Raw genomic sequence first — 106189 nt, 5'->3', positions numbered from 1 at the left:
CTGCTGGCTGCTGGCCTTTGGATAAAGTCTGGGTCATCTCAGTGCTTTTGCATGTGCTCTCCTGGGCTCTTTCTCCTGTCTTGTCTGCCTGGGAAACACTCAGTCTCTTCCTTCAAGACTCAGCGTGAGCATCTGGGAAAGGGGTGAGCTTCTCTGGGGCCGCTCTCCACTACGGTGGTCCACGTGGGGTGATTTAAGAAACTGAGTCTTCGGTTAAGTAACAGATTCACGGTAGCACAGTGAGTATGTGGTGGGGCCAGTGTTCCTATACATTTCTTTCTGATTCCAAAGTCCTTTCTCCTGACCATGGCAGGGTAAAGCCTCCCCGAGAAGACCGCTTGTTAGGAACCAAACAGACTCCCCAGAAGGGGTGTATTCATAAAGGTCTCCCGCACTGTTCTCCATTCACTCATCAAGTGTTTGCTGAGTGGCTGCTGTGGGGTGGCGGGGCAGCTCGGGAGCATAGAACAGCGATCGCAGTGCCTGCCCTCCCGGAGGTCACAGGTGGAGGTGACAGGTCCTTGCAGAGCCATCAATGAAGCACTGGAATTGTGTGCAGTGTACAGTAATGGAAAGGAGGGAGGAGAGGAAGGGAAGTGTCAAGGTAAGTGATGTTTAACCCGAGTCTTGGCGGGTGGGTGATTGTTGAAGGGGCCCACAGGGGGACGGGATGCTTCAGCAGAGGAAACAGCATAGGTAAAAGCATGGGGAGTCGACACAGTAGTTCTTTTAGGGACTGGAAATAAGGTCGCATGGCTGTAGGCGAGGATGGGGAAGGGGCTGCCTATGCGGGCAGGCAGGGTCCTGAGTGTGAAGGGCCTTGGATGTTATTCTGAGACATTTGGACTTTAATCTGTAGGCAGTGGGAGCCATCGCAGTGTTAATGAAAAGGCAGTGAAATGATTGACTTATGTTTTAGGTGAAGTTGAGGACAGACTGGAACAGATGGAGCTGGGGACAGGGAGGCCAGGAAAAGAACTCTTGCAGTTAGTTCAATGGAATGAATGTGGAAATGTCCAGTAACTGATAAAAATGACAACAGCTAACATTCATCGAGCTCTTTCTGAGTGGCCAGATTCTGAGTGGCTTTGTGTGCACTATCTTAATAACTTTCACAAGTACCCTTTGAGCTCAGTGTTGCTGTCCCCGTGTTGCAGGGGAGGAGCTGTGAGGTGACTGTGTAAGGTCACACAGGGATGGAGCCAGAATTGAAATCTGTCTGAATCGAAAGCCCTCGGGCTACAAATGTAAATCTGTGCTGCAAACGTAAACACCTGTGTCTGGTATTAGGCAGAATATCTAGATCTTTATCCAGTGGAACATGCATGTAAAGTACAAGTCTAGTTGACGCTGCATCTAAGACACATCCCAGATCTGTCCACTTACCTGTCGCCTGCCACCCAGATGAAGTCAGCGTCATCCTTGCCTAGAGTCCTGTAGTGGTCTCCTAACTGGTTTCCCTTCGTCCTTGCTTGCTGCCTTAATACGTGTTCATGCAGTAGCCTGGCGGATCTCTTAAAATGTAAGTCGAACCATGTCATCCTCCTCCTAAAACATCCCCGGCTCCTCATAGCTCTTAAAATCTAATTCCCAGCCTGATCTGTTAACTGTCCGCCTTGCCAACCTCGTTTGGCATCATTCTGTCCCTCTCACAGTGATTTCCAGCCCTACTGCCTTTCTGTCGCTGGAACACGCTAAGCTGGTTCTTGCTTAAGGGAATTTATACTTGTTTCCTTCTAGAATATTCTTTTCCTGGATATGCTCATGTCTGGCTTCTTCTTGCCAGTTAAGTCTTAGTTTAAATATTATCTTGCCCTGACCGGTATGGCTCAGTGGGTTGGGTATCATCCCACAAAGTGAAAGGTCATGGGTTTGATACCCCAGTCAGAGCACATGCATGAGGCAATGGATCAATGTGTCTCTCTCACATTGATGTTTCTTTCCTTCTTTTTCTCTCTCCCCTCTCCTCTCTCTAAAAGAAAATAAATAAAATCTTAAAAAAAAACTTGTCATCTCCTCAGAAAGGCCTTTCCTGAGCATCCAATATAAAGTAGTTCATGAAGTTCTCTATCACCCTTTTAAATTTTCTTCATTGAACTTATTATCATATTACTTGTTTATTTTCTACCTCCTCCTCCTAGAATGAAAGCTCCCTGGATTGTAATAGCTAAACCTTATAGAATGCTTATACTTGTCAGGCACTATTCTCAGTGCTTTAATATATTAACTTATTTAATCCTTATAACAGGTCTCATAGAAGGTGGAAACCTTTATTGTCCCTATTTTACAAATGGGAAAACGGAGTCTTCAGTAGGTTAATTAATTTGCCTGAAGCCACACAGCTAATAAGTGCAGAGCTGGGGTTCGAACCCTGGCAGTTGAGCTCCAGGGTCCACACACTTAATCAAGCAAAAGCAGAAACCTTATTTTTCCCACACCAATGTCCCTGCGCCTTGACACAGCATGGCATTTAGCAGGCTCTCAATAAAAATTGTGGAAATGAAAGTGCAGTCACAATAGAAATATAACTCTGTTAGAAACAAAAACCTAGGAATTATCCTTGATTCTGCCCTCTCCCACTCATGAATCCATCTGTAAGTTCTGACTCAGAACTGCTGCTCACCTCAAAACATATCCCAATATGTCTACTTTTCTTTTTTATTTTTTTTAAAGATTTTGTTTATTTACTTTTAGAGAGAGGGAGAGAAATATTGATGTGTGAGAGAAAGAGCGATCAGTTGGCTCTCACACACCCTGAATTGGGGACCCGACCTACAGACAGGCATGTGCTCTGACTGGGAATTGAACCGATGACCTTTCAGTTTGCAGGCCAGCACTCAATCCACTGAGCAACACCAGCCAGGGCTACTTTTCTTTATTTTTTTAAGAGACTTTATTTGTATTTAGAGAAAGGGGAAGGGAGAAAGAAAGAGAGGGAGTGAAAAATCAATGTAAGAGAGAAATATCGATTGGTTGCTTCTTCTATGTGCCCCATCTATGGATCGAACCTGCAACCCAGGCATGTGCCCTGACCAGGAATCAAATCAGCGACCTTTTGCTCCACTGGGTAATGCCCAGCCCATGGAGCCACACTAGTCAGGGCCCAATGTGTCTACTTTTCTGCATTTCCTCTGCTACCGTCCTGCCTAGGCCATGATCTGCTTTCTCCTGGACTAACGCAGCAGCCTCCCAACTAGTTACCTAAATCCCTGGCCTAGGGCAACTCTTCTAACTGGTGATTAATATCTGCTGAAGCAAAGAATCAGATGTGCTATTAGGGCAGAAATGTTTATTTGTGCTGAATGAAACTTGCTAGCTGACTTACTACCCTAGCAGCATGTTCATTTATCTCTACTAGTTGTTTGAGTAGGATCAAAATCATGGAATATTTAAGCCCCCAGACGTGTGGTTCTCCAACTATATGTTGATACGCTCTGAGGCATGGCAGAGAACTCACAGGGATGCTAAAGGGGATTTTAGAATCATAGGGGAAACCTAGCGTGCTTGTTTCATAGGCTGGCATAACAAGCTACCGCAGACTGAGGGGCTTGTGCAACAGAATTTAATTTTCTCATAGGTCTGGAGGCTAGAAGTCCAAGATTAAAGTGTTGGCAGGTTATGTTTCTCCTGAGGCCTCTCTCTTTGACTTGCAGATGGCCACCTTCTCACTGTGTCCTTATGTGGTCTTTCCTCTGTGTGTGCATATTTGTTTTTTTGCCATATAATCATTTTTTATTTTTCAATTAGAGTTGATGTAGAATATTATATTAGCTTCAGGTGTATTCCCCAGTGATTACACATTCTATAACTTTCTAAGTGATCACCTCAATGAATCTTGTACCTATTTGGCACCATACATAGTTATTAGAATATTACTGACGATATTCCCTATGCTGTACTTTATATCCCCATGACTATTCTGAAACAACCAATTTGTGCCTCTCCATCCCTTTACCTTTTTCACTCGTCCTCCCAAACCCCTCCCATATGGCAACCGTCAAAATTTTCTCTGTATCTATGAGCCTGTTTTTGTTCTGCTTGTTAGTTTACTTTGTTTTTTAGATTCAATTGTTGATATGTATTTATTGACATTGTTCATATTTTTATCTTTTTTTCCTTCTTGAAGAACATCCTTTAACATTTCATATAATACTGGTTTGGTGGTGATGAACTCCTTTAGCTTTTTTGTGTCTGGGAAGTTCTTTATCTGTCCTTCAATTCTAAATGATAGCTTTGCTGGGTAGAGTCATCTTGGTTGCAGGTCCTTGTTTTTCATCACTTTGAATATTTTTTGCCCATGCCTTCTGGCTTGCAAAGTTTCTGTTGAGGTATCAGCTGACAGTCTTACAGGAGCTCCCTTGTAGGTAACTAACTGTTTTTCTCATGCTGCTTTTAAGATTCTTTCTTTGTCTTTAACCTTTTGTGTTTTAATTATAATGTGTCTTGGTGTGGGCCTCTTTGAATTCATCTTCTTTGGAACTCTCTGTGCTACCTGGACTTATATGTCTATTTTCTTCACCAGGTTAGGAAAGTTTTCTGTCATTAATTTTTCAAATAGGTTTCCAATTTCATGCCCCTTCTCTATCCCTCCCAGCAGCCCACGATGTGAACGTTGCTATGCTTGAAGTTGTTGCAGAGGCTCCTTATGCTACCTTCATTTTATTGGATTTCTTTATTATTATTATTTTGCTGTCCTAATTGGTTGTTTTTGTGCTTCCCTATATTCCAAATCACTGATTTGATTCTTGGCTTCATCTATTTTACTATTGGTTTCCTAGAAATTATTCATTTTAGTTAGTGTATCCTTCATTTATGACTGGTTCTTTTTTATGACTTTTTCTATGTCCTTTCTCAAGCTGTTGAAGTTCTCACTAAGTTCCTTGAGCATCTTTATAACTATTGTTTTGAACTCTGTGTCTGGTAGTTTGCTTACCTTCATTTCATTTAGTTCTTTTTTCTGGAGATTTCTCCCGTTCTTTCCTTTGGGACCTGTTTCTTTGTCTCCTTATTTTGGCTCCTTCTCTGTGTTAGTGTTTATGTATTAGGTAGAGCTGCTATATCTCCCGGACTTGGTGGAGTGTCCTTGTGTTGTAGGTGTCCTGTAGGGCCCAGTGGTGCCGCCTCCCCAGTCACCTGAGCTGGGCGCTCCAGCTGTTCACTGGGTGCACTGGTTCTGGAGCCTCCCGGTAGGTGCAAGACAAACTCAGCCACTGAGTTTGCGCTGCCTGGCAACACCAGCAGGAGCTATAGAGCAGTTTTCAGATGGCTGCTACTCATGCTGGGCTTTGAGGTACCCATGAGAGACCAAGCTGCAAGCCAAGGCTGGCTGCTACTAATGCCAGGCGTGGGGCCTCTTAATGAGAGGTACAGGGCATGCCAAGGCCAGATGCCGCTTGTTTGCAATTTGTGAACCTTTGAGAGATTTTAGGGAAGTCTGCAGCAGGAGCCAAGACAGGTGGTTGGTATGAAAAAGCCAATGGATATGGCTTGGGTGGGCTTGCAAACGGGTGGGGCAGGGCCTCAGGGAATCACCAGGGCAGGGCAAACAGTGTGAGCCAGGTGGATGGAGACTCAGATATGGCACCCACCTGCCAACTCTGTGGGGGCGGGGGTGTCTCAAAGAGGAACAATGGCCTCTGCCAGCGTTTCTGTCTGGCAGAAAGCTGCCCCTCCAGCTCACTCTGATCAGACAGTTCAGGTCCTCCTCATATGTCACTGGTGCCTTTCAGACGACCACCCTAGTGCTGGAGCTCAGAGGGAGTGAGGCCCAGCAAGTCCTGTGTGGGCCCTTTAAGAGGTTCTGCCTGGGACTCCAGAAGCCTTGGTCTCACTCAGCCAGAGGTTGTGAGGACTTCTCTTCCTGGTACTGGAACCCTGGGCTGAGGGGCTGTTGTGACCATGGACCACTTTCTCCTCGGGGGGTTCCTCCACAGCTGACATATCCCTCCCAGTTTTTATCCGGCACACGTGGTGGTGGGACCAGCCCAGCCCGTTCAGCATCTCCTCCCCTCCTACCAGTCTCCCTGTGGCTCCCTCTTTAAATCCCTATTTGTAAGACTTCCATTCAGCTAGATTTCAGGTGGTTCTGAGTGATGGCTGTTGTGTAGTTTGGTTGTAATTTTGATGTGGTTATGGGAGGATTTGAGCACCGCATTTACCAACACTGGCATCTTGACTGGAAGTTGTGCATGCATATTTGTGTCTTTGTAAGGACACCAGTCGTATTGGATTAGGACCCACCCAAATAACCTCATTTGACCTTAATTACTTCTTTAATGGCCCTATCTTCAAATACAGTCATAGTCTGAAGTCCTGGGGGCTCGGACTTCAATATATGGATTTGAAGGGGGTACCTAATTCAGCTCACAACGCACAGTGACATCTGTCTGGTCCTGCACACACTGTTAGCTTGAGGCAGTTTGGACGTTAGCTTGCACTGCATTCCTTTTGATAATGTCATATGTCTTTGCAAAGCTGGGGTTTTGGAGGTGGCTGTGATGAAAAGCAGTAAATCTGTGTGGAATAGGAAATCTGTGGTAGCGGTGTCCAGTGCGACTCCAAATTTCGAGGAGATGTGTGCCCAGGAGGCGCTCAGCTGCCGGGACACAGACACCGTTTGGGCGCACCTGCTTGGTGAACAGAACAGGGGCGGGGTATTTCTGTAGGCCTAGGGGCATCATGAAATAATGATTGAAGTGCTAAAGCCACCATGGGTGGAGAAAATTCAGGAAAATTCAGGAAATGTCATATTTATCAGTAGTTTGTTCCTTTTGATTGCTGAGTAATAATGTGCTGTGTGGATATATCCCAGACTGGTTATACATTCACCAGTCCTAGCACCCGCAAAACCTGTGCTGCCTGGGGGGCCGTGCCCAAGTGGTAAGGACCCCTCCCTGCCCAGATGGACAAGCTTGCAGGCTGCCACCGTCTCTGCAGCTTCCAGACAGCCCCGGTGCCCTGTACCTAGCATGAAAGGAGAAGCAAACGGCATTGTTTTAGATGTCGCTGCCTCTGCTCCTTAGGTCGCTGAGAGGTGAGCTTCCCGTCCGTGTGAGGGCCCTGTGGCGCTGAGTGATTTGGGTCCTGCTGCCACTAATTCCCTGTGGAACCTGGAGCCAGTTCTTTAATCTTCCCGCATCTCAATTTTCTCATGTGTAAAACTAGAGTAATAGCACTTGCCGCGCTGGGACTTTGTATTTAGTGAGGTGATGCGGTGTAAAGAACTTAGCGGTGCCCGGCAGGTAGCTAGTTCTCAAGACCTTATAACGGTAACTGTTAAGTTATTACCGACCAAAGTCACACAGCTAGTTGGATGGTGGAACCAGGATTTAAGCCAGTTAACAGGGTTGAAACAACTGAGAGACAAGAAAAAGCCTAGTTAGTGACCAGGATCCTGGAGAGCATTACAATAGGGCCGTGTGCTAGAGGGCAACAGTGTGGCTCCTTCAGCCTGGGTTGGGGGACCTCTCTGGAGAGGTGACACGTTAGCTCGTCACGCAGCACACATGCCCTGAGGTTCTGGGCACAGGCCTGGTGGCCGGCCAGCGTGGCACGGGGGTGTGCTCGGCAGGCAGGGACATTGTACCGCATGCAGTGGGACAGTGTGTGACAGGACCCATGTGTGCTGTGAGAGCAGGTGCTCTGTAAGTTGAGCAGAAAGGGGGTGTGGTGGACCCGGGTTCAGGGCAACTTTCTGGAAGAAGAGGCCTTTGACCCACTGCCGAGTGCTTCCTGTGTCCCGGCCCTGTGCTCAGCACCGTGGATAGTTGCAGTTTGGACTGGAAAAGGGACTTGCAGAGAAGCTGGGCAGCGACCTGGGAAAGGCCCGCCGGCCCCCAGACAGATTCCCACCAGGGAACGCAGCGCCTCCGCACGCCCGCTAGCGTCCTCGGCCTGGATCTGTCTGCAGACTCAGAAGCCCAGCTCCGCACAACGAGGGCACGTCCTGTCTTCGGGGCCCCCCACAGTAAGCAGGGGTGTAGCAGCTGATGGAACAAATGCTAGTTTATGAGTTTATGTGGAGGAATAGATAACCGAGTGAGCGCATTCTTTTGGGAGGCCAGATTATCCTTCGGTCTGGCTGGCGGTTTGGGACTCGCGCAGTGGGAGTTGGTTGGCAGTGAGCATCATGGAGCCCTGAGGGCCTGAAGGTCGTGGCTTGAAGACCTGGGCCACCCCTTGGCCAGGGCCGGGAGGCGTGTTTGAGCCGGTGCCGTCCTCTCTTGATGGAACTGGGTGGACATATGTGACCATCCTCTTTCTTTGCTCTGCTGACAAGCGCTGCTTCTGTGTGTTAAGAAGATCATTTGGGGATGTCATGTAGGCTGGGGAACTGCTGTTTCTTTGTGGTGACGTGGTATCTCCAGCTGATCCATTCAAGGACATTCACCTTCAAATTTCCATTTATCCCTGAGAGGCCGGGTACAATTTTTAAGTGTATAATTCAATGGCATTAAGGACGTTCACACTGCTGGGCAGTCACAGACTGAACTCTGTCCCCATTAAACAATAACCCCCAGTCCTCTCTGTCCCCAACCCCCCAAAACCAGCATTCTGCTTTCTGTCTCTATGAGCAGGACTACTCTAGGTACCTCACATAAAGTGGAGTCATACACTATTGGTCCTTATGTATCTGGTTTATTTCACTTAGCATGATGTTTTGAAGGTTCATCTATGCCATAACATTTGTCAGAAATGCCTTTCTTTTTAAAAAATAATATTCATGTGTATGTACCACATTTTGTTTATCCATTCATGTGCTGATGGACATTTGGGATGTTTCCACCTTTTAACTGCTGTGAATAATGTGGCTCTGAATGTTGGTGCACAAATATCTGTGCAAGTCCCTGCTTTCAATTTCTTAGCGTATACCCTCAGACGTGGATTTGCTGGGTCATGCAGTGACCCTGTGTCCCACTTCTGAGGAGTCGCCACGCTGCTTCCACAGTGGCTGCGTCATTTTACCTTCTCACTAGCAACGTGCAAGGGCTCTAATGGCTGCACAGCCTCACCAGTACTCACTCATCTTTACAACCACGCAGTGAGGACGACATGAGCTTCATTTCACAGATGAGACAACTAAGGGTAGCCTCCCAGGACCTTGGAAGTTCATAGTACTCTTGACTATAATCACTGTGCTGTGCATTTGATTTCCAGGACTTACCTACTGTTTCCAAGTGTGCACCCTTAAAGAATGTTTCCCCAATTCCCCCAGCCCCAGCCCCTGGTAACCACCGTTTTCCATTTTATGAATTTGACTTTTTTAGATCCCGCATATAATTGTATCATTTAATATTTGTTTTTTCTGATTCATCTCACTTAGCATAACACCCTCAAGGCCCATCCATGTTGTTGCAAATGGCAGGATTTCCACAATTTCTACAATGGATGCATAAATAAAAAATGTATACCACACTTTTTTATTTATGCATCTGTTGGCTGACACTTACTGGGTTCCCCGAACCTTTTGGTTTTGTAGTTTACTCTGACAGTGTATACAGCTCATTTCTTTGTCTTTCTTAGTCCTCCCTTCTTCTGTCCCCAGAGCTTATCATACACAGTGGGCCTTAGATGCTTTATAAATGGGAAAAGACTGATGTCATGGTTAGGATTATGAGTTGGGAGATGTTTATCTGCTGCTTATTCCAACTTCGGGGTTAATTTCTATACAGTGAGTAAGAAGGACGATAAAATTTCTCCTTAATAATGTCAGGCTTAGGTAAGACCATTGCATCACTACTGAGCATTAATTTATAAAGTGTATGATCCAGGATTTCCCCTGTAGATCCTTACAACAGATTCCAGGTGATTTCGAGGTCGCTCGGTTTATTCCACTCAGTAGAAACTCACTGCATCCGAGGCAAACCTGCCTCTCCTGGGACAAAACTTGCCCAAGCGTACAACTAAGGACAGGACTTCCCCTTAGTGGTTCTTCAGGCCTTCCTTTTGGACTTCCCAGGCTTCCCACCTGCAGGCTAAACGTCCCAGAATTTCAGGTGGGGCTCTTGGGAAGCGCCCTCCAAAGCAGCCCTGTCCTGGGCGGCTGTCCAGCTGGCCTGTTGCCTCCTTTTCATTTAATTGTGATGTAACTCACCTACCATAAAATTTGCCCTTTTAAGGCTTACAGCTCAGTGGTTTTTAGTATATTCACAGAGTTGTGTAAAGATCACTGCTCTCTAATTCCAGAGCATTCTCCCCACCCCCAAAAGAAACCCTATTCCCATTAGCAGTTGCTCCTCGTTCTCTCCTCATCCGGCCCCCAGCAACCACTAAGCTACGTTTTGTCTCTGAATGTGTCTATTCTGGACTTCTAAAAAAATTTTAAATTATTAAAATTTAGAGAGAGGGAGAAAGGGAGAGAAACACTGATTTGTTGTTCCACTTATTGATGCATTCATTGGGTGATTCTTGTATGTGCCCTGATCAGAGATTGAACTCGCGAACTTGGCATTTTAGGACGACACTCGAACCAACTGAGCTACCCAGCCAGGGCCTATTCCGGACATTTTATATAAATAGAATTATACAATATGTGGCTTTTTGTGTCTGGCTTCCTTCACTGAGCATAATGTTTTCAAAGTTCATCCATATTGTTGCTTAAAGACTTCATTCCTTTTAATGGTTGAATAATGGTCCATTCTGTGGCTCTCCATTCATCAGGTGATGAACATTTGAATTGTTTATCATTTCAGCGTGAATAGTGCCTATATGAATATTTGTGCACAAGTTTCTGTGTGAACATGGTTTCATTTCTCTTGGGTATATATCAAGGAGTAAAGTTGCTAGGTCATATAGTAACTCTATATATAATTTCTTTTTTTATGTCATGGACAAATATTTATTGGAATAAATTTTCACATGTGCAGATCACCCTTACAAATACAGATAGTTAACTTTTTAAAGGAACTGCTAGTTTCCCAAAGTGGCTGCACCATTTTACATTCCTCCCAGCAGTGGATGAGGGTTCCAGTTTCACCGCTTCCTGGGTAACGCTTATCACCTGTCTTTTTGATTATAGTCATCCTAGTAGATATGAAGTGGTATTTCATTGTACTTTTGATTATTAGCATTTCCCTAATGAGTAATGATGTCGAGCATATTGGGCCATTTGTAGATCATCTTTGGAGAAATATCTATTTAAATCCTTTGCCTACTTTTTCATTGCATTGTCTCTTTTATTGTTGAGTGTCAGCATTTTTATATAGTCTGGGCATACAGACCCTATCCTGTGGGTTGCCTTTTCACTGTCCTGACAGTGTCCTTTGATGCGCAAAAGCTTGTAATTTTGACAAAGTCCAGTTTATTTTTATTGCTTGTGCTATAGGTGTCATATATAAGTAACTGTTGCCTAATCCAAGGTCATGCAGATTTATACCTATGCTTTCTTAGGTATTTTTAGTTTTAGCTCTTACATTTAGGTTAATTTTTATATTTGGTTTGAGTTAGAAGTCCAACTTCATTCTTTTGAATGCATATATCTAGATGTCCTGGCATTATTTGTTGAAAACGCTTTTTTCTCCATTGGGTTGTCTTGGCATCCTTATTGAAAATCAGTTGACCATAAATATATAGGTTTGTTTCTGGACTCGATTCCATTGATCTAAATATCTGTTCTTATGCCACTGTTATAGTCTTTCCTAAAAAAGATTTTATTTATTTATTTAGAGAGAGGAAGGGAGAGAGGGAGGGAGAAAGAGTGGGAGAGAAGCATCAATGCATGGTTGCCTCTTCTGTGTCCCCAGCTCAGGACCTGGTCTGCAACCCAGGCATGCTCTGACTGGGAATCGAACTGGTGACCCTTTCTTTGGTCTGCAGGCTGGCACTCAATCCACTGAGCCACACCAGCCATGGCAACACACTTGATTATTGTACCTTTGTAGTTTTGAAATTGGGAAGTGGGAGTGCAGCAAATTTATCCTTCAAGATTGTTTTTGGCGATTTTGCTTCTTTGCATTTCCATGTGACTTTTAAGATCAGCATGTCAATTTTTCCTAAGGGGACGGGGGAGCAGCCAGCAGATGTATTGATAGGGATTACATTGAGTTTCTGGATCAATTTGGAGAGTAGTACTTTCTTAACATTAGGTCTTCCCATCCATGAATATTTTCATTTATTTAGGCCCTGAATTTCCTTCAGTGATGTTTTACAGTTTTCAGTGTACAAGTCTTGCACTTCTTTCGCTGGGTTTATTCCTAGATATTGTGTTCTCTCTGATGCTGGCCGGTGTGCTCTTTAACTCAGGTGACATCACGAACATAACATTCCAGGAAACCTTCCGTCTGGAGATCAGTTTCCTTGGTTGCAAAGACGACCGGAGAGCTTACCTCTGATTCCATAGCCCCCCACCCCCACCCCCACTTCAGTTTTTAGTCTGTCTCTTGAATTTGCTTGGGACAGGACCCGTGTCCTATGTACTAGTTAATTTGCAGCCATCGCTAGGGCTTCTCTGGAGTATGGCAGATAAGGACCATGGAGAAGGGAGGGTTGGGAGCCCGACAGCAGTTCGACTCCCTGGTATGCCCTGTGCAGGCCGGGCTGTGTGACCTTGAGTGACACATTTTCTGGGGCAGGCAGGCGGGCAGCTCTAACAATACTGAGTGTGCAAGTTCACCTCACACTAAGATACTGGTCATTTTTGATAACGTAAAACAGGAAAAAAAAAAAAAAGGTTTGAACGAATCTGTTGGAATTTTTCCTCTAGCCCTCAGCAGACTATCCATAGTGTAAAACTATGACAGAACAAGACTTGCCAAATGATGTCAAAGCAGCTTGCAAATAGTATTCTAATTTGTCAAACTGTTCACAGCCAGTGTAATTAATACAAGGCTGGAGGGGGGACCAGCGATCTCATTTAACAGCAGCAGTACTGGACTCACTCCCGTGCTCACTCGCCCCCCCCCCCCCCCGCCGCCCCGGCTCGTTCCCACACATTTTCCTCTCCGACTACCTCATCCCCCACACCCACGCCCCTGCTGGCTTCCTGATTGGCAGTTAGCAAAAACCAAGTGTGCAGAATAGGGGTGTATTGTGGTCCTAGGTTTAAGTACTGCTGTTTCAAAAAAATGGTGACATTTTCATCCTTGTAAAATATAGTTAATTGGGGGACCATGAGGTCATCCACAGGAGCCCATGGAAGAAGGGTCCCCTAACAAGATGTTAAATGCTAATTAATATAAATTCAAATGGATAAAATGGACATTTGGCTGGTATGTGTGGTAGTGTTTTCCGCTTAATGACAGAGACATTTACCAAAGGCCAATCATAAATTCACTGTAATATACATAGGGAGGCTGTAAGCCAGTGCTTTTGCTTTTTCCTGACCACTGTTGGGAGCTTGAACTGATGCCCTCTAAGACAACGATGTGACGGCAAGAAGTGAAACAAAGTTAGCTGTCTCACACAGTTTATTTAACAATAGGTAATAAGAAATCAAATTTAACAGTCTATACAGTGATCCAAAGTTCATATTTATAAGTAATCAATTTTAATTGCATGATTTACAACAGTTGAGGGTTTTTGCTTTCTATTTTCAAGTTTTACAGAAAGTGTGTGTGTCGGGGGGCGGGAGAGGGGGCCCAGGGTGAGGAGGAAGAAAGCAAGCGAAGAAGAAACCCCAGGGACATTTCGCATGTTAAAATCATCCCACTGGAATCGTTTCTTACCCTCTTTTTAATTTTTTTCTTTGTTAGATGTAAAAATAACGAAAAAAATTCTTCCAAGAAACAGAACCACAATATATAGTACATCAATTTGGCAGCTGCCCCTGTATATTTTGAAAAAGTCATTTTTCTTTCTACATGTACAAATTATTTTAATACTTGAAGTTTCTTACGCTCAGACTTACGGAATAGAAAATTTTCTGGAGCACAAAAGTTGACTTGAGGGGAGGAAAGAAATTTTTTTTTTTTTTTTTTTTTTACATTTTTAAAAGAATGAACATCTTTGCACCCAGAGAAAAAAAAATTGGTATTTTAATATATATTTATATATATTTATATATATATAGAATGTAATTTTAAAGTAACATTAGCCCCCTTTGTCCTCTGGTTTTAGAAATGTTTTTTTACTCTTCCATAAAGTGAGGAAAATAGGGAAAAATGTCAACCATCTGCACCAGTAAATAATAACTATTAATATTACATATTTTCATTAATTTAAAAAAAATAATAAAACCTATTGGAGGTGCAAGGCAGGAGCATGTGGGTGGCTTCACAGACCTCAGCCTCCTCCCAGTGCACACTTGAACCACACACACAAGGGAAAAAAAAAAAGGCTGGTCGTAACCAGCCATAACAAAAATATATTCTTTGTATTCTATTATCCCTCAGGTTCATCTTGCATGTTTGCTTTAAACCACAAACAGCTACTGCACAGTTCTTATGTGTTCCAAGGAAAATTGTCTTTTAGGCTAAGAAAGATTCAAAAAAATTGTTTTCAGTACAAAACAGTCTTGTTAAGAGAAAATAATTTTTTTGCTCCCAAAATACTACAAGGTGTCTCTAGTGTATGTCTAGTGTACTCTGTGAGAGGTTTGAATTCAAGTCCGAGTTATCGGTGCTGAGTCCCAGGTCTGTGGCGCTTGCACCATGGAGGTTTGCCATGCCTGGATTGCTAGTGAGCTGAGAGAGCATCGGATTCTGGTCCGGGCTGGCAAAATGCCCTTGTTCCATGGGGTTGGCCTGGGCTGCTACCAGTCCTGGATGTGGAGAACTGGTTTGCGGGGAGACGTGGTGTGGAGAAGGCTGCGGCTGCATCCTTGGGGAAGGGCTGGAGTGGGGGGGCTGAGACTGTGGCCGTGGAGAAGGGACGGGTTGGGGAGAACGCACTTGATTGGAGAGAGAAGGAGGGATCTGCTGGCCTTGCAGGTGTGGGGACTGAGCCTGATTTGGGAGCATATGCTGCTGGGGGCTCATGGGGTTGGGCTGAGCAGGGGACCCCATCTGTTGCTGAAGAAGTCGCTGCTGATAGGCCTGCAGACTGGCTCCTGCCTCAGCTCCCAAGGCCTGCGGGAGCTGGCCCATCTGTCCCATGTTCCCTTGTTGCATCTGTTGCATGTGATGCTGCATCCGTTGCTGCTGCTGCTGCTGCTGTGGGGGGTAGCCAACTCCTTGGGGCTGCTGGAACTGGTTGTGGTTGGCCATCCCAGGACCGATCCCCGGCCCTGCTCCCTGTTGCTGCTGCTGCATCATCTGTTGTCGTCTCAAGATGTCTCGGAACTGTGAAGGCATGGTGTTGTGATTCATGTTCATCTGCTGAGCCTGGGGGCTCATCCCTCCCATGGGCGGCTGGAGTTGCTGCTGCGGTTGCTGCTGGGGCAGGCCGGCCCTCTGGACGCCCGCCTGCATGGGATTCATGTTCTGCATGGCTGGGTTGGAGTGGACGCCTTGCTGACCTGGCAAGGCAGGGGGCTGCAGCCCTGGCTGGCCCTGGGGCATGCCAGGCTGCCCAGGGAGGGGTTGCGGATTTGAGTTGGCGTACTTGGCAGCCCGCTGCTTGATGAATGCAGCCAACAGCTGGGGATTGGCATGAAGGATACTAAGCACCTGTTGCTGCTGTAGGGGAGAGCTGGGAGACCTGAGAGTCCGCAAAAGGTTTTGTAAGGCTTGTTGAGACACAGTGCCTGGTTTGAGAGGGCTCACACCGACCTGGCCCAATCCTGGCTGGGGGGCCATGTTCAAGGGCTGACCATGTTGGGCCACTGACATCATGGCTGGCCTTGGCATCCCGGACTGTAGCTGCTGGGGCTGAGGCAATCCTCCTTGGGCCCACGGGGGCTGCTGCTGCATTCCAGCGGGCCCCATCCCTGGCTCCAAATGCCCACTTGGACCTCTGGCCATGGGAGGTGGGTTCATACCCATGGGGGCCATTGGTGTCATCTGGGGCATCTGGTGCTGGATTGGCCTTTGAAATATTTGCACGTGGGCCATCTGGCGCTGTGTCTCAGCTGCCCTCTGAATCTGCATTGCCATTTCCACTGCTGCAGGTGGGGGCCCTGGAAGAGGTGGCTGAGCAGTCTGAGGTGGGGTTGGAGGGGTCACCTGGCCTGGTGCTTTACCCTGGGACACAGGGCCAGCAGCTTGAGTCCTGGGCAAGTAGGGTGGCATGCTGTTGGGAGGGGTGGGCTGAGGCTGAGAAGGGGGCGGGGGCTGGGGCGTCTGCGGGGTGGTGGGCTGTTGGCTGGTCGGTGTGGTTGGAGTGGCGGGAGTCGGGGAGGGCAGGCCCTGCTGCTGCCCCACCACCCCAGTCCGCTGCATGCTGGCCATCCTCCTGCGGAGCATCTGGGCCTGCTGGAGCCGGTGCTGCAGCTGCTGCTGCCGGAGCTTCTGCTTGATGTTTAGGCAGAACGGCACGGGGCACTTGTTCTCCTGGCAGTGCTTGGCATGGTAGCAGCAGAGGGCGATGAGCTGCTTGCAGATGGGGCACCCGCCGTTGGTTTTCCGTTTGCAACCCTTGGTGTGCTGCACAACCCGTTTCATCTTCTGGCAGGAGGGCAGGGAGCAATTGGCATTTCGGCACTGGCAGGCATGGACCAGAGACTGGATGCAGCGCTGGATGCTCAGGCGGCGAGAGTCTCCTGGACTCTGGGTCGCTGCAGCCTGCTGGTTGTTGCTCTCATCATCTAAGCCGAGCCCTAGTTTCTCCATTTTGTGATCATGGTTTTTAGTGTTGTAGCAGGTGATACACAAGTCATAATCCTGGGAAAAAAGAACACAGGTGCAGGTCAGTTCTCCAAGACTGAAGTCATTCAAAAGCATTTTACATATTCTGCTTGAGCTCAAAAGCCCCCTTAGTTCTACCACTCAAACACAAGGCCAGGCCCGACTTGCCTGCCTTCTATTACGCACCACTGACACTCGGCACCCTTCAGCACCCGCCCCTCCCTGCCGCCCGGGGCCTACCTCACAGACGGTGCAGTGCCAGCGTGTCTCCACGTGGTGCTTGCACTCATTGCAGGTGTAGACGAAGCGGTCCTGGCTCTGGGTGTGCAGCTCCACCAGCATACACATGGTGGACCACTGGGCTCTTCGGAGGGATGAGAACTCCAAGTGCTTGTCCCTTGCAAGGGTGAGAAAGGCATCTCGCCCATCCATCAGATCACATGGGATGAGGGGGTCAGGATCAACAATGGGAGGCAGGGAGTTGGCAGCAGGGCCGGCGATGAGACGGATGACAAAGAAGACCTGCAAAACAGATGCTCTCAATCTGACTCTGGAACTAATAAGCACCATGGGGTGCTGGATCCCTAAGAGCAGACAGGTGAGTGGCACTGGATGCCTGTGAGGCCAATGAACACCGAGTCAGCCATACAGCCCTCCCTCCCGCTTCACGTGTCTCTGGTCTCTTCTCTGCAATGGGCCTAAAATCTACATCTGATCTTTTCTACTTCCTTCAGTAATTCCTTCAAAGTAAGAGTAGAGCAGGTCAGCTACAGTGCATGCACAGTGGACATTTTGCCTCAAAGAGGTCTATTTTAAGATGCGATTCGTGGCTTAATCTAATTACAAGGAAAACCCCCCAGACAAATCCAAAATGAGGGAAATTGTCAAAAACAATTGGCCTGCATTCTGAAAGAAAAGGAGGCCGGGAACTAAGGCATGGCACTCCATGACGACACACTCTCCCTAACTGGAGCACACAAGGACGAGACATGAGACGGCGACCTCGGGTTAAGTTTCCTGAGTGCAAGCCACAGCCTGACCATGCATGGGTTCTCCTCTTTCTTAGAAGGTATTTGCTGAGATAGAGAAGAGATAAAGAAAATGTAGCAAAATATTAACAACTGGTGACTCCAAAGAAAGGGTGTGGAAAGGGGTCCTTCACACAACTTTCCTTTAAGTTTCAGGGTCGGGGGGGAAAGTTGGCAGGGGTGGGAAAGATTTAAAGGGGAAAAAAAAGAAAACCTCCTTGTTCCATGCTACAGAAGCAGCAAAGTTTTTGTTCACTGAGGTTTGAAAACACACAATAACCATTAATTCCTATATCCATTAGTGGAAAGGCTCCAATAGGAAGCTGGTATATATGAGTATGTATTTGAAATTAGTGGGTATATAACTATAAACTCTTACTAACCTAATAAAATGTAAAATGGTACCTTCATGAGATCAGGATGTTGTAAGCAAGTGCTGCATCGCCCTCTGTATTCTACCAGTTTTTCAAAGACTGAAAACCTGTGCAAACTGCAGTAACACTTATACTTGGGAAGCAATGTTTGCCTAAAACAAGAGTCTTTTAAGATAAGATACATTTCTAGAACTAGAACACAGGACAAGAGAGCACACAGTGAATAGAGACACATATAAAACAGATGGCAAGAAGTTAAAAGCACAAAGGGGACTTGGATGGGTGTTTGACGTTGTCATAAATACTGGGTTTCAGACTGTGGCTCAAAGGGAGCACGGCTGAAGGGAGAGAGAGAGAACCTGAGAATGTGACACAGAGGCAAGCGCTGACTTAGCAAGTGGGGACTCCTACCTCATTCAAAACAGACACAAATCACCACACCATGTGGTGACTCTCTAGGAAACCTTCACCACGGCCCACCCTCTAATGACAGCCACCATGACTGATTCCACTCTGTCACTCCACAGCTAAGACAATACTTGAAATTAACCTAAATCAACACATTAGAGCTTAATTCCTAACAGGTGGCTACTACCTACATCTTCAGACTAAACAAAGTCACAGGATGTATCCACCATTTAAGTAAAACCCATCACAATAGGGCCTTTCTCAATTTCTATGTTATGTTAGCTACATATTGCTCTAAATAGCTAGTAATTACTACTAAGGCTCCCACTAGAGCTAAGGAGGCCTTCCCTTTCACTGGTATGGCTGAGGTGAGAGCAGGAGGCCTCTATTATCGTAAGCCAGCCTGCTGTCCTTAAGTTAGTTAGGCTTCAGCAGTACAGGTGTGGGGGCAGAGCAGTGGTGTGTGGAAAAAAGACAGTCAGAAAAGCATTATAGGTTAAGCACCATTACAAGAAAAAAGCTCTCTAAAGAAGGGTCCTGCGGTAACTCTCTCTCCTGGAGACTGCTTAATTAACTTGGTTCTAACTCCGTACTTTAGTCTTCAGCCCCCTTTCCACACCAATTCTTCAGTAGAACTTCATTATGATCTCTGAACAGAGGTGAACAGAGGTATTAAGAATTCGGCATGAATTGCCCTTTAAGACTTCTCATCTCACCAATGATGAAGTTGAGAGGAAAAAAAACCCTAAACCCAACACACCCCACAGCAAATAGGTAAATAATGAAGTAATTCAAAGTTTTAACTTCTTTGAGAAGAGGTTACAAGTGTAGTTATGAAAGATTAACTTCAATTCTTTTCACCTCTCAATTCACTTTCAGGAAGGCCAACAGTCAACATTTTAATTAATTTGTTTAGCCTAAGTTCTGTTATGGGCAAACTGGAATGGCCAATGGGAGTTCCAAGGAGTTTCGTTGAAGAAACAGCAAAAATATCCAACAAGTCAATCTCCTGTACAACAGACAGAGACACACCCAGGGGATACACCATGCTTACACTTTCAAAATACACTGCTGCAACTGGGAAATGTTCTACGGAATGTGTCATGAGGCGCTTTAGTCATTTGTTTGGAAGTCATAATATACCCAAACAAACCTAGATGGTATATGAGGTCTGTTCAGAGTAAGCCCAGCCATTGCTAATGTAACAGGAAAGGTTTGCACTACATCGATGTAACCCGGCAGCCAAGGAGAGTGGGCTGGAGTGTGCATGCGTGAACAATAACGACTTCACTGTTACTAGTCAGTGGGGGCAGCAGATGCAGTTGAGTGAGCACGTGTATAATGGGGCGGCGTATTCAAAATGAGTGAGTAGAGCAATGAATCTGGATCGGATTTTGCATTAAGTTTGAACACTCCTCTGCAGAAACTATTAGGATGATGCAGGAGGCTATGCATCAGCCATGGGCAACTGGTGACTGGCAGTGTCATCACAACGCGCCTGCTCATGCATCGTATCTGGTGCAGGGTTTTTTGGCGAACAGCAAATCACCAAATGACTTAGCCCTCCTACAGCCCAGGTTTGGTGCCCTGTGACTTCTGGCTTCTTTGAAAGGGAAGATTTCAGACCTTCAGTGGGATTCAGGAAAATATGATGGGGCAGCTGATGGCAACTGGGAGAACTGTATGAAGTCCCAAGGTGACTACTTTGAAGGAGACTGAGGCGTCATTGTCCTATGTACAATGCTTCCTGTACTGTGTATCTTCTTCAATAAATGTCTCCTTTTCTTAGTACATGGCAGGATACCTTCGGGACAGACCTCGTATAACCTACTACTGTAATCGTGTGCACTATGCTTTTGTTTGACTGGCAGCACCTTAGGTTTGTTCACACCAGCTCTACCACGAATGTGAGTAATGTGTTGCACTATGTATGACATTATAATGGCGGTGACACTGCCAGGCAATAGGAATTTTCCAGCTTCATTACAATTGCGCAGGGCCACCACTGTACATGTAGTCCATGGCAACCTAAGATACGACCCAACGCCATCTATATTTAGAATAGCTGCAAATCAGAGACCGTATCATTTCCCGTTCTAGCACCCACTCTAGCCAATCTCCTCTTGTTCAAGTGATGCCTGCCCTCTCTCTGCCTTTCCAATATGGCGCCCAGCTCACAAACGCTGCCCTGCTTCTGTCCCGTTCGCAGTACCCCCCCTCACCTCTTTATGTTTTTCCATGGTGGCATACAGCTTCTGTGAGAGGTCGTTGGACACATTGGGCATGCCTGGCTTTTTCTTGTTGCCCCTACTCAGGCTGCTCTTGTTTTTGCTGGTTTTCTTATTATTCTTCTTTTTAGCGTTTTTGCTGTCTCCCTTTGTCACCTGCGGGATAGCACAAAGGAGACAAAAAATGTTAATGTTTTGTTAGGAAGTGATCTGAATAATACAAATGGCAAAAGGACCCCTTTCTTTGAAACTAGAGCTCATGGGATGCCTTCCACCAACTACTTTCTACTCCCTCTCTTTATTTTTAAGCCGCTATTTACAGGGAACATTTGTTTCCTCCTAATGAAGAACCCTTGCACTAAGACCCTTCATTAAGACAATGGCAACATTAGCTTCGTGACCAGAAGAGCCCCATAGTTTGGAGACCCCTCAGGTCAAGCAATCTTATCCCAGACTTGAGGATAGGGAACAGGCAGCGGTGTAGGGCAGGGAAGGGCACACAGAAGTGGTGAGCCCAAGACTTGGTTTCTTTTCCTTCCACTCACATTCTAGAATTTTATGGGTGTACTCCAAAACTATCAATGAATTTAAATGACAAGGCTATAGAGTTCTTTTTTTAAAAGAATACTCATTTTAAAGAGAGAGGAACAGAGAGAGAAACATTTTGTTGTTCCACTTATTTATGCATTCACTGATTGACTCCTGTTATGTGCCCTGACTAGGGATCAAACCCACAACCTTGGCATATCAGGATGATGCTCTAACCAACTGAGCTTTAACCTGGCCTAGGCCTTTAAAAGATTTCTTTAAAAGACAATCTAAGGGTGGCTTTAGAAGGTCAGAGTAAATGAGGACAATTCTAGTCATGCCATGGGGATATAACAGATCAGGAAAAGCTCCTCATATGCTCTTCCCACAAAACCAGGCTCTGTACCAGGAACTGACAAATTTTATCTAAGCCTGTTTTTGTGTTTTTAAAATTAAAAAAAAAAATTATAAAGTGTGTTATAAATAAAAAGGATGATATATGGCCTACAAGGCAAAACAAACAAACAAACAAGCAAGCAAAAAAAAAACCACATCTGGACCTTTACAGAAACTAATATATTCAGGGTTTCCGTTTCCACCATCAGTTTCCATATTGGAAATAAAAACTCTATTTACAAAGGTGGTCTGATACGAAAAAGGTTGAAAACCACAGAAATAGAACCTCAGTTACTTAGCCAACACTTCTTGCCAAATTTAAAGAGCTCTTTCACACTTGAGAGCTTTAAGACCAAGCTGAAGTTTAAGCTCACTTCTGGTATAGATGAGAATCAAGGTAGAAGTTGGAACGGAAAATGAAAAGCCCTTACATCCGTGCTTTCGTTGCTGGTGTTTTCCTCTCGTTTCCTTTCTTCCTCCTCCTGTTCCAGTTCCTTAATGCTCTCTTCCAGAACATTGGGCCAGAAATCACCTTCAAAGTAGGGCAATTCTTTTGCACTTGTTAATCGATCTTCAGTAGCTTGTTTAAAAATATCCTGTGAAAATATCCATGTACAAATGGAAATTAAAAAGAAAAAGAGGGGAAAAAAAGCATTTATACTATGCAGAAGCAGTCACAGCTAATGGACACATGAAACACCAAGAATTAAAATGTCTTCTAAAATGGAAGTAGAGATGTTGTATCTAAGCGCCTTGCCAGGGAAGACATTCGGTGTCATAAACAGTAAAAAGGCCGCCTGAAGTCGGTATTCTGCCGTCACAGAACCAAGTGATCTCGCCCAGACCGATGGCAGAGGCATCATCCTCCACATGTGGCCTTTACCACTCCTGACGACAAAGGCAGCACAGCGTGAGGCCCGCCTGCCTTGCACCTGTCCTTGGAGTTCCAGCAGCTCACTGAGGAGTATGTCCAACACAACACAAGTCACACTATAAATACCAGAAACTGGATGGCTACAGAGTGACCTGCTGCACTGCTGGGAAAACACCCAGCTGAGGATTCCCTCCCAACAGTAAAAAACGGGTAAGAAATTCAGTAGTTCAAGTTCTTTTTAGGAGAGACCCTACAAATGGCTACTAAGAATACATTTTTATTAAGTCATACCTTTAAAACAGAAATTTGTGAATCTAAGACTCTTTGAAAGCCTAGTTTTTCTTACTCTGAAAAAGTCTGACTATAGAAGAGAACATTATACATTGATATACTCAACTGGCTAGATTTCCTAATAAACATTTTGTCAAGTACACTTCATCTTACTAATTCAGGCAAAATAAAAACACATTTACCAAATTAATGTAATTTTATAAATTACATGGAAGAGGGAGAACAAGAGATTTTTAAGATAGTTAAGTGACAGCATACAGAGCAGGAAGCTTAGGAAATTCCCACTTCTACTACTCCCCGCACTAGTCCTGACCTTGTAGTCATGGACAATTCGCTCAGACACGGACTTGTCAAGCATCTTTTTGTACCACTCCTGCAGTCGCTTGGGCTTGGGAATCTTCTGGTCAGGAGGATGGCAGTGGAAGATGTAGTCGTCTCCTTCACTGGGGGGACATGCCCAAATATGCCCTGTTGTGTAACTAACACCACAAAGAGAAGAAACATTAAAGGGAAATGATCGTCCAATCTGAGAAAAATGCCATACTTTAAGCTACAAGGTGAAAACAGTAAAGAAACCAGTAACTTCCCCTCAAAGACAGCACAAAGTATATAATCCACCATAGATCAAAATTCTTAGGCCAGAACTAGGCATAGCCCATGGCACTAACAGCGGATCTCGTACCACCTACCTCTTCTCAGAGGTTTCCTGGAAGCCAGTTGTTTTTGGAGGATCTAAAACCCCCAAATTTGCATTTAATGACAATGAAAAGGAAAACTGATCCATTTCAACATGAAAGCTAAACAAAATGAACATTGTTTTAAGAATAACCTGTGAGGTGGTAAATATTCTCAAGCACGTATGTACCTTAAAGAAGGTAAGGAACCAGTCTGACAAATTTTTATTATCTCCAGACCTTTATTTTTTGTTTTGATACCCAGGTGTAAAAAGATCAAATGCAAATGTTCCAAGGTTCTGGCTCCAAATGAGTAACTTCCAATCAAACTGGACCTCACTTCTTAACGAAATAAAATTAATCTGGGATGGGCGTGACATCAAAGGATCTCCAACAAAATTGAGGTTATAGTTCCACTAGATGAAAAACAAAGCTGAGAAAAAACCCCCAAAATCATATATTTGCATGTTTTAACCTATGTCTTACCACACCACCACACTGGTAATTAGTTTAAACCAATTGTTTTAAAAAATGGCATTTGTTATCAATATGCTTACCCTAATTTCTTGACATATTCTAAATATCCAATTAGGATTTCGTAATAGACTGCAGTCCTCAAGCATTTCGGACGAAAGAAATGAACACTATCGAGGTACGATATGTATACTCTCCTGTACCAAACGGGGAGAAAGAAACCAAGTCAGATCATCCCATGAGTTCTTATCGCTGTGGCTAAAAACACACCTTCTCACTTCTGTGCTTTTCACTGAACTTGTCCACACAGCATTACAGTAAAGACTAGACTGGGAACTCTGGACGGGACTGCAGCGAGCCTACGGCGCTAGGATGGTCGCAGCACCTGGCAGTGCCTGAAACATGGTGCACCAGTCAACATATACGGATCCAAGTGTATTCTGGTGGCATTCTTATTCTGGCCTTTAACTATTTTGGAAACAAATTCTAAACCATACTCTCTACTTCACTTGCGTGATTTTCATTAACACATTCTCAGCAAGGTAGTTAACACCGTTTAGAGTGAAGCCCATTTTCTGAAAAATAGTGAGTCTGTTCCCCATTCCGGGCTGCTATTCATAACCTTTTCCTTATTGCCATGGCCACCAAAAAGCACTACCAAGCAAGTGCTTTCTGATTTTGGTTTTACTTCAATACTACGCTTCAGTATCTGCCATCTCCAACCAAATCCATCACTTTCTCGCCCATTTTGCTTTTTCATCTAGCTGCAAACTCCCACACACATCCAAAGGCAGCCTCGAGAACCCTACCTCTGGTTGGGGGGAGGGCAGTCGGAGCCGTACTCCTGGACATGCATGCCGAAGAAGCACAAGTCAACTCCATCAATCTCCTCAAAGGCGAAGAGGGCTTTGGTTCGATAGGGAAAGGATTCTGCCATCTCTCCACTATCCACAAACCTGCACAATTCAGATTGGAGGGAAAAACCACAAGTCATTCAGATTAGAATCATCAACAGCAACTGTGTATGAGCAGGTGTGGTTCCATGAGAGAAAAAAGGGAAGATTACTATGTACCTAGCTTTCATGCCTGGTTTGACTTCCACAGTTTTGTCAGAAGCATGAACGACACGAACAGTGACTTCTCCTGACTCAGGGTGGTTTTGTCGCCTCAGAAAGTCATTCACACGATTCTCTAGGAAAGTGCCAAGCCTAGTAGATGGCAGCCCTAGGAATGGAGAAGGTAAAAGCTCAGTAGTAACCAAAGTACAAATTTATTAGTGTTAGTCTTAAGGTTCAATGTCAAACCTCATTTCTGCTTTTTCAATACAGGATTTTGCTAAGAAGCATGCAATATAGTCAATTCTTAAGAAAAGCACCCTCCACCCCCACCCCCGGAAGACTTCATAAATGTATCATCCTTGCTCAGGGGCCATGCTGATCTTCTCTGTCTCATTCCAGTTTTAGTATAGGTGCAGTTAAAGCAAGCATGGTAACTAACATTTTACATGTTATTTTCCCCAACTTTTTATTTTGAAAACTTTTCAATTTCAGAACAGGTAAAAAATACAACAAATATCCATATGCACTTTGCTTCGATTGCAAAGATAATTGTTTTAAAAAGTGGGTATTATGAGAAGCCTTGCAGCAATAATAAAAGCAACCTGTAAGCCAGTAAAGACTGTAACGGCACTTATGAAATGAAACCAAATGCTGTCAGTTAAATTAATTTTATGATAAAATTTTTGACTATCACTCCTCCCTTGCCTCCCCACTGAGAAGACCACACATATCTAAAAACCACCCCGACTAATGGTATGGACAAAGCTGAGGGAATCCCTCAAGGGGATGGCCAATTTGGGACAAATACCTTCACACCTGGCCCCCAATAAGAAATGCAACAAACATGGAGAAATGCAGAAACAAGAAAAACAGATTCTGCATTTTATAAATCCTGATTCTTGAAGATGTTTTTCTTACATCTAATGAATTTCATACTAAAAAGTACATTACAGTTCAATTCTAAGGACATTATAGAAAAGAATTTAGTTTCATCAAATATTTTAAATAAGGCCAAAACAAAGCAATTCATTTCATAGCTTATTCTTAACTCTGCTTCAGTTTTGCCAAGATGTTGCCTGTAAGAAAAAACTTACTTTTAGCAGAAAACTTATTTTCTTTCCTAGTTCGTGCAGTTTTCTTTAAACAGCCATCACAAATAAACCTAAAATGTAAATCAAGATGTTGCTTACAAAACTAAGGGAATGATTTAAAGAAACATATACTCCACTATCTTATGTATAAAGCTGAAATTCGAAAGATGACCTGGGAGAAATATTTCTAAATATGTAACAAAGAATAAATACAAACAATATATGAAGAGCTTCCAGAGACCATTAACAAAAAAGGGGGGAAAAATTGAAAAACAGGCAAAAGACAGTGTGAAGGGCATACAAATTGGCTTACATGTGAAAAGGTGATGAAAGATTAGATTAACACGGAATTGTGGTTTTTGGCTAATCACACTAGCCAAAGTCTATACATGCTACTGATAAGTATGTAAGCAAGCATATCCAGAAGTACCAACAGATTTAAAATGAACATTCTTTTTGTTCCTGCAATTACGTAAGGACATGTACATATGCTTAATTTCTTTTTAATTTATTTTTTAAAGATTTTATTATTTTTTAGAGACAGGGGAAGTGAGGGAGAAAGAGGGAGAGAAACATCGCTATGCAAGAGAAACACTGACTGGTTGCTCCTCACACACCCCCAACTGGGGACGTGGCCTGCAACTCAGGCATGTGCCCTGACTGGGACTCGAACTGGCAACCTTCTTGTTCACAGGCAGGGGGTCAATCCACTGAGCCATACCAGCCCAGGCCATATGCTTACTTTTTTACAAAAACAAGAGAAATCATCGCTTGCTGATCTGAAGTTGCAACAATCACTGCCAGTCTCTTAATTAATTATTCTCACCCACTGTGAGATTAAGGACAACACTAAAAATTCGTATCTAAAGAGAAGCCATGTAAACATCAACTACTACGATTTTCCTGTGATATTTTCTGGAAATGTGTTAGCTTTCTGTTTCCTGTGACCTTCAAACCAACATCAACAATCCAAGAAATGGGCAGGGAACAGTGCAGATAGAACCCCCCCAATACCAATGAGTTGCTGATGCACAGGCACCCCCCCCTCCCTTGGCACAGGGCTGGGATTCTTGGAGGGTGAGAGGTGGCCCACAGCAATAGCTGGTAAAGTGTCCCAGAGGCTACAAATCTACTTGTTGCTATCGAAGTCACCGATGAGGTGCAGCCTGGGCAAATATGTGGACATTGTTCAGAAACAGAACACGGGGCCCACGAATAGCTAGTTAACTGAGGTCTGTGTCTAGTCACTTTATGTAACTCTAACTTTCACTAGACTACAGCCATCGAACTTCTGACTACAGACATTACACGTATTGCCCAACCCCCAAAAGACGGTTAAATCAAACCCCAACCAGGGCCACCACTTACTATACTATTCACAGTGTGATGTCTCCTCAGAGGGAGAGAGACAGGTGTCCCCTTGGCACCCGCCACATCTGTAACTTTTAAAATCGGGCAAATTTAATTGTATCTAAGACCTCATTGTGAGTTTCCAGGTGCTAGCGGTTTCCTGCTGCTTCAATTGATAAACCTTTCAAGAACATTTAATTTTGATGTAAAAAAGATCACAAAATAATTTAAAGTACAAACCGATAGAATATTTGTATAGGGATGAAAACAGTGCATGCACATAAGAGAAAGACCTACATTTTTGGATTCTAGGCTATTTCCTATTTTAAATCTGGATGTTAATTCTCTTTTCCCAATCCAAAGAACAATTTTTAGAGACAGTAACTTTGAAGATATGATACAATCATTGCAAAGACAAAAACTCACTAAAACTCCTGAAGAGTCTGAGGAAAACACTGATGTCTTACCCCAATGGCCAGATCATCTCGTGATGAAGAACACAGATCTGATGCATCTTTCTCCCACACTCTGTACATTCCACAAACCTAGAAGGAAAAACCAAAAATCAAAAGACTTGAAATAATAGTTTTAAAAAGTTTAAAAGCTCTTTAGTGTTAGAGGTAGAGCAAATTCAAGAGAAGTTAAGCTCAGTGATCACTTGTGAAAATTTTAAATGAGACTGTGGGACGGCGGCGAACGTGAACCATCACCGCTTGCTTATACTCCATGGGCATCCGACAGCTCCCGGCCACCCTTGGAAAGCCCGAGATCCTGGTGTCTCAGTGCTCTGAGGGCCCTGCCACAAAGTAGGGACTGTGACCTTGTTTGAAAATGTGGAGAACGGGGATGGAACACATGGTCCTGAGCAGAACTAGCGTGGGTGCTTCACTTGGGCCTGCATAACACCAACATTAGGTCAATGTGGTGAAACGTTAAATGAACACTAACTATAACATGGACGTCCACATTTCTACCATCTATGTTGTACATTACATAGATTCAGCCCGAGGATATCAAATCATCTCGCTGGCCATGAAAACCAAGACAATGAAAGGAAGAAGAAAAATCAAAGGCTACTGACTCAGTGTACTGACTATTCAAGGGAAACTACTTACAGTTCAGGATCCAGTGTGTCATTTTTTCTCTTGGAAAACTGTTCTTTATTTATAGTACTAAGGAGAGAAGGAGGAAAAAAAATGAGAAAAAGTGATACAAAAAGAAGAGCACTCTGACCCCTGTTCTAACTCAAGGAACAAATCTCATACTGTTGAGTGGATTATTTAAATCTCCTGGGAAGATACTGAGTGACACTAAACAGGTACATTCTTGGCTCCCACAAAATGCATAATTACATAAAGGAACGCCTGTGGTTTCGGAAAGGACTTCACAGCATAGTAAATCTATTTCTCCTTACAGGAAAAGGAGAAACCAGGAAGAACTAGAAACATGAGTTCATTTTTTTTTTCTTTTTAATCTTGCCTGCTACTAGTATTATGTATTTATGCTTTTTAATAGTTTAATGATCCTAGACTGAATTAGGAAAGATGGTATATATAGAGGCAGCTAAACCAATATTTAAAAACAATACTCATTTCCAGGAAACTCAAGTCAAACCATTTTTAACTCAGAAAATTTCAATACTAAAAACACATATTTCAGTTTTAAAGGGTAAAAATTATTTAACCGATACTATTCCTTTTTAAATTTTCACATGGCCTCCCATCCATCCAGAAACCTGGCACACCACGCTCGCTCACAGCCTCACAAATACAGAAGCTGGCAGTCTTACCCTCTATCGAGAGCAAACTGCAGGGGGCCCAATTCTGACTACTGTGATTCTTCCTTACAAAAATGAGGACACTTCCATATTTAAACTGTCTTCCTACTATGTACAGCCTGGAGATGTAGTTCCACATGGCCTAAGGCCCTGCTACTGGTATACTAAGTATATGCGCAAGACCAGCGGCACCGGAGGGCCCGTTAGCAAGTCAGACTGCCAGGTCCAGTGCACTCCTAGAGAACCAGGAGGGGTTTCCACACACTTCAGCGTCAGAGATGCAGTGCCCTAAGGTTCAGAGCATGTGCTAAGATGCTCAACAGCATCAACAGTAAGGCTGCCTTCCTTTCCCGCACCAGGGAAGCCTGGCCACAGCTGACTTCTTTCATAAGGCTCCAAGGGGACCCAGTATCTACTCTCCAGATTGATACCTACTATATGTTGTACTTCAATGGTGACTGAAGTTTAAAGTGCAACTTTAAAACCCAATTGAGAGAAATAAACCAGTTTTTCTCAGAAGCCCTGTTTACTAGTAACGTAACAATTCCCTATTTTTTGGAATGTTCTGAACTGCTTCTGTTTATCATAGGTTAAACTGGAAAAAAAGAAGCTGAAGAATACTGAAAATACACCAAACAGCTCTTCCCTGTAACAGTCCCAAGCTTGAGACACAATGTCTAATAACTACATCTTAGAGATTAGAAGTATAATGAGACAGCTCAGGGTATGTTTGAACATTTTTCTTGGCATTTACCAAAAAATAAAGGCTTGTAAGATGGCAAAAGCTCAACAAAGTCTCTAAGTCATTCAAACAAATGCCTACAGCCCCAATGTTGTTCAATAACATTCATGATTATAGTGATTTCTGTATTAACCTATATGTGAAGGCTGTAGGCTTTGTTCAATTCCCCCTCAGACTTAAAAGTTAATAATGAAATTCCCTTGCACTATAACCTTTCAACTTTTAGGAGAGAAGTGGATTGTTTCCTTGTAAAAAAATCTCTCTGAAATGACTTCCAGTGCTAAGGCATCCCCTCCACCAGAGCCAAGAGCACTCTGCTGTGATGGAAATGTTCTCTGTCGGCGATGAACATGGTGGCAGCCATTAGCCAAAGATGTCAACTGAGCACTTGACGTGTGGCTTGTGCGAGTGAGAAACAGTTTTAAATTTTATTTACTTTTAATTAATTTGTATTAAGTAACCACCTATGGCTGATGGCTACCATATTGGAGAGCATAATCCAAGACCACTTAGATACCTGAGCTTAATCACCTGACAACAAACTGAGAAATAAGATGGTGTTTTCCAAAATAATGCAGCTACTTACGTTTGAGGCTGGGAAGGGTCATCCCCCAAAGAAACGCTCTCCCCTTGGATTTCATTGAAACACTTCTCACAGAAATGATACCTGTCGGCAAGAAGGCCATACTGGGGTGAACTGTTCCGTTCACACAACACAGCCCAAGCCAAGCAACGAAGCCACCAATCACAGCAGGCCAAGGAGGGGGACGGGAGCAGAGAGCAGGTCATCAACGGCGACAAGGACATTCAATGATGCAGATTTATGGGCCCCACAGTATGGGTTTTGTTTTTGTTTTTTGTTTTTTTTGCAATCAAAGCCAAGTGCAGACAACGACAAGCATGAGGGAGAAAAAAAAACACAAAACAAACGAAGAAATGAGGGATTGCAGGACAACAAAAAACACAAAGCAAGACAAGACAACACAAAGCAGAAAGCCAAGGCAAAGCACAGATTAGCATTAAATATCTCAAATGGGATCACAAGTAGCAAATGATACAGCAAATAAAACAAAAAGTTTCACTTACACAGACCTACAACCTTTCATTTTAGTAATTAATGCTAATTTATGCAAATAATCAGGAGAAGAAAGGAGGGTAAATCTACTAAGGAGAGAAGAATTGCCATCCTATTACCTAGCAATCACTCACTTCTCCCCACTTCCAAAAATATAAAATAAAATCCACTATGAATAAAGTACCATGGAACAAATCTTCCAAAAACAATTGTAGGTTGGGGAAAAGTTTTTGGATCCCAAGGAAGCAACATAAGAACAAAATGGTTTTTTCATGAAAAGTCTGCACAAACAGCAAATACTGATCGGCACCATCAGCTGACACAGTTAAAAAGGCAGAGGCAGGCACAGGTACCGATACGTGTACCAAGGTCACATACGTGTTCCTTGGTACAAAGAATACCAACACTGTAGACTGATGTTAAAAATCCAAAAATGGTATGAATGTTAAGACTGTAGCATGAGCAAAGTTACATGTTGGTTGTTGCTTTTTTGAACGTAAGATGCTTAAAAACGAGACCCACGCTTTTTCCAGGTTTTACTGAGTAAAAAACTATGGATTCTAATGACCACAAAGCACTGAGTGCACCTGACTTTTTGTAAATAAAACAAAAAGTTTCAGTGACTCTTTCCAAGCTAGAAATGCATCTGTAGAACACAAGTTCAGAAAACAAAACAAAAACAAAAACACTCCACCACCATGAGTTTGGTCTTCTTAAGTAAAAAGTATTAACTGCCTAGTCTCGCTATCACTGTCTCGGAGCCCAAAGTAAACACTCCGTTACTAAAAACAGGAGACAAACCATGGTTAAGATAGCTTAGCGAGCGCAATTTTTCTAATTATAGCCACTGTTTGGGCAGGGGAAAATAAGGCAGGAGTGCCTAATTTATTAGAATTCTACCATCCACCGTACACGAGAGTCTTTGTCAGAAGCAGTCTGGTACTGAGTTATTTTTGGAGGTGGGCCTGTTTGCTTGCTTAATGGAGGCAAAGCAAATACTCTGGAATGCACTAGTTTCATATACATCAAAAACTACTACTTAGGGATGTGTCACGCGCAAAAAGAAAACATTTCCAAGAAGAAAAATCTGGCTAACAAACTTTGGATTAAAAATTTTCTGGGTAGTTTTTGGGAAAGGAGATAGCCAGCAGCCATTTCATGGACAAGCAGAAAGACTAGTAATTAGTTTGATAATCTCTTCAGTTTTGCCCAAGACTGTGCTGCGCTAGGAAAGGGCACTGGAAAGTGCAGTGGGGCCTAGGATGTAATCCCATCTATGCCACCAACTCACAAAGTTGTTTAATCTCCTAAGGCCTTGGGTTCTTGCCTTTTGCACTTTTATAAACCAGGACCAAGGCATCTGATGCAAGGCCACTTTCTGCTAGAAAATCACGTAATTCTACAAAGGCCAATAAGTTGCAAAGACCAGAACTTGTGCTGTACAGCTGTTTTCAAGCAAGTTCTACATGAGCCATGATTGTATATGTGCTGGTCCATCTGCATGCATTCCCTAGACACGCGGACACATGGACCACAGGCCACACGGCCACGCTTACCTGTTCTGGTAACTGTAGTATGTGGCATCACGAGGGATCGTGCACAACTGCTTGCCATAGCAACAGAGTGTCTGTGGAGAAAATTCCAACTGCAAAAGAAACCATTCATTCAATAGCACACAGGCCTCAAGGACAAGCTGCAATGTTTACATTGGCAAATTAAAAAACAAGTCAGTGAAGGCTTAGTTCTCATTACTGTTAATCAAAATGGGCTGTTTCCAAGACAGTTCACGGAACTGAAACCATTTAGTTTACTAATGTATTAGTTCACCTCTGTGAGTAGACTTAACAGTCATATCCACCTGCCACCTGCCGAAGAACTCAATAGGACAAGAGGAGTTTACTGTGAATCGGTATGCATGGATAAACCAGTACACGACACCCGTAATCGTATGCACCCAAAGGGGACTAATGACCAAGTCCCCACTCCAGATGAACTTATAACCTACTGATTCAGAATTCCAATTAGTAAGTTTTCAACCCAATTTTTATCAGTGCAAAAACTTCTTACCTTTCTGCCACAACAATATCCAAGGCTTTGCATGACTGGGTCAATTTCTTGTTCAAAGACCTCAGACAGCTTGGAGCAGTATTTGTACACCCGCGATGTTTTCCGATTATATAACCAGGCATTGTTGAACATAAGCCAAATGTCATCCACATACTGCCAGGGCTCCTGATACTGTCCAGTGTCTAATTTCCTCTTGATGGTAGAAAGATCCATGGGGCTCTTTACAATATCAAAGTAATCCTAGGATATATGACACCAAACAACATTACCTAAAATATTTAAGGTAAATGGTGTATCTTCCTATTGTAACCATTAATTTCCCAGGCAATGTTGAGTCTCTGACCTGCCTGTATTTCTGAAGAGTTCACTGATATTCAACACTTCCTTAAATCATTAGCCTACAGAGATATGAAGCAGCTCAGAAGTCAGAGAGAATAAAAGAGCTACCACAGCCTTTCCATATGGCAGGCTGATGATCTACTGAAGCAGGTGCTATGCCACACAGTATATGTGCAATCCATTCAAAGCCCCTTAACATTTTAGTACTAGAAAGAACCTACAGATGAGGAAGTCCAGTCAGAGAACATCAGTGATCCATCTAAAGCCACAGAGAAATATTGGTGGCAGTGGTTTGGGGAGTAGTTCCTAACAGATTTCTGGCCCCTGATGCACTCCATTGCCTTACTAGTATCTCTTAAAGTCCTCAAATGAAACCTGCTAGCAGCCTGGTGTGTAAAGGCAACTTTAGAATGAGATGAAGCTACCTTGGGTCTGTTTTTTCTATCAGGAACAACCGCTATTCAAGTGATAGAAATAAACTATTATCACCCAAGAATCCCATTCCTAGGTATTTATCCAAGAGAAATAAAAACACACCACACAAAAATCTGCACACATGGACAGATATTCATAGCAGCACTAGTGCCAACAGCAAAACTGTGTAAACGATCCAAATATCTATCAACAAATGAATGGGTAAAGGAAGTGTGGTATAGCCGTACAAAGGAATATTGCTTGGCCGTAAAAAGAAATGAAACGCTGCCTCGTGCTACAAAATTGATGAACCCTGAAAACATTACGCTACATGAAAGAAGCCAGTCACGAAGAACCACATACTGTAAGACCTCATTTAACGAAGTAACCAGAATAGACAAATCCAGCGACAGAGAGCAGACTAATGGTTGGTTGGGGGTAATGGCAGTGGGGGTTGTGAAAGAAATGGGGGGTGACTGCTTATTTATGGAGATGGGGTTTCTTTTGTGGGCTGATAAAAATGATCCCAAACTGACTGGTGATGTATACACAATTCTATGAATACAGAAAAACCACTGAATGGTACAATTTCAATGAATGACTTGTACAACATGTTAATTACATCTGAATAAAGATGTTAACGACAAAACAAAAAAACAATACAAAATCAAAAGTACCACCACATACTTACAGGGATTCCTAGAAGCTGAGGGTCCACAGGCTGGCGAAAGGGAAGGGATTCTGGATCCTGCCGATAAAGTGCCTCCAACGTTGGCATCAGTGCCTGACGTAATTCTTCTGGTTTGAAAACTTAAAGAGTACATTTGACATTAATTATCAATTTAGCAAATGAAGAAAAAAGGTTCAAGTCAAAACTATGAAAACATCTAAGAATAACAAAATACAAAACTGCCTACACTGTCCCCATGGAAATATCACTAAGGGTGCACTTCCTGTTTCTAATTCCTGGTTTGCTTCGGGTAGCACCTTTAAAACACGATGTCTAGTCATCTTTAAACACCTTTTATGGCTCAGCTAATTTTGCAGTCAGCAATTTAGTTAAGATGGTCTTGACCAAGTAGAAAAAGAATCTCAAGCCTCCCAAAAATTACTGAAGAGACTGATTATCAAAATAATATTCTAAACAACACTGGTGATTGGAGGGGGAGGCTGTCAAACAGGAATATAAAGAACTCATTCAGTTGTGATATCAGTATTTAACAAGCCAGAAACTGGACCTGGCATTGTCTTACCACCAAAGGTATCAGAAACACTGAAGAATCCCTCACTGTGTTTTAGAGCTTAGGAAAAGACATAGTTACAATTTTCATGGCAGATGTTAAGTCTGTAGTCTAAGGAAGCAGAACTAAATCGTTACTGCCAGAACCATGGACTCAGCTGACCAAATTATGTCCAAATGTGTTTTCAGCATGTCTCCCAATAGTCAGGTAAGATTTGCAGGCGTGTCCGAAATGGAATCAATTTAGGCTATTATTCAAGAGGACAGTCATTAAGGGTCTAGTTTTGAGGTTTAAAAACACACTTGAGCAAAGGCCTTGTTATTTCTACTATTTATAAATTAATTTTATCTTCAGGAAAGTATGTATTTTTAGCAATTCAGGTATTTTCCATCTCATTGTAGGGGTTTGCCATGAAAAAAAAAAAATCAGACAAACAGACAGGAGAGGCTGTCTCTCATACTCAAACGGGATCTGAACAAACTTGTGAAGTGAGCTGGGTTTTTAGGATTTTTTAAATTATTTTTTAGAGAAAGCCAAGAAGGGAGAAAGAGAAATAGAGAAAAACATCAATTTGTTGGTCCACTTATTTATGCATTTATTGGTTGCTTCTTGTATGTGCCTTGACTGGGAATCAAACCCACAACCTTGGTGTATTGGGATGACACTCTAACCAACTAAGTACCCAGCCAATGCAAGATTAGCTGTTTTTTAAAAAAGAATCCTGCTAGTAAGACTGGGTTTGTTGCAGCCTATATTAAAGTAACACGTCAACCCCTAGCTGGTGTGGCTCAGTGGATCAGGCGCCGGCCTGTGAACCAAAGGGTCGCTTATTCGATTCCCAGTGTAGGGCACATGCCTGGGTTGCAGGCCAGATCCCCAGTAGGGGGCGTGCAAGATGTAATCACACGTTGATGTTTCTCTCCCTCTCTTCCCTTCTCTAAAAATAAGTAAATAAAAACAAAAACAAAGTCAATATATACATTATTTTTAAATGAAAACAATTTTTTAATCCCAACATTTTAAAGTACATTATATTAATGAAAACACTTTTATATACATCTCCAGAAGCCAGGAGACTCTTTTGAGTTAAGTCTTCAGTGTGCCGCTGAAGGAGTCACCAGAGTTGCAGAAAGCTCTAAACTAGTTAATTTCTGTGGGGATTAATTGAGTTTAACACTGTTTTAAGCAGTGCTGCTTGCCTGACTTGATTAATCCATATTCAGCAAAAATGGTTCAAAACAAACACACCGTATTAGCCCACCTGGTTCACTTACTAGCTGAGTAAGCTGGGGCCCGTTACTTAACCTTGCTGAGCCTCGTTTTCTGGCCTGTATAGTGGGATCGATAGCCTCAGTGTTTTTGTTAAGTTATCGAATGTGAGATTGCGGGTGTATGACAATGTGCCTGGTGCACAGTAGGTTAACAATAAAGGTTATTACTGCTATTATTTTCTGTATTTCACGAATTAATGTCTCTCTTCTGAAAAAGACAATTTTGATAGGTTGTTAACCAGCCAACCCCAAAGAAATGATGGGTATGACAGACCCAGTGATTCCAGGAAGGAAATATACCTTAGACAAACAAAAACAGTATATTACTTTCTCATATTAGATGATGAAGCTATCGGGCCAAGGGCTCCAAGGTAATAAAACCACATTAAAGTCAATCTCCAAGGCTAAAGAAGCCCGATGCCTGATCCCATTTTCTCAAGCTCCTTGGCTTTTCTCCTGCCTCCAAAAACACAGAGCTTGAGAGACTTACTCTTCTTCTTTGACTGTCCTGGGGCTGGAGACGACTGGGTAACTGAGGTGCTTGGCTGGTCTTCCTCCTCTTTTATTTCAGTTTTTAATTCAGTGCCTCTCTCTTCTGTTTCTGTAGGTTCCGCTTTGCAGTCTTCCACCTTAGTCTAAAAGGCAAGGTGAGTGTTTTAGCATTCCAAAGACACGCAACAGGACGTAGTACGATCCCCTTCTTCCTTCCATCCCCATGCCTCCCCACAGATGTATCTAAAGACCCTCTTCTTAAATGGAAATCAATGACACGAGATCCAATTATCAGAATGCTTTCCTGTTAACATGTTTAATTTGATTCCTAGACTGAGTTCCTAACCAAGTAACAGTAACAGCCCTACTCTCACCTCTGGAATATCCTCTGGCTGAGAATCTGCTGGTTCTGGCTGATCCATTTCCATTTTAGCCTCCACTTTCACTTCCTGTGACGGCTGCTTCTCAGAAATGGCCTGAGAATTCACTTCTGTGCTACTAGTAGATGGAGGGTTTGATACCTGCCCCTCAATGCTTACAGCTGGCTGGGAAAGCTAGGCAGAGAAAGGAGGAAAAAGACAAAAAGTTTGACAATTATACAATAAGAATTTAAGCTACATAATAGGATGGTATAGTTAACCATCTATTTCTAGGCTGGTATAATTACATCCATTTACTGTGCTTTCACTTACTGCCTATTTCACCCCCCTTGTAGTAAGTTATGCTTTTAGAACAGGAGATGGAGGACTTAGAAGTATGAGTTGACTGGCTGCACATTAAAGAACCATCAATGGGCTCTCTGGTGACCAACATTCTGTGGCAGTGTGTGAGGGGTGGAGGTTTCAGAGGATTGCCTAGAAGAGCTCACATTTATAGAGAAATGTAAAGAAAAAAAAAAAAAAGGATGACTGGCTCTCTCATTTTGTTTTTAACTTCTCATTAGCAAGTTTCGAATGTACAGAAAAGCAGACTACGACGAACTCTCAGGCTGAGTGGCTGTCTGGAATGATCACATTTTAATGGGTTAACTGTGCATTCTCTATCTTTTTCCTAAATCTTCCAATAAGAAACCTCATAAGGAGAGGTTAGTATTTTCAGGAACTACCTTATATAGAATAAAATCAAGTTTCCTTTGAGCATGCTGCCCTTTCTTGCCCATCAGAGGCCAGTATAAACCAGTCGCTAAGGAACAGTGTTTTATAAAGTAACTGTGACTAATGAGTTTTCTCAATTGACCAGCATGACAGAATGAAAAAAGTAGTTATCAGCGATCAAGTAGAAGGTTCTGAATCTTCACACATAGAATTCTATTAGTAAGGATGCAACTCTTAGATGTGAATTTAGATGTGTGTGATATATATTAAACGAGCTTCTCGTAAGGAAGCTATAAGTTGTTCCAGGCCCGTACTTTTCTCACTGTAGATCATCATTTTCTAACCTTGGCTAGGACCACAGATACTTGTAAATCTGTGATTTTGTTGTTGGTCTTCATTTGCTCACAAATACTACAGCTCAGACCACTTGAAAAAGATTCTTTAAAACTCACGTGGACGTACTAAGTCACAAATACTACAGGACGTACTAATACACAAATAAGTGGCTTCAAGACCACTTGAAAAAGATTCTTTAAAACTCACATGGACGTACTAAGTGTACTACTGACTCACTCCCCTTGTGGTCCGCCTTACATGCCTTAAAGCCTCAGAATACAACACAAACCGTAACAGGGTCAACATCAGACCTAAACAAAATCTTTGAACTACTTCTGTGCTAGGTACTACAACAGGGAAAAGAAAGAAATAAAGAAAAAAAAAAAAAAAAAGAAAGAAATGTCCCTAATTGGTAAGGCAGCAATAAGAAATGAAACAGTACATAACAGAAAAAACACAGCACAGAAGTACTCTGAGAGCACAGTACAGCTGAAACAATTCTGCCTAAACCCAAACCTCCGCTTACTGGAGTGGCAGGCTGTGGAGGCAGCAGCGGAGCTGTCGGGGTGGGAGCAGACGCTGCTGTGCTCTGCTGAGAGAGAGGCTGCTGCTGCGGCTGGTCAGCTGAGGCAGCAGCAGGAAGTGAAGGCTGCACTTGGGGAGGAAGTTGCGTTGGTGGTGGTGTAGGTGTCTGCCTTGGAGGTGGATGTAGAGCCTGGGATTGTGGTCCAGGTGGCATGGCTGGAGGTGTAGGAACAGGGGCTGGAATTGCTGTTGCTGGTGGCTGCTGAGCCCCTATGCTTGGGGGTGTGTGGTGAGGGGTGGGGGTACGACTAGGTACGGGAGAGGGAGAATTCTGATGCAGAGCTGGTTGAGGGAGAGGAGGACAGTGAATGTGGCTCCCTTGAGACCCTGGAGGCATTATAGGTGAGTTCACCGGGCAGGAAGAACTGGACATTTGTGCCTGTTAAAATGAAAAACACAGGAAGATGGCAATTGAGAGAATTAAAGTATTTACATAGGCAGGTTATATGCATTTAAGGACACAAACTGATTAAACGGAAAATGGCAATGAATGCCTTCACTTTACAATGTGACAAAAATTCTGTTACTGGGCGGGGGGACACACACACACACACACACACACACACACACCACCCCCCCACCCCAAAATAATATAGTAAAATTAAGTAGACTTCAAAAATTGAGCAGAATGGCCTCAGGCGCTGCAAGGGCATGGAACAGGTGAGTACAGTGTTTCCTGGCCTCCCTATGCTCTCTCCAGCTAGAGTTCTTCCTTCTGCATGGCACCTGTCACTAAGGTTTCCTTTTAAAGAGTTCACTACTGATAACAAATGGTTAAAACAATTTCTTTTCTATTTTGTTAACAATCAACATAGCTCTATGCCACAGATTAATCTCTTCATTGTTCAAAATACTGCATCTACAACTGTTCCCATTAAAACCTTTAAAACAATTTACTCTCACCCACTATTTGCTGCTACCTTTTCCCGTAAAACACCTAGGTCAGCCCTGGCTGGTATAGCTCAGTGGACTGCGTGCCAGCCTGCAAACCAAAGGCTCGCTTATTCAATTCCTAGTCACGGTACATGCCTGGGTTGTGGGCCAGGTCCCCAATAGGGAGGTGCATAAAAGACAATCACACATTGCTTATTCTCCCCCTCTCCCTAAAAATAAATAAATAAAATCTTTAAAATAATAAAAACTAAAAACCTAGGTCAGAGTTTCTGAGAATCAGAAAAACAAGTTAGAAAATCCATTTGTGAAACATACTTGAGACACTGGTGCTTGACCGCCCGTTGGAGCCAAAGGCATATTCGTTACATTCATTCCCTGTGTTGAGAACGGAGTCTGGGGAAGGAACTGGCTCTGACTGGAAGGCTGCTGCATTCGAGGTCCATAGCCCATGGGCTGCACAGAAAGAAGCACAGCTTTACTACAGGTACCCCTCAGAGCAGCTGGATCACCACCTGCTCTGGCCCTGCTATGGGAGGGTGGCGCAGGGTAGGAAAGGAGACAGTGGAGTGACAGTTGACTCTCATGCAAAGATAGTGGAGGAAAGTCTCATAGCTTACTTAACCTAAATCTAGAGAAATTACAAATTCTTTGGCGCATAAATGCACCTAGAACCCTGATAGAGTAGAGAAGTGTTTCTCTGCATACTCTTTTTAAGTGCAGAGAGTGAATCAAAATTTCCCTAGACCTTTGCTCGTGTGGCTGGTATTGTAACATATCAAAGTGGAAGGCTCCATCCATAATGGATACAAACAAGTAAAACCTTAGAAGTTGTGGCTGAACAAGTTATAATATTCATGGTCCATAATGAGTTGTTACATTTCTAAAATTATCTCAAACAAACAGTCCCTTTAGTAAAAAATTATGGAGTACCAAAGGCCAAAAATTCCTTAATCTAAGAAAGTCATCTGTATTACAGATGACTGATAAGACTTCTCATTGAATATGGAAGACATTATGCCAGGTAACTCCAAGAAAGCTCAAGAATTAGAGGCACTAGCTAAATCTGAAAGACAGGCCGAGGACTGGGGCCGACCAAAGGCTGAGAACAGGATTAGGAGCAGTGAGATGCTTAGACTCTTTCTCCAGACTCATAGACCAGGTAACTGCCCCTCCATTGCAAAGACAGCTTCCTTCCTGGGAGACAAGCATTATGGAAGAGAGGCGACTGTGTCAAAGCGTGCAGGCTGCTAAACACTGAGACTCCAGGGAAAGGTGACTGGCTCCTCTTTTGAGATCTCCAGTCCTATGACTATGAAGAGTACTTGGAAGCGTATCGTTCTTACAGTGTTTATTTTATATAGATTATAATCAAGACAGTTCTTAGCTATGTTGGATCCCATAATACACGTATTTTAGAAATTAGATTATTTAATTTAAAGCTTTCATGCCATCATATAAGTTCTCAAGTTACTCCAATTTATAGATGTACCATGATTTGACCTAACAAATCCTCTAATGTGCATTCAGGATAGGGACTTTTTTCCAAATAGAGTATATAATGTAACATCTTTTACATGAATTTTCTTCCAACTATATCCATTTAGTATCTGAGTGATTATTTCTGTAGGCTAGATTCCTGAAAGCAATTTCCAGATAAAAGGTGAAAATTAAGAATTTTAGTGTTCATAGCCTATTTACTCTCATCTCTGAAACACATGCAGTCATTTAATGTCTATGTTAGGGCCAAATACAATAGAATTACAGAAGGAATCAAAGTTAAAGATTAATCACTTACAGTTAGCTGCTAAGTAAATGTGAAAATTTCTCTTTATTAAGTAGAAACAAAGAAAAAGGACTGAAAAAAAAAGGTCAGGTAGAGACCAAAAGATACCACCCAGAGAGGCCAGGCTTACTGGGTTGAGCGCGCCAGGCTGGGCTAACTGTCCATGGTGCTGAAGAGGAGAGGTTTGCCGGGGCCCAATAGGCGGCTGGGGCATGCTCATCTGGCTGAACTGATTCAACCCTGTGAAGAAGTGTGAAATATTAGTTCTGAACACCGTCATCAAATGAAAAAATAAGAGAAAGAGTTTTTTACTTCTGATTCTACATCGTTTTATCAGGACAAATAAAGAACCTGTTTTCAATTGTGAATGAATCTATTTAATTCACAGCAGCCACAAAAGGGAATTAATTAACATATACATTTCTTTTGGTCAGTTGTTTTTAAATGGATGCTTGATCATTTAATGTCTTTTGCCCCTTGACCTGCCAGCCAATCTGCTCTTTACCCTGCTGCTCTTCCTCTTCTGGGTTCCAACTCCAAAAGATTTTCAGATTTCTTAAGCAGGTAATTATGATAACCTGCTGCTGGCTTGAGGCAAGAATCAAGGGGGGAGTATAACCTTGCAGTACACCAGGGACTCTGTTAAAAAAGGCCACGGTTAAATACACAGATTTCTTCTGTAACTTACCAGGTTGTGGCGTTATCCGAGGCATCATCTGGTTTGGCACACTGCCACGGACCATAGACGGATCAGGCAGAGGGCCATCTGGAAGGGAATAAAAAATGGTTAGAAAAGTATTTTTTTCAGCCAGTTTCCTTCTCTTAAAAAGATCCACAAAATATTTTTAGCAATATTTTGAAGAATTCAGCCTGAATCACAAAACAATAGAAACCATAACTTAGGTCCTGAAGAAAAAAATGTTAGTTCTGAAATATAGGAAAAAAATCTGTATTTCAAATGGTTTCAGTACCTCCCTTTATGAAGGAACTATGGTGCTTTCAGTGTTGACAGGAAAATAATGTAAAATCTTAAATTAAAAAAAAAAAGCTATTATAACATTTAATAGGCCATTATTTGACTAGGCTAATTCTTTGGCTTGCATGCAGCAGAACACCTCCATAGCCAAGGGCCACAGATTTTGTCTGGTAGCCTAATCTGACTGTGTACCCCAATGATACGTGTTTTTATGTACACATGCCCAAGGCAAACACTTTAAATAATACACATATACCACACTACATACCATGTACCTCTTAAATACAAAAATAGAAATGAGATTAAAATATGACTATATAAGATTCTAATGTTTTCTTCGATTATTGACACATCCTCTAGTGCAGCACTTCCCAATCTTTTCCACATCATGGGCAACACTGTAAGTAATTCTTTCTGTATGCAGCACCCTCAGAAAAGACACCATGCTTGTACTGACCTAGCTCTACCTTGTCTACCCCCAACCCGAAGTGCTATGAACTCAAGCCTACCACTTTAGACAACTCTCAAATTTTGCTATCACTTTTGTTCATTTAATAAAAATGATCTCCTAAGTATGACTTACTTCAACTCAAGTCACTAACTTCATAAGGACTTACCACTAATACTGCTCCTAATAAAATAATACAAATTAAAAACCGAAGAATGTTGAACACTTAGTCATATAATCCTTTATCTGCAAATGTGCAAGGCTTACAAAATTACGTGTAAATAAAAATTTAGAGAACACAGCAAAAGGAGATAAACCTCTATTAACAGCTTTAATCTTCTACATATACTTTTTATTTTTCATTGTTGTTCAAGTACAGCTGTCTCCATTTTCCTGCCACTTTTCCCCCTGCCCAACCCCAACACACTACACAAATCAAAGTTTTCACCTAACGTACGAGGAACTTTTTCTCCCGTCAATAATGTGGAGAGGTAATGCAAGCTAGGTGCCAGTGGGGGCCAGGCAGTTAATATCAACGCGTAAAGAAGACTAAGCACCTGAAACAACAGGGAACAGGGAGGACTGTGGTGAAAGCACAGCCCTTCTAAACAGGAGGCTACTGCTCCAGTTACAGACAGAGGTGCCCCTGTGGGGGAGAGAGCCAAATCTGCAAGGTCCTTCCATTTTTACAGGAAGCCAGAAATCCAGATTTTAAACTGGTGAGACTAATCAAATGGAAAAAACAGAAACATAATCCTACTGCCTTCATCCAGCCCAAGCACTTTTTGCCTACAACTAGTACGTACAACGATGATTTTTTTTTTTACTGAGAGCATGGCATAAATTGTCATATATCTAAAACTTTTTTTTAACATTAAGAAACATCTGATGAACATTTGAAGGAACAGTTTGATGAGAGCTTTCAAGATAAATATTTACAGATATAAGAATATATGTGTATATGTATAAGACCATTAATTAAAATGTCAACCATTCACATTTAAATAAATACTCTTAATGCAAAATACACACATAGATCAGATAACCAAAAACTTAAAGAGAACACAAAGTGATACAGGAATCCTACCTCCCCCAGAAGAAAGCAATGCTAAAAGATTAGTATTTATGTCTTCCAGAACTGTTTTCTGGGAATATGCCAATGAAAAAAAAAAAACCAAAAACGAAGAATCAGATTATAATACATATAATACTCATCTGTCATCAACTTTCCCTTGAAGTTTTTCAATTTTCAAAAAATTCAACCAGGGCCTGGCTGGTGTGGCTCAGTGGGTTGAGTGCCAGGCTGTGAACCAAAAGGACCCCTGTTCAACTTCCATCTCTCTCACACTGATATTTCTCTCTCTTTCTCCCTTTCTTCCCCTCTCTCAAAACTAAATAAAACCTTCCAAAAATAAAAGAAAAAAAATTGAGTCAGGTCCTGTTGAACCTAGTGAATAATCAGGTTCTTTTCAGACTACACATGTATGCTGCTTATATTAACTTATTATGAATATCTTTCAAGACCAATACATAGACTCATATACCACAGCCACCCTTTGATTATAGAATAAATGCATTATTATACTTTGCAAAAAAAAAAAAAAAAAAATCAAAGTTCAAATCTTCCACAATCCTCTTACAATTATTTTCTTATGCAAGTATAAAAGTTAGAAATAAACGGACTCAACTTAATACATCATACTGAGTGCAGAACTGCCAGTTTACTTTCCTCTTGGTTTCAAGAGGAACACAGTGGCTTGATATTTGTACAGACTGTGAAATGATAGCCACAGTAAGTCTAGCTGACATCCCTCACCTTACAGACTTGACATTTTTTCCTTGTGATGGGAATTTAAAGATTTTCTCTCTTAGCAACTTTGTATTGCAAACGAGCAACACAGTATTAACAACTATCATCACAATGCTGTTCATTGCATACCCAGGACTTTTACTTCATAACTGGAAGATGCACTTTTTTAAATTCCAGAAACAGGAAAGGATGCTTGTGTGCACACATGGGAATGACACGGGCATATCACGTGCTCCCACAGGGACCAAACCTGCAACCTAGGCCTGTCTCTGACCAGTAAGTGAAACCGCAACCTTTTGGTTTGATGGGACGACACTCCAGCCAACCAAGCCAAACGGGCCAGGGCTGGAAACTACCTTTTGAATGTCCTTTACCCATTTTGTCCACCTCTCACCCTGTGTCTCTATTAACCACCAATCCGATCTCTGAATCAATGAGCTTGTTTTTGTGTTTAAAAAGATTCCACATGTAAGTGAGATCACATATTAGTCTTTCTCTGCCTGACTTATGTCTTCTGGCACGATACCCCCCTTCAAGGTCCATCCATGTTGTTGCGAAGAGCAGGATATTCCTTTTTATAGACAAATAATATTTCACTATGTGTACACACACACACAATCTTCCTTATCCATAAATCTTGTTATCATCACAGCATCTTCTCCATACACTAAAGAAATGCTTTTTTTTACATTTCAGTTGTATTTTTACCTTTCTTGAAATAATAAAGCATAACATGCCAAAAATGTTGCATGTTTTCTTCCATCATTATTAAAAATAAATGATAAAAAAAATAAAATGGCTTCGCAAAAATTAATCAATTTTGATTTTTTTTAAATGCACGCTGATATGACAGCTATCACAATACAATCTAACAAAATTGTTTTGAATGAAGTTAAAGACAACTAAGTGCTACTAGAAGCATCTTATGGAAAAAAACCAAACTGTATGGCCAACCCAGTATCTATCATCTCCTGACTGGTTTGATTAAAAAAAAAAAGAAAAAAAGAAAAAAATTTCCCCATTTTATTTTGAGCCATTTGAAATAAAGCTATTTGCCCTGGCTGGTGTGGCTCAGTGGATTGAGCACCGGCCTGTGAACCAAAGGGTCACAAGTTCAATTCCCAGTCAGGGCACAGGCCTGGGTTGCAGGTCAGTCCCCGGTGGGCATGCGGGGCAACCATAGATTGATGTTTCTCTCCCCCTCTTTCTACCTCCCTCCCTCCAAAAATAAATTTTAAAAAAATGTTTTAAAATAAAGCTATTTAAGTCCCATCTTCTGTGTAGCAGTTTGTTCTCCTGAAAATTTGTTTTTCAGAATAATTCTTCAAATATTTTTTCTATTATGCAGATTGTGGCTTTCCCTTGCAGTTTTAATTTATCTACTCAAGGACTCCAGGATATTTGTTATTTATTTATTGTTATTTATTTACTTCTTGTTATTTATTTACTTCTAATTGTTATTTATTTACTTCTGTCTAAGGAACAGCAAGCGTGGGCTGTGCTGTAGGCTCAAAGAGGGCTGGTGGAATCACTTTGGGGCTGTCATGCCCTAAGGCTAGCCTGACCATCACCTTTAAAAGTACAGGGCTCTTGACGGCTGGTTAAACCTGCAGTCTTCTCAGGGCTTGAGTGGAAAGGGCATGCTCTGGGATGCCCACCTGCAACATTCTTTGGTACAGCTGTGTGGTTACTGTAGCAACACATTACTGGGGCACTTTTAGGGTGTTTCTACAGTATAAATTATGCTATTGTGACTTTCTGCGCAATTCTCACTTAAATTCTCACATACAGCACATTTTTTAAGTCATGTTGTCACTAATGCCCATTTTAACTTTTGGAGACACCCAAAAGCCTGTACTGATTTTACTTATCTTTCATTTCCTCTTCCTACTTTTCTTCATGTTTCATCTTTTTCCCTTCAGGTTATGTATGAAGAAAATTAGTGCCTTTAATATTGAAAATATTTTCCTTGGTTTGCCCATTATTTATGTTTACAGTATCTTTCACTGTCATTTTTTTTTTTAAAAAGAGTTTACTGATTTACTTTTAGAGAGGGGGAAAAGAGAGAAAGGGAGATAAACATCAATCTGGGAGAAATACAACAGCTGGTGACTCTCGCACGCCCCCAACTGGGGACCTGGCCTGCAACCCAGGCACGCGTCCTGACTGGGAATTGAACCAGTGACATTTCACCTTGCAGGATGATGCCCAACCCAGTAAGCCATACAGGTCAGAGCTCTTCACATCATTTAAATAGTCCATATTCTTTCTCATTATTGTGTACCTAACTCCACATTTCACTGCTTAGAACCTATTAATGAGTCAATGAATGAAGAAGGCAATGAAAAGTAATGCTGGCTACCTGGTTAATTAATTAGGCTAAGAGGGCTGCCATAACCGGAACACTGAAACTATCAAGATGAATTTTAAATTTTAAATGCTTCTTCTGAAAAATAGTTCTTAGCTTCTGAACATACTTTGTCAATGGAAGCAACATGATAATTGTGTTTTTAGGATGTATAAAAGCTGCTGGGGCCTTTGAACCTGCTCAGACTACATCTATTGGCTGGCTACCAATTGTAAGTCAGTGAAAACCTGTGGGCTACCATTTTCTTGGTGTTGCTGTGAGAGAAGTGTCTTGGATTCTAACGAAATGCCAGATTATCAAGACACGTTTTAAGTACTACGTCCAAAAATCTTAAATGTACTGTTCAGCTACTGTTTTTTTGCCAGAAGATGAATTGTTTTCTCTGCGAAGAACCCCGCCCCCCCCCCAAAAAATTTACACCCACACCCACACCCACACACAAATGTGACTTTGGTGAGAATCCATTTATCACCAAACTTTCCCCAAATCAGGTGTAACAAAAAGCACTTACTAGAAGTCATTCCTGGTTGTGGCTGCCCCATGTTAGGCCCTGGATTCATGGAAACTGGCATCATGCCTGCATTTGGTAGCGCGTTTTGTTTTTGTAGTCTAGTCCTTCGTTTCTCTTCTAGCTCTTTCTGGATTTTATAGATCTTCTCAGCTAGCAGGTGGTAGTATTCCGCCTTTTTGAATTTTGAAAATAAATTAGAGATGAGAAAAAATATAAGAATTACCATTAGATAACAGAAAAAAAATGAACTAAGAGCAGATTTTAGCTTCATTTAAAGAGGTAGGCAGAAACCAAAAGGGGCAAGAACCTAATCTACTTTCTTAGATCATTCCAAATATGAGCTCACTTTGGAATGACTGTGTGAAAAGCAGCTTTATTATGAATCTACATAATAAAGCATGACCTCTCAAAGTAGGTTTACAAAATATGTGCTAGGAATTTACAGCACATGCAAAGACTATGCTACAAAAAGTACCAATTTAGAGAAGTTCAAATGACGTAGAAAAACTGCAGTACTACTTAAGATGAAAATACTTTGCAGCTGATTCACCATATTCTAATGAAAATAGCACAGAGCTGGAAACAGCTCAACCACTTTCTAAGTTGACAGAAGGACAACCCAGATAAAGTGCCACATGAGTGCACTATATTATTAAGAGGAAAAATGTACAATTCTTGGTGACATATACTTTAAGAAAGAAAATTACTTTGTTATCTTGACTATGCACAATGAGAGTAAGACAGGACAGCTAAAGGGTATCTTCTCAAGTATATGCTACTTCATGTACTTCAGAAGATACTTAGTTTATTTAGGAATAAACTAAGCAACCAGAACAGGTCCATTTCTGACTTTATACAGAAAAAAAACAGGTGCTCACTCTATTATTTGCAGATTCATACATGTCCCCTTCCACTTTCCGGGCATATGCAACTAGGTTTTCCATCCGTCTGTCTTTTAACGCAGCAGGATCCGGTGTAGGAAATATGGCTTGAACACTAAGAATAGAGAATCCTATCACTATTATATCACATCAACTTTTTTATCTCATCATAGAAATGTACAGTACTTTAAACTTTTCTGTAATTAGTATTTTCTCATTTTTGTACTACGTACAGATTAAAAAAAAATTTTAAGATGAGGGCTGGAATGAGCTCAAGTATTACTGACCAAAATGAAATAGTCTCTTTGTGGTAAACAAAAGGTTTTCCTGATCAGAATGTAAGAAAGGACTCCATAAATATACTCTGGCCTCTCCCTGTGACTCTAACTTGCAGCAAAAAATTGTACTGTGCAATTTGTAAATTTGTAAATCAAAGGAAGTAAAGAAACCTGACCTTTGTTACAATATCAATTAACAACAGCCTTCAGATCCTTCTAGTCTTCTAACTTTATTCACAGCTTAGTAAAATAAAACTTTATCATCACTATGAGATGTTACAAGACCAGAAATTTGAAGTACAGGGGGCAAAAATGCATGACGAGTCTGCTACATGTCTTAAGCTCTAGCCATTTCCTATAAAACGCTTGGCACTAGGGTTCCTAAAAACTGACAAATGTGAGTTTTAGCCACTAATTTTATCAGTTGGATGTCTCATTTTCAGTTGTATAGTACTTGAGGGAATAAATGGAAGTTTAGAAGAATACGTGAAAAAGAAAAACCCACAAGCATATAATAAACTTTTACCGTCAAGTCGTCAGATGATCAACCCCAGATAATTATCTCTGTTCATTATGTTAAAAATATGGATGGAATGAATGGAATAAGGAAAAAAAGACTTTTTTTTAGGAATTAAAAATATTGTGTGCTGTTTGAAGTGTAAGCTCTGTAATCAATGAGGTCCAAGCTCTATCTCTGTTCTGATATTGGATACCTTATGCTTTCCCACTATTCGCCTTTCCCCTCACTATCCTTAGAAGCACTCTTTAAGTAAGACAGTGTTTGTGAGGCTCAGTGCCTGGTATATGTCAACTTCTCAACAAATAGTGCAAACTATTTCACAAAATATTGGTATGTGTACTTTTGGAGGATCAGATCATCATCCTACCAGATTCAACTTGTCAACACAATAAAAAGCTTACCAGGTATAACAAAAAACATTTGCACTGCCATAATCTAATGAGATGAGACCTACTTTTTCATGAATTCTGTAAAGGCAGTGACAATAAAATGAATAACTTTTAATTCATATATTTATTACTGTCACTAGGCAGAACAGAGCATACATTGTTAAAGCTGAAAGACTCCTAACAAATGATAGTGAAAAACTTGAGAAGCAGAGGTAGGAAGCAAGAAAGCAACAGGAGCAGAAGTATATTAGCAGCAACAGCCAGACAACAGAAAAATCAATAATATTCCTCTTGTGGTTAAGTGCCTGGCAGATTGGAAATACGGTGATGTGGTAACTCCTTATAAATAAGACATGCCTATAATCTTACAGTTTGTGAACAAGATGATTTCGAAGATCCTGAGTAATATCTTCATGCCATTGTTTCCGAATTCCAGTACTAGATGGTTGAGCTGCTGTTGGCATAGGACCCAGGGAGGCCACACTGGCATTTTCATTCATCATTGGGCTTTAAAAAGCAGTGGTGAAATAGTTTTAGTGAAGAGGTAGTTTTAGTGAAGAGGTAGGAGTAATAAGATTTAAGTCAAGTTGAAAGTGATGACCACAATGGGTCCACTACACTGTGACAAGTCGATTTACTGTATAAAGAAGTCCAGGGGAAAATAGTGTATGTGTGTTTGTTTCTGTGAGGGAAAGTGTTAATCTACAACATTTCAATGTGTGGAGTGGAGGAAGATTTGGGTTTAGAAGGCCAAGCCTTGTGTTATCAGGTGATGCTGTCACTTTGACACAACTTATCCCAGGGAATTTCTCAGGCAACGGACTAATTCTTAACACTGGGATGGAGCAAACTCATTTTTTAAGTGGCTGCATACTTACAGCTTCCTACTGCATATAGGAAGGTACAGGTTACCACAAATAACTGATACAATTTCAAATAGGTTATAGAAAGCCTGAAAGTATGGATGTAAACATATTTATCTTTATTCACCAAGGGTATCTTGAAATAAAAAAAAAAAGTAAGAAATTTTAACAAATGTTTCAAAAAACGACACAGAGCACAAACCACAATATAACTTACTTTTGAGAATTTATGGCTGAATGCAACATTGAGTCAGAAAGAAGATTCGGCGTTTGAACCCCTACACCTCCATTTACTCCCATAGGACTAGCATCTAGGTCAAAACAAAAACAAGATAGAATATTTTAAATATCAACACAAAAAAACAAATTAAAGGAGTCATAAAAAGGGAAAAAAGAATGAATGAAAAGTTATAAAAAAAGTACTAGAATACCACAAGAAATTTTTATCCTCTGAAGACCCCAAACTCAGAAGCCATAAGGACATTTAGAAATTTGAGAAACAATCAACATAAAGTCAAGAGACAAATGACAAATCAGGGGAAAAAATAGTATATCTAGTAATTATTAGCAGTATAACCTAAAATTCAAGGAAGGTGCACTTGCATAACATGGTGAAGCTGAGGGGAAAGAAAAAAAAGCCATCATTTTATCTTGTTAAAACAAACAAACAAAACAAACCAAGATAAAAAAGAAGGGGAGAAATGAAGTCCAGCCACCTTTCGAGTCAGAGGCTGGAGCTCAATCCACTGAGCAAAACCAGCCAGGGCCATTTTTTAAAACTCCTCACACAATAATTATTTAACAACTTAGCACTGCTGGTCATAAAACAGTATACACTTCCTTAAGTTAAAAACAAAACAAAACAAAAAATCAAGATTACATTTCTGGAGACCAAAAGTGTGATCAATTTTGTTTTCTAATTTAAAATAAAAAATAATGGACAGAAACTAAAGCCTATTGCAAACATTAATAGAAGGAAGAAAATCAGATTTCACAGGAAAAAAGCATGGTGGATTATTCAGAATCAGACTATTTTCTAGTTAAAGAACTTCATCACCATGAACAATTTTAGAATAAATGTCACAGCATTAAAAATATAAAAAGCCATGGACTTACTACCAATAAGTGTTATCTAAGTATTTAAACAAAATGGCTTGAATATTCAATTGCCTAACAGAAAAGGGATACTCGTACAAGTCTCCTTTATTATACCAGACGTAAGGGGGGAAAAAAAAAACATAAACAACCAAACATTCCTAATGAGGCTACTACAACACAGTTCACTTCCCCTTCTCTCTCAGTCATATCATAGGACGGTTAGGCAAACAAGTGCATTCAATGAACTACTTCAAAAGGTCCATTATTTCTGCTACCAGACACATACATGGAAATCTATAACAACAACATCCATACGCATTTATACACATTTCAAACCAAAAGAATACTTCAAGCCAAAACACAATTTCTTTGTACAGTTTAAAACAGCAAAGAAGCCCTGGTTGGTATGGCTCAGTGGATTGAGCAACGGCCTGTGAACTGAAAGGCTGCTAGTTCCGACTCCCAGTCAGGGCATTATGACTGGGTTGCGGGACAAGGCCTCAGCTGGGGGCATGTGAGAGGCAACTGGTCAATGTTTCTGTCACCCATCAGTGTTTCTCTCCCTCCCTTTCTCCTTCCCTTCCCCTCACTCCAAAAGTACTGGTCAGGGCGCATACAAGAATACACCAATGAATGCACAAATAAGTGGAACAACAAACAACTGTTCCCTCCCCCACCAAGCAATAAATAAATTTAAGAAAAAAAAAAGAAATGGTCTGTTATAGAATAACACATGGGAGAGGAAAAAGGAGTAACAACATATGGGATCCCATTTCTAGAAATTAAAGTCACATATGCATGAAAGGACTTAAAAGGATATAAACCAGTAGCAGTACCTTCTGGTATATGGGTTACAAGAGGACTGCAACATTGTAAATATTACTTCAAAAATTAATCATGTAACAAAAAAAAACTAAGCGCGGAGACAGAGACAGGTAATACACACAAAGACTAAAATAATCTAAGCAGATAATTCTAGGCATTTGCAGACACAACCAGTATCACATCTGTCATGAGGAAAACACAAACTTACTCATGTTGCTCATGGACCGCATGCCTTGGGGAGACTGCCCAGACTGCTGATTCTGCTGGTTCTTTGCTTGTACCTGGGGCTGTGTCGGCATTTGATTTACTTGATAGGGCAGTCCAAGGGCTGCGTACGCTCTTTCTATGGAGCTAGGGTCAATCTGACTAACGGTGCTTAAGCTGGGTGTAGACTGCTGACCCACCCCTAGAGAGCTAGTATTTCCAAGTCCAACTGGTGCTCCAGTCAGAATTGCTACAGAAGACACAAAAAATGGTATTACAACATTAAAGATGGTTTAAAAAATAACAAAAGACCAGCGTATTTAAATGAATTTTACAAACCATGAAAATTACTGTTTTGTGAAACATCTCACTCAGTACATGCATCTTTTCCATTATTTCCTTGAAAAAAATTTCTAGATATAGAACTGAGTGGGTCAAAGGCGATCATTAGCATGAAAAGACCTTTGAACCTAAATACCCAAAATCCTTCCTGTGGGTTGTATCACGTCCTCAGCCACAATGTATTAATGCCTCAGAGCCATACCAACACCAACACTAGGTGGCATTATTTCTGCCAATGTGAAGGGAGAGACAGTACTTCATTTCTTATTTTAACAGTGAGCTTTTTGGTATTTCCTCCCTCCAATGAATTGCCTGTTTCCTAGTCTCAATTTCCTACTGGGCTCTGTATTATTTCTTCATTAATTTATCAAGTTTAAATGCTTTTCCACATGCTGCATATGTATTTCCAATTTTGTCTTTCAATCCCAAATGTTTAATGTTTAGATTCTAGAGCACAGATGTGAAAGCTGTACTTAAATCTACTTTTTACTTGCCTTTTCTCTAAGAAAAGCTACCCATGATCTCACAGCCTTCTAAAAATAATTTTCATTTTTTCCTCTTTAAATAATTTTGAATTATCTAAATATTTAGGTCACAGGTAGAGAGGAGTACAACTTGCCCAATATTAAAACAATGATCATTACATTTTCATGAATTTAAAAATGGAGCATAAATTCATCTATAATTTCTATAAGGGGCAACAAAGTTTCTGGATTTTATTTTAGGTAATAAACAGTTCAATTCTAACTTCATCAATATGAAGTTAATGAAAAGTGATAATCAGGCAGCTACAGGAACTTCACACACAATCAAATTCTTTGAATCCCACCAAATTGCACTGGGTACAGTCTAAGAATATTTTTAGTATAAAAGCTTCAAAAGACTTAATCACTGCCCTGGCCAAGTAACTCAGTTGGTGAGAGTGCTGTCTGGATACGCCAAAGCTGCAGTTCAAGCTCTGGCTAGGACGCATACAAGAATCAATCGATGAATGCATCAATAAGTGGAACAAATAGATGTTACTCTGCCTCTGTCTCAAATCAATTTAAAAAAAAAATCATTTAAAAAAAAAAAAGAAAAAGACTTAATCACTTACACTGTTGATTTCTCTTATCCCCAGCATTTTTCAGGGGGAGACACACAGGACAATCATGCCTTGTACAGTTCTTCCAGTGTGAAATGATTTGTCGAGAAGATGCACAGTGTGCCACTGAAAAGAAGAGAAATTACTTAACAAGTGCCACAGATTTATTAACATTTCATCTTCGTAACAGCCGTACAGAGTAGCTACTAGCTCTCGTCTTATAGTTGATAAAACAAGTGAAACGTGGGTAACTCGCACTAAGTTGTAGAGTACCCAAAGTGGGATTCAAGCACAAGCAGTCTAGCTCCAGAGCCTGTATTTTTCACCACCAAGCTGTGCGGTGTACTTTACTCCATTAAAACAGATTTCTAATAACTCCGCAAATACACTAATTGTATTAAGTCTAACACTATTTTAGTGTTGGGCTACATGATAGTTAGCAAACCCTCAGTAGTATTTAAACTATGCTATGCTGGGGCAAATCAAACTCACTGAGAATCACCACAAAAAAAAGGAAGTCCTTTAAAACTTTCTTCTACCACAACCCTAGATATTCATACACAAAATGAGAGTCTATTTTAGAATATCCTACCATAGAGGAAGACATTAGGTAAAGGAGCCTCAAACAGAGTTGATCATATTCTCTCTTCTCTCTGATATAAATATTAATTGCTGAGCACACACACCCTTTGAGCTCACTCACCTTGGCAGGACTTGCCTGACTGGCAGTGTGTCATATGATTTAGGACGTTCTTCATTGTGCGACAGTGGGGGAGGTTGCACTGCCTCACTTCCCCGTTAGCCTGCTCCCGGCGCTGGCACTTGTGAGCATGCAAGAGGAGGACAAGCTGCTGCTGGATGAGTTTGCGCTTCTCCGGATCAGCTGTGTGGGCTCCAGAACCCATCCCTTGGGCTACTGGGGTCACAAGGCCTGGCTGCTGGACCTGAGGGGCCTGCTGTTGGCCCTATGGGAGAAAACAATTTGCAGATACACTTAATGGTAGGCGTCACAATATGCAATCTCTTTAATAAATACAAACATGGACATTTTCAATTAAAACCTTTAAGGACAGTCTGCTATAAGCTAGACTCCATTTTTTGACACAGGAGATTCCAAAATAAATGATCCTCCTACCACTGAGAAGTTCAGTTTAATTAAGAAAACAAAGTACTACATTATCAAAAGATATAATCAAAGAATGTATAATACAGAGAGAGCAAAAGGAAGAAAAGGATATGGTAAAACTCCAGTGGGACAGGCAAAGGCAAAAGAATCTGTAGTAAAGAGCATGTCGAAGAAAGGTTTTGAAGAACAAAGGAGCTTCTCGGGGAAGCAGGATTTTTTTAGGTGGATGAAAATTAGCTTTTAGAAATACAAACTCTGGAATTAATTTCATTTTTCCAATAAAAAAGTAAACCTTTTTTTACTTGTGGGAACAGAGATGCCATGTTTTATTCATCTTTTTATCTCCATTGCCTCACTTCCTAGAGTACCCAATATGGGTGTTCAATAAATAAATGACACAAAGCAAAAAACTAAAACATCTGAAAGAGAAATAGTATTCCTATAGGACAATTTTTTACAACTAGAAATAGTTTTAACTTTAGAAAAATAGCATTGTTTAGAAGCATTGCAGATGTTTTTCCACAACAAAAATTGCTGCTTAAAATAAAGTGTAACTTTGAGAGGGAAATTCCTTCTGTGTAGCAGCACCAGATTCAAATCAGTAGTTACATTCATTAGGAAGCGGAATCCTTGCCCGAGTCCTTCCCAAGGAGAAAGATTCCACCTTCCTACCCTACAGACAATGCTCACAAGCAGAAGCAGGGCATACTATGGCAGATCCCTGAAAGTTTTCATTGTAGCAACCCCATGTGCTCCTATTTGGACCAGCACTCTTACTGATCAATTTCACAAGTGACAAAATACCATATGAACTGGAAGGAGGGTACAAGCCCCCTTAATCCCAGGGGCCATCCATTACATTGTAGTGTGTATAGTAGAAGGAATGGAAGTTTGTTAAAATGCCAATTTGAAGACAAAATTGTAGACAGATTACTACTACCCACCATGTTGGGCATTCCTCCACCAGGAACTGCCTTTTTGTCCATTGCAAATGGAGATAAGCTATTTGGTAGTACAGACTTTGCCTGAATCTGGAGACCAAGGCCACCGGCTCCGATCTGTTGTCCAGAATTCTGAGTGTATGGTGAACCGTAAGGATTAGGGTTGTTCATCATTCCCATCTAAGAATAAGAAACAGAAAAAAATTACATCTTATTCCCCATATTAATAGACCATTATTATTCCTTTTCCACTTCCTAAATTATAAAGAAAATTTTAAAGGAAATCCTCTGTATATATGAACAGGCTATAGAGTATGCTAATAATAATAAATATATTTTTAAGATTAAGATTTAGGAACCTCTGGTACAGTAAATTTACAGAGATGTTTTCTGTAAATATTTGAGATGTGCTTTAGAAAAACGTGTAAGCACCTTCATTTAGCTACACCTGCTAAGCAAGGTTTCCCATTCATCTCCACTTTTAACGCATTAAATGCACTTTAATTTAACCTAAGAATAAACTATGGGGCTTAATGAATTCAACTCAGTAACTAATTTAATCCCTAAATATATGAAGAGTTTGATATGTCAAAGCATCTGAATGCTTATTCCAGGCATTTCATTTATATAAAAGGTAGAAACTGGTAGATTGGGGGATGTATGTCCTTTTAAGTATAGGAACACGATAGCGCCGTGATTTAAAAAATTTTTAAATCTGAATCCCTTATGTGGAGCATGTAAACTTCAGAGTCCTCACTGTTTCTTGCTCTCTCAAACCTAGCTGCTTTATTATGAAGTTACCTGCTTGCCTCTTAAAGTCATTTGATTTTCTCTGCAACCTCTATGTACTTGAAAAAGTAGTCTTTCTCCCCCAGTGTTTATGTAAGTCCATCTGGAGCCATCATACTTCAGTATAATACATCATTACTGAAACAGAGTATTAATTATTTAAGAGCCAAATGTTCTGGTGATAACAATGATGCAAGCAACTTACAGTTCTATTCTTCCATAAGATCCCACTGTAAGTTCATCATTGCCTACTAGAAACATACAGCAAGCACTCAGTAGAAACTAAGGACACTATAGCTACTGCTCAACTAAAAGGAGTCATACCAGATCTTAATTCTTCACAGTCAGATCCAGTTTTTCAAAGGGTCCTTAAAATTCTACCTCTACATACCTAACTCCAAATCCTTCTTATGTATCCATGGCCACTATCACTGTCTTAATTCAAGGTCCTCGTTGCAGCCTATGTAGACTGTCTGACATGTTTTCTTGCCTTCTATCCTCATTTACTCAATTCAAAGGGAAAAATACAGGGCATAGCTGAGCTTCATGGTGTGCATGAGGCCTGACTACTTACTTCTCCATGGTATCCTATTTCCCATATCCATAACTTGCAAATCTGAGAGCATCACATTCTTAAATCACCAGTATCTGCCTTAAGCTTTTCCTTTTCCCTAAAACTAGACAGTGGTATATCTTCCTTTCCTATCTGACTCCTGAATGCCAACCTATGCCAACTGGCCAGGCAGCTCAGTTGGTGAGAGCGCTGTACCAAGTTTAGGGGTTCAATCCCTGGTCAGAACCCATATGAGAATCAACCAATGCATGCATAAATAAGTGGAACATCAAATTGAAATTTATTTCTCATTTCCTCTCTCTCTCTAAAAAAAAAAATCAAATAAATCTTAAAAAGGAAATAAAATAGTCAAGTTCACAAAGAGGAAGTCCAATTTTCTTTCTTGTTTCTTATCAGTTGGTACAAGTAAACCTAAGAAGCAGCTACAGATTCTACTCATCCTTTAAAATACATTTCAGAAGTTACCACTTGTGTGAAGCATCTGTTTATTGTCTTAAACAGCTAAAGAGCTCTCTTTCTACCCTGATACAAGTGTTCATGCCTTTATTTATAATACAATTTAGGTAATGAAATCTGTTAAAACACATGTCTTTATTCCCAGACCACACACAAAAGGGAAAGAACCTTAGTTAATTTATCTTAGTAGCACCATCACTCAAAACCTAATTCACAAAAGAGCTTGTTAACTCAGGAAAACAGAAATTATAAAAAGTCATTAAATAAACTGCATCAATCTCTATAAATAAAATTCAGTTCTTTAAATCATATGCAATATCTATACCGTGCAAATTTATACGAATATGTTGTCTTTATCAGTTCAAAGGTCTACCTGTAGTGGAAAGGCAAATTAATAAAGAAAAAAAAATTTAAGTACATACACATTTTCCAGAGACTAGGAGTTAAGTAACTTGCCTAGCACTCTAATGAGGAAAGGAAATGAAACTGAGAAAAATGGCATGGTTTGGGTGAAAGCATAAAAGAATGGGGCAGCCTGAATGAAAAGCATCCAGAGTAAAAAAGTGATTCAGCCTCCAATAATTGGAATTTCTTAAGTACATTTAGCTAGTAAGATTGTAGGGACAATCAAGGTCACATTTTTTTTAGTGGTTTCTAATGCGGCCACTATGTATGTTTTAAAAATACTAATATTTATACTAACATAGTTCCAATAATGTGCATGCTTACACCTGGGGAAGTTATATTTTGTTGTTTCTTATTAGAACGGAAATTCGTGATAGACATAAAATGAAAGCCATTCTATCACAGAACCTGCATGACAGGCTATAAAAGATCAACAGACAGTAAGTTTTGTGTTCAAGAGTCCATTATTTACATAAACAAAATGCTGGGATTTATAACCTGTCTTATTGTCTCCTCTTAATAAGCATTTTCTCTTTATTCAAATACTACATCCCAAGAGAACCTGATCCTTTGTTCATATAGCCACTGCCTTGCCTGCCCATACCGACTGAGTTTTAATGAGTTCCTGACATTGCTTGTCCCCTCGATCACAACACTACTCTCTACTCTAGCAGACTGGTCTCAAATGCACAGGCTGCCACGACTGGTCCTTGGGTGGCAGCATTCAGTCCCAACCCTTCTGCTCACTCAGACCAACTGACTTAGGGTCTGGTTTTACTGTCTCCCTCAAAGTGCTGCTGCCAGTGTTAGCGAATAAATTCCCCAGTCCCTACCATTCCCTCACAAATACAGTAAGGGAATGTACTGTATTTAATTTCTGCTACACTGTAATTGCTTGATCTTGTTCCCTTCTCTACAGCCACCATGATCCAGTTGTCCAACTACCCACCACCTACCTGGACCACAACAAAACAGATAACCACCTACGACAAGGCCAAGGACCAGGATGCCACAAACAGTTCTAGGCAGCTAAGACAAAAAAGACCAGCAGTGGACTGTTTTTTCTTTCTTTTAAAAATAAATTTGAATCTACAGGTTGTTCCTAAGTTTTCAATATAGTAAAAGAGAAAACTGGGGGAACAAAGGAACATAAAAACACAGTGATAGTGACAACCACTGGCAAATAAAAAGGAGTACCCAGAATATAAAGAACATAACAGTTTAGGGTCATTTAAAAGAGACAGAAATCCTTTAATGAGACTTGCAGGCACCAAAGTAATATCAACAGTAACACAGTACTTGTGACTCCAAAATTCACCAAACAATTAAATTACACTCAGACATTTCCTACCACCTACCAAATTCAGGAAGTGCCCACATTATATATCCAACTTACACACCAGGCACTACGGGAAGTACTGGGGGTAGGCTGACAAACACGGAACACTAACCTCTCAGAACCTACACCAAACCCTAACCATTATTTTACAGACCCATTCCCACTGGTCCTATACCACTGCTTTAGTTTAGGCAGCCTTACCACCTCATTAGGGACTGTTCTTCATAAACTGATACTGCACACCTAAAACCACATCCATCGATTATATATTTGGACCTACGGCCCTCCTATTTAAAAAACCAGCAGAGTATGGCACTGAAGACCTGTCTCTCTCTCTTCTTTCACTATGGACTCTTCCTCCGTTACACTCCATATCCCTCTAACTGGGCCTGCCTATCTGCTTCACTCCTTGCCTATCCAAGGACACCCAAGGTCTAAAACAGCAATGCAACAGACCAATCATTGCTCTTGCTTTAAAACTTTATAGGTTAAGTGCTCTTTAAAGCACGTGCCAAAGACCACCAAAAACTGATGTTAATTTTAAAAGAACTCCAAAACCAACAACATTAGCTCCTACTCCCTCAAAATTTTTTTAAAAAGAGAAACGGAAGGAGTCCTGCTGGCTGGTGTGGCTTAATGGATTGAGCACCTGCCTGCAAACGAAAAGCCACCAGTTTGATTCCTGGTCAGGGCACATGCCCAGGTTGCGGGCCAGGTGCCCCGTTGGGGGCATGCAAGAAGCAGCTAATAGGTGTTTTTCTCTCTTTCTCTTCCCCTCTTGCTAAAAATAAAAAATTTTTTAAAAAGGGGGTGAAAAGACAAACTACATAATGGGAGAAAATATTGACAAATCTTTTACCTAAGAAACTCATACCAAGGATATATAAAGAACTCCCAATATGCCAAGGTTATGGGTTCGATCCCCAGGTCAGGGCACAAACAAGAATCACCCAATGAATACATAAGAGTGGAACAACAAATTGACATCTATCTCTCTCTCCCCTTTCTCTCTAAAATCAATCAATAAATTAAAATACATACATGCATACGTATCTCTCTCTCTCACAACTCAATAATAAAAAACACTCAACAAGTGAGCAATGAGCCCTGGCTCATGTGGCTCAGTTGGATGTCATCCCGCAAACCGAAAGGTTGCAGGTTTGATTCCCAGTCAGCCCCCAGTTGGGACGCATGTAAGAGGCAACCGACTGATGTTTCTCTACTCTTTTCCCCTCCCTTTCTCCTTCTCTCTACTAAATAAAAAATTTTTAAAAAAGAGAAAAGGAATGAAAAGGGGGATTATTCCTAAGGCCAATACTCATTTGAAAGAAGTTCAGTTTCTTTTTTTTAAACATCAATTTCATCAGTAACAAAGCATGTAAAATTTGGATATAAATCCATCCAGGTGCCAGGTAACACACACCTCTTCTGGGAAAGGTCCAGGAAACACAAAGGTGAATTTTAGAAAACAGGCATGGCTCCCGCTTTTACAGGCCCCAGCCTAGCAATGATCACACGTAAGGTCGTCAGTCAGTCAGAAGGTGACTGCTGTTGCAGCAAACACAAAAGCCTTGTCTTTGTCTTCAGCTGTGTACGTTTTATCATATATGATTTATATACTATAGAACAACATGGTCTTCTAATTCAGAAAACAGAAGTTCTCTAGAACACTTCCCCACTGACTTTGTTTTCTCAGATGTGTTAACAGGAATAAAACTTTTAAATCACTGGGTTGATGTTAGCATTAATGGCCCTAACATATATTAAATACCTATTCAGGAGATCTTTAGGCATTTTAAGCCTAACATTAATTTAGGTACAATCATGTTGCCTGATACTGTCATTTAATAATAGTTTGAATCTTGTCACTTTAACCATAATATAAGCTATTTCACTGAACAGATTTCTACAAAAAAACTAAAAACTCCAGAATATTAATGAACACTTCTTGAATAAAAAGTCCTGAGTTCCAGGGAAAATAAACCTTCCTTCAAACTTATAGTATTAACACAGTGAAGTCTCTACTAGTAGCATCCCATACCCTTCAGTCAACTGCTGCTCTGTGGTACACTGACTTATTCTCGCCCATTACAGCTGAGTGCTAGGCCTCTAAAAGACTGTAGCTTAACCAGATGATGTAGTTTTTATTTCTTTCCTGCCCAATAAAAATGTTTTAACATCATCACAAAATGGGAACTACGATAATACTAAGCACTTGCTGCTGCTGCTGCTGCTACTATACTACAACACTAGTAAGTCTTCACTATATGCCACTCATAAAGAAATTATTTTATTAACTCATTTAGTTCTCCAACAATTCTATGAGGTAGGGTACACCTACTCTTAACTACTCATTCTACAGATTGGAAAGCAGAGGTACAACAAGCAACTTGCCCAATGTAATATAGCTACTATATAAGTGACTGAGTCAATTTTTAACCCAGGCAGTATAGCTCCGTAGCCTACGCCATTACGTATCATGCTTTTATTATTTAACTTCATTTCTTCTTTCATATCTAAAGAACAGCTATTAAAAAAAGAATTTTCAAAACTTGTTTCTTTTGTCACCAGCATTTTTTTTTTTTTTTTAAGACACAGGGGAAGAGAGGGAGAGAAACGTCATGTGTGGTTGCTTCTCTCAAGACCCCTACTAGGTACTTGGCCTGCAACCCAGGCATGTGCCCTGGCTGGGAAACAAACAGGCAACCCTTTGGTTCGCAGGTCCACAGTCAATCCACTAAGCCACACCAGTCAGGGCTGTCACCAGCATTTTTTTAGGAGACAGATATAATGTCTTGTGAAATTATTTAACCAAGAGAATAAGATGATTTAACCAAAAAGCTTTGCAAAATGCAGCTAAAGAGAAGGACGACTGTGGCACAGTCCTGATTCTAACCTAGGTAGGATGGTTTAAAAAGTCTGTGCACTACTTTAAAACAAGGAAATACTTTAATAATAAAATGTTTATATTTAAATTCCCCCTTCCTGTGAAAATAAAGCTCCTCAGGACAAGGAATTTTGTCTATTTTGTTCGCTGTATACATCCAGTTCCTCAAACAATGTTGATGCAAGAAATCTGTGATTTACATTATAAATAAAACAGTGCCCCATTCCCAACCTAGGCATTCTCCCAATGAGCTTTACCCTCACTTTATTTTTTTCATAGCACTCACCTGGAATACTATAGATTTGCATCTCATGTGAACACTAGAGGATAAATTCCAGGACACAAGTTTATTCGCTGCTACCTTCAGCACCAAAGCTAGGACTCAATAAATGTCTGACCAATCAGTGAAGATCTACTGTCTGCCATCCTCCCTCCCCCCACTGGAATATAAACATCAGGAGGGCAGGAACTTTTCACAACTAAGTTCCTAGGAACTAAAAGAGGTACCTAATAAATATTTTACCTCATTTTTGGTTTTCACTCCAAATATTCTGAGTAAACCACATTAACACAGCAACACTAAAGTGCCAGAAAGGGAGAATCTACAGTGTAGGTAAGGATGCCATAGAGAACTTATCCTAAATTCAATGTCAATACTCTTTATTGTGTAGTGAAACTAAGGACTTTCAAAGATCTACATGTGACCCCAGTCCCCACACTCCTGACCCATGCCCATGTCTTAATTTCATTCCTGAACTCTTACCATTATGATTCTCAGGAGCGAAGAAGTTCTAATGCCTGCTTAGATTATTCCTCTTACAGAGAAAACGTGCTTTTGACACCATGTGAAAATCTTACCCATCTCCAGTAACACCTTTCAAGCAAATCCATCTCTTTTATTCAACAAATATTTACTAACTACATGCCAGGCAGTGATATCTGTAGTGTGATACCATTTTAAGAACAGGAATAAAATATATAGGAAAAATATGACAGAGTGAACATCAAAAACATGTTTATTAATGTCTCAATTATATAGGGAATATACATTTTAAAGGTTTTTAAAAACATACTTAGCATTTTCTAATTAATAAAACTAAGAAAGTAGGCCTTGGAACACCTGGAATGTTAACTGAGGTTTCAGAGTAAACTACAGTATTTTGTACCTTTTTGCCCAAATTTTTGAGGGCAAAAATAAAGATGCACATTATACATTGGTAGTACTAATTCTGTATCTACATAAATGTTTTTTAATTCTTTTATTTATGCTTATGTGTTAAGTGTAACTCCAGAAACAATAATGATATCCGTATGTTCAAAAATAAATGCTAAATTTCCTTTATAATCAAAAAAAATTTGAAATATAAATAAAAAATTGGATTCAACAATTAAAATGAAAGATTTTTTCCCCTGAAAGTTTGTGCCAGTAACGTGGGTGTGCATTATACATGGCAAAATATGGTAATGCACCTTAATTTCCATTAACTAATAAGGAAAAATAACATTTAAAAAACCTTATAATAAATGGATATCTGTTAAAAACCAGGGACATTCAAAGCAATGGTAATAAATAAAGTCTATGTGAAGAGAGTATAATGCCAGCTATCTCGAAACTGTTATTTTTATAGGAAGGCTAAAGTAGGCTTAGAAGTAATATGAAAGTTTTCTAATATTGTGACAGTGAGGAAAGAAATTAGCTGACAATCATCTTGAACAAACTGTGAAGGTATACAATACCACGCAGTCGTGTAAAATGTTTTACTTGAATTTAATGTAAGAGCTTCAAAAAATCTGTGACAATACAGCAGATCCTTGGCATAAAATTGTGGAAAATGCTACACAATGTAATTAGATTAAATATGAACAATAAAAATAAATGAGTAGCTGACCTTAGCCCTCCCTATAACACTGGAACACTCAAAAATGCTCCGACACTGCACACAAACCGAAACTGCACTTACCTTAAGAGGCTGGGGCCCTCGCAATCCTGCTTGTCCGCCCATCTGGGGAGAGCCCTGCTGCAGTGGCTCAGTCATTAAGCTGCCAGCATTTCCCATGCTGGGGTTCGGGTACTGCATGTTAGGTCGTCCTCGGCCTGCTCCGATCGAACCGTTCATGACTTGATTAGGCATCATCCCCTGTCCATTGCCTGCGGCCAACATCCCAGGACTCATGCCAGCACTCATCCCTGCGTTCATTCCCATGGCAGGCTGACTCACTGGGCTGTTCATCATGCCTGCTGCAGACGGTGTGGGACCCTGATTTGGTCCACTAGCGCCCATCCCCATGTTGGGGATTGGGCTTTTGACCATGCTATTTATCAAACCTAATCCAGGGCTGTTCTGTTGGGCCTGGCTGGCCATACCTTGGCCTGGGCCACCAACCCCCATATTTAGGTTAGGGGAACTACCAGACCGTAGTAATTCTGACAGTTGTTTATGTTTAGAAGCTGCATCTTGTACTATGCCAAGACTTGTCTGAAGCTGACTAATATCACCACCATTGGTTAGTCCCAATTCTGTAGAGTTGATTAATTCATCTGGTAAGTCATGCTCCAAGTCAAATAGAGAGCCAAAATCTAAAAGCAAGAGGAAAGATAATGGTTAAAGTTTGACAAAAATCAAAATTAAAAACTGCTTTCTATTTTGTTCTTGATAAACATTACAGTTCTGTTCCTTACTCTATGGAATACTATTTTAATTGCAGCTTTTCATATACTAAACAATTTTTGATATAGACCCATTCAAAAATCTGAGAATGTTGGATTATGCCTAAAACTTTAAACAATTAATGAACTATACCTAAAATAAGACCAAGGAAAAAGAATTAAATCTTAGTATAACACCCATATGAGTTGCCAAGTTTGTACTGACAGTCATGAGAAAAAGATGTACAATTAAGTTGTATAATATTCCAGAAATTCCTTAGAAGTTAAAGTAATGTATCAATACACAAACTAATTCAGAACAAAAGATTTAAACTGTCATAACAACAAGGACAACTGATACAAAAGGCGCATCATTTGTAGAACACTAAATGTGAGTTCCATGAGGCAAGGCGCTCTCTACCATCCTTTGCCAAGTTCTGATCACAGTGCCTGCCAAAAGTAGGTCCCTGATCTGCTGAGTGAGCTTGCTTTCACCCAACCTCAGCCTACAAATTAATTTTCCTCAACCAAACTCTAGCTGAAATAGGATACAAAACCATGCCTCTAGCTAAACCACACACACCCTACGGGTCCCATTCCCACCAAGAAGAGAAAGAAATTAGAGATTAACCCGGGGTTTCTCAATCTTGCTCCTATTAAACATTTTGGGCTGGATAATTTTTTGTGGGGGAAGGGAGGACTGCACTATGTATCTCTCAGGTTCCACAGATCCCTGCTCTATTCTCTCAATGCCGTTATTATCCATACACATGTGTGACAACCAAAAATGTCCTCAGTACCACCGAAAGTCCTTTGGAAGGGCAAATTTGTCCCTGGTTGGCCTGTTGACGGTCTTAACTCATTACATACATTAGGTATTTGAGTTTTCTTCTCTTTTAATTCTCCAAGTAGTTTTCACATTAAAAAGACATTACTGGGTATTTAATAATTAAATGTACTTGAATCTACAACTGATTTTCCTATTAAAAATAGTTCATCCCTTTAAGACAAGATACCACTTTAAATGATCTATTTGGTCCAATTAATCTTGGTTTTTAACTACAACTATTCCTCTACATGCCCTTCCACTGTAGTCATATCTTAATTGAGCCAAATTGTATCTCAGGACCTCAGGACATAATTTAGGATCCAGACTTTTATAGAATTTTTGCTTTAGAAAAATCATATATACCCGCCCATCACTAAAATAAAATGTGTCTTATGGTCTTGGAATATAAATAGTCTCAAATAAAACTTACCTGACATCACTCCTCAAGGAAAATTGTTTAATATACTGATATATTTCTTTGATCATTTCTATTTACATAACTGACAAAACTGGTATCATACATACTTTATGAGAGATTTGGCATTCTACTTCCCCCCTGAAGTATACTAAAAATATATATATCTTTACTGTTTGCACATTTAAGGAAAAATAAAAATCTTGGCCCATTTAGAAATTTTAAAAACATACACATACAGAAGTAACAAATTAAAAAGGAAATTACAAAAGAAACTGAGTAATAATAAGATGCATTTCAAAACTTAAAAGGGCTATTTTAGAAAATAAAGCTAAAAGTTAATGAGTTAAGTATCCAAGTTATTATAGTAATAGAACAGTAGGAAGATGATCAAAGATAAAAGCAATTAATTATGAGCAAAAGAGAAAAACATATAACTGAGAGGGTCATACCCAGAAGTTGGTACTTCGAAGAGAGTAATAAAGATAAACTTCTGGGAAAGTTATGGGGAAAAAAGTAAAATGAGAAAGCAATACTAGTATCCAATTTCATGGGGGGGGGGGAGAGAAAGGTGGGTAATTTCCTGCTCTGGTTGGTGTGGTTCAGTGGGCTGGAGAGTCGCCCTGTAAACCAAAAGGTCACAGGTTCGATTCCCCGTTAGGGTACATGCCTGGATTGCAGGTTTAATCCTATTTGGGCATTTGTGAGAGGCAACTGAGCGATCTTTCTCTCCCTTCTCCTCTCTTAAAAAAGAGAGAGGAAAAAAAGGGATAAATTCCTGATAAACTCACCAACCTTAATCAAAAAGAAAATATAAGTGTCCCAGTCTCTTCAACAGATAAATGGCATTAAAAAAGAGAATGGGGAGGGGAGTTATCAAATAAGAGATTCAACAACTAGATATGCCTTGTTTAAAGCTGGATTCAAACCAGCCGAAAAAAGGCAGGGAGGGAGACACAAGAATTGGTAAGTTGAAACAACAAGCACATGGGAATTCTTTTTTAAAAATTTTTAATTTTATTTTTAAAGAGAGGGGAAAAGGAGAGAAACAGCAATGTGTGAGAGAAACAGTGATTGGTTGCCTCTTGCACACCCTCAACCCAGGCATGTGCCTTGACCAGGAACCTACGGGTGACCTTTCTGTTTGGGAGATGACGTCCAACCCACTGAGCCAGGGTGGGAGTTCTTTAGTGTACTCTACTAAACTGAAATTTACCATTTTAAAAACTCTAAAAGGAAGTACAGAAAGCCTGAATAATCCCATTATTATGAAAGAAAAAAAAATCATTGGCTCATCTTTCCTTAAAGAAAACACTAGATCTAAATGTTTTTTCATGCCATGTCCTACTGAACAAGACAGTTCCACCTTACACAAGCACTTCTGAAAAATAGAAAGAATACTCTAAAAAAAGAAAAATAACACATGACTAGTACAAATCACAAACACAGAAGCACTAATCCTTAAAAAAAAAAAAAAGGCAAACCAACCTACTAGTGCCTTAAAAATGTATTATCATGATCAGGTTGGGGTAATCTCAGGAATTCAAGGGGTGGGATTTGCATCAGAACCATAGACCACCTATAAATGACATTCACCATACTAACAAAGAAGAAAGAAAATATAAGATTCATCTCAATGGCTATTAGAAAAGCAATGCATAAAATTCAATACCAAATCACATTTTTAGCAATCAAGAAGTGCTAGGGGCTTCTTTAAACTGATAAAAAATCAGCAATCAAGAAAGTGATAGGAACCTTCTTTAAACTGATAAAAAGGCTTTTTCCAAAACCTAAAAACTGAAAGCAAACACGCGTAACAGACCAACGTTAAGAGCAGTCTCTTTAGCATCAGAACAAAACCAAGATAGACACTCATGACAACCACTTCTGTTCAATGTTGTAATACGATGTCCAGCAAAAGCAATAATATAAGAAAAATTATAAGCAAAAAGGCTGAAAGAAGAAATACAACTTATTATATGGGGATAATGTAACTGTCAATATAGGAAATCCAAAGTAAAGAAATGAAAATATAGTAAAAGGTTAGCATAGTGACTAAATATACTACAAATATAAACAAACTGCATTCCTAGATATTAGCAATAAATGTTAGAAGAAATTTTAATACAATTTATGGCAGCATGGGGAAAACTTAGGGGAAAAAATCTGACAATATGTTACTATAAAACACATGTAAATTGTGAAAGTAAAGACTATCTAACTAAACAGAATAACATCCCGAACATCGGGTATTATATAAAGACACCTATTCTGCCCCATCAGATTCAATGCAATGGCAATCAAAATCCTAACAGTTTTTTAGGGAGGTAGACAAGATGATTCTCGAGTACACACAGAAGAACAGTTGCCAACACTAGGGTATCTACTTCATAGGTTGTGAGGATTAAATGAGTTAATATACATAAAATATTTAGGATATTGCCCGGCACATACTAAAAATATAAAAGTGTTATTTAGTATCATTATTCAATAGAATTATTATCCTATTAGGAGATAAGAATGGTTTATAACAATGAGAGCAAACTGCTATCAGGCACTTTCAATGAGGCAAGCATTGTTCTTGGCACCTCAATAATTGTATTATTCTTCTTAATTTTCTCAATCTCAGAAGTAAATTAATAACCATATATACACAGTTCATTGAGGAGAAATTAACTTCAATAATATAGAGTCTTACTCCAGGCCCTAGAGTCTTGAGAACTTTAATTTAACCTATACCATATAGCTTAATGCACTTGGTGTTTTATGTTTATGCAAAACATTAAACATCACATTACAAAGTCAGACTCCATTTGAAGCAGACAAGAGGGTTTACATTGGTAGACCTCAAATATAAAGATTTTAGCCCTGGCTGGTGCGGCTCAGTGGAATGAGCGCCAGCCTGTGAACCCCAAGGTTGCTGATTCAATTTCCAGTCAGGGCACGTGCCTGGGTTGTAGGTCCCCAGTTGGGGGTGTGCGAGAGGCAACTGACCACTGTAGTTCTTGTACATCAATGTTTCTCTCCCTTCCTTCCCTTCTCTCTAAAAAATAAAATCTTTTTAAAATTGAAAAAAGAAAAAAAATGAAAGAAAAGCAGGATTTTTAGCCCTGGCTGATGTGGCTGAGTGGACTGAGCATCAGCCTGCGAACCAAAAGGTTGCCAGTTTGATTCCTGGTGAGGGCACATGTCTGAGTTGTTTGCAGGTCTCTGGCTGGCAGCATACCAGAGGCAACTGGTTGATGTTTCTCTCTCACATCAAAGTTTCTCTCCCTCTTCTTTCTCCCTCCCTTCCTCTTGCTCTAAAAATAAATCAAATGTTTTGTAAAAATTAAAAAAAACAAACAGAAAACAAAGATTTTAGGATTTTATTTTTTTAAACAGCAATCTTATACATTCAATAGACCTAAATGTAGTTACCACTCAGGAATCAACTCAAAAACTGGTCCCAACACTCCTCTTTCTCAAGATGGCTCACTTTGTGACAATGTCAACTATGTACTTCATACCTTGTATCTTTTGTTATAGTTAAATAGTGAAAGTACCTAAATAAGGGTCTCATTTAATATTTATATTTCCCATAGCACCAGGACATGCCCACTCATGGAGTGATTAGATGTTGCTAGCAATTCTACAATTGTATACTATAATTATTTATATCTGATTGGGAACTGCAACTTTATATAAAATTCCCTTACCTCAACTTTAAAGACTTTTATTTTTTTTGGCGGGGGGGGAGGAGAGAGAGAGCAGCATTGTTGTGTGAGATGTTGGTTGTCTCTCACATGCTGCCAACCGGGGACCTGGCCCACACCCAGGCATGTGCCCTGACTGGGAATTGAACCAGTGACCTTTCAGTTCACAGGCCAGCACTCTCAATCCACTGAGCTGCACCAGCTGGGACTCAACTTTAAATCCTTTAACAATTATACTGATTAAATCTGGAAGACTATGTAAATAAGTTATACAGACTTTGATTCCCAAATAGACCCTATTATTTCATCTGACATCACTGTCTGTCATTACTACTCCTAATCTACTTTGATTGTGCCTCAAAGTTCTGGACATTTATGATTCTAAATGCCACCAGCCATCACTGGTATCTAACTTGGTACTTAGTCAAGGAGTCTAAATACCTGGATTTAAACCCAAGTCTTCAAGGTGACCTCATTTAGCTGCCACTTTCCAACTGTGAGCTCAAGTTACCTTTTCTATCAACAGGTAGTAAAACTTATTCTACCTACCCTCCCTTTTCACCTACAATTGCCTTAAGAATCTATGAGATGGCTCTTTAAGATCCTAAAAGATAGATTCTGCAAGCATATAAATGTGTGCCTTTATATAAATATGTAAATTTATTAAATGTGCCTCTATTTAAAAGTTACATTACCGGGTGGGGCAGAGCAAAGGATGTCTTAGTAGTGTGAAAACGATTCTCTCATTTTATAGCTGCAGTAACTGATGCTAACAATGGCTTCCCTAAGATCATACTATTTGGTTATGGAATATGGACCCTAAAAACTCAGCCTGTAAATAATCAATTCTATGCTGGTAGAACTAAGAGTACTAAAGCTCGAAAACCAAATAGGTAGCCCTGGCCAGGTTGTTGGTTGCAGCATCATCCTGTGCACCAAAAGGTTGTGGGTTTGATCCCTGGTCGGGGCACATACCTTGGTCCCGGGTTTGATCCCCAGTTGGGAGCCAACTGATAGACTGATGTTTCTTTCTCTTTCTGACCCCCCTTTCTCTCCCTCTCTCAAATCAATAAACATATCCCCGGGTGAGAATTTTGTAAAAACCTAATATGTGGAGTTGATGTTAGCCATTAAATTTCACATCTTAGCAGTGTAAGGGTAGCTCAGTTGGCTAGAGCCTCACCCTGATACTCCAAGGCTGCAGGTTTGATTCCCGGGCAGGGCACACACAAGAGGCAACCAATGAATGCATAAAGTGGTGGAACAACAAATCAATGTTAGGCACCATGGGAAATGCCAGTATTTAAGGGACAATGAGCTTAACAAACAAAGGATGCTAAAACGTAACATTTCTCAGCCTATCCACCAGGAACACTGTCCTGGAAACCGGATTCCAAGAAGGAAATGTCAGGGATGTTCCATGCTCCAGAGAGAATACACTGAATAGATAACAGGATCTATTTAGTAATTTCAGTAAGAACAGTTCAGGGGAGTTGTAAGAGCAAAAGCCCACCTGCAGTGGATTGAGAAGTAGGAAGTAAAGCGAAAGACACCAAGTGTTTTTTCTAAATACTAAGGTAAAGTTTTAGATATGTAATCTGCTTATTTCTCCTCCACTCTTTCTTTGATTATACATCTGAAATTTATTTCATTATCTTTAAATTATCCTGCGGCAAGTAACACATAACTATCATGTACAACTGGCGAAATGAATGAACTCTCACTATCTCCAGTATGACACTTCCTGCTTACTCTCTAAATATCAACCAATATTTGGCAGGCCAGTCCTACCAAATAGTTTGTTGGTAAGTTACCATATACATTTAATGATGCTCAAATACAAAGTGACTTCAAATAAAATGTTCCTTCATCTGAATGTACATTCAATACATAGTAATGTAAACAAAATGTGACTGACCAGGCAGAATTAAATCTTTGAAAAATTTAACATAATACACGAGGTTTAGTCAATGGACCATATATTAGAAATGTGACAATTTAAACAAAAACAAATTTGGATTGAGCATGTGGGAAACTAGCACTGAGTCAAAACATCCTTTCATTATTACACACATTCTGTAGGTCACCCTTGGTATTTTTCTATATTGCTGTGACCCTCAAAGCAGATTCAGCCATATAATCTTTTGTAAAATAAGCCCTAGTGGGTTGGTTGGAGCACTGTCCCCACTGACCAAAGGGTCGCAGGCTCAATTCCCACTCGGGTGCGTGGGAGAGGCACCCAGCAGATGTGATGTTTCTCTCCTTCTCTCTTTTCTCTCCCTTCCACTCTAAGAGCCAGTGAGCATGTCCTTGGTTGAGAATTTTTAAAAAAAGATCTCTTGTAAGATAAATACTCATTTCACTTTCCATAAATCAAAAGATTAAGGCAATTCCATGATACAAGAAAAGCTAGACAAATATTGCCACCATGAAATATGTAAGTAAAGCATAACCTTCAAAATTAAGATCAACAATCCTAAACACTGCATCATCTGAGTTGAGTATAAATAAAACTTTTTTAGTTACTAACTAGGATGCAAAACAATTTAAATTGAGATAATTTTGCCTGAAAATCTAATTCTACTGCATAATAGTATCTCTTCTGTTATACATTTATTGAATACACAGGCTTATTTTGGTATTTCCGGTAAATTGAAGTCAAATGAAAACTCAGTTCTGCTCTTAAACTGTGTACATTAAGCAAAATATCCATACGAATTATTCCAAAGCTAGTCTAATTCTCAAGTATCCACTTAGAAGACAGAATACATCCATGGATTCTCCTCCTTTCAATTAGTTTTCCCTGGTATTTAAGAGCTTTTTAAAAAACGAACAGTCCTGCTCTTAAACTTGTCGCTCTCACCCAGTGGCGAGGCCAGAGGACAGAGTAGGAACTGGACAAGTGAAGAGAGCAGAGAAAAAGAACAGGCTGTGAGCAACCCTATAGCTCAACCCATTCAGCAAAGGAGAAAATTCCGAGTAAGGGGAGAAAAGTGAGTGAGGAGGCTGGCAGAGATCAAAGCACTCACAACTCCTAGTTGTTCCAGGTGAGATTAAAAAAAAATAAAAAGAAGGACGGCCCTGGCTAGTGTGGGCCAGTGGACTGAGTGGCAGCCTGCGAACCAAAGGATCGCCAGTTGGATTCCCAGTCAGGGTGCGGGCCAGGGACCCAGTTGGGGGTTCAAGAAAGGCAACCATACACTGGTGTTTTTCTCCTTTCCCCTTTCCTTCCCCCTCTTTAAAAATAAATAAATACAATCTCTAAAAACAATAGAAACAATAAGGATGGAGGTGAAAGTCAAATCTATGTAACTTTTAACTGTTTGGCTAGACACTTGAAACTATCAATCTCACAAAGATCTCTTGTTCTAATTGGTTTGGGGCACTTTTAGCATTAACTCAGCTGTTTTGGGTGTTTAAATAAGCATTACATTTTAAAATACCACAGCCTTTAAAACAAGGCAATTTTGCAAACTTCACCCATTTATCAAGTAAAACTCTAACATTCATTCAGTACTTTATTTAAAAATAGTATTTTAATACTTTGTAGATGAAGCAGAATTAAACTACTCATAAACAGCCTACTTAAGCACTTAAAACTAATATAATTAACACAAAGATAATGAAATGCAATATCCATGCTGGTAAGACCTGTAAAATTTCCAAAACAACTGGAAACGACCTGAGATTTATATACAAATTTGGATCAGATTATAATCAATATTAAGTTTTACAGGCTCACATAGCTGTGCGTGTTGGCAGCTGTTGAATCTTGAAATCCAATAGAGTCAAAGGGCAAAAGTGCAGCATATTTCAAAATATGCATTCTCAACCCTGTCCTGCAACCTTGACATCAAAAGCTGTATTTATACTTTGAGAGGTGACTGACTTGAGACTGACTCTTGAACCTCAACACAATTAAGTTAGTTCTCAAATTTAAACAGAGATCAAGTGCTATTACTGACCAAAAATGTGACTGGGGGCCCACTTTTAGAAGTTTTACACATCTCACTTGCTCTTTATTGACTTATTAATATATTCACACTTAGTGTAACATTAACTAAAAGATGAGGGCATTATTATGTACAATATTAAAATCCCATCATAAGAATCAACTCAACGACGTTGATATTAAAACTAAACCGCATGCTAACTTACCCCTAGTCATTTCTCGAGACTGAGTAGTAGTAACATCATGTGAGAAGCTAAGTGTAGGATTTGTTTGCTTGACTGGGAATGGCTATAATAAATCCTAATAATGAAGCTATCATACTCTCCTAAGATTTTACTTATTTATTTTTAGAGAGAGGGGAAGGGAGGGAGAAAAAAGACAGAAACACTGATGTGTGGTTGCTTCTTGCATGCCCCCAACAGAGGACCCAGCCCGCAATCAAGGCATGTGCCCTGACTGGGAATTGAACTGGCAACCCCTAAAACTTACGTATCTATAAAGAAAAAGGGAAGAGTGAATGCTATATTTTCTCCATTTATGACAACTGGTAACAAAATTTGGATCTTGGGGGAAAAAATCTTAAAAAAAAAATAACTCACTTTGGTAATTATAATTTACATAAACTTCCAAGGCAAATGATAACTGCATTTCAAGAGATAACTGACATACCCCTGGGTCTTCCTCCCATTAGGTCCTCTCCCTGCTACTGATCCTGTACAGTGTCACTGGAGTCAGTCTTTCCCCTGCTCCTGAATTTTTATCCTGACAGTAAGATCAATGTCAAACTCCTTAGCATTATTTCTGTCTTTTCATAACAGGGCCCCAACATCCCTTTCCACCTGTCTCCCAAGAAAACACTCCACAATACAGTCTGTGTTCCAGTCACATCAAAACCCCCTGTATCTGTTACCCAACCTGAAATACCCAACTTTCCCTACTGCTATGCAAAGCTGAGTTACCTTCCAGCTTGCCTGCCCCCATTCAAATATACATACTCTTTATGAAGTTTCCCCTCAATACTGCAAACCCACACTGTTAGAAATAATTTCTATTCCCTGCATTTATTCAAACATTTTTTAAAAGCTTATCAGAGTATAACTTATGGGAAAATTGTGTGTCTACATATACCAACCCCACCGGATCCTAAAGGATTGGAGAGCAGAAATGGCACCTTGATTCACCTTTAACTCTAAGCGCCTAGTGAGAGAAAGGTACACCAAATGCAAACAGTGACTACTCAATTCAGGAGAATCACACAACTTCAAAATGTCCAAAATTAAACTCCTCACAACCCCTCTCCCCATGCCCATACCCAAACACTGTTTCTTTTCCTATGTTTGCTATTTTAGTAAATGGCATCTTCATCAATCCAGCTGCCATTAACTTGAAACTTGGGAATTATCCTCAATTCCTCCATTGCAGTATCTTAACATCTAATTAATCACTAAGTTCTGTTGGCCATCACCTTCCCTCAAATCTTTTCACTTCTTTCCATCTTTGAATCCAGGCCACCCTCATCACAGCTAGAACCCTAAAAGAGCTATCTATCTAATGGTCTCCCAGCTTCATATTTTCCCCTGATCCTTTCCCAATAGTTCCTCACTTAATCAGCTAAGGCACAAGTCTACCCCGTCCATTTAAAAAGAGCTACAATGGAAAGTCTAAACTCCAATAAGCATTATAAGCCCTGCATGACTGCCCCTTGTTCATCTCTATGGTCACATTTCTCACTATCCCCCCAGGCAGATGGAACTTACAGGTTCCCTGAACAGGCCACACGCTTGTCCCCACCTGGGTCACTCTACTAACCAACCCCCTATCTATTGTTCAGATCCCAAGATCAAACTCCAATTCCTCTAAGACAGCCACCAGAGTACTAGTAATTAGAGGATAGGCCCCCATTTCTCCCTGTGCTTCTCAAATACAATACTGGCTACATCAGACTTAAATGCTGCTCCCCTGCTATCATCTTTAAGTTCCAGGAAGGAAGGGTCTGTGTCTGTCTGGATGACCAGCGTATTCCCTGTACTGAAGAAAGGTACCTGGCATATAGAAAATGTTGGTCTAATACAGGACAACTACTACCTGGTCAACTCTTCTAAGCCAGTATTTTTCAAATTGTTGGGTCACAGCCAACGGAAGAGCATAAACTCAATACAGTGGGTCACAACCAGCTTAAAAAAAAAAGTAAACACAACAGAAAACACAGAGTATATTACAAATAGTAAAGGTATTATTTTATTTGTTCACTTGCTGAGACAAGGCCTCTGCTTTTCCACAAAATGTAGTTCGAGTGTGGTCAAAAAAAATCTGAAAAGCACCGCACTGCTCCTTCTACCTTCCTTCTTCCTCCTTTATAAAAAACTATTCTTTTAAGACCCAGATAAGAAAATAAAGAATAGAAAACATATAATGCTCAATCACACAATTCTTGAGCGAAAAACCATTCTTAACTAGAGCCATTTCCAATAAGGACAATCTGCTTTCTAATTTCCCATTATGCCTTAAAATTTGTTGATTTTCATTTCAATTACATATACAAGACACCTTATATGACATTATATGTAGTACTTTTATTCTTATTTTAATCTCTGCTGCCATATTCTTTAAAAAAATTATTTATTTTTAGAGAGAGGGGAAGTGAGGGAGAAGGAGAGGGAGAGAGACATCTATGTGCCACAGAGACATCACTTGTTGCCCCTTACACGCCCCCAACTGGGGACCTGGCCTACAACCCAGGCATGCGCCCTAACTGGGAATTGAACTGTCAGCCTTTTGGTTCACTGGCCAGCACTCAATGTACTGAGCCACACCAGCCAGGGCTCTGCTGCCATATTCTTATACTCGCAAAAAAAATCTAAATAGATGATATATAGGCTAACTGCACCATAAGCCTTACTTCTAGGACTATACTCATTAAAAAAATCTACCACTGCTTTCTCCTGTATATTTAGTAGTGAGGTTAAAAACAGCACTTAATGAGTACACATACGATGCTGCAGCAAACTCTATCTTAAACATTTGATAAAGAGAATCTTGTTTATTCCTTACCACAGTCCCATAAGGTGGGTACTACAGGTGGGAAACCTAAGACAAAGAGGTTAAGTAACTGTCCCAAGCTCACTCCAAACCCCAATCTCTTAACCACTCATTTTTCAGTAGTTTTAATTTTTTTCCTCTCTCAACTAAATTACTCCTAATCGCCTCGTTGGGCATTCATTTAAAAAAGATCTATACCTAAAAACAAATGAGATCCAAATTACTTAGAAGAGGCTTAACACCTCAATTACTATTTATTCTCCTAAACCTTTTTGAGAGTTGAGGAATGAAAAATTCCCATTAAAATTTCAGAAACATCCATCACATTAAAAAAATCATCTGCAAAATTCAGTGTTGTAAAAAATTTACACTTGGTACAACTTAAGTTTTAACTTGCTCATCAATTTCTCTAATGTATGCCAGACTTTAAAAAAATCAGCCTCAAAAATTCTTAAAAGAGGAAACCCTAAAATCTTAAAAAAAAAAAAAAAACAACAAAAAACACCCACACAAAAGAAACATGTCTTATTTTTCCATTATTTATTGGGTGTTGGGCAGAAAATAACTCCTGAAATGTATTTTTGGAAATATACCAAGAAGCAGCATTTTACACTCCCACTGTCTGTGCAACATTTTTGCTATTTTTTCCTTTTCAATGTCCTACACTTAATACCCCTACAATAAATACCACTGCACCAATTCTCAAGTTACATTTTAATCACACTCCCCCTGCCCTTTTTATAGAACAGACTAAGAAGGTAGAAAAGCAAAGTAAAACAGAATATACCATGAGGCAATCAAAGCAGAAAGAAACGCTTCCTTCCATCCCATCACCCATGCACTGGATATACCAATACATTTCTTACCTCTTCATCAGAACATGAGCTCCTGCTGGATGAGGGTGTCCACATTGTAACACACAGAAGATTTACAACTTAACAAAAGTCATTTTACCTCTCTATCAAGCACAGAGAGCCTTCCTGAAGCCCTACAAATGAACTTACAAAGCCTTGAAAATAAGCAATTGCCAGAGTTCAAGGCACTTGGTAAAATGTGTTTTACTTTAATTTTAACAGTGATATCTCACTGGGTCAAAGAGCCAGAAATGAAAAACCAGAAGCAGACCTCTAATCTAAACACTCCCGTGTAAAAGTTAAAACGAAAACATAGTATCACACGCTTAAGAGCTGAAAAAAAGAAATGGCCTCCTCCATAAACATTCTGGTTAGGATGTTAATTTAAACCACTAATACACAATAGTGTTTTCAGAAAGTAAAATCGACATTTAAAAATTCCTTGCCAATTCTCTACTGTGTACATTAATCTAGTGGTTAAAATGCATGTATATTTTATATACTAGTTGCCCTGTGCCTTTAAAATGCCAAACAGGCATAAAACCCAAGCTAATTCTGACATGTAAGTACACAGTAGGGCCACAAAACTGACAAATGCCAAAAGGATCTTTACCTACTTAATGTGATAGATCCTGGAGCTGTTGCTGCCACCCATCTTTCCAGAGTTTTTAGTGCGCATAGCAGTGAGTGTTTACAGAGCAATGACAGAACAGGTCCAGTGTGCGATGAAGGCAGCATATCATCTTCATCACTTCCACCTCTCAGGCTGCTATTAGGGACAGGTTCAAGAAATTCCTACAGAACTTACCTGTTTACTTTCCTGTCAATAATTTATCTCTTTTTTTTAAATGGCTTCTATGATCTTTTGAGAGAAGGTAAGCCATTTATTTATCAAATGGTTTTGGTCTAACCATAGTAAGTTAAAATTTTCAGTAACTCAAGTGCAAATATTGAAACAGTAAAGATGCAAAAGCTAAAAAATAAGTCTTTTCCTTCCCATTCCACCACGTGAAACTTAATTCAAGTTATTTCAATCAACCTGGAAATTTTTTTAACAATCTCTAAGTCATTTTTATTCTGTACCAGTGGCAAGCCTTAGAAATTGGGATTTAAACACTAATTTGTTCTACAAGGCTTTCGCAGGTCAATCCAATTGAGTTACAGTTTTCTCTCCTATAAAACTGGCGCATACAAACATTTATGGTAGGTACACTTACACTACTAAACTTGTAAGCCTCTATTTAAAAAAAAAGTTTCTGGGGTCTAGAATTTTGGCATCATTTCGACCCAGTTCTAGATAAAATTCATAACCAAGTAGCAAGGAACAACTTACTTTCACATTTATGAAATGTCTAGGTGGCAGCACAAAAATCATAATGTAGAAGTTACAAGTCTGAAATTTAAAGTTTTAAAACTTAAGTGTCTGTGTTAAAAGTTGCCTGCAAACTTATGTTACACACTACTGAATGTAAAAAGTGTAAAAAAAAAAAAAAAATCTAAATGTAATGGTGCCACAACCTGAAGTTCACAGAGACAGTATTTCCTATCTTCCCACCTCCACAACGAAAAACCCCAGACCCATTAGGATTAAAAAGTGGACAAAGAATTCTCAGAATATGATCTAAATTGGGGGGGGGGGGGGGAGATGACAAACCATCATTACAAAATTTAGACAAAGCTAGCTAAGATAAAATCAGAGTTTATCTCAATGTTGAGTTTGTTTTCTATAAAAACCTACATGATACATTTAGGACTCTCCTAACTATTCACAGATATAACAAGTAGCAAAACAGTTTTTATGTAATAGACAGGTGAAACACTACACCAAAATGAGTTAGCTAAAGTTACCAAATACACAGATCAAGTATAGAGAATGCAGCAGTGCACCTGAACAGAAGTGTCTGAGCACAGAGCAGAGCCTGCCTTTCAGGCCTCGCATTACTCCAAGACTAAGCTGCTCCAATAAGGAGTCATCAAAATAATGCATACAAAAGACGTTTTCTCTAAAATATCCCAAGTTCCAAGCTAACTCAAATGTAAAATCCATTACCACATTACCCAAAAACTAATGAAACTCACCAATCTACAGGTGAAAACGTGTCTGATGGTGATCTATAAGAACTCCTGAATGACACTTTATTAAGTGCAAAGGAATACACGGTTTGTTATCTGCATGAATTCTGAGAAAAAAGGTTAAAAAAAAAAAATCCCTGAAGACTACAGAAACTTCAAGGAATAGAGGGCAGATCAAAGTTCATGCAATACCGATGTTACAAGCCTGAAGTAGAGGAACTCTGCAAAAGTCCTCAATTTTTGCAGGTTCTCTTTCTTATGAAAGTAAAGGAACCAAAGCATTTGCTATATAATCTTACATTTTCACCCTTTAAAATGAAGCCTACTTAGAAACGTGCTTAGAAGTTCTCTACAAACTCAAAGGGTACATTTAACTCCATTAAGCACTCTCACTGGCAGATGGAGGGATGACGTTGAGCCTGCTCTTGGGGAGTTAAAGAGATGCTCTGTAGGAAGGGGGCACATCTTGTGGACTGTCAGATGGCCAGCCATTCTTCTTCTTCATTATCCTGGTACCTCAAATAACTATGACAGCAAAAAGAGAGGGCCAGTGGCCCTCAAGACAGCACCAAACTAACTGTAAGAAACGGATGATGGAAGAAAGTCTCCCTGAATATATCTTGACAGTGAAGTAAAGAATTCGTAGAGCTTTTTAAATGGAAATTCCAAATATTTTAAACGATAAAAAGGCAAAAACACACAAATACAAAACCTAATGTACATTTCAAATGTGTTCGATCAGTTCGTGTTTGCAGTTCGTGACTGGGGCTCTTTCAATTTCTTATTTTGATTTCCAAGTACATAACTCCACAGAACAAGTTATATCTTTTCTTCCCCCACCCCAAAGAGAAAGTGAATACAAACTGCAAAGAAAATGCCCCTGCTCTCTACCAACCTGAAAACCCAGACTTTCAGACATTTTGGTCTGAAACCAAAGAAATGGAAGATGTAAAATGAACTGCGCTCCATATTGATTCTTAAAGCAAATAAGGGGGGGGGGAGCCTACGAATGGTAGGTAAGATAATTCAAATTTCAGGCTTGATTTAAACCACACGTCAAACCTGAAATCCTGGATCACCTACACACAAATAAATAAAACAAAGATTTTTTACACCCTCATCCTTAACAGAAAATCTTGTGCAAAGAAAATCTTGAAAAGCAAGAGTGGAAAGTAGAGGAAACAGAGTAAGAGAAACCAAGGAGAAAGGATTCGCAATTCCTCCTTTACCAACAACAAAAAAATTAAAATTGCATAAAAAATCCTTACACACAAATGCACTGCCATTTCCAAAATTAAAACTGCATGGGAGCAACAATAAAAGCCATTTCTATAGCACCACTAAAGAGCTCTAATTCCAGAACACACATCGATATGACATAATGTTGCAACGAATGTATTAGGAAGCGAAGAAAATGGTTGGGCTGCTGGACGTCTCCGACCAGCTCATTCAAACACCTTTAAAATTAATCAAAGGAGAAATAAGAAGAGAGAAAAAGGAAGAAAATACGGGAAGAATAAAGGTGCACAGAACGGAAAAGATTAAAGGGGATGTGGAAGGCGAGGGCTCCCGAGACTAACCTGTGCCATCGCTGGCCGACGCCGAGAGGGCCGGAGATGAGAGTTTAGGCCGCTTGGCTGAAGGCGGCCCCGGTTCCACCACATTCTCGGCCATTTTTAATTCTTTCGGAGATACAGGCGAGGAAAACGAGAATCCCCGGGAAATCTCTTCTTCAGATGGGGTCCCCGCCCTGTTCCCTGGGGTGGGCTTGGGGGGCTCCGCCGGCCCCCGAGGGGGGTGGGGGAAGTTCCTTTTTCTCTCCGCCGGATCGCGGTGACTGTAGAGGGATGCGGACTCGATAGAAAGGTAGGGGCAAGTGCGAGGGGCCGGGCCTGGGCCCAGGCCCGGAGGAGGGCACAGAAACCCAAATCCGCCGAGCGAGTCCGCTGCGGCGAATTCCCGAGAACTCGCAGCTCTAGAGGCGCAGTCCCCGGCCCGCCACGGCCGGTCCTTGCCGAGCCGAGGTCTCTGGGAGCACCGCCGCCGCCGCCGCCATCAGCCTCTTCCTCCTCGGCGCTGTCCTCCTCCTTCTCATCGCCACAAGGAGGCGGGGGCGAAAAGGGGGGAGAGGAGGAGGCGACGAGAAACACTCACCTCCTCCCGGTGCCCCCTCCCGGACCTGCGCCCCCACCCTCCGAACCCTCCTCCTGCCGCCGCACCGGCCCCTAATGGCCGCAGAAAGCTCGCGCAAGCAGAGAGCCAGGCTGGCGCCGCCGACTCACATCGCGCGGCGGAGGCGCGGCTAGGACGCCGGGCGCGGACCTTACTAGCCCAGAGAGCCGAGCCGACCCCACCAACGAGGCCCAGCTACGGCAGGCGCCGCGCTCGCCTTCGCCCTCCTCTCTCGCAGAAAAAAAAATACTGCCGCCGCTCCGGCTCCCACTCCGGGCGGCCAGGTGCCGGGAGCGCCCGCCCCCCCGGGCTCCGCTCGGGGCCGCCCTCGGCGGCGGGCGAAGGCGCTCGGGGCGCGGGGTTATGTAATGGTCCCCCCTAGGCGTCGACGCCGGCCCGGCTCCCGGGCCGCGGTGGGGGTGTGTTCGGGCAGGAGGGGGCTGGGGGTCGCTTCGGCCCGTGCGCCCCGGGCCCCCTGCTACTGTCTCGGTCCCTGCCGCCTCTCTCCGGCCCGGCTCTCCTCCGCACTCTAGCTCTCGCAGTTCGTACTCAGCCCGGCGTCCCGCTTGCCCACTCTCGCCCGCTCCCACTCGCCCTCTCTCCCCCCCAGCCTAGCACAAACAAGATGGCGGCTGTTGTTTCTCCCCTCCGAATCCTCCGTACGGGTTAGCGGTAGCAGCGGCGGCCGGAAATGAGCCAAGGGGGGGGAAGGGGGAGGGGTTGGGCCTGCGGAGGGAGGCGGTGAGGGGGCGGAGCTTGAGTCCCATCCGCTCACACAATGGGGGAAGAGGGCCGGGGGCGGGGCCAGTACCAATCACGGGATCCGCCCAAGGTCCTAACGCTGTTGGCGCTTCCGCAAACTCCCCCAGAGTCACCCGGCGGCTCCCTTTAAAGGGGAGGATTTGAAGGGGGGTCGGGGACGGAGTTGGGATCTATTTTCAGTCGGTGGACACTTACGAGGGAAGGTGCCTGGTTTGGGTCTCTGCGTAGGAAACTGGTGGGAACCACGCCGGGGAAGGCACCAAGTACCCGTGCAGGTGGCCGAAAAGGAGCTGTGCGGATGGCCCTGCGCCACAGGCCCTTGAGCCGCAGGTCTTTCTTACCTTGGTTGGATCTAACAGTCAGGGGAGTAGGCACCCTGCTGACCCGTGTTCCGGGCCAGAGACCTAATGCGTCCTCTCCCCTCCATTGCTCTCCCAAAGGGAACAGGTTACAACCCCAAATCACACTGATTACAAGTTGTTTACTTTTTCTCTGAGTTTTACAATTTTTTGACAGCGAACATATATTATTTTGATAATCAGAAAACAAAAATCACAGCAGTGGGAAGACGTTTTAGGACCAGACCTAAATTCGTTTCTTGCCGACCGCGTGTCCACACGACCCTGCCAGGTATCATTGTCACCCAAGGGTCTTGAATTATTTTTCCAGAACTCATCTGGGACCTGATGACATTTGAAGATATTTATTTTCACCTACCCCCAAAAGACCAGATAAATAAAAGACCGCGTGTATGCAGTGCCTTAAAGATAATGTAATTATGGGAAAAAAGCAAAGACGTAATGTGCTAAAGGTAACGTAAGGTGGATAAAAGCAAAAATGTAACGACAGAGGAAAATCCTTAAAGTGCGCGGAGAAAACATTTTTGCAGAGGAGGACCTCTTCGGCGTGCTTTCACATTCCTACACACTACAGGATTCTGCAATGTTTGGCCTTGGGAAAATTGGTACTTGAGGAAGTGGCAAAATTGTTAGTGCTCACCAAGGAAACCCCCAAACCACCATCTGTGGAGAGAGTTAAAAGCTTTTTAACATATTTAAAATATCATGCTCCGCAGTTGGTGTTCGCTTATTGTTGAGTTCACTTTGGTTTTTATTGTTACTTGCTTTTTAAATGCATGATGAGAATAAATAGGAACCTAGGAATGAAAATCTTAAGCTCTTGAGCAACTCGGGTTGCTAACAAGAATGAATTCTGTCGTGTTGAGGTTCAGGCCTAATTCACCCAAACTGCAGTAAAAAAGCAGGCAAATTGAAAAGGACAGTACCTGCTTATGAAAGTTGTTATAGGATGTATCCAATATGTGGGGCTAAGGTCAAAATTGTTGTTCAGTTATTTTTTAATAGTTCATACTCACATTCACAATAAACAGGAAAGAAATGTGGACAACACCTGAAAGCATAGCCAGTAATTTCCTTGTGGGAGGTTGCTCACCTGATTTTTTGAAGACTCTGACCTTAGCAAAAACTTTTGCCTAGTTTTGCAGAGGACCCAGCTTGAGTCTAAGCAGCATTCAAACACATTAGGCCAGCCTAGCCAAAAATACTGTGGGACTATGTACAGGAAGTCTATTGAAGACCAACAGACCCTGACCCAGTACCTCAGTTGGTTAGAGCATCATCCCAATACAGCAAGGTTGCGGGTTTGATCCCTCGTCACAGCACATGCAAGACTCAACCAATTCGTATATAAATAAATGGAACAACAAATTGATGTTTCTCTCCATTCCTCCCTCTCTCGCCAATTTAAAAAAAAAAAATCAAAGGAAGGGCTCATAAGGAAATTATGCAAGGGGGAATTAGGACCTGCCCAGGAGGGAAAGCTTGGTTGTAAATGGGGAATTCTACCCCTTCCTGGGATGCACTTTTCTGGGTCCTTATCTGGCACCCTGAAGTCATTTGTGGAAGAGGCTGGAGAAAAAAGAATCACACTAATCAAGATGAGACTTCAGAGGGTTTCAAGAAAGCAGAATTGAAGCATCACCCTGGATTATATATAACCTAATCAAGTGAAAACGTAATCAGTTGTGGAGCGCTATGTGTAGATTAAAAGTGCATTCATAAAGAAGGAATTGTCTGCCAGTAGCTGGGGGGCGGGGGAGGGTAAGAGAGGAACACGCATGAGACAGAAGAGACTCAGATGAAAGCAGGGGCACTGAAGTCAATCCGGACTGGGCTTCAATTCTGGTTCTGTCACTTAGCAGCGGTATGACTTGGGCAGTCTCCTCATCTGTAAAAGGAATTTCTTGAGTAGACCTACTTTAATGTTGTGAAGATTAAACATGGTAGTTTATGAATAATGCCTGACACAGTGCCTGGCACATAGTAAGCAATACATCTTAGCTGTTTCTAGTCATTTGTTCTAAAAGGGAAAGGGTCTTAACTAACTCGAAGAGCTGCTAGGAGAATGAAAATGTGATTACTGCATGTAAGGTGCTTAGAAGTGGCCAAGAGCCTAGCAAACGCTCTTGGGCTACTACATTGGCTTCTCAGTCAGAAGGAAATGTCTCACAGGATCACCCAACTCCCTTTAAGACATTTTCTTAAACCATCTGATGACTAATCCAGCTTTCCAGGTGCCGTGATTGTCAAAAAGGAGACCCCTAGATAGTGGGCACAAGAATAGGAGGACAAAGATACTATCTCAGGATAAATTCACCAGTTGTATCTGGTCAAGGTGCTACCCATATGATCCGCAGGCACCTTAGTTCCTACATATTCCTTTCCCCAGTATCTATACCTTTTGAGTGTGTTCCTTATTTCTGTGAATGATCCCACTGTCCAGCTGGAAAGCTGGGCACCATCCATAAATCCACATAGTCCTCCCTATTCCTCCTTCCACGTGCGCCATCATGAAGTCCTATGAATTCTACTTCCTGAATTCCCTTCCAACCCAAGTGGATATTCACCATGAGCAAGTTATTACCTATTAACAAAAATTAAAAAGGGCTCTCATAGGTGTGAGCTCAACAAAGTTTTTCCGAAGTCCTTGTTTTCAAGGGAAGGGTGGTTCAGGAGTTCGGGTCGCTGCCGCAAAGGTGAATGTGCTCAGGGCTGTGAAAGTGGCTGCACGTTTACTACAAGGAACTGTCGGTTTAGACACTTCTAAAATATTGCCATCATTTGCAAGAATGCACTTTTATTTATAGCACACCTTTAATAAAATCTGTTCTTGAAAAAGATCTTAATAGACAATATGGTAAGAACAGGGAAAGTTGGTGTTTTCATATACTGTTAGTAGTAAAAAGGCGTGATACAAACTTTAAGGTTCATACCAAATGTTTACAAACTTTGAAAATCCCAGTACATCTAGAATGTATTCTACAACTGTACAGAGATGTACAGTAGTCTCACCTTGTCCACAGGTTTGCTTCCTGCAGTTTCGCTTTCCACAGTGTTAGTTACCCATGGTCAGCCGTGGTCTGAAAATACTAAATGGAAAATTCCAGAAATAAACAGTTCATAAATTTTAAATTGTGCGCCATTCTAAGTACTGTGATGAAATCTCACGATGTCCTCCTCTGTCCTGCCTGGGATGCGAATCATTTCCTTATTCAACATATCCACAGTGTATATGCATAGCTGTCTCAGCTATTAGACTAACTGTTGAGGTATCAGAGTGCTGTGTTCAAGTAACCCTTATTTTACTTAATAATGACCCCAAAGCACAAGAGTAGTGATGCTGGCAATTCAGATATGCCAGAGAGAAACCATGATATGTACTTGTACATGGTATAAGTAGGGTTTGGTACTATCTGCGGTTTCAGGAATCCACTGGGGGTCCGGGAACTATGCCCCCCAGGTGAGGGGGAACCACTGTACATTAAAACGCTCCCTCTGCAGCGTGCCAGTAGTCCTTCCCGCCCCAAAAGGGAGAAACAAACCCACAGCCCACCTCTAGGTATATGGTTAAGAAGGCACCATGGGTATGATTCCATTTATATGAGATATTTAGAGTAGTCAAATTTATAGAGACAGAAAGTAGAACGGTGGTTGCCAGGGGCTGAGGAGAATGGGAAGTTATTGTTTAATGAGCACAGAGTTTCAGTTTGATAAAACGAAAAACTAGAGATGAATGGTAGGGGTGGCTGTACAACGGTGTGAATGTACTTAATGCCACTAAACTGTGCGCTTAAAATGGTTATGACGATAAATTTTATGTAATGTGTATTTTACCACAATTAAAAATGTTAATGGTTAATATGGTCATTTTTTTGTGATATATATTTTACCACTGTTAAAAAACAAAGCAAACAATGCACATAGCATAGCTTTGTGATGAGGGGATAGTATGCAGTCAGTTAAAAGTGAGTAGGTACTTAGGTACTACCATAGAAAGATGTGCATATGTTGCTAAGGACAAAAAAGAAAAGGCCAGAACAGGAGGCATAGAATGACTCTGTTTTTATAAATGTGATAAATAATAATAATAGAAGCTGAGAGAGTATGAGCCAAACTGAAGAGCATTGGGTAAGAGAAGTGTCACAGGGACCTCTCATTTTACATAATACGTTTTTTGGGGGGTGTTAAATCAGAACCAAAAGTTTGTTAAAAAGCAAAAAACAAACAAAAAACCAACCTTCAATTGTGAGGATAAAACTTCATGTGCAGAGATGGCTACCCGTCTCTCTCGTCTTCTGTCCTCGTAGCCAAGTGCTTGTGCCATGCTTTGTTCCCGGGACACTCACACGCACACTCCTTCCGTGTGAAACACTCCCCACCCCTGACCAGCTCCGGCGCCCCGCAGCTCTCAGCTTCCGCGCCCCTTTCTGCGGGAAGTGCCCCCCGGAACCCCCTTGCATACTCCTTCTATGCCCTCTGTGACTATCGTCCTGTACTTCTGCATTGCCCTGCGTTTCACACTCTGTCACAGTCCTTGTTGGCCTTTCCCTGTCTCAACAGGGTGGGTGACCCTATTGGCCATCTCTCTACCCCCAGCTTCTAACTTAGCACCTGATGCATAGTAGGAGCTCAACTCAAACTTCTTGAGCAAATGAGTGGACAGAATTTATTTGTGAATCTGGTCTGAGTGGGTGGGTGTCCTCTACTGCAGCAACAAGGACTTTCTGGTCCTGAAAAGGACATGGTATGGCAACTGTCCATCCAGGTGCCAGGCCATCTTCCTCTGTCCTGGAATTTTGAGTATCTTAACTCAGAGTCTTTATAAGCATGACAGAAGGAGAATAAGTGTTTTTATTCATGAATGATGTGGGAAACTGGGACTCTAAAGCAAGTAATATGACTTTCATGAGGCTCTAAGCCCAGGCAAAGAGAAGGCTTAAACTCAGGTCTTCCAACACTATATGGGCCTGTTACCACTGAACTCTGAGAGCAGGAAGCAGGTCTTACGCTTCCTCACGTCTCTGTTCCTAGTACAGGAACTGCCACAGAATTCATAGCCAATGAGTGTTTGTTGAATGAATGAATAAACAAGTGCATGCATGCATGCATGCATGAAGGAAGGAAGAAGGAAGGTCTCTGCAAAAACACAGATTCACAAACACACACATACAATATCTTTTCTATAAAAAGGGAATAATGTGTGCCAAAGCCACGAAAGCAGCCAGAGAATGTGTAACTTTCCATGTTGGTAGGCATGATGTCCCATGATCAGGATTGAAGTAAGGTAACCAAGGAACTTACCCTCTTCATACCCCAAACCAACCTTAGTGAACACCTTCTCTGTGCCCAACACTTTGCTGGGTACTGTGGATTCTGAGATGGAAAATACACTAATCCTGTCCTCTGGGCACACCATCTGGTTGGAGAAAAACTCAGAGATAGTTATCGGACAGAGTGATGAAGGCTTTCTCAAGGCAAACAAGGATGGATAATTTGTGAATGAGAGCACCTGTCACATGGGCATCTGGATACTGCTCGCCAAGCCCAGAGCATATGCTAATGAGGGTGCCCAGGTAGAAGAGGATATGGAAAAAGGGAGCCCAGTCAGGCCACTAAGGACCATGTATGCCATGCTAGGAACTTTGGGCTAAGACTAGGTCTTGCTTTTTATTTGAAATTTGTGGTCATTTGGTCTATAAATCTGTACAGTAATTCAATAGAATATTAAAAAATGTTAGTTGTATTATAAATAAAAATCTGTTTGACTTCAAAATTTTAAAAAATGACCTCAAATTTGATCCTTTGTCTTCTAAAAGAACACTCCAAAAGAGACAGATATGCAAATCAGATACTCAATGCCTTGTACCCCTAAGCTGATGGGAACTATCGCCACAATGTGTGTGCCTATCAGACTGTGACTCTACCTAAAAGGATCTCAAAATAGCTCTGCTCTGCTCTCTGCGGCAGGCAAGCGTCTGCTCTATTCGGCAGTAGCTCATTCTTTACTATTGTTGCTATGTGACAAACTATTGGCTCTCAATGTTTAGCCAAGCCAGCCAGAGGAGTGTGGATAGAGGGTTTTGGGAGAAGCATTTTTCCTAGAATCTAATGTAGCAAACATGGCCTGAGCCTTTCCTAGGTACCCCCACGTTACCTGCCCTTGAAGATACAGACATCCAGTTCTCTTCAATGAACATTTATTGAATGGCTCCTATATGGGAGGCACTATTCTGGACCACAGGGATATAAAAATAAACAAAATTTACATGTTTTCTGCTCTCAGCTGCTCACTATCTAGTAGGAGAGAGTCTTGCAGGCAGGAAAATAATCTAACAAGATGCAATGATCAAGGCTCGGGGGCTGCACGGGCACTCAGAGAGGGTGCTCCAGCTGAGTTCAGCTTTGAATGCGGGGCTGTGCTTGTGAAACATGCATATGGAGATCGCCCAGGAACAGTGAGGGGACACATAGGTTACAGGGAAATCAGATCCAGTACTTGTCCTGGAGGGTCTTGCTATCAAGTGAAAGAGAGAGAAAGGTAAACACAATAGATCAACTGCAATACTCTGCAGTGAATGCTAATGTGAGGTCCACAAAAAACATCATGACACAACTAGTTGGCCTGGAAGTTTTGATGTTCCTCTAGGAGACGGCCTGGGAGCTGAGTCTTGCCTGATCCAGGGTGGTTATCCTGGTGGGGAAAAAAAAGGACAGGCCTACATGAGACAACTGAATAATTTCTTGGCTCTACAGCGTGGGCACAGGTAAAGGGACAGGGCCCAGAGCTGGCACAGCAAACACCATGAAGCTCAGAACCTGGACCCTGGGCACCAGTCACGTGGCCTAACATGGTGTTGAATGTATCGCATCGCCCATGACATAGAATGTTTGGGGTGCCGAGGTCATTAGAGGCGTATGATGGAGTAAACCCATGGCTCCACACTCTGCCAACTTGACAAGCATCTCAGTCCCTAGCACTGCATCTGTATCCCGCTATGAGACTCAGGTATAATGCCTGCCTTTTCCTTCCACCTGCAGGTTTATTCCTTGTTGCAGGTTCATTCCTTGTACTACTTCTTTGACTCATCTTGGCATAAATTGAAGTCAGAGCAATTTCAGGTCAAGTCCAAATCAACATTCTAACCCATCCTTGAGCCTCACTTAGATTCTGTGCTTTGACTCAACTCAGCTTTCCAGGTAAGAGAAACAGACTCTACAAAGGCCAGATGAAGTCACTGTTGCTTCAGTTAAAAGCATGTAGGATATTCATGATGTCTTTTATTAATTTATAAAAAATGTATTGAACCAGCACCTCATGTGGCAAGCAAAGCATTAATTAAGCCACAGAGCTCTTGCAAATGGGTGAAGGAAAAAAAAATGGGCAAGAAAACCTCCCCAGACAGTAATCACTGTGGTTGCCACACTCTCAGGTGACTCCCAATAATTCCCACCTCCTGGTGTCCACACCTCTGTGTTATCCCCTCCTGTAAAGTGTGGGCAGAATCTATGACTTGCTTCTAACCAATGGAATACGGCAAGGTGATGGTATGTTACTCTCAGATCATACTGTGTTATGTAAGATGGCATGGAGCCTTAGCAAGTTGGGTCAAGAGATTCTCCTTCCTGGCTTGATCCACTTTGCAGCCACAGTGAGGAAACCTCTATGTGGGTGGTCTCTACAAACTGCAAGAGGTCAACAGACGAAAGCAACAAAAATCTAGGGCCCTTGGTCATACAAGGAAATGAGTTCTGCCAACCCTCTGAGTGACCCGGGAAGCAGATTTTTCCCCATTTGAGCCTCCAGATGAAAAGGCAGCCCAATCAACACTGACTACAGCCCTAAGAGACCGTGAGCTGAGGACCCAGCTAATCTGTGAGGACTCCTGACCCATGTAAACTGTGAGATAATAAATGTAAAGGTCATTTGAAGCCATTCAATTTGTGGTAGCTTATTATGTAGCAATAGAAAACCAACGGATCAGGAAAGGAAACACAAACAGGACTTCTTTCTTAAAAATGCAAATGAATTTTTAAGTAGGTAATATATTAACATGGTTCAACACTTTAAAAGGTATATTATTCCTCCTACCCTGTCCCCTGGTCACCCAGGGTCCCAGCTCAGTGATAATCTTTGTTACTGATTTTTTGCACGTGGTGTGAGAGCTCATCAGTGCATATATGAGCAAACAAAATATGCTGTCCTGAACCTTTTTATTGTTTTTTTTTTTAAGTTGTGAAATACATCATACATGCAGAGGAGGGGATGGAACATAGATATAAGTTTAAAGACCAAGGCGACACCTGTGCAACCGCCATCCTGGTCATGAAATAAGACAGAGCCAGCATCTTAGCAGCCACGCCATGGCTGTGTGGTCTCTCACGTCACACTTGCTTCTCTGAAGCTGTGATCACCACGCCGACCTCAGCCATCATCACCCCCTTGCCGTTTTAATACAGTTTTTCCTTCGAAGCATGCGTCTTTACACCCTGTGCTGTAGCTGAGTTCTGCCCATTTTTGGCCTTTATATAAAGGGAATCATACTGTTCTTTTGTTGCTTATTTAGCTCAACATTTTTATGCAAACGAGCCATGGTGATGCATGAAGTTGTGATTCACTCATTCTCTTGCTGCCTGGTTTCCACTGTGTTAATAAACCACAATTTTTTCCCACTCTACTATAGATGGACGTTTAAGGTTTTCTGTTTTTGTTCTAAGAACAGTTCTGCTCTGAACATTTACTTACATTACTCCTGGTGCACATGGGCAAGACTTTCTCAAGCCTAGATATTAGGAGTGGAATTCCTGGAGTCCAGGACGTTCTTATCGTCGGTCTTTCCGAGCAGTTTACCAATTTCCACCCTGCCAGCTGTGTGTGAGAGTTCCTGTCCTCCGCTTCATCGCCGGCATTTGGTATTGGCAGGCTTCTTAATTTTTACCACTCTGGGGGCTATGCAGTGTTGTCTTAGTGTGATTTTAATTTGTATTTCTCTTCATGTTCATCTGGATTTCTCCTTTTATGAAACAAATGTTCAAGTTTTTATTTTTCCATTGGTTTGTTTGTCTTTATCTGATTAATATAGTTTGTAATTTCCCACTTTGTCATTTGTCCAACTGTGCAAGTAGATCTGAAGTATGATAAGATACTCATCTTCAATTATAAAAGAGATGGCAAAACTGTGATGGTATTCTTTATTCTTTTTATCACTATCAGATTGGCCAAAGATCATGAAGTTTGATACTATTGTGTGGGCAAGCATGTGAAGAATGTATAGTAGTGCACTGTATATTAGGTATGTAAATTGGTGAACTTCTACGGAGGTCAGTTTGGCGTATCAAACATACTATGAAATGCAGGTATGGTTTGTCTCAGCTTTCTCATTTCTAGGAATTTATCCTATGGATACATTCACTCACATGTTAAGTGACATGCCCAGGGATACTCAGGGTAACATTGTTTATAATAGCAAAATGTTGGAAACTTAAATACCCCATGGCTGAGGACTACTTAGATAATTTATGATACATATTTACAAAGGATCATTAATGCAGATTTTAAAAATTCATATAGGTTGAAAAGGAATATCTTCCAAGATACATTGTTAAGAGAGAAAATGGCCAGGTGCAGAATACTGTGTATCAGGCTCTACCACATCCATGGTATATGTGCCTATCTGCTTGTATTTGCATAGAATACCTTGGAAGGATTCTTGGACTGTGGTTGGGGAATTAAGGCGGAGGGAGACATTTTTTCCTTCAAGTTCCTTTGAACCTTTTGGATTTTTCTACTAGGTGCATATATTACCCATTAAAAATAAATAATTTTTAAATGTATTGAGCTGCTATTATGAGCCAGGCCTTTGCTAAACACTAGAGATACATACGGTGGTGAACAATGCAGAGATTTGCCTCATGGAGCCCCCAGTCTAGTGATGGAAGGTAGTCACTGGAACCTTCATTGTGGTGACATGTGACAAGTGCTATCATGGGGGACACTGAGGTACTTTGGAGGGAAGGGATGCAAAGCAGGACATCTAACAGAGTCTTGGAGGCGGACAGGCAGCGTGACTTTTACGTGGGGAGCCAGCCCGTGGTGGTGGCTTACAGAGACAAGAGGCCCTGCAGAGGAAACAGTGTTTGTTGGGGGAGAGCCGACTCTGTCCATTTGAGGAACTGAAAGAAGTTCAGCTCATCCGGAAGCTGACATGGGCTGAGTTGGTTTCCAGAAAAAGCCACAGTAGAAGTATGGAAAAAGGATTGAAAAGAGGCAAGAGAGATATCAATAAGACTGGTTAAGAAGCTTCTGCAGCCATCAGAGAAGAGAGGATAAGAGGCTGGATTAAGGAGGCAGAAGTGGGGACAGAAAGGTTGAGACAGATTTAAGAGACAGAGAGAACATAGATCTACAGACTTAGTGGTTGAATGATGGGGTGAAGGAGAGAGAGGATCATTAATTATAATGATAAAGGCTAATATTTGGAGAGGATTTACTAAGTGGCAACACCCGCCCAGAACTTGGCTTGATTCTATCATTCAGTCTTCTCTCACTAATCTGGGGAGGAGGGAACTGCCATGAGGAGAGCCTGCAGATTTAATGCAAGAAGGTTGAGGAACTTGCTCAAGGTCGCATAGGTGAGATGTGGCAGCCATGTATCTGGGCGACTCCCGGACGTCAGGGTTGGGGAACTGAGTGGTTGATAATGCTTTTTATTGAAAGAAAACTCAAGAGAGAAAGAAGGATTGAGGAGGAAAGTGGTCATCTGTTCTTCAAGTTTCAGGTCCCTACAAGAGTTCCAAGCAGCTAAGTATAATAGGCAGTTTTGTATACAAAACTAGAGCAAGTTCTGGGCTGGAAATTTGCACACCATCAACATAAAGTTCCTGTTGTCAAACGAGTGGATGAAACTAGACTGTGACCTAAGTCTAGTGAACAAAGTCTGTGAACTAAGTAAAAGCAAAGAGGAGCCAGGATAGTTTTTTGAAAAAGAAAGAAAGCAAGCAGTGAAGTCACATGATCAACTCTTGTTTATGGGAAGAAGATAACTCTGGCAGCGATGGGCAAGACTGGCTGATGAGGAGAAAGAAGTATTAAAAAGCCCAACACCTGCATTCATGCTTTCATTTAGCATCTTCCAAGCATCACCAAACACTCTGAGCCAGGGACCAACAAGGAAACAACCAGACCCTGTCCTTGACCTTGTGAAACTTCAGGGCCAAGAAGGAGTGACATTAGTGAGCTTTGTGCTCTGAGAGAAGGGGGCGGGCACAGGATGCTGTGGGAGCGCAGAGGAGGGAGACGACATCTAAATCCCCCTGGGGTGGGGGGCGTCCTTAATAGAAGACAGGGCCGGAGGTCAGTCTTCCTGAAGCGACCTCTCGACGAGGAGCAGGCAGAACACCGCAGAGGGAGCCAGCGGCGCGCGCGTGCCAGCGCGCCGGCCACGGGAGGTCAGGGGACCCCTGCCCCGGCGGCGGCAGGGGCCAGGCCGGGAGCGCAGAAGTCGGAGATGCTGCTGAGGCTGGAGAGATAATAAGTAAGTGGCCCAAGAGAGTGAGGGTGGCCCAAGCCTCCTAGGGAAAGCGGCGTGATTAAGGTGAAGCGAAGAGAAAGGAGAAAGTTTCCGGGGAAGGAGCGCGGAGGGAGTGGAGAGTGGGACAGCCGGGGGGCTCGCTGGCTGAGGTTCCTCGGGACCCCACGCTCAGCCACGAGCACCCTCGGCTCTCAGGCCCCTTTGCTCTCCACTGCCGGCCCCGACTGGGGGCCAGGGGCCGAGCTGTCCCTGAGTGTGGCGGCGTGACCGAAATGGCATGGGGAGACCGAGGCACGGGGCGAAGAACAGCAGGGAGAGGCTGCCGAGGCAGAGGAGGGGAGGGGTCCAGGGAGCCCCTGCTCCCGCGGCTGCTGGGAGACAGCCAGGTTGGCCCGGCGCCAGGGAAAACAAGCTGCGGGGGAAGGGGCTGAGTGCGGGGGCGCGGGGGCGCTGTTGCCATGGAAGGGGAGCAGCAGGCCCAGCGGGGACGGCAAGGAAGAGGAGCGAAGGGCGAAGGCACTCCGAGTAGTGCGGGGTTGAACAAAGCAGAGAAAGTCGGAGGCTCGGCTGGACTGCCACAAACTCACTCCAATATCAGTAACGTGCAAAGGGCCCATGCAGAGCGTGAAAATAAGCAATGACTAGCTACTAAGAGTACCTGTAAGGACGAGGAATAGAAAACCTCAAAACAAATGAGGTAAGAATTTATTTCTTTTCTGCGGTGAAAGTCCAGAGGGAGGTGGTCCAGGACTGGCGTGAGGGACATCAGCCGGTTTCAGGGAGCCAGCCACTCCCTACCCCTCGCTCTCCCTGTGCACCCTCCTTTCCTGAGCCATCTCTGCTCCGGGGTCTAGCAGCCGTCAGGCTTCCACTCCAGGCAGGAGAAGGAGGAGACGGGAGGAGGAGGCGTGCCCTTCCCTGCCAGGCCGCCCAGAAGCTGCACCTGCCTTTACCTATCCCGTGGGCCAGAACTTACTTACACGGCCAGCCCTTGTTCCAGGGCAGCCGTGGAATACAGATTTCATTCTGACGGGCCATGTGCACGGGCCAAGGGAAGAACATACAGTAGGGAACAAATAATTTTCTTTCCCACATTCCACACAAAAATCTATGTATATGAAAGACGACATTCCAATTTGCATGGGATAGTCATGGCTTACACTGTTATCCCACATAGTTATTAATAGCATTCTTTTTTATTCAAAAGTGAGAGAAAAAGGTTTGGTGATTCCTCACAAAGTTACACATAAAAGTACCATATGAACCAGCGTTCTACTTCTAGGTATATACCCAAAAGGATTGAAGCAGGGACTCAAATACGAGTACACCCACCCTCATCGCAGCACTATTCACAAGAGCCAAAAGGTGGCAACAACCAAGTGTCTGTCAACAGATGGAAGGATAAACAAAACGTGGCCTATCCAGAATAATAATGAAATATTATTCAGCCAGAAGAAGGAATAAAATACTAATTCGTGCTACAACATGGATGAACCTTGGAAACATTGTGTTTAGTGAGAAGAGCCAGATGCAAAAGCGCAAACACTGTATGATTTTACTTGTATGAGGTACCTGGAATAAACAAAGTCATAGAGACAGGTGGTTCTGAGGGACTGGGGAAGCTATTGTTTAATAGGTATAGAGTTTCCACTGGGGGCGGTGAGAAACTCTGGAAATGGATAGGGTGACGGTAGGACAACAACGTGAATGTGCCTAGTGCCACTGAATCCTGAAGAATTGTTAAAATGGCAAATGTTATGTTATATTTTACTGCAAAAAAAAGTTTGAGGTATTTACCCAAGAGAAAAGAAAGCATATATGTCCATACAAATACTGTCTGTTAGGACAGCTTTATTTGTAATAGCCAAAAACTGGAAAAAGCCCAAACATACACCAACAGGTGAATGGATAAACAAACTGTGCTATAGCCATACAATGGACTATACTATTCAGCCATAAAAAGGAATAAACTTTTAATACATAGAACAACATAGGTGAATCTCAACATAATTATGTTGTGTGAAAGAAGCCAGACAAAAGGGTATGGATTGTATTTATGCATAAATACATATAGAATTTATATAACATTTTGGAAAGTGCAGAGTAACGTATAGTGGCAAAGGTAGACCGGTGGTTGCCTGGTGAGGGGCGGCACAGGGAGGGCTGGGGGAGAAGGGCTACCGAGGAATACGAGGAAGCTCTGGGAGGGGTGACAGGCGCGTCCGTCGTCCTGACTGCGGCGACAGCTTCTTGGGTATATACATATGTCCAAACTTTTCAATTTGTAGACTTTGAATATGTGCAGTTTTTGTATGTCAGTTATCCCTAAATTGTGCTATAAATAGCACTATTTATATAATATGTGAATAAATAGTAACAAAAATAAATATTTTTCAAAAAGTGCCCTAGTTTAGATGACAAATTAAATGGTCACCATATATATGTGTGTGTATATATATATCTTTCTCCCACCTATAAAACACATTCATCTGCTCCCCAGTAGAGAAACTTCCAAATCCCACTGTGTCCGGCTCAAAGTCTATAACCTAAAAGTCCATAACTATCCCTCAGGCCCAGAAGCAGGTGCAATCTACAGACTAAAAGACAAACTATCTTGAAATATACACTATCAGAGTAAGAACAAGATAATCCCAGTAAAATGACCATTCTGCACATGAGAGGCTGTGAAACACACAGCAGGGGCTGGTCCACCGCCATCAGTTACGTCCTCTGAGCAGGAACAGGGTGGCTTCTCTGGCAGCGGAACCAGTTTCTCAGTGCACCTGCCTGGGAGCCCCTAGCTCTGCCCTCGGGCAGTTTCTGCATTTCCCATCATCCCCCACGGACACAGGAGAGACAGGCGCTGGGGAGATGGTCTTTTGGGGCTGCACAGTTTTCAGAATGTGCTTCTGGCTGGCAAAGGTTTTGGGGCCCGGGAATGGCGTCAGGGCTGAGTCATATAGATTTTTGCAGGCCAAGCCGGTGGTTTCTTTGGTAATATAATTCTTTCAAACACTTAGCAGACTTCCAGACCATTTGCTTCATATGTAAATGACCACGACCAAAGGTCTCACTTAGATATAACTTTTCAGCTCGGATACTTTGCTCTTCTGCAAACGAGCCTCTGCTGAGCCTAATGGCAGGCACCTTCAGTCCCCTTGAAACAAGGGTGGGAAAGCTACGTTCTCAGTCCCATTTTTGCCTGCAGTCTCACGGCCTCTGGGGAAAATCAGTCTAATCTCTTGTTACTGTTCCTAAGTCACTTCTTATAATTGGCTAAGTTTGAAATGCCGAAGCAGATGGCTCCTCTTGCCCCGAAAGTCTCCTTGTTGTAGAACTCCTGGGCAGTTTGGGCTGTGGAGCACCGGCAGGATACCTTATATTCTTCGTGCCTCTGCCGAGGACTGGAACAGCTCGTCCTCCACCCTGTCCTCCTCGGACCCTTGAAAGCGCCAAACAGTACCCAACACACGCAAAGACTGAATTTTCCCTGCCAGTTCTCCAGAATTCCTGCCTTGTTTGGAACTTGCCTTCCAAGGACCGCTGGCACTGGTGACCCATTAGTGTGTTGTGAAATCAAGTGGCCCATAGCCAACTTTTTTTAATGACGTAGAATAGAATAGAAAATATCAGATGCATGCAGTCCAGGGCAGGAATAGAAGTTCTTCTCCGCCAAATTCCCTGCTCAGGCTGCTTCTAGCTCCCTGGTCCACCCTCCATCGCCTCAGGCACCAGGACAGTATCTGTAGTGCAGGCCGAAGTTTGCGGGAAAACAACAGACAATGGCTATACTATCAATCTCTTATTTTCTATTCCTGGAAGCTACCATATGACACTTTTACTTACATTGTACCAGAAAGAGCTTAGACACATGGCCACATCTGGCACGAGGAGGGTGAGTGATGTTATTTTTATTCTGGGTAACTGAGTGCTCATCTAAATGCTATATTGCGATGCAAGCCCTGACTGGTGTCGCTCAGTGGGTTTGGCGTCAGCCTGCAAACAGAAAGGTCACTGGTTTGATTCCCGGTCAGGGCACATGCCTTGGGTGCAGGCCAGGTCCCCTACTGGAGGCCTGTGAGAGTCAACTGATCTTTCTCCCCTTCTTTCTCCCTCCCTTCTCCTTCTCTCTAAAATAAATAAATGAACAAAATCTTTAAAAAAATACTTTAAAAGTTACATCACAATGCGAAAAATGGAGAGAGGATATTAATTATTAGGCAACTAACAGTGTGTTCGTGTGTCGATTTTTAAAAAATCTTAAATTCCAGGCAACATGGGTGGTAACCAAATACTTCTTTCTGAGTCTCAGAGCTCTTCTCAGCTTAAAGTCAACCACAGAGATTGTCCTGCCTTGCTTCCTCCCACCTTCGTGTAATCTTCCTTAGATCCCTCCTTAATTCCAAATGGAAAATGAAACTGCAACTGTCCGTCTCTGGAGTATTTGAGATCTTGTTTCCCAGAATGTTGTCATTTGGCTCAAATAAACTCTTATAAAAAAATCAAAACAAAATATTCTACTGTTGTTCCTACTGTGGGACCTCTGAACGAGCCCTTCTCTCAGCTTGGCATGTTCTTTCCCTGACAGATCGCATTTGAGTATGGCCTTCCTTAACCTGTAGACAATCGAAAGGAGTCCCTCAGCCGATCGTAAGCACATCGCCCTGTTTTGTTTCTTATTATAGCACTTCCATTTATTGACTGATGTATTGATTGATTGTCCATCTGTCGATTTCTCCCAACTGGAACGTAAATGCCGGGAGAGCAGTGCCCTGTTCTTATTTATCATTTTTATCCCACTGACAAAAACCAACTCTGCTGCATAGTGGGCAGGGACTCAGTAAATATTTGTTGAATAAATAAATAACATTAGCTACACTTATCGAGTCATTTCTATTTTCTGGGCATTGTTCTACATCCCTTATGTATATTAATATATATGAAACCTTTACAACAATTCTATGAGGTATTTGTTATTATCATCATGTGATTTTACAGATGAGGTCTAGAAGTTGTCATTTTCCTAAGACCAAGCAGCTAGTAAGTTGCAGAGCTGAACATCAACACTGGGAATTTGGGTTCCAGAGCATGTGACCATAACCCTACAAAACATTGCCTCTTAAATATCAAGGGTCAATTTGTATAGAATGTAGCTAAAGCAGAGCTCAGGGTGAGATTTATAATAGTAAATGCCTATGTTATAAAAGAAGAAAGATCTCAAATTAATAGCCTAAACTTCTGCTCTAAGAAACTGCAAATTAAATCTAAAGCAAGAAGAAGGAAGGAAATAATAAAGATGTAGCAGAAATAAGTGAAGAATAAAAAAAAATAGAGAAAATCAACAAAACCAAAAGTTAGTTTTTTTGAAAAGACCAACAAAACTGATAAACTTTAGCCCTGGCTGGCATCGCTCAGTGGATTGAGTGCCAGCCTGTGAACCAATGGGTTGCCAGTTCAATTCCCAGCCAGGGCACAGGCCTGGGTTGTGGGCCAGGTCCCCATGTGGGGGTGTGTGAGAGGCAACTGATCCATGTATCTCTCACACCTTTCTGTTTCCTTCCCTATTGCCCTCCCTTCCTCTCTGTCTAAATGTAAGTAAATAAAATCTTTTTTAAAAAAGTAATAAACTTTAGTTAGAAAAAAAGAAAGAAGATTCAAATTACTAAAAATGAGAAATAAGAGAGGGACTGTAACTCTCAAACTCACAGAAGTAAAAAAGATTATAAGAGGATATTATATGGGGAAATGCTGGTCAAAGGGTAAAAGCCTTCAGTTATAGGATAAAAGTTCTGGGATATAATGTACAACATTGTGATGACAATAATATTGTAATGTGTACTTGAAATTTACTAAGAAAGTAGATCTTAAGTGTCCTCACCACACATGCACAAAAAAAAGGCAACTATGTGAGATGATGATTACCCTGACTGTGGTAATTTCATGACAGGTATGTACAAGTATATCTATGTCAAATCATCACTTTACATATATACAATTTTATTTGTCATTTATCCCTCAAAAGGTTGGTGGAAAAAGAAGGATATGATGAACAACTCTACTCCAATAAGTTAGATAACTTAGATAAATGGACAAATTCTAGAAAAACAAATTCTAGAAAATTCTAGAAAATTGACAAATTCTAGAAAAACACAAATATTAAAACTGACTCAAAAAGAAATCAAAACTACGAATAGGTTTATAACAGGTAAAGACATCAACTAAATGTCTACTTAATTTAATTAATAATTTAAAACTTCCCACAAAGAAAATTCCAGTACTAGATAGCTTCACTGATGAATTCTACCAAACATTCAAAGAAGAATTAATATCAGTTGTGGTAGACCAAATAATGGTGCTCAAAGATATCCATGTCTTAATCCAAAGAATCCATGAATGTTAATTTATAAGGTAAAAAGGATTTTGCAGATGTCATTAAGAATCTCGAGCCCTGACTGGTGTGGCTCAGTTGGTTGAATGTAGTCCCACAAACCTAAAGGTTGCTGGTTCGATTCCCAGTCGGGGCACATGCCTGGGTTGCGGGCCAGGTCTCCAGTTGGGGGTGTGCAAGAGGGTGTGTTTCTCTCTCACATTGATGTTTTTCTCCTCTCTTTCTCCCTCCCTTCCCCTGTCTCTAAAAATAAATAAAATAAAATCTTTTAAAAAAAGAATCTCAAGATGGAGAGATAGTCCTGGATTATTTGAATGGGCTTGATGTAATTACAAAGGCCCTTCTAAGAGGGATGATGACGGGGTCAGAGTTAGAATGCATGTGAAGTAGGAAGCGGAGGGAAGCAGAGTCTGAGAGAGAAGCTACTACTCAGCTGGCTGTGAGGATGGAGGAAAGAGCCAGGAGCAGCTTCTAGAAGTTGGAAGGGGCAAGGTACAGAGTGTCTCCCGGAGCTTCCAGAAAGAACCAGCCTTGCTATGCCTTAATTTTAGGCCTTGAGTGTCATTTTGGACTTTCAATCTCCAGAACCATAAAAGAATAAATTTGTTATTTTAAGCAACTAAGTTTGGGGTAATTTGTTACAGCAGCTATAGGAAACTAATACACTAATCTTCCACAAACCCTTCCAAAAAGCAGAAGAAGACACTTCTCAATTCTTGTATGAGGCCAGTATTACTCTGAAAACAAAACCAGACAAAGACATTACAAGAAAAGAAAACTACAGACCAATTTATCTTACGAATTTAGACACAAAAATCCTAAACAAAATTCGAGGAAACTGAATCCAACAATACAGAAAATGAATCATATATCATGATCAAGTGGGATGTAGCCCAGGAATACAAGTCTGGTTTAACATCATATGCAGAAAAGAGTTAACACATCAAGCCTGATAATGCTGTCCTTAGAAATCCTTGCCTGCCAGTTTGGCTCCTTGGCTAGCATATGGGAAGGTGGATTTCAGAAGTGGTAAGAGTGACTCACTGTGCCTACATTATTTGTACAAACAATATGGTTTATGCTAAACATTTGCGCTCCTTCTGGAAGTCTGGGCTTTTGGTACATGGTGGGCAGAGGATGCTTACATGACCAGCACCTATTAAAACCTTGGGTACTGAGTCTCAAATGAGCTTCCTTGGCAGAGAACTTTTCATACATGTTGTCACAACTGCTGCTGAAGGAATCGGCATGTCCTATGTGGACTCCACAGGGAAAGCACTCTCGAAGCCTGTGCCTGGTTTCCTCTGGACTTTGGCCGCTGTTTTGTTTCAGTTTGCTCATTTTGCCTTGTATTCTTTCACCATAATAAAACTTAGCTGTGAGTATGACTACATGCTGAGCCCCCGACTCATCTTCATGAATCACTGCTCCTGGAGGTAGTCTTGGGGATCCCCAACAGATTCAAAAGTCAATTAATGTCATGTGTCACATTAATAGAATAAAGGATAAAAACCATATGATCGTCTCAATAGATGCAGAAAAAAGCATTTGACAAAACACAACATCTTTTCATGATAAAAATACTCAACACACTAAGAACAGAAGGGAAATTCCACAATCTGGTAAAGGGAATATATGCAAAGCCCATAGCCAACATCAAACTTAATGTGGAAAGATTGAGTGATGTTCCCCTAAGATCAAGAACAATTATGCTCAGTGTCACCATTTCTGTTTAATATTGTTTTCGAGGCTCTAGATGGGGTGATCAGGTAAGAAAAAGAAATAAAAGGCTCTCAGATTAGACTGGAATATTAAGGTGGTAAACATAGAATACAATATCAGGTGATGTATTGTAGAATTGCACACCCAAAACCTATATAATTTTATTAACCAATGTCATCCCAATAAATTCAATAAAAAATAATAAATAAATAGACTGGAATAAGTACAACTGTCTCTATTTACAGATCACAATATCTTGAATATAGAAAATTGTAAGGAACCCACTAAAAAACTATTAAAACTAATAAACGTGTTCAGCGGGTTGCGGGATACAAGATCAATATATGAAAACCAATTGTGTGCTAGCAACGAACATTCCAAAAATGAAGTTAAGTCCCAGTTAGTGTGGCTCAGTCAACTGGGTGTTGTCACACAAACAAAAATGTTGCTGGTTTGATCGCTGGTCAGGGCACGTGCCTAGGTTGTGGATTCTGTCCCCTGTCAGGGAGTATAGGGGAGGCAACCAATTGATGTTTCTTTCATATCAGTGTTTTCTCTCTCTCTCTCTCTCTCCTTTCTTCTTTCTCTAAAAAGCAATGAAAAAAATATTCTCAAGTGAGGATAAAAAAAGAAAAGAAAGAAATGGCGCAGAGACAATTGGATATGGACATGCAAAATAATAGAATTGTACCCCTGTCTCTTACCATACACAAAAATTAATTCAAAATAGATCATAAACCTAAATATAAGAGCTAAAACTATAAAAAAACTCAGAAGAAAACATAGAAATAAATCTTCATAAGTTGGGCTAGGAAATAGTTTCTTAGATATATCAACTAAGGCAGAAAATAACCACAGAAAAGTAGGTAAATTGAGGCTCATAAAAAATGTAAACCTTTTGTGTTTCAAAGGACTCTATCAAGGAAATAGTTTTTAAAAAGTAACTGAAAAGCTATCATACAGGTATATTTGCAAATCATGTCTCCATAATATATAAAAAACATTTACAGCTCAATAATAAAAAGACAAATAATTCTTTTTTAAATGAGCAAACAATTTGAGGGGCTACTTCTCTAAAGAAGATGTGCAAATCAACAATAAGCATGAGAAGACGCTCTCAACACTTAGCCATTAGGGAAATGCAAATCAAAACCACAATGAGACCGCTTCATACCCACTAGAACGGCTATAATCAAATATGGACAGTAATGAGTGTTGGTAAGAATGCGGAGTAATTAGAACCTTGTATGCTGAGAGCAGGAGTGTAGAATGGCGCAGTGCTATGGAAAAGTTTGGTGACTCCTTACAAGTTTAGCACTGAGTTTCCATATGACCCAGCAATTCCACTCCTAAGTGTGTATCCAAGAGAAATGAAAATATCAGTCCACACAAAAACTTGTATGTAAGTATTCATAGCAACAACATTTATAATAGCTTAAAAGTGGGAACAATGTGAATGTCAGTCAAGGGAGAAAGGTGTAAACATGTGTGGTATACCCATACAATAGAATATTATTTGGTTATTAAAAGGGATATTACGATATGGATGAGGCTTGGAAACATAATGTTAAGTGAAAGAATCCAGTCATGAAAGGTCACATATAAATGATCCCATTTATATGAAATGCCCAGAACAGGTAAATCCAAAATCAAAGAAGTCACATTAGTGGTTGTCAGGGGCTATGGAAGTTGGGGCGAGTGGGAAGTGACTGCTAATGGGTACAGGGTTTTTCTGAGGGGGGGTCATGCAAATGTTGTAAAATTGTGGTGATGGTTGCAATACCATGTGGATACAGTAGCCTCCTTATCCATGGATTCACTTTCTGCAATTTTAGTTACTTGCTGTCAACCATGGTCTGACAATATTAAATAGAAAATTCCAGAAATAAACAATCCATAAATTTTAAATCGCATGTCTTCTAGGTGGCGTGCTGAAATCTCATGCCATCTCACTCCTTCCCGCCCAGGACGCGCGCTCTCTCTCTCTGTCCAGCGAGCCTGCGCTGTAGGCTCGCACACTGCCCGCCCGTCGATCGCTCGGTAGCCGCCTTGGTGACTGGGTCAACGGCTGCAGTGTTGAAAGTGCTTGTTTTCAAGTAGCTGTTCTAGCAGCCTAGTGCTATGTCACAGCGCCTACGTCATTCGCCTCCCTTTGTCCCACCGTGCAGCCCTTGGATCATCTCCAAGCGTCACAAGAAGAAAGGTAAGTATAGCACAATAAGGTATTTTCAAGAGAGAGGCCACTTTCCCGTAACTTTCATTACAATAAATTGTTACTATAACTGTTCTATTTTATTATTACTTATTGTGCTAGTTCTTTTTACTGTGCCTGATTTAAAAATTAAACTTTATCAAAGGTATGTAGGTATGTATAAGAAAAAACAGTACATAGAGGGTTCAGTACTATCCACGGTTTTAGGCATCCACGGGGAATCTTGGAATGTATCCTCGCAGCGAAAGGGGGACTTCTGTAGACTAAAAACCGATTAACTGTATACTCTAAGTGGGCGAATTGTAGGGTATGTGAAATGCCTCTCAATAAGTTTGTTAAAAAACATCAAGGGGACAGTTGGGTGTCCCCTTATAGGAGACGAGGGAGCGGTAGAAATAGAAGTTACCGGGCTACACACGGGTGAGCTCTCCCTGGAAGGACTCATCGAGGGGCTAGAGGGTTCAGGACCAAGTCCTGAGACTTCCCTGTTGGAAAGAGGACAGGAGGGGAATTCAGGAAGGAAGGCTGAATAGGGGCAGCCAACAGGGTAGGGGAACCCTGGGTATTGTGGACCAGCTGAGGCCATGGGAGGAGCGTTTTGGGAAGGGGGATGGGTCATGTGTGTCAAATGCAGCAAAGTGGGCAGGAAAGTGCATGTAGGAAGCAGGGCCCAACCCAGACTGTCCCGATCTCTGGCAAAAAGTCAATGGTGGGCCCCCCCGAGGCCGTCCTGAAGCAGCAGGAGGTATAATTAGGTGGAGATAATAAAAAAAAACCCACATAGTTGGCGTCCAGCACACCAGGGACAATCTCAGCTCAGCCGTTCATTGCCTAAGTGACCTTAGGAAGGCCACTGAGCCTGCTTCCTCAGCTCCCCAGCAGGGCC

The 106189-nt window shown here is 41.4% G+C and overlaps 1 protein-coding gene and 1 pseudogene across 1 annotated transcript; both read right to left on the bottom strand.

The window, feature by feature from the left end:
- Positions 1 to 13395: 13395 nt before the first annotated feature.
- On the bottom strand, positions 13396 to 82956 carry EP300 (E1A binding protein p300). The gene is made up of 31 exons (XM_054582430.1): positions 81741 to 82956; positions 64618 to 65234; positions 56210 to 56386; positions 54843 to 55104; positions 54152 to 54265; positions 52718 to 52963; positions 50804 to 50897; positions 50093 to 50230; positions 48534 to 48651; positions 47656 to 47827; positions 42231 to 42308; positions 41673 to 41782; positions 40075 to 40212; positions 38807 to 39244; positions 37225 to 37404; positions 36849 to 36993; positions 34538 to 34656; positions 33094 to 33333; positions 32583 to 32671; positions 30538 to 30618; positions 28548 to 28604; positions 27900 to 27977; positions 26086 to 26153; positions 25007 to 25157; positions 24743 to 24889; positions 24017 to 24130; positions 23099 to 23264; positions 22052 to 22216; positions 20691 to 20852; positions 16899 to 17180; positions 13396 to 16694 (listed from the first exon to the last, which is right to left on the bottom strand). The coding sequence occupies exons 1-31, from the start codon at positions 81832 to 81834 to the stop codon at positions 14499 to 14501; spliced, it is 7236 nt and encodes a 2411-aa protein (XP_054438405.1). The 5' UTR covers positions 81835 to 82956; the 3' UTR covers positions 13396 to 14498.
- LOC129077988 (uncharacterized) lies at positions 25328 to 25416 on the bottom strand (annotated as a pseudogene).
- Positions 82957 to 106189: the final 23233 nt, after the last annotated feature.

Source organism: Pteronotus mesoamericanus, unplaced genomic scaffold, assembly GCF_021234165.1.
Source record: "Pteronotus mesoamericanus isolate MK-2021 breed Mesoamerican mustached bat unplaced genomic scaffold, CSHL_Meso_final contig_702, whole genome shotgun sequence".
In the NCBI taxonomy this organism is placed as follows: domain Eukaryota; kingdom Metazoa; phylum Chordata; class Mammalia; order Chiroptera; family Mormoopidae; genus Pteronotus; species Pteronotus mesoamericanus.
The sequence above is the reverse complement of the archived record's forward strand: the minus strand, read 5'-3'. Positions and strand labels throughout refer to the sequence as shown.

Bases quoted from the DNA above. Each gene is read 5' to 3' on its own strand.
- EP300 (XM_054582430.1), bottom strand. From the start codon at position 81,834: ATGGCCGAGAATGTGGTGGAACCGGGGCCGCCTTCAGCCAAGCGGCCT. The intron at 47,828-48,533 runs GTGAGCACCTGT...AAATTCAAAAAG, and splicing joins ATGAATCTGCAAATAATAGA to GCGGAATACTACCACCTGCT. The intron at 41,783-42,230 runs GTAAGTTACAGA...ACTTCTTCACAG, and splicing joins TCGGATAACGCCACAACCTG to GGTTGAATCAGTTCAGCCAG.